Genomic DNA, 121,896 nt, shown 5'->3' with positions numbered 1-121,896 from the left:
ATGTCCGCATCACCAATAAACTAACATGGTCCAAGCACACCATGACAGTTGTGAAGAGTGCACAACAAAACCTATTCCCCCTCAGGAGACTGAATATATTTGGCATGGGTCCTCAGATCCTCAAAAGGTTCTACAGCTGCACCATCAAGAGAATCCTGACTGGTTGCATCACTGCCTGGTATGGAACTACAGAGGATAGTGCGAACGGCCCAGTACATCACTGGGGCCAAGCCTCATGCCATCCAGGACCTCTATACCAGGCGGTGTCAGAGGAAGGCCCTAAAAATTGTCAAAGACTCCAGCCACCCTAATCATAGACTGTTCTCTCTGCTACCACATGGCAAGAGCCAAGTCTAGGTCCAAGAGGCTTCTGAACAGCTTCTACCCCCAAGCCATAAGACTCCTGAACATCTAATCAAATGGCTACCCAGACCCCCCCCACCACCACTCTCTTTACACAGCTGCTACTCTATGTTGTTGTCATTTCTGCATAGTCACTTTAATAACTCTACCTACATGTACATACTACCTCAACTAAACAGTGCCCCCGCACATTACCACCATGTATATAGTCTCACTATTGTTGTTTTACTGCTGCTTCTTAATTACTTGTTACTTTTATCTCTTATTCTTGTCTGTATTTCTTGAAATTGCATTGTTGGTTGGGGGCTCGTAAGTAAGCATTTCACTGTAAGGTTGTTGTATTCGGCGCATGTGACTAATAACATTTGATTTGACTGCAGCTGTTTTTAAGAGTGATTGTACCTCCCACGGTCAGCAGGGACTTGTTGATGAGAGTGGTGACAAACTGAAGCAGGCTAGAACAGGTTTTGAGTAGAGATGTAGGGATAGGGTCAAAGGAGCAAGTGGTGGCCTTCATTTTTAAAATCTGAGAAGCGATTGCTCTGCTCAGATGAGGTTGCAGGAGGTCATGAGTTTGCAGGGTTGTGAAGGCGGTTGATAGTTGAGAACAGGGTTCTGGGGTTATCTTTGTGTTGTCAATTGTGGTGGAGTAGAAGGCAGATTGTGCTGCTTTTAGGGCAGCAGAGTAGCTTGATTGGTGATCTTTGTACAAGTAACTGGACAGTGAGGCCATCCACCCTCTAACGCCTCTCAAGTTTACAGCCATGAGTCTTCATTCTGCACAGTTCATCAGTAAAAACCAGGGTGAAGAATGTTGGAAAGTTACTTTTCGTGTTTTTTCGGGAGCAAGGATGTACAGCCTGCACTTATACAGATTGACCATGTCATCGAGGACCAACTCACTGCAGTCAGACTCAAAGGTAGGATGGATGTGTTCCAGAAAGAGGGATGGGTTGAGTTTCCTTAGGTTGCGGAATTTAATGGTCCTCTTTGGGAGTTGGAGAGGTCAAAGACAGTGTCACAGCCTTGTGGACAGAGATGCCTAGCTCGATGACATCCAAGTCAGAGGGAGGGACAGTGATAATGATGTCCAATGTGTGTCCACGTTTGTGGATGGGAACATTTACATGTTGCACAAGGTTTAGTCAGTCCAGCAAGTTAAGTAAGTCAGCAGCCATAGAGTACGTGGGTGAGTCAACATGGATGTTAAAGTCTCCCAAAATTACAATGTTGGAGAGGATGGGGCATACAGAGGTTAATAGTTCTGAAAACTCAGGAATAAAATAAGTGCTTGTCTAGAGGGGTGGTAAACAAGGTTAACAGTGCGAGGATTTGGTTGTTTACATTTCAAAGCAAGGCACTTAAAATTCAGAAAATCAGCTTCAGTCAGTAGGTTTAAAATAAAGCAGTCACTGTATAAAACAGCAAGGCCTCCACCGCGGCTGTGGCTTCGTGCCTTGTCAATGTACTTATATCTAGGCGGAGCTGCCTCATTTAGGTGGTAAAAGTCCCCCTCTTTGTGCCATGTTTCAGTAAGGCAGATCATGTCAAAGTCATTGTCAGATTTTTAAAAAGAGGAGATTTGTTTGTTAAGGTTTGAAGCTTGTATAGTGCAGAACATATGTAGGCATTGGTGGATGTAGTAGTTTCAAAGCAATAGTCTCATTGCATTTTGGTTGGTCACTGCGCTCTGTACAAACTGTAATGGCTTGGAGTGGGGGACGTCAATTGCCTAAGGGTCAGCCTGCAGAAATGGCCAGTGTCCTTTATCATGCACTCCGCTGGACATGTTTTGTTTTGCTCTCATTGCGAGTGCACACAATAGACATTAGTTTGTTAATTAGTCTACCACCTCATTGTCTGCATGTTTTCCATTTCGGAGGAGTCCTTCTGTGTACTGAATGAAGGTTGCTGCCATTACTGCATCTTTTGGTCTAGCCTTTGGTCCTGTAGATGGATATTTTAGCACATATTTTACTTCCTGCTTTGCTCCTATAGGTACACTCGCAATGGCCGCTAATCCACCCATTATGCCATCATTAGGGGCTCCTGAGTGGCGCAGCGGTCTAAGGCACTGCATTTCAGTGCTAGAAGCATCACTACAGACACCCTGGTTCGATTCCAGGCTGAATCACAAACAGCCGTGATTGCGAGTCCCATAGGGTGGCGCGCAATTGGCCCAGCATCGTCCAGGTTTGGCCGGTGTAGGCCGTCATTGTAAATAAGAATTTGTTCTTAACTGACTTGCCTAGTTAAATAAAGGTTTAATGTAAATGTTTAAAAAAATTGACATGAATAAGGATGCCCATTCTATTCATTCTATTTCTATGGCAGCACATGCAGAGAGGAGAAAATGAGGTAACAACTAAACAAAAATAATATTTGCTATTCGAACAATTATTACGGTGACCGCTGTCATTTGGCTGGCCAATTACAATCATCCAAAATTCCACGACTGTCGCAACACTAACTAGGAGTGCATCTCTATTGATGCAGCACTGACTTGCCACCCATTATGACTCTGACTATTACTTTGAAATTCCTCCGACTAAACAGGACAACCAAACAGCACAACCACACTTATAATTAAAACTAAGTACAGGGACACGCATCGTCCAATTCAACAGCAACAAAACAAATGCACAGAGCCCTAGGCATAGACACTATGACACCCACTCTGTGCTCCCAACAAATAGTTTACTGCAGGGCTTCATTTGCATATTGCTACAAGCACTATTATGCTGCTGCAGTCATCCAGCACTGCATAAATTCACCTAGCCTTCCAATCTTTATTTGGCGATGCACAAGGCTGCAATATTTATATATATTCAAAGGCTCCGTGTTCATGCCTGTATGCGCAATGTTAAAGTGGAATCCTGCAGTGTTGATTAACCTTGCATATTTACCCTGTGCCTGACTAGATGAATGACCTGGGCTCTGATAGCACATCGCACAGGCTGCTAACATGCTAACATGAATACTGCATAGCAATGCTGTAGCAATCAAACATGAGAACTTTTCATCACTCTGTAGTCCGTACCACAGCGCACCGCACACATATTCACCAGTCAGGCAGAGTGAGTCTGAAGTTAAGACCGGCTGTCAAACTTGGCCCCTCAACTCAGAATTAAGTTATTACTGAGTTTCAGTTTGGCATTTCACTGCCTGTTTCATGTGTCACTCTGCTTATTGCAGCATTTGCAATATTCCTTAAAAACAAAAAACGCAACTGAAAAAGGAGGAACATACGCCAAAGCATTCACTGGGTGTTTTGGCAGTTAATACCTGGCAGCATTGCTTTAGAACAAAGAGGCCGTAGTAATTTGGCGGTTGGTGCTATGTCTTATTGGGAGACACTGACCAGAGCTGGGCCGAGTTGAACCCCATGAACAATACTTTTTCCATCTTAATTTCCCCATAATGGACAGTTTCAGGCTAAGCTGTGGGTGGTGTGCTGTGTGAGAAGAAGAGCAGCCCAGTGCTAAGACAGACTGGGGCACTAAGGCAGGGATTCAATATAACCTGTCATACCAATGTTAGTATAATGTCTATGTTTACAAAGTACTGGTTGTGCACAAAAACTTGCCACTTCTTATTCTGAGAAGTGGAAGCATCTACCTATGGGGAGTAGTGCTGTAGACTCTTACTTATAGTTTACATTTATTTTGCTTTGTGCGAATTGGGGAAAATCACACACAAAACATTGGCCACACAGGCACTCATGAATGACTAACCCTTTTCATTAAAACACATCCTTTCTTTCCTCATTCTTTCAGAAAAATTATACATGTTTTTTATTGAAAGCCAGGGGAGTGGAAAAGTGTCGTCTCAGGGGATCTCTGCTCTGTCTGGCAGCGACAATAACACTCCCGGCTTCAACTGCTTCCCAAAACCAGGAGGGGATCAGGAGCCACTCATCTCTGGCCTGTGGTTTCAGGAACAGAAGACATCCCTGCTCTTCTTCCAGCCAGGAATGACTGGCTTTCCAGTGGGGAGGGAAACAGGGAGAAAGTGAAGGATCAGTATGCAGGGATCAGCACGTCACTTTGGTATTAGGCCAGTGTCTGTGCCACAGTGAGGTGCTCCTGCCCAGTCCGTGCTCAGTGTCCAGTCAGTCAGTGGGCCCCTACAGTGACTGGGGCACCACCATCCCAAGGTCCTGCCTGGCTCAAGCTAAGCTCTGTTTTCAATTATGTTCAGGTCTCCAAAGTGCTTCTGCTTACTCATCTCTACACACAACATTGCCCAGCCTCCCCCTTACCGTTCTCTCTCTTTGCTTTTTTTTTTCTTTCAGACCTTGAATACATATTGAATTAAACTAAATAAATTTGAGAGCTGTTCATGCTGCTCATTCCATGGGTAAGCAAATGCTCCTATCACTGTCTCACCCAAGCATCTTTGACCTGTGTTTTGGCTTACTGCCCACATACCTCCTGTATCCACAGCACTAACTTGGGAGTTGGTAATATCCCGCTCGTTTAGTAAAGTGCAGCCAGGATCCATAAAGAGCGCAAGTTCTCCGCTTTCTCTCTGTTTATCATACAGGTGCATGTGTGATCAAGTGTGTGTTGCTTGTGTGGTTGCCATTTCACTGGCAGAGCTTGTTTTCGGGGGGGGGGTTGTTTTAGCAAACTAATTTCAGCTCACATCAAGCTCGTAGCACGGCTAATACTATACAGAAAAACACCGCAAAGCTCAATGCAGAAGATGATTACGTATCAAGCACTACACTCCATAAACTACTATAAACTACTAAATAAATAAAATAAAAAGTTAGTTATCTGTCTTCTCTCAATCATGAATTTTCCATTGTTGCGCTTTAAGAAACATGGTTGACTGAAGAGACAACCATGCTTCATGACATGTCTCCTTATAATGCTGTTTACCACTGTAGAACATCAAGAGTGGGAGGAGAGTGTCCATTCATGTTCATAAACATTTTCACATTTTTGTAAGAGAATAAGGGCACAAGGTGATACCCAAATGCAGACACAGGAGGCAGATGGTTGAGCTCCAATATTTATTATAACAAAAGGGGTAGGCAAAAGGCAGGTCAGAGTTCAAACAGTACCAGGCAATAGGCAGGCTCGAGGTCAGTGGGAGGCAGAGTGGCCAGGCAGGCAGTCAGGCTCAGAGTCAGGACAGGCAGGGTTTCAGTAACCAGGTCAGAGTCCAAACGGTACCAGACGATAGGCAGGTTCGAAGTCAGGGGCAGGCAGAGTGGTCAGGCAGGCGGGCTCAGAGTCAGGACAGGCAAGGATCAAAACCAGGAGGGCGAGAAAAGAGAGACTGGGAAAAGCAGGAGCTGAGACAAAGAAGACAAACTGGCACAGAGAGACAGGAAACACAGATATATGGCATCCTACCTGGGCGCATACCTGGTTGACCGGGGTGTCGGCGGTGGAAGTCGGGCTGGATCCAGGATGTCTCTAGCGAGAACCCAGCACCTCTCCTCCAGGTCGTAACCCTCCCAGTCAACCAGGTACTGGAAACCCCTGCCCCGTGGTCAAACACCTAGGATGCTTTTACCGGCTGGCCATCAATGACATGGGGAGGAGGGGTGGGCCTGGAGACGGTGTTGCCATCAGAAGGAAAGAGCCCAGTAACAAAGTCCAGAGAGATATGGGACCAGGGACGATGAGGGACAGGTAGTGGCTGAAGGAGACCAGAAGGAGCTTTCTGTGGATTTTGTTTTGAGCACACACAGTGCACGCGGCGACGAAGGCAGAGACGTCATGAACCATTGTGGGCTACCAGAAACGTTGTCAGAGAAAGGCTAGGGTTCGACGGGAACCTGGATTACAGGTCAGCCTGGAGGAATGAGCCCATTCCAGGACCCGGGACCGGACTGTGTTTGGGACAATTAACCGGTTAGCCGGGCCCCCTTCAAGTTCATGCTGGGAACGTTGTGCCTTGCAAACCAAGGTTTCAATACCCCAACCCACTGAAGCCGCAAGGCAGGAGGTAGGGAGAATGGTTTGGAGACCGAGGGTGTGGCAGAGGAACTGTATAGGCAGGAAAGAGCATCAGGCTTCACTTCCTTTCTGCCGGATTGAGCCGATGGGACAGGAAGGAGCAGGGATTGAGCCGATGGGACAGGAAGGAACAGGGATTGAGCCGATGGGACAGGAAGGCACAGGGATGGAGCTTTTGGTCCTGGGCAGATCGCTGGAACTGGATGGCCTCCACTACAACATCAGAAGCCTCAACCTCCAGCACAAATTGACGGGACGGGTCCGGATGGACGAGGATGGGTGCTGTGGTGAACCAATGCTTCAGGTCTACAAAGGCTCTGTCAACAGCTGGAGACCATGTGAATGGTACTTTCGGAGAAGTGAGTGCAGAGAGGGGGGCCGTCAGGGTGCTGTAGCCCAGAATGAAACAGCGGTAGAAGTTAGCAAACCCCAGGAAACGTTGTAACTGCACCCTGGACGTAGATTGAAGCCAATCTACCACTGCTTTCACATTTTCAGGATCCATTTGGACGTTTCCGTCTGCGATGACATATCCCAGAATAGAGATTGTAGGGTGGTGGAACTCACACTTCTCAGCTTTCACAAACAACTAGCTCTCTAGGAGGTGCTGAAGGATTTGTATGACATGGAGAACGTGTTCTTGGGCAGACTGGGAAAAAACAGGATGTTGTCAAGTTAGCCGAACACAAACCGATTTAGCATGTCCCGGAGCACATTCTTTACCAGGGCCTGGAAGACAGTGGGGGCATTGGTGAGTCCAAACGGCATGACCTCTTACTCATAATGTCCCCTGGCTGTGTTAAATGCTGTCTTCCACTCATCTACTTCACATATCCAAACCAGGTGGTAGGCATTCCGAAGGTCTAGCATGGAAAAAATGTTGGCCTCCTGGAGAGGTTCGAAAGCCGAGGAGAGGAGTGGTAGGGGGTAACGATTCTATATTGTTATATCATTAACACCCTGGTAGTCAATGTACGGACGCAGGGTTTTAGAAAAACACAGCGCAGGCAGGAGATGCAGACAGACGGATGCCTCCAGTAGCCAGAGAATCCTCAATGTACTCCTCCATGGCCTTGGTCTCCGGGCTGGATAGAGAATATAGCCGACCACGAGGTGGTGTGGTGTCGGGGAGGAGATCAATGGCACAATCATAAGGACGGTGCGGGAGAAGAGAAGTAGCACGTACCATACTGAATACCTCCAGGAGGTCATGGTACTCAGTGGGAATGGCAGACATCTGAGGCTTTGCTTACGCCCTGAGGAAGACGTCTCGGGGACGGCTGTGCCGCTTTAAGGCAATGGGAATGACAAAACGGGCTCCAACCCAGGATGGAGCTCGTGGTCCAGTCAATAACAGGGTTGTGTTTTTTGGAGCCAAGAACATTCCAGAGAAACAGGAACATGGGGTGAATCGATGAGGAGGAACCGTATGGTTTCACTGTGGTTTCCTGAAACCCGTATCTGAACGGGCACTTTGCTATGGGTGACTCTTCCAATTGAGCGGCTGTGGGGACAGAGAGAGGTTGAGTGGGAATACCTCATTCAGAAACCATGGTAGCATCCAGAAAACTTTCATCAGCCCCAGAGTCAATGAGCCCAGAGAGACTTAGACTGATCTCCCCACAGCAGAATCACAAAAAAAGTGTATGGGTGATGGGAATTAGGGGACTCCCAGTCTGGCTCACCAGAGTACTTGTACCCACCAGAGAAGGTTTTCTTAACAGGACAGGTGGCAATATAATGTCCCACACCTCCACAGTACAGACAACAGTTATAACTCAGCCTATGTGAGCGTTCCCCAACTGATAATCTAGCTCTTCCCAGTTGCATGGGCTCTGGAGTATCCAACCCATCCATGGCCGATGATTCTCGAGAAACCTTGGGTGTTTTCGGCTCTCCTCCGAAATAAACACTTTGGGATTTCCGGATTCCTTAGGGCATGCGTCAGCATCAACAGATGAATGACTGTTACCGAGGCCCAACCTCCTTTCACACTGGCGTTCTTGTAGGCGCCCATCAATCGTAATCGAAAGAGCAATAAGGGAATCGAGGTCTCGTGTTATTTCCCGAGCTGCGAGCTCATCCTTTATCTCCTCGACAGTCCATGGAAGAAGGTGTCAAACAGAGCCTCCGGTTCCAGGAACTCTCGGTGACCAATCTACCACGTAGTCTGCCACACTAGGGAAGTTCTGACGTACCTGCAGTAGTTTTCGAGACGGGCACTGGAGAATCAAAAACCTTCCTCACCTCTACCATAAATTCCTCCAGGCTATGGCACACAGCGAATTGCTGCTCCCACACAGACGTCACCCAGGAGAACGCCCTTCCGGACAGTAGCGTGATTAAATACGCTATCTTCGATTGGCCCGATGGGAATGAAGAGGGCTGGAGTTCGAAAATCAGGGAGCACTTGGAAAGGAATGCCCGGCAGGTACCTGGATCACCTGCCTAACGCTCCGGAGGAGGTCAGCGAGTTTCTCGGGGATCCAGGTTAGGTTGAACCAACCCACCACTAGTATATAGGTTAGTGGGTGGCTGGGAGGTCTCAGATGTGGCGTGCTGCCTATGATCTACTTCATGGATTTTCTCCATTATCGCCTTAAACCCTTGGTCGTGGCATTCCATCAGGGAACGAAGCCCTTCCAAAAGGTCCTGAAATAGCTCCTCATGCCTCCCAATGGTGGCTCCCTGCAGGGAGACAATGTGATGGAGCTGGTCCAAGTCTGTTGGGTTTGTCATGGCCAGTTCTTACTACAAGGGCACAAGGCGAGACCCAAATGCAGACATATGAGGTAGATGGTTGAGCTACGATATTTATTATAACAAAAGGGGTAGGCAAAAGGCAGGTCAGGGACAGGCGAGAGTTCATAAACAAGGTCAGAGTCCGAACAGTACCATGTGATAGGCAGGAGCTGAGAGGAGCTGAGACACAAAAATGCTGGTTGACTTGACAAACAAGAGGAACTGGCACAGAGAGACAGGAAACACAGGGATAAATACACCGGGGATAATAAGCGACACCTGGAGGGGGTGGAGACAAGCACAAGGACAGGTAAACAGATCAGTGTGTGACAAAGAGAGGACCTCACACTTACATATGATAACATTGATGTTTAATCTCTTTTCATAGAAATTCCCTCCTGTATATGTTTTGGTGGTAAAAAAGTGATAATTGGATGCATCTACAGTATCTGCCATCCAATTCTGTCATTGGTAGTTTCATTGATATCCTTACACCTTGGATTTGATTAATAATGAAAATGTAAAGAATCTATTGGGTTATTACAACATAAATTGATTTAAAAGTGAGAACCACTCTATGGCATCTGACTTTTTGAATATTTTATACTCCAGCTATCTGTATCCCTTCATCTATAAGCCCACAAGACTGATCAGTTCATCTGTATCCCTTCATCTATAAGCCCACAAGACTGAAGGGATACAGATGAACTGATCAGTCTTGTGGGCTTATAGATCATCAGTTCATCTGTATGTCTTCATCTATAAGCCCACAAGACTGATCAGTTCATCTGTATTCCTTCATCTATAAGCCCACAAGACTGATCAGTTCATCTGTATCCCTTCAGTCTTGTGGGCTTATAGATGAAGGGATACAGATGAACTGATCAGTCTTGTGGGCTTATAGATCATCAGTTCATCTGTATGTCTTCATCTATAAGCCCACAAGACTGATCAGTTCATCTGTATTCCTTCATCTATAGGCCCACAAGACTGATCAGTTCATCTGTATCCCTTCATCTATAAGCCCACAAGATTGATCAGTTCATCTGTATCCCTTCATCTATAAGCCGACAAGACTGATCAGTTCATCTGCCACCCTCATTGATAATGTTTTAACACATTTTTTGAATATTGTGGCTCATACAGGTATACTTTATACTGACATTTTTGACCACTTTCCAAAATTCCACTTCCCTTTGGCAGCTGGAAATGAATGGATGGGAATGATTAGTAGCATTAAATGTAGAATATTTAACACAAGTAATTGTGGGTGCTTGTAAGATGTTGATTGATGATATTTAATTGGAAAATGTTTAGAATCAAGCCATTGTGGAGCCTGCTTACCAGACTTTTCTCACATCTTTCAATTCTGTATTTCACCACTGCTTTCCCTTAGTAAACCACGTAAGACAGGAGCAGAATGTTATGTAAACCTTGGTTTACAACCGGTCTCATAAACTCAGTTAAAAATAAAGTTGTATAAAAATGTCTCACAAATCCCTTTCCCCTGAATTCTGCAAATTACAAAAAGTATAAGAACAAATTTTACTCACCTACTTCGGATATCCCCAAAAATATATTTCACTAACAAAATCTAAGAATCCTTAAATAATATAAAGTAATCTTGGAAAATCATCAATCAACTGTTGAATAAGAAAAAGGCATATACAACTATTCCATCTCAATGTATTGTTATAAATACAATACAATAAATTAAACTTTATTGTATTCACAGTAAAAAAATATCGAAAGAAAAAGAGCCAGAATCTCAATTGTTGGGAATGAAAAGTCACATCCACTAGATTCCTCTGAATTGTAATTGATGAAAATATATCCTGAAAAGATCATATTCAATTTGTATGCAGCAAAGTGATAAAATCTGTTGGTATAAGAAAGATACTATAGCTTAATATACCAATATCTCATTTACTGTAATATTGTCTGGGCCAGTACAGATATACCTCCAACCTACACAAATTACTCAACATACAAAATACATTTGCAAGACTAGCCACCTCCTGGCTTCATCTGCACCTTTGCACCTAAGAAACTCAATATCCTGTCTATGTACGACATTAATGTATGCCAATTATGCACTTTCATTTACAAATACTCATACCTACCTGACAGTTTACCTAAAAGTTTACCTACAGTTTATCTAAAACCTTCAATGGATTCTTCCAGGTTAACACTGAAATCCATCTATATGAAACAAGATACTGCGATAACCTTCACCCTTCCCACTGCCGCACCTCACATAGAGAATTTACTATCAGAAACAGAGGTACCATACTCTAGAATTTTTATCTTCACATTGCCAAAACATCATCATCCCTCAATAACTTAATCCCTCAAGCAAATACTGGGGGTCAGCCTGATGAACCAAACTACTCAGTAATCTTCTCCATATAGCCTCTCTCAAAAACTCACATTTAAATATATATTTTTTCATGATTACTGATCAATTCATTTATACATTTATAATTAGTAGGTTTTGTTATCTGTTTTTACAAACCTATCATAATTTACATAATGTTGTGCAAATTCTTACACAGGGACACTCAAAGTCAATCTTAAATGAATCATTGTTTATTGCCACTGTGCTGGAGGGGTTTCAACAAACTTAATGCACCATAGTGAAAGTCTGTCAAAAGCTCTAACGGGGCAGTCCCGTTAGTTTCCTTATATACTGACAAGTTATATTTGTATTTAGCTTATTCATCATTTACAATTAATGTTTGCTTCATTCATGTGACAACCAATACTGGGTCATGCATGTGACAGACTAATACCTCAAGAGGCTTCTTCTCTCTAAGCTGAGACCTTGAAACTGAGATATCCCTTTCTCTAAACAAGGTTCTGGATGTAATGCCAAATTGCAGTTACTGATAGTGAGGATTTGTTCAATCAGTCACTTGCATGAACACAGAAATTGGTTTTTAGAAAAGCACAAGCAGAGAACATAGAAATTGGTAAATAGAAAAGCACCAACATGAAATGTTCCATCACAGTAAGAATTCACAACCCTGAGTCAATATAGATTAGAATCACCTTTGGCAGCGATTACAGCTGTGAGTCTTCTGGGTAACTCTCTAAGAGTTTTTCACACCTGGATTGTACAATGTTTGCCCATTATTATTTACAAAATTCTTCAAGCACTGTCAAGTATGATGTCGATCATTGCTAGACAACCATTTTCAAGTCCTGCCATAGATTTTCAAGCAGATTTAAGTCAAAACTGTAACTCGGCCACTCAGGAATATTCACTGTCTTCTTGGTAAGGAACTCCAGTGTAGGTTTGGCCTTGTGTTTTAGGTTATTATCTTGCTGAAAGGTGAATTAATCTTACAGTGTGTGCTGGAAAGCAGACTGAACCAGCTTCTCCTTTAGCATTTTGCCTGTGCTGAGCTCCATTCTTTAAAAACAAAATCCTGAATAACTCCCCAGTTCTTAACAATTCCAAGCATACCCATTACATGATGCAGTCACCACTATGCTTGAAAATATGAAGAGTGGTACTCAGTAATGTGTTGTATTGGATTTGCACCAAACATAATACTTTGTATTCAGGACAAAAGTGAATTGCTTCGCAAAATGGTTTGCAGTACCACTTTAGTGCCTTGCTGCAAACATGTTTTTGAATATTTCTATTCTGTACAGGCTTCCTTCTTTTCACTCTGTCAATTAAGTTATTATTGTGGAGTAACTACAATGTTGTTGATCCATCTTCAGTTTTCTCCTATCCTAAGTGCTTAAAAATCACCATTGGCCTCATGGTGAAATCCCTGAGAGGTGTCCTTCCTCTCCGGCAACTGAGTTAGGAAGGATGCTTGTATCTTTGTTGTGACTTGGTATATTGTATAACTTCACCATGCTCAAAGGGATGTTCAATGCCTGCTTTTGTTTATTTTTACCCATTTACCAATAGGTGCCCTTCTTTGATAGGCATTGGAAAACCTCCCTGGTCTTTGTCGTTGAATCTTTGTGTGAAATTCACTGCTTGACTGAGGGACCTTGCAGATAATTGTGTGTGTGTGGTACAGAGATGGGGTAGTCATTCATAAATCATGTTAACTACTATTATTGAACACAGAATGAGTCCATGCAATTTATATGATTTGTTAAGCAAATCGTTACTCCTGAACTGATTTGGGCTTGCCATAACAAAGGGGTTGAATACTATTTGTCTAAATGTTTTACCAACAAAATTCCACTTTGACATTATGGGGTATTGTGTGTAGATCAGTGACACAAAACCAACATTTCATCAATTTTAAATTCAGGCTGTAACATAACAACATTTGGAAAAAGTCAAGGAGTGTGAATACTTTCTGAAGGCACTGCATATTCTTATGGGAGCCAAATTGTTTATGTGATCATCAGAGGGGAAAAGAAAGCACATCCATGCTCCAGTCTCAGCTTTCATGAATGGGTTCATAATAGCTTACAGCCAAAGCGGTTCAAACACTAGAGCCAAATTCATAGGAAGAAAATACATTCAACATTGGCCTCAGAAACCACCAGAAACTAATCGCCAGAAGCTTCCGTTTTACCACAGAGAACGTTAGCTTCAATCTGTTCACCTCTACCTTTCCTGGCTGGCAAAGTACCAGGGTGTTGTCGCTGGTTTTTAATCTGAATTTAGAGAATTGAAAACGGAATCTGAATGCATCTGAGAAGTTCAATATATTAAACTTTGATTAACTTGAAATCATGGTTTGTAAATTTGATACACAGACAATATAATCCAATATCTACCCTATTGAAATGTAATATATAAATATAGGATTTGAATATTCAATTCAGTTTTTAAATAACATTTAAATTTAACACAATATTCATTCAATTTAAAATCATGAAATTCAAGTTGTGCATTAGAAAATATTATAATATTAGAAAATATTATAATATTATTATCCTAATATAATATCCTAATACAAATTCAAAATTATATAATTAAAATACAATCTGTTGGCAATGAAATCACTCCATATAGAACCTCTAAGCACCTGAACCCAAAGACTTAACACTGAGTGCATGTATAGTAGTCTCTCATGACAGACTTAATATTAGCTGGCCTGTGCGCACACAAGATTTGGTTCTAGGTGCCAAGATCATATGTACTGTATAGAGACCGCGGAAGAGGCGACGTGACAGGGTTTACGCCCATCAAAATATGTCCACGATAAGCAGACCGCCTGCCATCCCGCTCAGCCTATGGCCTTATAATGAAGCACACAATGAGAGCACAGCATCTCTCACAGGGTCTTAGCATGCAAAGCCTCCTCTATTTGGTTTTTACTATATGTAAATTCTTCTGCATTAGGTGAATCTGTTTCAGCTACAGATGCCATTATCTACTTAATTCTAAAGCGGTGACTGCTAAGTGAGGGGAGAACTATGGGATGATTGGCAGATTGGTATTGGATTGTGGAATAATAGACATGTTGAATCATAAGGATTCATAGAGATCCAATTATATAATTTCCATGTGTTTAATATGCTAAACTGACATTTGGGAATTTAAAAATTGTCAAGAATTTGATGACCAGTTGGTCAATATACACGTGACACAAAAACTAAAAAGTATTGTAAAGTGTGAAATATTTATTACAAAGTTAATATGTACACTTGACAGTACATGTAAAAAACAATTAGCGACTATTCCATGAAAATTTTAAATTTCCTATAAAGATATCAATACTTACAAAATGACACATGTATAAAATATATTGCATAACTTGCCATATCCTGAAAATGTGCTTAAAGAAAAGTAAAGGCGTTTAACAGAGTTCAGCTCCTGTCCTCTTCCCAGCATTCCTCCTCAGGTTTTCCGTGCTCGTTTTCCCACGACAAAGGGCAGAGCAGAGTCTTCCTCCCTGGAGCAGAAAGCCCGTTTCCCACTCGAGGCGTTCTCTGAAACTCTGGAGAGAGAAATTCTCATAAGTGAGTCTGGGGCTTTTGGTCATGTATCAAGCCCCAGATGAATGGAGTAGAAAGACCAAATCACATTATTCGAAAAAATGACAATTCATGACTTCTATGGAACAATTCTCTCACAGACAAATGGGCAGACAAAATGTGTCTTTATTTGCGCTGATGAGTCCTGTTCCCTATACAGCCCTGACCAAATCACACCCAGGGCTGCTCTACCACAGATAGTTACAGCATAGCCATCTCTGCATGCATGGGGGGGGGGGGATAATAGTAGAACATTTAGGTTATGTCTCCCATCCCTAAATGGTATCCCCACTAATGATATTGCTAGAATAAAACACTCCTTGACAACAGTGTGTTTCCAGGGAATTGGTACAGATATGTTGAAGTGTGAGGCATGGTGGTCTGGATGCGGTACAGGTCCTAATCTACTGTCCACTGTCACAGCAAAAGGCTTATAACATGTAGGATTTCTCCCTGCTCTGTTCTCCGCTCACATTCCTCTGTGGCCACATGCCCACTAACACAGACAGAAGGTCAACATGTGGAGGTCAGGTCTCTGCAGGGGGCAGCAGGTCACCGACCGTTCTGCACTGTGGGATACATGTAAGATATCTCAACATGTAGAGCATTGGCCTGGCAGGGTGCTGCAGGTCAAAGGGCATAGTCTCAAGAAGAGCTATGGTGGCCCTTCAGGTCGTTCTCCTAGTATCTAGGCCAGTGATCCCCAGTGGGGTGACTGAAGTGTTATTTTGGAAATGTTGACACAAGGAATTGACTTTATCCATGACATCAAAGGAAATAGTAGTCTAAAACAAAAGGCTTTTGGGGAAAGGGGGATACCTAGTCAGTTGTACAACTGAATGCCTTCAACTGAAATCTGTCTTCCACATTTACACCCAACCCCTCTGAATCAGAGAGGAGCAGAGGGCTGCCTTAATCGTCATTTTGAAAGACTTATCTGTGCTCTAGCTCTGAATGAAATGCCCCACCTGACCTTCCACGGTCTGCTGATTTCCTCTCTGAAATTATAAAATCCCAGAGAATGCTTTCTCCTGAACTTTCCAACCTTTCTCCCTCTCTGTTCCCTTTGCTGCTTATTGCCAGTGCGACGCACAGAATCCTGAGAAGTAGTCATATGTTCTTCTCCCTGATTTCATTTTTTCCACAATTAATTAACACCAAGGGGTAAACAGGTTTTCGGGTTGTTAATTAACCTTTTTGGGATAGGGGCCAGCATTTTCACTTTTGGAGGAATAGCGTGCCCAAAGTGAACTACCTCCTACTCTGTCCCAGATGCTAATATATGCTTATTATTAGTATTGGATAGAAAACACTCTGAAGTTTCTAAAACCGTTAGAATGATGTCTGTGAGTTTAACAGAACTCATATGGCAGGCGGAAATCCTGAGAAAAATCCAACCAGGAAGTGGGAAATCTGAGGTTTGTAGTATTTCAAAGCTTGGCGTACTGAATACACAGTGTCTATGGTGTCAAGTTGGACTTCCTAAGGCTTCCACTAAATGTCAACCATCTTTAGAAACTTGAATGAGGATTCTACTATAAAGGAGGGGCTCATGAGACCTGTTTGAGTCAGTGGTCTGGCAGAGTGTCTCAGGCTCGTGACGCACGCTCCCGGCAGAGTTAGCTCTTGTTCCAGTGCTTTTCTTCAGACATAGGAATTCTCCGGTTGGAACATTATTGATGTTTTATGTTAAAAACATCCTAACGATTGATTCCATACATCGTTTGACTTGTTTCTACGACCTGTAACGGAACATTTCGAGTTGTCGTCTGGACGAAGTGCTCGCGCCTCATGAAGATGGATTACTGGGCTGAACACGCTAACAACAAGAGGCTATTTGGACATAAATGATGGACATCATGGAACAAATCAGTCATTTATTGTCGAACTGGGATTCCTGGGAGTGCCTTCTAATGAAGATCATCAAAGGTAAGTGAATATTTAGTGTTATTTCTAACTTCTGTTGACTCCAAAATGGAGGATATTTCTCTGGCTGGATTGGGTTCTGAGTGCCGTTCTCAGATTATGTTTTTTCCGTAAAGTTTTTTTGAAATCTGACACAGCGGTTGCATTAAGGAGTTCTATCTTTAATTCTGTGAATAACACTTTTATCAATATTTATGAGTATTTCTGCAAAATCACCGGATGTTTTGGAATCAAAACATTACTGCACGTAACGCGCCAATGTAAACAGATTTTTGGATATAAATATGCACATTATCGAACAAAACATACAAGTATTGTGTAACATGATGTCCTATGAGTGTCATCTGATGAAGATCATCAAAGGTTAGTGATTAATTTTATCTATATTTCTGCTTTTTGTGACTCCTATCTTTGGCTGGAAAAATGGCTGTGTTTTTTGACTTGGCGGTGATCTAACATAATCATATATTGTGCTTTTGCTGTAAAGCATTTTAAAAATTGGACATGATGGGTAGATTACCAAGAAGTGTATCTTTCAGTTGCTGTATTGGACTTGTTAATATGTGAAAGTTACATATTTAAAAAAATATATTTTTGAATTTCGCGCGCTGCCTTTTCAACGGAATGTTGTCGAGGGGTTCCGCTCGCAGAACGCCTGCGCTAGAAAGGTTAATCTGCCCAAATCATTTCCCATCATCTCTGTTTCATGTGGAATAACCTGGATAAGTCAAATTACATCAAATTGCATTGGTCACGTACACATATTTTGCAGATGTTTCCAGCTCAAACAGTGCAGTAATACATAATACAAAACAATATACAGAAATCCCTGCAAATAAAAAGAAAGAAATTAAGAAACATCAGAATAGCGCTGAGACATAGGGAAATGAGTGGAGCAGAATAGAAGAATGCTCTGTGACCTGCGGTTCACTCTACCTCGGTTAGCGCATGGCCAACAAGTCATACAGATAATTATCACCCAGAGCTGTGTTTGGCTTCCTCGCTGGACAGCAGAATGAATGTGCCCTTCTATTGCAATGGCCCTGGACCAACTTCAACAGACTGCAGACTGTCGCCACAGAAGTTATTATGTGCTCCCCTCTCTCTCACAGCAACTTTGTTATGATGATTGGAGAGAGGACACTTGCCAGGGAAAAATCCAATAGGTCATTTTGAATTATGCCTAGTTTATTACATTTTACAAGCCACCTCCTCATTGTCATGACGTTGGCCGGTGGGTAAGGTTTATGACCCCCCCCCATAAATACCTTTCTCCCATCCCTCTCTCTTGACTCTACAGAGGGACTCTTGAATAGCCTTTGTTAAACATAGAGAGTCTGTATTTTTCGGTAATAGAACCAGTTGAAAATATGGTTCTAATGTTGGTACTTAATGAATATGATGTCAGTTCGGTTGTCATCTGAGACATTATGACTGATGACAGGACGACCTAAACTGTATCTGGGAAAGTCTACACATTATAGTGATCAGATTCACATGGAATTGTTGTGCAATTCAAATGTTTAAATATAAAATTATTTGTGACAAGATTACAATTAATTTTAGCTTCCAAATGAGAGATTTGGGTTTTCATAAGGTTAGGGCTCTGCTCAATCAGTGGCCCACCCCTGTGAAGAGACATGGGTTATAAAATATATGAAACACAGCCCTCTCCCTCCACTATATAAGCCCTTGATGAAAATGTAACCTCCTGCTCCGAGGACAATAGGATGAAAGTCCATACGTTGAAAAGGACTAACATGTCAACTACAGAACTAAGCCAAACTCAGTGTGAGCTTTGGTTGTGAATGGTATGAACTTTGAACTCTAATTCACTACAGAAGTGATACCTCCTAACCGTTGAGTTAGCAGCGGCCGCTGTAAACGTGGGCTAGGAAAGGATGGACAGCGTATCCTGTCTACCACACAACTACAACACTACAACGTATCCCGTTCACCACCAGAGACACTCTTCAAAGGACAAAGGACTCTGTTGGACAACACGGCCTTCCATCTACCACCAACCTATTGAAGCACAGCTCAGAGTAAATATTTATTGCATTTTCCTTTTCCAAATGGGTGGTAATTTAGAACGCATAAGATTCTGTATTTACGATAGAGTAGCTGCCTACAGCCCGATAGAGACATAGCTTCTCCCTTTGTTCCTCAAGTCTTCCCGCTCTTTCACTCAAACCCAACCCCCATTCTTTGTGTAACCAGCTGTCATATCTGTTCCGTCCGCTAGGGGAGTTTTCCTTTATGACATAATTTGTAATCAATGTATCATTCATTCTGTGTATATGTAATTCTGTGTGATTAGTTAGGTACTTAGTAAATAAATAATTAAACCCAATTTTGTATTGCGGATAAATATTATTTTGTGGTGCCCTGACTTTCTAGTTAATTACATTTACATGATTAGCTCAATCAGGTAATATTAATGACAGAGAAAGGATTTTATAGAATAACATGTCACATCCTTAATCCGGCATAGCCAAAGACACGACATCATCATACACCAATTACACAAAGTTTTACTCACTCTCTCTCTCACACACACACACACACACACACACAATGAAGTTGTGTGCAAATGTGCCTCATTAATTAACTCCTGATCATTCCTGAGATCACAACAAAATTTGGATTTTCATATTATCTGTTTGTCCAGCCCTTATATTTAGCCTCCCAATGAAATGTTTAATCAACCAGGGCTACAACTACAACACAAAATAATTTGACATACACTACCAGTCAAAAGTTTTAGAACACCAACTCATTCAAGGCTTTTTCTTTATATTTACATTTTAGAATAATAGTGAAGACATCACAACTATGACATAACACATATGGAATCATGTACAAACCAAAAAAGTGTACAAACCAAATATATTTTATATTTCAGATTCTTTAGATAGCCACCCTTTGCCTTGATGACAGCTTTGCACACTCTTGGCATTCTCTCAACCAGCTTCACCTGGAATGCCTTTCCAACAGTCTTGAAGGAGTTCCCACATATGCTTAGCACTTGTTGGCTGCTTATGCTTCACTCTGTGGTCCGACTCATCCCAAACCATCTAAATTTGGTTGAGGTCATGGGATTGTGGATGCCAGGTCATCTGATGCAGCACTCAAACACTTTCCTTCTTGGTAAAATAGCCCTTACACAGCCTGGAGGTGCGTTGAGTCATTGTCCTGTTGAAAAACAAATGATAGTCCCACTAAGCAAGCCCAAACCAGATGGGATAGTGTATGACTGCAGAATGCTGTTGTGGCCATGCTGATTAAGTATGACTTGAATTCTAAATAAACCACAGTGCCACCAGCAAACACCCCCACACCATAACACCATCTCCTCCATGCTTTACGGTGGGAAATACACATGCGGAGAACATCCGTTCACCCACACCACGATGAGTCGGACCATAGAGTGAAGGATAAGCAGCCAACAAGTGCTAAGCATATGTGGGAACTCCTCCAAGACTGTTGAAAAGGCATTCCAGGTGAAGCTGGTTGAGAGAATGCCAAGAGTGTGCAAAGCTGTCATCAAGGCAAAGGGTGGATATTTAAAGAATCTGAAATAAAAAATATATATTTGTTTACACTTTTTTGGTTCGTGCATGATTCCATATGTATTATTTCATAGTTTATGTCTTCACTATTATTCCACAATGTAGAAAATAGTAAAAATAAAGAAAATCCCTTGAATGAGTATGTGTTCTAAAACTTTTGACCATTAGTGTAAATTGTTTATTGACAAATGTGAATAAAAAAGGTCAGTCAATGGAAAAACCTGATCAAAATGAATTTATATGACTGGTTTAAGTAAATACATTGTTTGCTCACTGGGAAATTAATATCCAGTGACAACTGCGTGGAGTTTGGAATTTGTGACAGCAACTACGTGACCTATTAGAGTGTATTACTAGCCACTTTAAACTATGCCACATTGTTTACATACCCTACATTACTCATCTCATATGTATATACTGTACTTGATACCATCTACTGCATCTTGCCTATGCCGTTCTGTACCATCACTCATTCATATATCTTTATGAACATGTTCTTTATCCCTTTACACTTGTGTGTATAATGTAGTAGTTTTGGAATTGTTAGGTTAGATTACTCGTTGGTTATTACTGCATTGTCGGAACTAGAAGCACAAGCATTTCACTACACTCGCATTAACATCTGCTAACCATGTGTATGTGACAAATAAATTTGATTTATTACAGTCCTATAGACACTATGTTCTGGGATTTCCTATGATTTTCTATATAGAAGAACCCATTACATTCTAAGAACTTGTGTAACTTATGAGCGTCATAGAGCAAAATCAGTTGCAACCAAATTCTGATCTTTTGAACAATCACACCAGTTACTTTCACATTGGCTCTATTTCCAATTAGTTAAACAAATGTCACAATTTGGCTGCCTGTAAATGCAGCCAGAGTGGCTCAGATAAATATAAAGGGGTGGCATAGCTCTACATGTGTTCAGAGTTGGATGCAGCACCGTGGGTACCCTCGTATACCACATAGACATTTTAGTTGACGTCTGCCAATGATACTTAACTCACAATCCATAAAAAAAGCCCTGCTGAAATTGAATCCGCTATGCCATTTAGGTCACAGAAACCGCACACTTTTGTTTGGTGGAAAAACTGTCTAGACAGATGCACACACTCAAAACTACAGTGCATTCAGGAAGTATTTAGACCCCTTCCCTTTTCCACATTTTGTTATTCTGAAATGTATTAAATACACATTTTCCCTCATCAATCTACACACAATAACCCATAATGACAAAGCGAAAACAGGTTTCTAGAAATGTTTCCAAAAATCTGAAATACCTTACGAAGTATTCGTACCCTTTGTTATTAGAATCAAAATTGAGCTCATGTGCATCCATTTTCCACTGATCATCCCTGAGATTTTTCTACAACTTGATCAGAGTCCACCTGTGGTAAATTCAATTGATTGAACATGATTTGGAAAGGCACACACCTGTCTATATAAGGTTCCACAGTTGACAGTGAAGGGTACCAGAACATATCTGCAGCATTGAAGGACGCCAAGAACACAGTAGCCTCCATCATTATTTTTATTACCCTGGAACAGATGGTAATAAAAGTGTGGAAAAGTGTGTGTGTGGGTGAAAACAAATAAAATATTAACAAAAAAGGTTTGCTGTGTACCTTCAATCCCCCCTAGGCCTGCTATTTCAACATAGCACCAATAACCTGTGTCTGTCTGTCTCCCTGCCTGTCTCCCGCTTTTCTGGCACTCTGTACCTTTTGTAGTGTGTGAAACTAAACAATGTTTTGCGGGAACCTGCACAATGTTATTACAATACATTATTTTGATACATTGTAAAAAGAAAAATGAAGTATTTTTCCACATTGTACCCCAGCCAGGTACAAATTGGGGGAGGGACACAACAAATAAATAGTTTTGCATGTGTGGCTCATTACCACAATCTATCAGTATGACAAAAATAACCTCTGCTCAGAGGGCCATAGAAATATGTTTTACAGAGAGAGAAGCTAGTGTGGAAGGAGTCTCTTCCACTTTGGAAGATGAAGAATTTTCTGTGTATGAGGATCATGTCTCTATCAATTCGGAGTCTGACAGTGACTTGGAAGAAGAGGATGAGATTGGCCCTCAGCCAGCCCCAGGACCAGCTCATCAGCAACCAGCTCATTAGCAGCCTGCAGCCTGCAGGAGGAGAAATATTTATGTCAAAAAATTGTGAAATTGAATGGTCTTCTTGACGAAGGAATGAGCCACCCTGCATGGCCGCCAATGTGATAGGGATGAAACCAGAGAAAAACACGAATGGCGGTTAGTCATGGGCAGTATTCTTTTTAACTGTTCATCCCAGACACCGTCCAGTAAATTATTCTGGACTGCACTATTTTGGAGAGAAGGCATGCTTTTTTGTTGTTGCAAACTTTGGGTTTTTACCCTTGCTGGTGTTTTCAGATCCAAATAGGGAATCCACAGAATCCCTGTGGGATGCAGAAACTGGCAGATAACTTTTCCGTGCACAATGTCTCTGGAAACCTTCCACATTATTTCCAGGATTATCTGCTTCGATAACCGAGACACCAGACCAGCTCGACGGCAGAGAGACAAGCTAGCTGCAATCAGGTCAGTCTGGGACAAGTGGGTGGACCGCCTTCCCCTGTTTTACAACCCTGGGCCCAACGTTACTGTTGATGAGCATCTTATGCTATTTAGGGTCAGCTGCCCCTTCAGGCAGTACATACTGCAAAATATGGAATCAAGATCTGGGCTGCCTGTGATGCTGCTTAATCATAATCATATGTGTGGAACAGGCAAGTGTTTACAGGGAAGCCAGAAGGAGGAGTCCCTGAGAAGAACCAAGGGATGAGGTTTGCCTGAATGTGACACAGGGACCCAAGTGCCCACAACATCACATGCGATAACTTTTTTACTTTGCACAAGCTGGGACAGGAGCTCCTCAAGAGGAAGCTGACGATGGTAGGAACAGTACAAAAAAAAACAAGCCAGAGCTCCAACCTCAGCTGTTGAATACACGTAACCGGCCTATCAATTCCTCTAGGTTTGTGTTCATGGCCGACACGTTCCTAGTGTCCTACGTGCCAAAGAAAGGCAAAAATATGGTACTTATGAGTACGCTGCATCGGGATGGGTTAATCTGTGTCCAGGAACATCAAAAAACAGTAATCCATTATGATTTCAATGCCACAAAAGCAGAGGTGGACAATTTAGACAAGATGGTGGCAAAAGAAGAAACCTACGCTGGCCACTTGTGATATTCTTCGACATCTCGTTTGTCATCTGGATGGCATTGAACCCATATTGGAACAGAGAGAAGCTCCAGACCTCAAATCCAGGGGAGGCAACCTATCCCAAGGACCTCAGCTTCTGCAGTCATCGTGAGGATGATTCAAGAGGAGGATGCTGGTGCCCCATTCACTCAACCCACAGAACCAACAACTCCAATACCGGAAGTAAGTGTGAGTGATGTTGTTGCATGTGTGTGTCTGAGTCTCCTACCTTGGCCTGCTGTAACTATATATGTGAGTGAGATGTTAGTAAAATTCCAGAACTAAATGTTTTCATCATTCTAGATTACAGCCAGTAGAAACAAGAAGCGATGTGATGCAAGAATTCTAGCTTAATGCTTAGCACATAGAATTAAAAATGTTTTGTCAGATATTATTCATCCTAATCAGACAGGTTTTTTACATGGACGACACATTGGATATAATATAAGACAAGTACTGGAAACAATAGAACACTATGAAATATCTGGGAAACCAGGCCTTTTTGTCATAGCGGACTTTGAGAAGGCTTTTGATAAAGTATGACTGGGGTTTATATATAAATGCCTGGAATATTTCAATTTTAGAGAATCTCTTATAAATTGGGTTAAAGTTATGTATAGTAACCCTAGGTGTAAAATAGTAAATAATGGCTACATTTCAGAAAGTTTTAAGCTGTCAAGAGGAGTAAAACAAGGTGGTCCACTATAGGCACTATAACTATTTATTATTGGCATCGACATGTTAGCTGTTACAATTAGATCCAACAATAATATTAAAGGATTAGAAATCCATGCCTTAAAAACAAAAGGTGTCATTGTAAGCGGATGATTCATGTTTTCTTTTAAATCCACAAGTAGAATCCCTCCACAGCCTCATAGATGATCTAGAAACTTTTTCTAAAACCAAATTATGATAAACACCAGTCTCGACATCAACAGTGAAGAGGCGACACTGGGATGCTGGCCTTCTAGGCAGAGTTCCTCTGTCCAGTGTCTGTGTTCTTTTGCCCATCTTAATCTTCTCTTTTTATTGGCCAGTCTGAGATCTGTCTTTTTCTTTGCAACTCTGCCTAGAAGGCCAGCATCCAAGTGTCGACTCTTCACCATTGATGTTGAGACTGGTGTTTTGCGGGTACTATTTGATGAAGCTGCGAGTTGAGGACTTGTGAGGCATCTGTTTCTCAAACTAGACACTAATGTACTTGTCCTTTTGCTCAGTTGCGCAACGGGGCCTCCCACTCCTCTTTCTATTCTGGTTAGGGCCAGTTTGCACTGTTCTGTGAAGGGAGTAGTACACAGCGTTGTATGAGATTTTCAGTTTCTTGGCAATTTCTCGCATGGAATAGCCTTCATTTCTCAGAACAAGAATAGACTGATGAGTTTCAGAAGAAAGGTCTTTGTTTCTGGCCATTTTAAGCCTGTACTCAAACCCACAAATGCTGATGCTCCAGATAATCAAGTAGTCTAAAGAAGGCCAGTTATATTGCTTTTTTAAATCAGGACAACAGTTTTCAGCTGTGCTAACATAATTGCAAAAGGGTTTTCTAATGACCAATTAGCCCTTTAAAATTATAAACTTGGATTAGCTAACACAGGAGTGATGGTTGCTGATAATGGGCCTCTGTATGCCTATATAGATATTCCATTAAAGATCAGCCATTTCCAGATACAATAGTCAGTTACCACATTAACAATGTCTACACTGTATTTCTGATCAATTTGATGTTATTTTAATGGACAAAAATGTGCTTTTCTTTCAAAAACAAGGACATTTCTAAGTGACCCCAAACTTTTGTATATTAATGTATATTTACCCCCAAAATATAATGGGGGATTGGAAATGATGCAGACAATTATGTTGATGCAATATTAAAGATTATCCCTAAGAGAGAGAGATAAAAAAGAAGCGCTGTGATGTGTGTGGACCAAAGAAGGACAGGAAGACACAGAACACATTCATCACGTGCAAGAAATACATTTGGAACACACACAGTAAAACTCTGTCCCTCATGTGGGGTGTAGACCTGCCTTAATTTGTGTTCAATGAAATTTATAATTTCCATAATATTCTGTATGTAAAATTTGTCCTTCCAATTTGTTCAGTTCAAAGCAATAAACATCAATAGTGATGAAAACCTTGTTTCTTTTATATTTGTTCAAGATAAACATGATTTATTCCATCCATCTCTTGATTATAATATATTTCTGTTCACCCACCAAAAATTGCGCTTTTATTGATAAATGTGATCCAGCAGAGGTAAATGGCAACTATTAGCCATGTATGCTGTTTATATTGCTTGTAATTAATATAGGTCAACATCTAAGAATTAAGTATTTTTAGGTAAGTTATGGCTGTATTGTTTTAAAAACCCAATAATGTTGTTGATCCATCAGACCCGTGAACATTGGATGAATAACAAAAACATAAACATCACACAAGGGTTAAAGCCTCAAAGGATAAGATGATCCAACTTTCAAAACAAGTCCTTTTTGGCTAGCCACAGTAGTCAACTAGCTAGCTAGGTAGCCGTTTAGCTTTCTAGCACATTCCCAAAAGTGGTTTGAAATGTGGCTTGAAAGCCCCGATTCCATGTGCTTTTTGGCTGTTTATATTGCAAGAAAAAGAACTGATTAGGGTGGATTTGAGTCGCATTAAACTTCCAACGTGAACAATACTTTAGAGCGCATTTGTTTTTTCCTCCCAAAATGTGTAAAATGACTTGTTGTTGAACTTACTTTCACTGCACTTTGAAATGTTGGTGGGAGCTCATTAGCATATTTGGGGGCAAGGTCTAATATATGTTGTATTTGTGCCAACTGTTAGTGGAAGTGTTGTACCAGTTTAAGTGGTTTTATCGCTATGTTGATTATTAAAGTTGAGCACCCAGTTCTACAATATTTGTAATAGCATGTGACAATCAAGAGTTACACTTTAAAAAGAGGTTACTGTGCATTTTCCAGTAAGTTAATGGCAGTTGGTCACTGGGAAGTTTGCTGCAAGTAGTTATTGTAAAATTCACAGTAACTTACTGTGGCTCATCTCTGTCACGCTCACTGACCTGATGGTGTGTCAGGAAGGTCAGTTTGATGCCAACCAAGAGGTTGAGGCACGGTAAAGCCCAAGTGTGCTCACCACAAAGGATTGTTAGGAGTTGTCAACTAATGTTATGAGCTTTCTTGTAATTAGAAAACCTTCTGGCAGCTAGTTGCAAGTAAGTTACTGTGCATTTTACAACAGCTTACTGACATCTGGTTGACAATAAGTTACCATGCATTTTACAATAACTTACTAACATCTGTGCGAGTTAAGCTGCCAGTAAGTTAATGGCAGTTAGTTGTCAGTTACTGGCTATTAAGTTACTGTGAATTTTACAATAACTTAGTGACAGCTGGTTGCCAATTAGGTAACCTAAAATTCACAGCAACTTCTAAATAACTATCTTCCATGAAGTTCCTGTGAAATGCACAGTGACTTTTTAAGTGAATCTGTGAGGGTATTTTTCACCAGGTGTCAGAAAAACCTTTCAGTAAGTCGTGTTGTTTGGGTAAAGATTTCATTAAGACCTATTTGACAGACTCGGCTATTTCCATCTCTATCTGGATGTTCAGCAGTGAACACATTTACCTTCGGTACATACTGTAGGTATCTAATCAAGACCAGGTCTAGGCCTGCCTAACTTATGCCAGTCAGAGGAGAAGAAAGGAAGGCTGTTGTCTGTCTGGAAGCCCCTCTGCAACCATTACTTTGGCCACCAACCAAACTTGTTCTTGGAATTCCTTAGGACACACCGGGGGCCTATTTTAGGGCTTGTCCATGTACATAAATCAGGTCTTTCAGGAACGTAATCAGTGGACATGGAAAAGTAAATAAATAAAGGTCATGTTCACAATATTATAGTCCACAACAGTGCCCAATGGTGGGGGGTGAATACTAAACTGGACATGAGGTGGGGGTGGAGGGATATAAACCTGGGTGCAAGGTGGGGGTGGAAGGATATGACTACTGGATGGACAGAGAAGAGAGGGAAAACAACATTTGGTTCATGGATCAGCATTTGTGGGGGTAGAGAGGGATGAGGGATGGGTATAGGGAGGTAACTTAGAGCAGTATACTATTGGTTTGTTAAGAGCCACCCCCCCACATATACAGTACTTCTCAAAATGCCTTGACTTACTGTATAATCTATACCATCTGGGCCAGACATTTCTGACAAAACCAAAGGTTACAGATAAGACTTTTACATGCTTTCAGAGGGAAAATCTCCCTGTCTTGCAATCATTACTTTACAATTAAGAACTAAATCATGGCTTCCTGCTCATGAGTTCACCAGTCATTCCCAGCTCCAGCTCTCAGGGGGAGTTGTGAATGTCTGTATATAGAGCAGAGATGTGAGGCTGTGTATTCAGCCCAGCAGAGGAGGAATGACATCAGGAGCGTACGGTGGCAGCCATAGACATCACTGAAAGGTCATCGAGGCAGAGATGAAGAGTGTGACCTTGATTATCCCCAAACACAATGACAGAGACACAACAAGAGAGGAGTCCAATTTATTGCCCTACCATGTTTGATATTCCAGTTGGCTCCCATCAAGGTGACTGAATGCGAACGACCCTTTGTTCTCCTACATTAAAGAAGCAAGGGGAAGCACACAAACAGTAAAGCTTCAAATGATGACATCCTAACTAGCGTGCACAATGCACACACCAAGTAAAGCACAGGCTTTACATGCCAGCAGCATACCACCCTGCATCCCACTGCTGGCTTGCCTCTGAAGCTAAGCAGGTTTGGTCCTGGTCATGTCAGTCCCTGGATGGGAGACCAGATGCTTCTGGAAGTGGTGTTGGGAGGGCAGTAGAGGGCACTCGTCACTCTGGTCTAAGGCGATCTGAGGGCAGTGAAGGGGACATTGCCCTGCATAGGGTGCCGTCTTTCGGATGGGTGCGAGATGGGTGTCCTGACTCTCTGTGGTCATTAAAAAACGCTTGGCACTTATCATAAGACTATTAACCCTGGTGTAATGGCTAAATGGCCACGCAATAGGCATATATCACTTATCAAGCTGATCTATGGTTAGAATTCTGCCACAAAAATCTTTGCTGTGCATCACCCAGGTGGGTGCTACACATTGGATGAGGTAAGTTTCCCATGGGGTGCATGTTTTGGTTTTTGACCTAACACTACACAGCTGATTCAGCTGGGGACAAGGACAGAGTTTAGAACACCCTGCCCTTCTATGTAAAGCGCTTTAAGTACCTCAGCTAGCAGAAAAGTGCTATGTAAATGCAATCAATTATTAACATACTATAATTGGTTCTCCATATGAGAGTTGTTCCCTTCAGAGTCAACTCTCAGACTTGTACTTGCCATCCTCGACTTGTACTTGCCATCCTCGAGCGTTGACAAACAGCAGCACCATGAACACCTGGCAATGAGAGGGCTGTCCAAAAATTACTAGAGGGCTTCTGCACACTGATTGTACAACAAGCATTCACGTGACATGGACCAGGTTCCATAGCTGTTTTGAGGACAAGGGAATGCCCAGCGCTATATATCTGCGACTCAACGTAAATGTCTAATTTTCCCAAGTCCATTCATGGGAAATCATTACATTAGCCCAGGCACCAACTGGAAAAAGTCATTCAATAGACGCTCCATTGTCCACTCTTGAGGATATTCATTTAAAAGTAGTGTCACATTTAGGAGACAAGCAGGTCTGTGCAGAAAGTAAAATGTCAGGAAGACACACTTCAGTACTCCTGATCGTGGAAAGAATGGTCATCATGAAGTTTAAAGGGAGATGTGACCGCAGCTCATGGACACTCCACTATGTAACGTCTGCAAAATAAATAGCCAATTGGTTTTGTGGCAACAAACATGCATTATGAATGGGAGGATCCTTGGCAGGCATCGTCACGGCAGAGCTCCTGTCAAATCTCATGTGATGTGACAAAGTGTCAGGATTTCCGTTATGAAAACATGGCGGCGGACATCTGACCAGCAGCACTTAAATTTATCGGATCCAAATACATTGGGTGAGTAACCTGATTAGGGCGTCCACACACGGTGCTCAGAATGACAGAAATCCTATTTAGATTATGGTCATTCATTTTAAGAGAACATGCAAGTCGATGTTAGAAGAACTGTCCACATTTACTCAGCCAACAAGATGATTAAGGAACAGCATAATCACTAGCCTATACATAGACGCTGTGTGAGTTTCACTTTACAGTATATGACTGGAGACAGCAGAATCTATTTGAATACGAAAAATTACAGGGTAGCCTACCCTGCTGACAAACAAATCAATAAAAAAACATCATTGTCCATACACACTGTAATTGGCCTACGAGAAGGGGAGACACACATAGAATATGACGTCCATTTAAACTGGAGGTGGCAATGACCAAACAATAATAAAGAGTGAATATGCAGTGCACACTGATGCTCTCGGTTGGTGCCAATAAGATTGTTCGCTCAATTAAGTTGAGCATTTTTAAAATGTATTTCTGCATAGACAGGAGTAGGCTAATTAGGCAATATAATTTTGCCAATTTAATTAAATCTACTATCCCCCATAGTAGAAAAGTTGGTCAGTTTATTGAGAAAGAAATAGCCCAAAAAGACTCTGGGACAGTGTGGGGAGATATATCCTAAATTCATACAACCAGTAGACCTACATAAAAAATAATTTAAAGCAATGAATCTGATGCAACAGATCAGAAAGTTTAGCTTAAAATGTTGATAAGATATTATTTATTAACGTTATTATCGCTGCAATGTGCACAAGGCAGTAGGCTACATGCCAATGTACATTTGGCCAACAAACAACGAACAGGAAGTTGAAAACCAACAGAACATGAGAAAAATAGGGTACTGGTTTCAATGGCATTTGGAAGTCTTTGTAAAAACAATTGCCTCTACGGATGTGGTCCAATTTTGCTTAGGCTACTTTGAAGCAAGGAAAACATGCCTCAGTAAAATGTTCAATTAGGCAGTTAAATGTATACTGCCTCCAACTCGTTGCAAAGTGGTGAAGCCTGCCTTCCGATGCATTACAATGGGGAATGGGAAGCACGCCTCAATTACCAGTTGAGAAATAAAGATAATTTTTTTAATCGTGGCCCAAAATGATTTTTAATAAACTAATTAGCATTTAGAATTGTATGCAATGATTGGGTTTATTAAAGTGCTGTCTGACAGATTTTCTGCTCAAAGGCTCTGTATCTGTACGATGTGCGAATGTGATAAATAAGATACATAACGAATATAAACACCAGCCATGACATGGGAACCAGCTGTGCAACAGGACTGATCATTACTGAGGTGGAGGGTGAGCCGGAGCTGCACCTTGCCTGACTACACTTCAAACAGTCATAGGCTGTAGGGGGCCTCATGACTTGAGACTGGAGGGACCAAAACCTTGGGAGTAGGTTTATGATACAGTGCTGTGAAAAAGTATTTGCTCCTTTTTGAATATTTTTTAAACTGAATGTTATCAGATCTTCAACCAAAACCCATTATTACATAAGGAATCTGAGTTTACAAATAACAATTATTTTTGAAAAAGCAATTGCCCCATTACACTCAATAACTGGTTGTGCCATCTTTAGCTGCAATAACTGCAAACAAATGCTTCCTGTAGTTATTGATCAGTCTCTCACATCGCTGTGGAGGACCTTTGGCCCACTCTTGCATGAGGAACTTCTTTAACTAAGCAACATTTGTGGGTTTTCAAGCATGAACTATGCGTTTCAAGTCCTGTCACAACATCTCAATTAGGATTAGGTCTTGACTTTGACGAGGCAATTCCAAAACTTCTAATTAGTTGCTTTCTAATCAATTTCATGTAGACACACGCAAACATTGTGTGTTTTGGATCAATGTCTTGCTGCATGACCCAGCTGTGCTTCAGTTTCAGCTCACAGACAGATATCCTGACATTCTCCTGTAGAATTATCTGATACAGAGCATAATTCACAGTTCCTTCTATTAAGGCAAGTCGTCCAGGTCCTAAGGCAGCAAAGCATCCCCAAACCATCACACTACCACCACCATGCTTGACCCTTGGTATAAGGTTCTTACTGTGGAATGCATTGTTTGTTGTTCTCCAGGCATAATGGAACCCATGTTGTCCAAAAAGTTGACTCAAGTTCGCCAAAAAGCACATGGAAGCACCTGGATGATCATCAAGACTCTTGTAACAATGTTCTATGGACAGGAGTCAAAATAATAACTTTTTGGACGATATGGGTCCCATTATGCCTTGTGAAAACCAAACCTGACATTAGCCGATTGTTAGTTGAAAAAGCATTAATCCGTGTCAAGTCAAGCAAGGCAGCTGTCCTAGCAGTTGCATCAGCAATTTCAGATCCAATCTGCCCATCAGTGAGGCCTACAATTACCCGCTATTGGCAATTTCCTCGCATCAGCTAACTCCAAATGACAAAAACCCAACTAGCAGAATTGAGCAGAAGACTGCCCGTCTCCAACAGATGTCCTGATGTGGCAACATGGCAGGAGCTGACATGATGATGAGGCGGCATGTTTCCAAACATCAGTGTTGTGTGTGAAGGTTTTGTTATTAAATTTGTCTGAGAGCAGAATAACTTACTCAAAGCATCTGTCAGCGAAGACGTCGGAGATGGAACTGAGAAAACAGAGAGGAGAAACTTGCTATTAATAGTGTTCAGAGCGTCAACCAGTCATCACAACGGAGCAGCACTTAAGTGGAACAGAGAAGAAAGAGATAGAGAGTTAAGCCTGGCTGCAGAATTGGCACCAGTCATTGAAACCAACACCATCAGGCTATAAATAGGGCCATAACACTCCTGTCTGTCAATGATGTCCATCCTGTAGACAGGCTATCAACTCTCTTAGCTCAGCATGTATCACACATCTCATCAGCAGCCCTCCCTCACCTCATAACTTATGTTGACAGAGCATATCTCTCACATCCAACTCTCCTACTTCGAAAGTACATTTGCATGCTGCTGCCACCCAGCTAAATGGTGGGAAGAACATGTGCAACAAACAGGATGCTGGTTTCTGACAGATTATATATAGTAATGCAATACATCACACTGAGAGAAGAGTTTTCGAAAATCAACACCTGAAATAACTTATTTGGACGGAGACTTTTTTGTTTCACCTTGATTTAACCAGGTAGGCTAGTTGAGAACAAGTTGTCATTTACAACTGCGACATGGCCATGATAAAGCAAAGCAGTGTGTCACAAACAACAACACAGTTACACATGGAATAAACAAACATAGTCAATAACACAATAGAGAAGTCTATATACAGTGTGTGCAAATGAGGTAAGATAAGGGAGGTAAGGCAATAAATAGGCCATAGTGGCAAAATAATTACAATTTAGCAATTAAACACTGGTGTGATAGATGTGCAGAAGATGAATGTGCAAGTAGAGATAATGGGGTGCAAAGGATACTTTTTTTTTTTAAACAGTATGGGGATGAGGTAGTTGGGTGGGCTGATTTACAGATGGGCTATGTACAGGCGCAGTGATCTGTGAGCTGCTCTGACAGCTGGTGCTTATTAAAGTTAAAGAGGGAGATATGAGTCGCCAGCTTCAGTGATTTTTGCAATTCGTTCCAGTCATTGGCAGCAGAGAACTGGAAGGAAAGGTGGCCAAAGGGGGAATTGGCTTTGGGGGTGCCCAGTGAAATATACTTATCGATACATACAGATATCCATGTCCATATCAATGTGTATATGCCTGAATTGAAATCAATTCATATACTGTAGGTTCAGCCAAAAGAGGGCCCCGGACAGCACGTTCCTGTTCCTGGTCTGCGGGGTCCTAGAGTATGAGGGCGAACCAGCATTCAGCACTGGGTCTGCAGTTCCCTATTGCAGCTGGCTGGTCTGTGCGATAAGGACTTAGTACTGGATTGGGCTGAAGAGGTGCTGGGGCAGAGGCTGAGCTCTGTGACTCAGTGGGCAGGGCTGGGGGATCAAGGCTCGAGGTTGGGTCAGCCTGTAAGATGATTGCTGAAATTTGTCTCTCTAATGAAAAGCCTACGGGAGCAATGAGCAGCAGCTCTGTGGAGAAAATGGTGGAAATTCGCAAGCTGAAGGCTGCATCCTAACGAGGCATAGCCAGCGACTCAGGAGTCCTGCCACAGGGAAAACCTCTGTAACAAGTCGCAAAATCAGTTGTGCTTCTGAAGGCCTTGGTGACTTTGGGGGATGATATGGGATTCAGAAAAAAGCATGGGGCACACAACACACAAACAAAAGAAAAGGTCAACCCAAAAAAATGCATTTCAGGAGAGTTAGCACTTTGCAGCTTTTCTAAGAACCACTCTCAGCTCTGCTTATGGGCGTGGGGGGGGGGGGGTCAATGACAAAAACAACACAATTGTGATTGTCAAAGTGGTATCAAAGATCAGGAAAAGGAAAGCACTTCACAGAGTAATTTTCTTCCTGGGTGGTTTCTTTGCCTTTTGGACAGAGGGGAAGAGAGAGAAAGAGGGGAGACAGACACAGAGATAAAGACAGAGAGAGCGAGAGAGAGAATACTGTCCCCCTGTGATTACTATCCATCGGAGTCGTTTGGACTATGGCCTAGCCCAGGGACAGAAAACACTAATACGGGACACATTTGACAAAAATGAATCTATAGAAATAAACTCAGCAAAAAAGAAATGTCCTCTCACTGTCAACTGAGTTTATTTTCAGCAAACTTAACATGTGTAAATATTTGTATGAACATAACAAGATTCAACAACTGAGACATAAACTGAACAAATTCCACAGACATGTGACTAACAGATGGAATAATGTATGTGGGCCACACGACACACAAACAAAAGAAAAGGTAAACACAAGAAATGCATATTTCAGGAGAGTTAGCACCTTGCAGTCTTTGTAAGACCCACTCTCAGCTCTGCTTATGAGCGTGGGGGGGGGGTCAATGACAAAAAAACACAATTGTGATTGTCAAAGTGGTATCAAAGATTAGGAAAAGGAAAGCACTTCACTGAATAATTTTCTCCCTGGGTGGTTTCTCTGCCTTTTGGACAGAGAGGAAGAGAGAGAAAGGGAGGAGACAGACACAGAGAAAGAGAGAGAACACTGTCCAGGTGATACTAACCAGCTGAGTCGTTTGGACTATGGCCCAGCCCAGGGATAGAAAACACTAATACGGGACCAATATGACAAAAATGAATCTATATAAATATATATATACAGTACCAGTCCAAATGTTTTACACACCTACTCAATCAATGGCTTTTCTTTATTTTTAACAGTTGCTGCATTGTAGAATAATAGTAAAGACATCAACACTATGAAACCACACATATAGAATCATGTAGTAACCAAAAAAGTGTTAAACAAATACAAATATATTTTAGGTTCTTCAAAGTAGCCACCCTTTGCCTTGATGACAGCTTTGCACACTCTTGGCATTCTCTCATTCTCTAAACCAGGTTCATCTGGAATGCTTTTCCAACAGTCTTGAATAAGTTCCCACATATGCTGAACACTTGCTGGATGCTATTCCATCACCCTGCGATCCAACTCATTCCAAACCACCTCAATTGGGTTGAAGTCGTGATTGTGGAGGCCAGGTCATCTGATGCAGCACCCTATCACTCTCCTTCTTGGTCAAATAGCCCTTACACAGCCTGGAGGTGTGCTATCCATTGTTCTGTTGGAAAACAAATGATAGTTCCACTAAGCACAAACCAGATGGGATGGTGTATCGCTGCAGAATGCTGTTGTAGCCATGCTGCTGCCTTGAATTCTAAATAAATCACAGACGGTGTCACCAGCGAAGCACCTCCACACCATCATACCTCCTCCTCCATGCTTCATGGTGGGAACCACACATGCAGAGATCATCCGCTCACCTACTCTGCGTCTCACAAGGACACAGCGGTTGGAACCAAAAATCGCAAATTTGGAATCATCAGACCAAAGTACAGATTTCCAATGGTCTCATTTCCATTGCTTGTGTTTCTTGGACCAAGCTAGTCTCTTCTTATTATTGGTATCCTTTAGATGTGTTTTTTTTCTCTTCAGCAATTCGACCATGAAGGCCTCATTCACGCAGTCTCCTCTGAACAGTTGATGTTGAGATGTGTCTGTTACTCTGTGAAGCATTTATTTGGGCTGCAATGTGAGGTGCAGTTAATTGCTGAATTCTGAGGCTGGTAACTCTAATGAACTGATCCTCTGCAGCAGATGTAACTACTTAGCAGATGTCCTGCTTTCCTTTGGCGGTCCTCATGGGAGCCAGTTTCATCATAGCGCTTGATGGTTTTTGCGACTGCACTTCAAGAAACATTCAACATACACACACACAAACACAGCGGGTACATACATACAAGGGGGTACATACAGTGAGGGAAAAAAGTATTTGATCCCCTGCTGATTTTGTAAGTTTGCCCACTGACAAAGAAATGATCAGTCTATAATTTTAATGGTAGGTTTATTTGAACAGTGAGAGACAGAATAACAACAAAAAATCCAGAAAAACGCATGTCAAAAATGTTATAAATTGATTTGCATTTTAACGAGGGAAATAAGTATTTGACCCCCTCTCAATCAAAAAGATTTATGGCTCCCAGGTGTATTTTATACAGGTAACGAGCTGAGATTAGGAGCACACTCTTAAAGGGAGTGCTCCTAATCTCAGTTTGTTACCTGTATAAAAGACAGCTGTCCACAGAAGCAATCAATCAATCAGATTCCAAACTCTCCACCATGCCCAAGACCAAAGAGCTCTCCAAGGATGTCAGGGACAAGATTGTAGACCTACACAAGGCTGGAATGGGCTACAAGACCATCGTCAAGCAGCTTGGTGAGAAGGTGACAACAGTTGGTGCGATTTTATTCGCAAATGGAAGAAACAAAATAACTGTCAATCTCCCTTGGCCTGGGGCTCCATGCAAGATCTCACCTCGTGGAATTGCAATGATCATGAGAACGGCGAGGAATCAGCCCAGAACTATAGGGGAGGATCTTGTCAATTATCTCAAGGCAGCTGGGACCATAGTCCCCAAGAAAACAATTGGCAACACACTACCCCGTGAAGGACTGAAATCCTGCAGCGCCCGCAAGGTCCCCCTGCTCAAGAAAACACATATACATGCCCTTCTGAAGTTTGCCAATGAACATCTGAATGATTCAGAGGACAACTGGGTGAAAGTGTTGTGGTCAGATGAGACCAAAATTGAGCTCTTTGGCATCAACTCAACTCGTTGTGTTTGGAGGAGGAGGAATGCTGCCTATGACCCCAAGAACACCATCCTCAACGTCAAACATGGAGGTGGAAAAATTCAGCTTTGGGGGTGTTTATCTGCTAAGGGGACAGGACTTCACCGCATCAAAGTGACAATGGACGGGGTCATGTACTTGGGTGAGTACCTCCTTACCTTAGCCAGGACATTGAAAATGGGTCGTGGATGGGTATTCCAGCATGACAATGACCCGAAACACAAGGCCAAGGCAACGAAGGAGTGGCTCAAGAAGATGCACATTAACCTCTAGCGTCGAGCAATCCCGTATCCGGGAGCGTAATCATAGCCTCAAGCTCATTAGCATAACGCAACGTTAACTATTCATGAAAATCGCAAATGAAATGAAAGAAATATATTCACTCACAAGCTTAGCCTTTTGTTAACAACACTGTCATCTCAGATTTTCAAAATATGCTTTTCAACCATCGCTACACAAGCATTTGTGTAAGAGGTATTGATAGCTAGCATAGCATTAGCCTAGCATTCAGCAGGCAACATTTTCACAAAAACAAGAAAAGCATTCAAATAAAATCATTTACCTTTGAAGAACTTCGGATGTTTTCAATGAGGAGACTCTCAGTTAGATAGCAAATGTTCAGTTTTTCCCAAAAGATTATTTGTGTAGGAGAAATCGCTCCGTTTTGTTCATCACGTTTGGCTAAGAAAAACCCCAGAAAATTCAGTCATTACAACGCCAAACTTTTTTCCAAATTAACTCCATAATATCGACAGAAACATGGCAAACGCTGTTTAGAATCAATCCTCAAGGATTTCACATATCTATTGGATGATAAATCATTCGTGGCAGTTGTTTCTCCTCTAAAGAAAATGGAAACATGCACACAGCTGGAGATTACGCAATAAGGGGGCACCTGGTAAATGTAGTCTCTTATGGTCAATCTTCCAATGATATGCCTACAAATACTACACAATGCTGCAGACACCTTGGGGAAACGACAGAAAGTGTAGGCTCATTCCTGGCGCATTCACAGCCATATAAGGAGACATTGGAACACAGCGCCTTCAGAATCTGGGCCATTTCCTGTTTGAAATTTCATCTTGGTTTCGCCTGTAGCATAAGTTCTGTGGCACTCACAGATAATATCTTGGCAGTTTTGGAAACATCAGAGTGTTTTCTTTCCAAAGCTGTCAATTATATGCATAGTTGAGCATCTTTTCGTGACAAAATATCTTGTTTAAAACGGTAACGTTTTTTTATCCAAAAATTAAAAGAGCTCCCCCTATATCGAAGAAGTTAAGGTCCTGGAGTGGCCTAGCCAGTCTCCAGACTTTAATCCTATAGACAATTTGTGGAGGGAGCTGAAGGTTCAAGTTGCCAAACGTCAGCCTCGAAACCTTAATGACTTGGAGAAGATCTGCAAAGAGGAGTGGGACAAAATCCCTCCTGAGATGTGTGGAAACCTGGTGGCCAAAAGAAACATCTGACCTCTGTGATTGCCAACAAGGGTTTTGCAAACAAGTACTAAGTCATGTTTTGCAGAGGGGTCAAATACGTATTTCCCTCATTAAAATGCAAATCAATTGATAACAATTTTTGACATGCGTTTTTCTGGATTTTTGTTGTTGTTATTCTGTCTCTCACTGCTCAAATAAATCTACCATTAAAATTATAGATGGATCCTTTCTTTGTCAGTGGGAAAACATACAATATTAGCCAGGGATCAAATACTTTTTCCCCCTCACTGTACATACATACAGTCATTGCCAAAAGTTTTGAGAATGACACAAATATAAATTTTTACAAAGTCTGCTACCTCAGTTTGTATGATGGCAATATGCATATACTCCAGAATATTATGAAGAGTGATCAGAAGAATTGCAAAGTCCCTCTTTGCCATGCAAATGAACTGAATCACCCAAAAACATTTTCACTGCATTTCAGCCCTGCCACAAAAGGACCAGCTGACATCATGTCAGTGATTCTCTCATTAACACAGGTGTGAGTGTTGACGAGGACAAGGAATGGCAGCAGGCAGGTGTGAGTGCATCTGCACGCACAGTGAGGCGAAGACTTTTGGAGGATGGCCTGGAATCAAAAAGGGCAGCAAAGAAGCCAATTTTCTCCAGGAAAAACATCAGGGACAGACTGAAATTCAGCAAAAGGTACAGGGATTGGACTGCTGAGGATGGGGTAAAGTCATTTTCTAGGATGAATCCCCTTTCCGATTGTTTGGGGAATCCGGAAAAAAGCTTGTCCGGAGAAGACAAGGTGAGCGCTACCATCAGTCCTGTGTCATGCCAATAGTAAAGCATCCTGAGACCATTCATGTGTGGTGTTGCCTCTCAGCCAAGGGAGTGGGCTCACTCACAATTCTGCCTAAGAACACAGCCATGAATAAAGAATGGTACCAACATATCCTCCGAGAGAAACTTCTCCCAACCATCCAGGAACAGTTTGGTGACAAACAATGCCTTTGCCAGCATGATGGAGCACCTTGCCATAAGGCAAAAGTGATAACTAAGTGGCTCGGGGAACAAATGGCCAGGAAACTCCCCAGACCTTAATCCCATCGAGAACTTGTGGTCAATTCTCAAGAGGTGGGTGGACAAACAAATACCCAGAAATTCTGACAAATTCCAAGAATTGATTATGCAAGAATGGGCTGTCATCAGTCAGGATGTGGCCCAGAAGTTAATTGACAGCATGCCAGGGCGTATTGCAGAGGTCTTGAAAAAGAAAGGTCAACACTGCAAATATTGACTCTTTGCATCAACTTCATGTAATTGTCAATAAAAGCCTTTGGACACATTAAATGCTTGTAATTATAGATCAGTATTCCATAGTAACATCTGACTAAAATATCTAAAGACACTGAAGCAGCAAACTTTGAGAATGACACAAATATTAATTTCTACAAATACACACACACACACACACACACACACACACACACACACACACACACACACACACACACACACACACACACACACACACACACACACACACACACACACACACACACACACACACACACACACACACACACACACTTGTAGTCGGAAGTTTACATAATTAAATTGGAGTCATGAAAACTCATTTTTCAACCACTCCACAAATATCTTGTTAACAAACTATAGTTTTGGCAAGTCAGTTAGAACATATACTTTGTGCATGACACAAGCAATTTTTCCAACAATTGTTTACAGACAGATTATTTCACTTATTTCACCACAATTCCAGTGGGTCAGATGTTTACATACACTAAATTGACTGTACATTTAAACAGCTTCTGCTAGGTTAATTGACATACTTTGAGTGAATTGGAGGTGTACATGTGGATGTATTTCAAGGCCTACCTTCAAAATCAGTGCCTTTTTGCTTGACATCATGGGAAAATCAAAATAAATCAGCCAAGACCTCATAAAGACAAATGTAGACCTCCACAAGTCTGGTTCATCCTTGGGAGATATTTCTAAACACCTGAAGGTACCACGTTCATCTGTACAAACAATAGTACACCAGTATAAACACCATGGGACCACACAGCGTCATACTGCTCAGGAAGGAGACGCGTTCTGTCTCCTAGAGATGAATGCACGTTGGTGTGAAAAGTGCAAATTAATCCCAGAACAACAGCAAAGGACCTTGTGAAGAAGCTGGAGGAAACAGGTACAAAAGTATCTATATACACAGTAAAACGAGTCCTGTATCGACATAACCTGAAAGGCCGCTCAGCAAGAAGAAGCCACTGCTCTTCTAAATTATGTGGATATATTGAAGAAACATCTCAAGACATCAGTCAGGAAGTTAAAGCTTGGTCGCAAATGGGTCTTCCAAATGGACAATGACCCCAAGCATACTTCCAATGGTGTGGCAAAATGGCTTCAAAGTTAAGATATTGGAGTGGCCATCACAAAGCCCTGACATCAATCCTATAGAAAAGTTGTCGGCAGAACTGAAAAAGCATGTGCGAGCAAGGAGGCTTACAAACCTGACTCAGTTACACCAGCTCTGTCAGGGGGAATGGGCCAAAACTCACCCAACTTATTGTGGGAAGCTTGTGGAAGGCTACCTGAAACGTTTGACCCAAGTTAAACCATTTAAAGGCAATGCTACCAAATACTAATTGAGTGTATGTAGACATCTGACCCACTGGGAATGTGAGGAAAGAAATAAAAGCTGAAATAAATCACTCTACTATTATTCTGACATTTCACATATTTTATTATGATTAAATGTCAGGAATTGTGAAGAACTGAGTTTAAATGTATTTGGCTAAGGTGTATGTAAACTTCCAACTTCAACTGTATATACACCTATTTTGGAGGGGGGGGGGGGGGCTTTATTTAACTAGCCAAGTCGGTTAAGAACAAATTCTTATTTTCAATGACGGCCTAGGAACAGTGGGTTAACTGCCATGGGGATTCGATCCTGCGGTTACTAGTTCAATGCTTTAGCCACTAGGCTACCTGCTGCCCCACTTGTTCTGAAAGGCCCCAGAGTCTGCAACACCTCAAAGCAAGGGGCACCACCAAGCAAGCGGCACCATGAAGACCAAAGAGCTCTTAAAACAGGTCAGGGTCAAAGTTTTGGAGAAGTACAGATCAGGGTTGGGTTATGAAAAAATATCCAAAACATCCCACGGAGCACCATTAAATCCATTATTAAAAAATGCAAAGAATATGGCACCACAACAAACCTGCCTAGAGAGGGCCACCCACCAAAACTCACGGACCAGGCAAGGAGGGCATTAATCAGAGAGGCAACAAAGAGACCAAAGATAACCCTGAAGGAGCTGCAAAGCTCCACAGCGGAGATTGGAATATCTGTCCATTGTACCACTTTAAGCCGTACACTCAACGGAGCTGGGCTTTACAGAAGAGTGGGCAGAAAAAAGCCATTGCTTAAAGAAAAAAAAGAAAACACGTTTGGTGTTTGCCAAAAGGCATGTGGGAGACTCCCCAAACATATGGAAGAAGGTAGTCTGGTCAGATGAGACAAACATTTTGTTTTTTGGCCATCAAGGAAAAATCTGTCTGGGGCAAACCCAATACTTCACATCACCCCGAGAACACCATCCCCAAAGTGAAGCATGGTGGTGGCAGCATCATGCTGTGGGAATGTTTATCATTGGCAGTGACTGAGAATCTGGTCAGAATTGAAGGAATAATGGGTGTGCTAAATACAAGGAGATTCTTGAGGGAGACTTGTATCAGTTTTCCACAGATTTGTGACTGGGACAGAGATTCAACTTCCAGCAGGACAATAACACTAAGCATACTGCTAAAACAACACTTGAGTGGTTTAAGGGGAAACATTTAAATGTCTTGGAATGGCCTAGTCAAGGCCCAGACCTCAATCCAATTGAGAATCTGTTGTATGACTTAAAGATTGCTGTACACCAGCGAAACCCATCCAACTTGAAGGAGCTAGAGCAGTTTTGCCTTGAAGAATGGGCAAAAATCCCAGTGGTTAGATGTGCCAAGCTTACAGAGACATACCCCAAGAGACTTGCAGCTGTAATTGCTGCAAAAGGTGGCTCTACAAAGTATGGACTTTGGGGGGGGGATGAGTAGTTACGCTCAAATTCAGTTTTGTCTTATTTCTTGTTTGTTTCACAATAAAAAAATATTTTGCATCTTCAAAGTGGTAGGCATGTTGTGTAAATCAAATGATACAAACCCCCCCAAAAATCAATTTTAATTCCAGGTTGTAAGGCAACAAAATAGGAAAAATGCCAAGGGCGAGACACTATATTTATCTGACTATTCACAACAATTGTATTATTGTGTGCACGTAACCATACTCGTTGATCTACAAACCAAAATTCGGAGTAAACCACCCTCCCGCTTAGCCTCTTTCTCTCTGCTGGTGACAAATTGCCAGAAGCATTGCAGGAAGTAAATGCAGGAAGTGTAACCCATTAATGGAAATTATTGCGTCACAATACCAGGCAGCCATTGCAATTGTTTTTATGAGGGTTATTTTATTTTCATGACGGTCTTCATTCATAACTGTTGGTTACAAGGTTATACAGTAATTGTGCCAGCCCTAACTGTGCCATCGCATTGCATGGGTTTTTTAAATAAATCCCTTACCTGGCATATCACATGGTCATCATATCAAGCAGCTAATTTTGGCCTGGATGAAATACAATAGCCGGGATGATGTGAGGTTTACTGAGTTCTTTATCCAAAAATAGTAGCTGAAAGGGTGGGTTAAACTTGGCTGTGAAACAGAGGAATGGTAAGTGTGTGTGGTGCCAGGCATAATCAAAAATGACCCGATTTGGCTTGAATCCCCTGAGATCAGTGTCTTGGGGCCACGGAGGGCCTGGGAGGCAGGTAAGGACAACCCAGGACAAGGAGCCCATCTAAATGGATTAAACTAGGCCTCTTTGAAGCTGGTTCTTTTCATTGGAAGGCTATTAATATTAATAATGAAAAGCCCAGCGTGAATACTTCCTGGCCATGGGAAAATGAACAAAAAATTATAACCTAACAGAGAGAACTTCTGACTGCTGATAAAACACTTTATCAGGGGATTAACTCTTGCTTTGTAAAAACTACACATCCCCTCTGAGTCCATTAAATTAATGAGTCAATATACTTGGAAAGACGACTAGCTAATTTGACGTTGCATAACTTTTACTCACTTGTTCAGTTTAATCTTTATACTGAAGAGAAATTGATCAGAAAAGTAAATCCTTGTCATACATTGTGTTGCCCATGCTGCACTCCATGGCTTAATCTACAGTGCTTCCGGAAAGCATTCAGATCCCCTGACTTTTTTTTACATGTTGTTACGTTACAGCCTTATTCTAAAATGGATAAAATAATATATCTACACACAATACCCCATAATGACAGAGCAACAACAGGTTTTTCTAAATGTTAGCAAATGTATTAAACAGGGGGAAAAACGTATTTACTAGTACTTTGTAGAACTTTGTCTAAGCTTAAAATGGCTATTTATGTGAAAATGAATTCAGCCCTAAGTCGGCCTTTTTGAAAGTGAAGTTTGTAAGTTCTTCATGTAGCCTTATCAATATACAAATATAATGTATGTAGCCTACTCACTATTTCAGTGTTATTTTTGTAACATTTTCCTTTATATTATTCTCTTCTCTTGAAAGTAAATCAATACATGTCAGGGGAGGGGAACTTAAAAATAAAATCAATAAAGCAAGTGGAGCCTGAATAAACTGCCATAGTGTGCAGAAGGAATGAGATTCACCAGAAATAACAACCGGAGAGAACCACAAAAAAGCAAACACATTGGATCAATCTATCCTGAACACCTGCGTTGAGCAGCCCTGATTTATCCCATAATGAGCAGAATACTTGAAGTAATGTTTCTCTCCTAAACATTAAATCAAAACCAAACAAGGACCTGCTTATAGTATGTACCTCCATACGGCTGGCCGCTCACTTATGTAAGATTAGAAGACAGCATTAAATGTTCTCTTCAGAGATGCTCTAAAAACCCAGCACCTGTGGAGAGTGCAGCAAAACTTCTCAGGATTCTTCAACAACACCCCTCTATGCAAGTTGAATTCATTAAAGAGCTTTTCATCACTTTGTCTGGACAAAGATAATGTTTTATTACTGTGTGTGGAATAAAAAAATACTTTTGTGAAGAGCTCTTCTCCCAAAGATGGTCTTTGAGGGCTGTATAGTCCCTTGGAAGTTCTCGACTGTGGAACAGGGAGCAAACAGAATAGCCTAATTATTACACCATTGGGTAAAAAAGCTGATGCATTTTTGTGTTATCGCCTAACAGTAACATGACAGCCTACCACATAAAGAGGGCTCTAATAGGCGCTGACAGGTGAGTAAATACAGACAGAAGAGATGGTACAAGCCTGGAGGCCTCATCTCCCTCTGCTCAGTCTGGGGTTCACACTCACACAGAATCACAAGGTGACCTCCGGAAGCAGGAGTGAAAAACGGTAGCATTACAATCATATGAATAGAAACAGGAATATATTTGAAACATAGTGACACCTGGTAAGAAGATTTCTATTTGATGACCAAAAGATGAATCTGCTCCAGCAGGTGTGAGGATTATTCAATAATGGCTGACTCTCACCTGAAAGACCATGTAAACCCTGGATGGGATGGAAAAAGGATGAGAAGGATATATGCGAGCCTTTTCTGAAAGAGGAAGCCAATATTTGTTCATATCTCCCTGGAAGTCCTAATAAAACACTATTACAAGACATTTACATGCCTTAATGCGGACAAACAGAGAGTAAATTGCCTCTGGAAGGTGAGAGCACTCCTCTTGGTGCCCCTCCAGGGGAAGACTAATGAAATGTCTATCTGCATAAAGAGTTAGGTAGGTAGGAGTGCCGTAGCAACTGATGGGGCTAATGCCTTTCTGTTAGCTATTAGAGCAGGCTGCTGGAGCATGGAGCAGCTCTCCGTCTGACTGACTAACTGGCTCATTACTGGGGGGAGTGGGAGAGAGGTCTGACCAAGTGCTGCTCTGATGATAGCGCCAGCTAAGAGGCAATTTAAGTGGTGTGGTTCAGAGCATTGTCAGGTGTCCGAGTCCCCAGCTGGAAGCCGAGCCAGGCAGGCAGGCGGTGGCTTTATCAGAGGCAGGTGATGTGCGCACACACACACACAAGGCTATAATTAATTATCACACCTGCCAGATTTCACACAGACACACTTCCAGCTCCATACAGGCAGAATGTGGGGCGACAGAAAAGCATATTTGCGTGAAGCTCTAGGGCCTCATATGAATAGGAGCAGGTCAATGGAACATCAGACTCTGCCAAAAAAAAAAATTGCTGTATAGAGCTCTAAAGTGTGGTGGGAGTCTGGACATCTCATAGTGCTTATTTGATAAGGCCCTCTGGCACACAGCATACACAGGTCTGACACTCTGAACAAGGGAGCACACTATTAATTACATTCTGTAGCTGATGGCTCTACGAATCTGCATCCTTTGGGGTCCAGGTCGATATTCCAGACAAAAGCAGCACGTGTTCTATTAACAGCTGCCTGGCTCACGACCAGCTTCCTTGAAAAACTATATTTTCAAAACAATAATGTATATTGTTCCAACACTGTATATCAAAATATTTAATATTTCAATCTCTGTAAAAAATAGAAATCTACTATAGAGGTTTTTTTCTCCTTTGATCAGTTGGTAACTTGTCCCAACCCTGTTTTGATAAGAGCTTGGTACTGTTAGGTATCTGTGACTGATTTAGAGTGTTATGTTCAACACGTAACTTTAGTCTTCAACTAGCCAACCTTGCGGTGTCTTTCTAAAGAAAAGGCAATTTAAACTATTATGGGCTGAAGTGCAGGCAGGCTGTGGGGGTATGAATGCTGATAGAACTCTTTCCAGAGGCCCGCAACGAGCTGTGTGAGTCAGAAGCAACTCAATACTCCCGCTGAGAGTCCGACTTTAGCTTCACACAGAGTTCCTCAGTAATACCACACACACACACACACACACACACACACACTCACACACACACAGCTCTCCTGTTTTGAGAGCTGTGAAGCATTGAAACAGAGAAACCCCGGGAAGACAAGTCAAATGTCTGCTTGTTGAGGAGTGGAGAATCAGCTATTCAGCTGGCTTGGGGTGAAGTTCCCCCAAGGTACAGATCTCGAATCAGATCAAGAATGCCCTTCCCCAATTCTAACCTCAACCATTAGTGGGTAACATGCACAAATTCAGTGTCTAGGGACAACTTCACCCTAATCAATTCTTCCGTCTCCTAGGCTCGCTCACCTGCTGATGGACACGTCACTGAGACAGCTGGGTGACCTGGAAATGACCTCTACAACAGAAGGCTGCTGCTCCTCAGAGGGCTCCTGCACTGGTGATGTCATCAATATGCAGAAGGCCTCTGAGTCACTGGGACTGGGATCCCTCTGTTCCTGTTCTGCTGCCTTATCTACAGAAAGGAATGAAAAGAACATGGACAATACTAATGATCATGTCATAAAAGACTGGTAGAAAATCAATCATTGGTGAAAATGAGCTGTCAAGAATCTATGTTGGGAAACTGTCCTTGACAACCATGTCTTTTAATCTGGATCTGTCCTGTTTTAACGTTGTACACATGATGTGTGAGCAGGCTGCATGATAGATGCTAAAGTCATCCATGTCAATTTCTATCTTATATTATAGATATTTCCCCAATGTAATGTTCAAAATGCCTTTAACCACAAACAAACCACTGTGTCTTCTAAGCGGTGGGCAAAATATATGACCAGCAGTTAATGGTATTCTATGCATTATAAATATGATTACCTCTGCACATACTTACGTTTGGTTCTGTGACGGGGGAATTCCATGTAAAGCAATGAAATGCTTGATTTGTCGACAGTTAAAACACCATGTGTTAGGTAGAATGCTAGGTAGTGCTAGGTACTAACAGCCAATACAGCACGGGCTGGAAGCTATAGCAAGCCTCGATTGGTCAATTGCCCTGCAATATCCCCAATAATTAGCATACTGTTAAGCTTCCCCAACTTAATGTTCACTCACTGATCACCGAGCTCCTCTTGCTTCACCTCACTTTGATACTAGATCTTTCCTTTTATCGAAAATGAATAGGCTCCATCATTTTGTTGGCAGCCATTGCTTTCAGTGGACTACAAGTGTGACCTTTTCCAAGACATTCAACACACTGAATCCCAAAAGAGCTTGTGGGTGTTGCATGTCAGCCAAAAAATATATACATAATAACTTATGCGACAAGTTATGGCAGTATGCTTCCACGTTTTATGCAATACATGTGTATCTTTTTTGGCTGACGTGCCAAAGACGAACCACACATGCAGAGGTAATAGTGTGTGTATTGACTTACAAAATGAATTGTACTCTGGGGCTGTAATTTATTCCCTGCACGACAGCATGGGTATGGTGGTGTGCATGTTAACAAGCATCTTTAAAAGGGGTATGACTAAAGACGTCAGCATGCGTCAGTTCGGCTGGGCCTAGCCAAACTCAGCAAGCTGAACCGAACGAGAGTACTCGTATACTCCCTTAAGAGCTTCGCTTGAAAAAATATTTAAAAAACGGCAATAGTAGTACTGTTTGCCCTTTTTGAGAATTCGTAACCACTATACACTTTCTCAAAAGTCAGAATTCATTTAAGCTATCTCAAGAAAACGGTCATTAACATTGACGTTCTTCAGCTGTGCCACCAGAGACTCTGGGTTCACGCCCAGGCTCTGTCGTAACCGGCCGCGACAGGGAGGTCCGTGGGGCGACGCACAATTGGCCTAGCGTCGTCCGGGTTAGGGAGGGTTTGGCCGGTAGGGAAATCTTTGTCTCATCGCGCACCAGAGACTCCCGTGGCGGGCCAAGCGCAGTGCGCGCTTACCAGGGTTGCCAGGTGCACGGTGTTTCCTCCGACACATTGGTGCGGCTGGCTTCCGGGTTGGATGGCGCTGTGTTAAGAAGCAGTGCAGCTTGGTTGGGTTGTGTATCGGAGGACACATGACTTTCAACCTTCGTCTCTCCCGAGCCCGTACGGGAGTTGTAGCGATGAGACAAGATAGTAGCTACTAAACAATTGGATACCACGAAATTGGGGAGAAAAAGGGGTAAAAAATAAATAAAAAATAAATATTGACTTTCTTGAAAAAGAGATCTTAGTTGCGCAATATTACAAGATGTTTGGAGGACTATTTTTCAATAAAATGAGTCCTACTGTTGACCAATCACCGACGAAAGGGGCGTAGACTTCGGCTCCGAACTTCGGCTTCCCTCCAGCAAAAAATGTTGTGTGGAAGAACAGCTGAAAAAAAAAACCTCACTGAAGTCCAAAACGAACAAAAACGACACAAAATATCTTCATAATATATGCACGAACACTATAGAGTTCAAGCCTGGCCAAGATAAAGCAAAGCAGTTTGACAAAAACAACACAGAGTTACACATGGGATAAACAAACGTACAGTCAATAAGACAATAGAAAATCTATATACAGTGTGTGCAAATGTAGTAAGATTAGGGAGGTAAGGCAATAAATAGACCGTGGCGAAATAATTTCAATTTAGCATTAAAACTGGAATGCTAGATGAAGATGATGAGAAAGTAGGGATACCGGGGTGCAAAAGAGCAAAAATAAATAACAATATAGGGATGAGGTAGTTGGGTGGGCTATTTACAGATGGGCTGTGTTGGCTTTGGGGATGGCCAGTGAAATATACCTGCTGGAACGCGTGCTAAGGGTGGGTGTTGCTATGGTGACCAGTGAGCTGAGAAGGTGGGGCTTTACTTAGCAAAAACTTATAGATGACCTGGAGACAGTGGGTTTGGCAACAAATATGAAGCGAGGGCCAGCCAACGAGAGCAAACATGTCACAATGGTGGGTAGTATATGGGGCTTTGGTGATAAAACGAATGGCACTGTGATAGCAAATTGGATGTAGTCTGAGTAGAGTGTTGGAGGCTATTTTGAAAATGACAATCGCTGAAGTCAAGGATCAGTAGGATAGTCAGTTTTTCAAGGGTATGTGTAGTAGCATGAGTGAAGGAGGCTTTGTTGCGAAATAGGAACACCGATTCTAGATTTAATTTTGGACTGGAGATGCATAATGTGAGTCTGGAAGGAGAGTTTACAGTCCAGCCAGACACCTAGGTATTTGTAGGGCGGGTGTGGGCAGCGATCCGTTGAAGAGCATGCATTTAGTTTTACTAGCATTTAAGAGTAGCTGGAGGCCACGGAAGTAGTGTTGTATGGCATTGAAGCTCGTTGGGAGGTTTGTTAACACAGTGTCCAAAGAAGGGCCAGAAGTATACAGAATGGTGTCGTCTGCGTAGAGGTGGATCAAAGAATCACCAGCAGCAAGAGCGACATCATTGATATATACAGTGAAAAGAATCAGCCCAGGAATTGAACCCTGTGGCACCTGCATAGAGACTGCCAGAGGTCCGGACAACAGGCACTCCGATTTGACACACTGAACTCTATCTGAGAAGTAGTTGGTGAACCAGGCGAGGCAGTCATTTCAGAAACCAAGGCTATGGAGTCTGCCGATAAGAATGTGGTGATTGACAGAGTCGAAAGCTTTGGCCAGGTCGATGAAGACAGCTGCACGGTACTGTCTTTTATCAATGGCAGTTATTTACATTTACATTTAAGTCATTTAGCAGACGTTATGATATAGTTTAAGACCTTGAGCGTGGCTGAGGTGTACCCATGACCAGCTCGGAAACCAGACTGCGGAGAAGGTGCAGTGGGATTTGAAATGGTCAGTGATCTGTTTGTTAACTTGGCTTTTGAAGAATTTAGAAAAGGCAGGGCAGGATAGATATGGGTCTGTAACAGTTTGGGTCTAGTGTCTCCCCCTTTGAAGAGGGGGATGACCGCGGCAGCTTTCCAATCTTTAGGAATCTCAGACAAAACAAAAAGAGCTTGAATAGGCTAGTAATAGGGGTTGCAACAATTGCAGCGGATCATTTTAGAAAGATATGGTCCAGATTGTCTAGTCCAGTTGATTTGTAGGGGCCCAGATTTTGCAGCTCTTTTAGAACATCAACTATCTGGATTTGGGTGAAGGGGAAGCGGGGGGGCTTGGGCAATTTGCTTCGGGGGGTGCAGAGCTATTGGCTGGGGTAGGGGTAGCCAGGTGGAAAGCATGGACAGCCGTAGAAAAATGCTTATTGAAATTCTACATTTCTGTAGATTATCGGTTGTGACAGTGTTTCCTAGCCTCAGTGTAGTGTGCAGCTGGGAGGAGGTGTTCTTATTATCCATGGACTTTACAGTGTCCCAAAACCTTTTGAGATTTGTGCTACAGGATGCAAATTTCTGTTTGAAAAAGCTAGCCTTTGCTTTCCTAACTGACTGTGTATGGTTCCAAACTTCCCTGAAAAGTTGCATATCGCGGGGGCTATTCGATGTTAATGCAGTACACCACAGGACGTTTTTGTGCTGGTCAAGGGTAGTCAAGTCTGGAGTGAACCAAAGACTATATCTGTTGTTAGTTCTACATTTTTTGAATGGGGCGCTTATTAAAGATGGAGAGAAAAGCACTTTTAAAGAGCAACCAAGCATCCTCTACTGAAGGGATGAGGTCAATATCCTTCCAGGATACCCGGGCCAGGTCGATTAGAAAGGCCTCGCTGAAGTGTTTTAGGGAGCGTTTGACAGTGATGAGGGGTGGTCGTTTGACCATGGACCCATTACGGATGCAGGCAATGAGGCAATGATCGCTGGGATCCTGGTTGAAGACAGCAGAGGTGTATTTAGAGGGCTAGTTGGTCAGGCTGATATCTATGAGGGTGCCCGTGGTTACAGATTTAGAGTTGTACCTGGTAGCTTCCTTGATAATTTGTGTGAGATTGAGGGCATCTAGCTTAGATTGTAGCATATCCCAGTTTAGGTCACCAAACCATAGGAACTCAGAAGACAAATGGGGAGCAATCAATTCACATATGGTGCCCAGGGCACAGCTGGGGGCTGAGGGTGGTCTATAACAAGTGGCAACAGTGAAAAACGTATTTCTGGAAAGGTGGATTTTTAAAAGTAGAAGCTCGAACTGTTTGGGCACAGACCTGGATAGTATGACAGCCTGCAGAGTTCTATCTCTGCAGTAGATTGCAACTCCACCACCTTTTGCAGTTCTATCTTGGCGGAAAATGTTGTAGTTGGGGATGGAAATTTCAGAATTTTTGGTGGCCTTCCTAAGCCAGGATTCAGACAAGGCTAGGACATCAGGGTTGGCGGAGTGTGCTGAAGCAGTGAATAAAACAAACTTAGGGAGGAGGCATCTGACGTTATCATGCATGAAACCAAGGCTTTTACGGTTATACAAGTCAACAAATGAGAGCACCTGGGGAATAGGTGTGGTACTGGGGGCTACAGGGCCTGTGTTAACCTCTACATCACCAGAGGAACAGAGGAGGAGTTGGATAAGGGTAGGGCTAAAGGCTATAAGAACTGGTCATCTAGTGCGCTGGGAACAGAGAATAAAAGGAGCAGATTTCTGGGCGTGGTAGTATAGAGTCGGGGCATAATGTACAGACGAGGGTTTGGTAGGGTGTGTGTACAGTGGAGGTAAGCCTCGGCATTGAGTGACGATGAGAGAGATTGCATCTCTGGGGGCACCAGTTAACCCAGGTGAGGTCTCCGCATGTGTGGAGTGTGGGACAAAAGAGATACCTAAGGCATGTTGAGCGGGACTGGGAGCTCTACAATGAAATAAAACAAAAAGTACTAACCGAGACAGCAGTTGACAAGGCATATTGACATTAGAGAGAGGCATAAAGCAATCACGGGTGTTGATCGGGAGAGCGAAGACAACAATGGATAAATGGCGATGAATGGGCAGAGAGGGTCAGTTAGGTACGTACAGGACCTGAGTTCGAGGCTGGGGCCGACAGACAAAGAAAAAGAGGTACCGAGTTAGTGAATAGTCCAGCAGGCATCAGCTGTGTAGCCGAGTGATCATATTTGTCCAGTAGCCATGCAATTGCAGCTAGCTAGCTGGGATGATCCGTGGTAATGGTCCAGAGCTTGCGGCAGGAATCCGGTGATGTGGTAGAGAGAAGCAGTCCGATATGCTCTGGGTTGATATTGTGCTGTGCAGACTGGCAGGTATTGTCCGAGCTAAAGCTGGATGGTGTCCTAGCTAAAGGTGAAGACCGCTAACCGTGGCTAACAAAGACTGATAGCTAGTAGCTAGTTAGCTGGCTAGCTCCTGATGGAGGTTCCAGTTATAAGGAATAAAAATAGCAGATCTGTACCACATTGGGTGAGGCGGGTCGCAGGAAAGTATATTTAGTTTGTAGATAGAAAGTGAGATTAAAGTATATATGGAAAAAAATGACTTTTTACACGGGATAAGACAAAGACAAACACATGTCCAACTGCTACACCATCTTGGAAATTCACATAAGATGCAAAGGATAAAAAAACATTTTGGGGAGAAAACAGCCTTGTGGCCATGCTGCTGGGTGTATAGCTGAACCCTGGCCCTGATCAACCGTGACCACCTGAAGAGAAGCCATCAGAGGTCTGGGGCTGAGTGACAATGTGAAGGTTGTGGTAGCAAATCCCCCTGAACAGGAATACAGAGAGGGTTCTTCATATAGAAACCATGCCTGCATCTCTCTCCTTTTGTAAATTGCTTATGGACTATGAGCTCTGCTGGGGAGGCTGGGGCCTGTAAGATATTCAGTGGCGACGGTGCTAACCCTTGTTTAATCCGCTCAACATGTTAATGATGGTTACGGTGGTACCTGCAGAGCTGGAGCCCACTCTCAGGTCCTCCTCTACTCCCTCATCCCTCACTTTCTGTTTCATCTCCCTCTTCCTGGTCTTTTCCAGGCGACCCCGGACCTGGGCGATAAGGCGGGAGAACTCACTGTTATGCTGCCTCCCTGTAATACAGATGAGGAGAGGTAAGAAGCCAGGTTAGGCATGCAGAGATCTGACATGCACATACATAGTAACAAACGTAAGCAGACAGATCCTGTTTCTGAATGTTGCATAGAGGGAGAACTGCAGTTTGATTCCCTTTTATACAAAACCCCACATCCAAACACGGAGAAACAAGCGTGGTTTAAGACCCAGATACATCAAGGCACCGATCATACAAACTCCCCCCTGCTTATTATATCATAACTAGAGGCACGCGCTCTGGAAGATAACATTGGTTAATGTAAGGTCTGGTGTGTTAGAATACAGGACCCCTCTCTGAGTACATTGTTGAGAACAGCCGTATATTCTGTTGCAGTGATGGTAAAGGACAGTGTGTCATGGGAGGCTTGTGAGGATGTTTTTGTTTTAAATAGCAGAAGAAAAAAGACAAGGGTTTTACTAATATGATAGACAGACGAGGGTGAGCTCCATAAAAAGGGCTCTCCGAGAGCTTATCAGCCTACACAGAAACAGTTAAATGATAAGAGATCAAATTAAACCGCAAGTTTCTGCTGGAAAAACAAACTCATTAAAACATGAGCTAAACCACAAATGAAAACCAATATGATTAAGGCAGACAAAGCTATTGGATCAAGTCAGCAGAAGGCATTCAAGTTGAGTGCAGAAACAGACGGGTTCAATTCAGCCAAAAAATATATATATATGAAAAAGTAAAATAATAGAACTGAGCACAAACTCCAGAGAATGTAAAACAAAGAGTATGAAATCACAATTTCAGGGTTTTTATTGCAAAACAATGGATCTGAGAGAAACAAAACGCACATGCTATCCTAAAAATATTTGTACTCAGACCTTATACCTGGTTACAGATTTGACTGAAAATAGGTTTCATTCTAGGATTGGCTGATAAGGCCAAAATATCATTTTATTTGTTTTTTTGGCAGTATATTTTGATTCTGAATAATAAAAGCATTCTAAATATGCTTTATGAGTAGTTCATGACCCTAAGGTGGCAACACAAATACGTGATTTCAATGGGGCTTTCTCCATTCTGATTGTTTATACTGTTCAATCCAACATCAAACGAAAATAGCTAGCTAGCTAACATATTCATGTTTCGCCAATCCCAGTGTTGCCTATTTAGCGACTTTGTTACGCATTTTTCAGAGTTTTCAGGCGCCTCCAGCTCCTTTTATTGGGGAGTTTTGCCACAGAGAGTTTCTATGGTTTTGATAACATTGATCGACATTTCCCACTCAATTCTAGCAATTAGCATTAGACAAACTAGCAAATCAAATCAAATTTTATTTGTCACATGCGCCGAATACAACAACCTTACAGTGAAATGCTTACTTGCAGGCCCTTAACCAACAATACAGTTAAGAAAAATAAGTGTAAAGTGAAAAATAGAACTAAAAACTAAAAATGTTTCATTAAAAGTAACAAATAATTAAACAGCAGGAGTAAAATAACAATAGCGAGGCTATATACAGGGGATACCGGTACAGAGTCAATGTGCAGGGGCACCGGTTAGTCGAGGTAATTGAGGTAATATGTACATGTAGGTAGAGTTAAAGTGACCATGCATAGATAATAAACAGAGAGTAGCAGCAGCATAAAGAGGGGGGAGGGGCAATGCAAATAGTCTGGGTAGCCCTTTGATTAGCTGTTCAGGAGTCTTATGGCTTGGGGATAGAAGCTTTTAAGAAGCCTTTTGGACCTAAGACAGTAGTTTGCAGACAGTAAGATACACAAACTAATAATGTAGTTATAGAACGCTTGTAGAAAGCAGCATCGCTGTCACCAACGTCTTTCTGCATCTATCTGACCATGCAGACCAGACAGCAGAGTGAACTGCATGAAAGTTGAGCAACTGGTTTTTCCTTGAGTGACAGGGGTCAGGGCGTGGTGTGGGAAGTGGCATGCAGCAGGGGGAGAGGGAGAAAGACTACATGTAGCAAACGGAGTAAAGTATTAAACGGACATTACAGGCACTGGAGTTGCGCATCACATTTAACAAACCAAACATTGAAATACCATTATAGAAGGCAAAGTAAAAACTCAAACCGGTCTGTGCGTCAAATACTGGTACATAGTAAAATAAGGTACTGTACAGCCCTATTTTATTATTGTGCAAATTAAACTCATATCATGTGTCCTGTCAATACAACTTAGGCCCAAAGTAGTCCAGATTAAACACAGAACACACGCACCCGGGCCAGAATTCAATTACAACCGCCTGTAGGTAAGTGATTTCATTATGAGATTCCTTTCCTCTGACATGCCTGTTATAGCCGTGTAATGCAGGACATTGTGTTCTCTCAGCCTGAGCACAGCCTGAGAACCTCCACTCACCTCTGATGATCTGACTATGTGACTACAGCAGATCATCTGGATAGATCCTCTGGAATCTGCTCAGAAGAATCTCATTCTGATCACTATCATATCTTGTACAGAAAACCAGTATATACAATCGAATAAATCCCTAAGACCAGACCAGAAATTAGTTCTCATTCTCCCATCAAAGGACATAGTAGATACTGTAAATCGTCATTTTCTGAAAGCACTGGACCCTGGCTGCAGCCGCTTAGGCCAGCCTTGTGGCACCGAACATTCCAGCAGGTCCAATGTTTACAGTAAATTGAGTTGAGGTGTGTGTGTTTGTGGGGATGCTGGTGCTCTACGGCTGCATGGTCCTACTGCATGGTCCGCATTAGCCCTCCATTTCATGCCACCTTTCCCCGAACCCCAACTCAGGAGTACTGTTCTGTTTGCACATGTACTATAAAGTAAAACCAAGGTGCCAGATTCACCAACTTGAGATATTCAGCTGCAGAACACTGATACATTTCAACGGTTTGCTTGATTATCCGCAGACTTCACGAAGCAAGAACAAAAAAGGGCTATCATTGCGTTTTGGATTCCGAGGCATAAATATTTCAAACAAAAGACATACTCGTTTTTCTTTTTACTCAGATTAGGCCTAGAAGATCAGTGACTGAATCAGACTCTGTGACTTGGCTTTGTTTCTACCTTGAAGAGTCTCGTACACTAAATGAAGGTCAAAGAACATACATGTTATTGGACATGTTCTGATGACATTGAATATTTGAATATTTTGGGAGGAATAAGAATAGAACTTCCGTGAACTACACCATTCAGTTAGAGCAGTATTCAGAGAGCCAAGGTGAATGCTCACAATCCATGGGTTGGTTACTCACCACATGGCTCATTTACATGTTAATACAAGACCCTGCTCATGGCTATTTGTTGGGTTTGATATAACGACAAGCTATTTAACGTAATTTCCACCACTTGTTTGTTTTGTAGACAGGGGTGTTCTATGTAAAGAATGAATGCTAATTCGTACAATGCCTGCTACCAAAGTATTGTAGCTAAAGAAATCAGTTTCATATGCAGCCCCAGAGCGACAAACCACTTTCTTGGCTGTAGTTTGAGTCTGAGCTATAATGAAGAAAGAACAGTTGCATGGAGAAATATAGATAATTATCAAACCAGTAATTTACATCTAAATGAGCTCAAGACCTGGTATCTGTTCCAAATATTATCTGTGTGAAATCCTGTCAGCAATTCTTGAAGACCCATACTGCTGCCTTGCTTGTTCCAGTAACTGACTTAAAGCAGAGGACATCTTCCTCAGTAGCACAAGGATTGTCTCCAGGAAATGCCATGTTTGATGTGACTCCAATCATGGCGTCACCTCCTTATAGGTAAACCGTCCGTCAACCACACAACGACAGATCTATGTGCAACTTGCGCAAATGTCACCACTGATAAAATTTCACAACGACCTGCCTCCAAACATGGGTTCAGCTGCACAAAGAGAAAGAGAGAAAACGGGAGCAGAGAAGAAAGAGAAGATCATCATCACCTTTATCTGGCCTTATTGTCTCAGGCTTTGATCCAGCTCAGGAGAGCAGCTTTCATGGACAACATCAAACAGATGTCTTTAAAAATGGTGAAACTTCCAAAATACTACTTGATGGCGGGAGGGCAAATAGTCTTTAAGGGAAAAGAAAAATAATGGATGCTCAAAACTGTGGATTCATGGAGGCATACGAGAGGGCTATATGTTACTTGATGGCAATAAGACAGAAATAAATTGGAGTTTAATCAGTTCGAGGTGAAATTGCGGCTTCTGGAAATCAGAATGACAGAAAGACAAGATGGTTGTCAGAGTTGACAGAAAAAGGCAAGTGTTTTTTTCTAATACCTTATTAAACATTTTGGTCTCTAAAAGAAAACGTTCTAGCAACAGTTCAATAAAAGATGGAACATGCTAGTAGATACCATTTTTGCAGGTTTTTTTGGCGCTCCCTTGTGTACTAAGCCGGTAATACTGTAAATCCTGGGATGAGAGAAGAATGGTATGACGATATGAAAAACTCTATTAGTTTCTGCATTCAAAGTCAGCCACTAGATGGCACCATATCACACCAGGGCTATAAGAACTGAACCGATGCACATGGGGCCATGAAATTTGGTATGTGAAACTTATGTACATGTCCTTAGAAGCTGTGTGAATATCGTCACTGCAACCTTTAGATGGCTGCACCAGACCAGTTGGTTGCACTATAAATGTCATTAGCATCAGTGGCACCATAAGATACTAGAGCAATAACTATTGATCAAGTGGACTGTGTCTCATGCAAATTAATGTTAGATTTAAATTATGCAGATCAATTTGTGAAAGATTGTGAAAATAACACTGAACATATTTCAAATATCTTAAGAGATACTTTGGGATTTTGGCAATGATTTTTCTACTTTTTCTACTTCCTACTTTATCTCCTTCCCCAGAGTCAGATGAATGTCTCTGTGTCCAGAATGAAGGAAATTAGAGGTACTTTCGCGAGCCAATGCTAACTAGCGTTGGCACAAGGATTTACACTATTACCGGCTTGGTACACAAGGGAGCATCAAAAAACCCTGCAAAAAGCCCATTATTAGCATCCTGGTAATAGATGCCCAAAATTAGCACAAGTAATCTATTTTTTTTATTTAACCTTTATTTAACTAGGCGAGTGAGTGTGAACAAATTCCTATTTTACAATGACGGCCTACCCTGGCCAAACCCTGGACAACACTGAGCCAATTGTGCGCTGCCCTATGGGACTCCCGATCACGGGCAGTTGTGATACAGCCCGGGATCGAACCAGGGTCTGTAGTGATGCCACTAGCACTGAGATGCAATGCCTTAGAACACCGCACCACTCAGGAGCACCTCAAAGTAATAGCAAATTTTCATGGAGGTTGCTAGATAAATTTGCTAACGAGCGCATATATATTTTTTGTTGCAAAGACAGGCATTCCATCTCAAAGTCATACATATTTAGGAAGGAGCTACCGAATGTCATTTTTGGTGAGTTAGGACATTTACAAGTGAAAATTAATGAGATATCTTGCAAATGAACAGTACTGCCTCTGGAGCAGAGTGTGTACACACTGTGCCTGTGTGGAATCTGGAGTTGCCAGGGCAACGGGCCTGCTTGCTCTGCTTGTAGTAGATGGGGGAGGAGTAGACAGGACGAGACTGGAAAGGAGAAAAAAAACGCAAGGAAATCAAAGATGGCAGCTGTACAGATAACTCATCCAAAGGGCATTGACTTCTCAAACATGGCAGAAAGCCAACACAATATGATTCCCTGTTGCCTTATTAATTCAGCTACATACTGAGCTAAATAACTAGCAAGTTTAACTTAGGGGTCTCGTTAACGCAGAATTCGCATAAGAAATATACATTTAAAATAATGTGACAGGTGAAATGAAGAACGCAATCTGCTTTATCTTCTAACATTTTATACAAGTTGACTGCAGGTATTTATTTAAAAGGCTACAAATATTGAAATGAATAGAAAAATTCAAAAGAAAAAGTTTAAACGGTATTGATGGTATTGACAAACCATACCTTGGCTATTTCCAAATACCCGGTATACGGTACAATGCACTCGGAAAGTATTCAGACCGCTTGAATTTATCAAAAGAAATTTGTATTACAGCTTTTTTAAACTCAATCCATACACAAAACCCCATAATGACAAAGCAAAAACATATTTTACACATATTTATTACAAATAAAAAAATGAAATTTTTCCTTACATAAGTATTCAGACCCTTAGTTGAAGCACCTTTGGCAGCGATTACAGCCTCAAGTCTTTTTGGGTATAATGCTATAAGCTTGGCACATCTGTATTTGGGGAGTTTCTCCCATTATTCTCTGCAGATCTTCTCAAGCTCTGTCAGGGTGGATGGGGAGCGTCGCTGAACAGCTATTTTCAAGTCTCTTCAGAGAGGTTTGATCGGATTCAAGTCCAGGCTCTGGCTGGCCACTCAAAGACATTTAGAGACTTGTCCCGAAGCCACTCCAGCGTTGTCTTGGCTGTGTGCTTAGGGTCATTGTCCTATTGTTACGTGAACCTACCCCCAGTCTGAGGCCCTGAGAGCTCTGGAGTTTTTTAAAATCAAGGATCTCTCTGTACTTTGCTCCGTTCATCTTTACCTCGATCCTGACTCTTCTCCCAGTCCCTGCCGCTGAAAAATATCCCCACAGCATGATGCTGCCACCACCATGCTTCAACGTAGGGATGGTAATAGGTTTCCTCCAGACATGACGTGAGGTGCCATTAATACAGGTAACGAGTGGAGGACAGAGGAGCCTCTTAAAGAAGAAGTTACAGGTCTGTGAGAGCCAGAAATCTTGCTTCTTTGTAGGTGACCAAATACTTATTTTCCACCATAATTTGCAAATAAATTTATTAAAAATCCTACAATGTGATTTTCTGGATTTTTTTTTCATTTTGTCTGTCATAGTTGAAGTGTACCTATGATGAAAATTACAGACCTCTCTCATATTTTTAAGTGGGAGAACTTGCACAATTGATGGCTGACTAAATACTTTTTTGCCCCACTGTACATCTACCTCCAACACTCCAGTATCCCTGCACACTGTAAATATAGTATTGGAACTGATTATTGATTTATGCATTGTTGGGTTTTGAGTTTTCAAGAAAGACATTTCACTGACATGAGCTGATTGAGGACTACAGGAAATGGAGGACAGAGCACAGCCCCATTCATATTGTTGAGACTGTAGTTGAGTGGGTCGAGAGCTTCAAGTTCTTCGGTGTCCACTTTACTAAGGGTCTATCATGGTCCACACACACCAACATAGTCATGAAGAGGGCACGACAGTGGCTCTTCCCCCTAGGGGGGCTGAAACAGTTCTACAGTTTCACCATTGAGAGCATCTTGACTGGCTGCAACACCACTTGGTATGGCAACTGCTTGACCTACGACCGCAAGGCACTAGAGGGTGGTGCGTATTGCCCAGTACATCACTGGGGTCGAGTTCCCTGGCATCCAGGACCTCTATACCAGGCGGTGTCAGAGCAAGGCCCTAAAAATTGCCAAAATACTCCAGCCACCCAATTCATAGACTGTTCTCTGCTACCGCACGGTAAGCGGTACCGATGCACCAAGTCTGGAACCAACAGGACCCTGAACAGTCTCTACCCCAAGCCATAAGACTGCTAAATAGTTATTTAAATAGTTAACCAAATAGCTACTCGGACTATCTGCATTGACACTTTTTGCACTAACTTTTATTACTGATAAAATGCGCTGCTGCTACTGTTTATTATCTGTCCATTTATTCCTAGTTATATGTACATATCTACCTCAATTACTTCTTACCCCTGGGACATTGCTATATATACAGTGTACCGAGTCAAAGTTATCGTTGTGTATTTATTATAGTGTGTTTTACTTTTCTATTATTTCTCTATTTTCTTTCTCTCTGCATTATTGGAAAGAGCCAACAAGTAAGCATTTCACTGTTAGTCTACAACGATTGTTTACAACGCATGTGACAAATACAATTTTATTTAGATTTGATTGCCTCAGTACAAATAAGTGGCTTATTATGCATCTCAGATGTTTGATGAATGAGAAACACATGCAGAGGAAAATAGTGTATGAGGTACATATGGTGTTATACACTGTATAGTGTATATGTTAAGCAGTGTGGAGCCACAATCATTTCAGTGTGCCCCTGGGAAGGCCCCGGGCTGACAGATTACTACCATAACCTGCCAAGGGCACAGGAGCAAGCTGCAGCTTACTTTTGAGGGGATATAATAACACTGGTCTCCATTGACAGACATCTGTTTGGTTTGGTATTGTTCGATGGTCCAGCTATTCAATAATAGAACAGTAACACACTGAGGGTGGAAGGTACATTCATTAAGAGTGGCAATCTTTCTCACGTTTGGAAGCGATAGCGAGACTGCTTCAACCTACTACATGTGGCCAGAACTCTGTGTTCCTGTGTATGCGTGTGTCTATATCTGTCCGTCTGTCTACTGTGTGTTAGTGTTGCACGGTATACCGGTACCAAGGTAATATCACGGTACTAAAACGTCATGATACCAACATTTTAGAATACCGTAGTACCGTTTAATATGATACTACCAAATATATTTTAGCTCAACCAAAGTAAAGATCCCGCTGATTCCTCTTATAAAATGTTACTACAGTTTTGTATATAAAATTCTGTTGAATATTTTAAAGCAAACTAGTCTCTGGTAAGTGTCGTTCCAATAATGTCCATTTCACTTTCATGTGCACATACAGTGCCTTGCGAAAGTATTCGGCCCCCTTGAACTTTGCGACCTTTTGCCACATTTCAGGCTTCAAACATAAAGATATAAAACTGTATTTTTTTGTGAAGAATCAACAACAAGTGGGACACAATCATGAAGTGGAACAATATTTATTGGATATTTCAAACTTTTTTAACAAATCAAAAACTGAAAAATTGGGCGTGCAAAATTATTCAGCCCCCTTAAGTTAATACTTTGTAGCGCCACCTTTTGCTGCGATTACAGCTGTAAGTCGCTTGGGGTATTTCTCTATCAGTTTTGCACATCGAGAGACTGAAATTTCTTCCCATTCCTCCTTGCAAAACAGCTCGAGCTCAGTGAGGTTGGATGGAGATTTTAACCATCTTCCCTGTCCCTGCTGAAGAAAAGCAGGCCCAAACCATGATGCTGCCACCACCATGTTTGACAGTGGGGATGGTGTGTTCAGGGTTATGAGCTGTGTTGCTTTTACGCCAAACATAACGTTTTGCATTGTTGCCATAAAGTTCAATTTTGGTTTCATCTGACCAGAGCATCTTCTTCCACATGTTTGGTGTGTCTCCCAGGTGGCTTGTGGCAAACTTTAAACAACACTTTTTATGGATATCTTTAAGAAATGGCTTTCTTCTTGTCACTCTTCCATAAAGGCCAGATTTGTGCAATATACGACTGATTGTTGTCCTATGGACAGAGTCTCCCACCTCAGCTGTAGATCTCTGCAGTTCATCCAGAGTGATCATGGACCTCTTGGCTGCATCTCTGATCAGTCTTCTCCTTGTATGAGCTGAAAGTTTAGAGGGACGGCCAGGTCTTGGTAGATTTGCAGTGGTCTGATACTCCTTCCATTTCAATATTATCGCTTGCACAGTCCTCCTTGGGATGTTTAAAATACATTTTTTGTGCGCATTTTATACAATTTCACAAACCATGTAACGGGCCATTTGAAATCAATTATGGGTCATTAAGTATTGGTTTGATAAACAACATTGTTCTGTCATGTTACCTAGCTAATAACCTGCTAACTTGACAGTAGTTCTGGGCAAATTTGATTGGCACAAGAAGAAAGGAAATGTGTCTGCTTCACTACTCATAACATGGGCTTCAAAAGGTACTGTAGGAATCATATAGGCTGAATGGATGCCTAAACTATATAAAAGAAATCTCTCTTTCTGGTGCTCCTTAAATTCTGTTTGGTGCCTAACGTTTTTAAAGTTGGGAGCAGCGTGTGTATGCGTTTGTGGGAGAGAGAATGGTGTGTGTTTATGAGAGAGAGGGAGACAGATTGTGTGAGGGAGGGACAGTCTGTGTGACTCTGTTTACTGAAGAGTAAAGGTTTCATGCAGTGTTTTTCCCTTCCTGTCACAATGACATTCAGATCATTATGAATATACAGTGCATTCGGAAAGTATTCAGACCCCTTGAATTTTTCCACATTTTGTTGTGTTACAGCCTAATTCTAAAATGGATTAAATTGTTTTTTCCCCCTCAATCTACACACAATACCCCACAATGACAAAGGAAAGTATTCAGACCCTTTACTCAGTACTTTGTTGAAGCACATTTGGCAGCGATTACAGCCTCGAGTCTTCTTGGGTATGACGCTACAAGCTTGACACACTTGCATTTGGGGAGTTTACCCCATTCTTCTCTGCAGATCCTCTCAAGTTCTGTCAGGTTGGATGAGGAGCGTCACTGCACAGCTATTTTCATGTCTCTTCAGAGAGGTTTGATCGGGTTTAAGTCTGGGCTCTGGCTGGGAAAGACTCAAAGACATTCCGAGACTTGTCCCGAAGTCACTCCTGCATTGTCTTGGCTGGGTGCTTCGGGTCGTCGTCCTGTTGGAATGTGAAACTTCGCCCCAGTCTGAGTTCTTGAACGCTCTGGAGCAGATTTTCATCACTCTTTCTGTACTTTGCTCCGTTCATCTTTCCATTGATCCTGACTAGTCTCCCAGTCCCTGCAGCTGAAAAATATTCACACATCATGATACTGCCACCACCATGCTTCACCGTAGGGATGGTGCCAGGTTTCCTTCAAACATGACGCTTGGTATTCAGGCCAAAGAATTCAATCTTGGTTTCATCAGACCAGAGAATATTGTTGTTTTCTCGTGGTCTGAGTACTTTAGGTGCAAACACCAAAAGGGCTGCCATGTGTATTTTACTAAGAAGTGGCTTCCGTCTTGCCACTCTACCACACAGGCAGGATTGGTGGAGTGCTGCAGAGATGGTTGTCCTTCTGGAAGGTTCTCCCATCTCCACAGACGAACTCTGGAGCTCTGTCAGAGTGACCATTGGGTTCTTGGTCACCTCCCTGACCAAGGCCCTTCTCCCTCCATTGCTCAGTTCGGTCAGGCTGCCAGCTCTAGGAAGAGTCTTGCTGTTTCCAAACTTCTTCCATTTAAGAATGATGGAGGCCACTGTGTTCTTGGGGACCTTCAATGCTGCAAACATTTTTTGGTACTCTTCCCCAGATCTGTGCCTCGACGCAATTCTGTCTCTGTGCTCTTCGGACAATTCCTTCAACCTCATGGCTTGGTTTTTGCTCTGACATGCACTGTCAACTGTGGGACCTTATATAGACAGTTGTGTGCCTTTCCAAATCATGTCCAACCAATTGAATTTACCACATGTGGACTCCAATCAAGTTGTAGAAACATCTCAAGGTGTTGTATTGAGTAGAAAATATTTTGTGTAGCACGTACATTAAGAAAACGGTAACAAGAGTCAGGGGACGTTGCGAACAGGACTCTAGGACACTAAATGTTTCCCCTGTGGTATCACGATACTACTTGCGCGGGCCGACCCTGGCCTGACGGATCAGTTATCACAGCACACCAGCTATTTATAGAACACCCCTCTGTGAGGTGCCATTAATATTTCAATATCCCTCTTTCTCAAAGTTAGCTCCACCAAGCTATTTCTAGTTCCTCCCACCTTTCATCCTCCTCTTGCTATCACAGCACTTTAACTAACAAACTCTCTCTCTCCCTCCCTCTGTCCGGTAAAGCAAACACAATCTGGCTCAGTTTCCTCCTGCTGGGTAAAGTCTATTACTTTTCAGAGTTATTCCCTAAAGAGACACTGAAACACCCCATCAAACCTAAATGTTTCCCTCCTCTTCATGTCTGCTGCAGTGACAGTCCCTGATGCTTAATCACATCTCCAGCACATCTCCACTCCCTCAGGTGCACTTTCAAACAGCCCCTCCAGACAGAGACCTTCTCAGATATACAGTAACACAGCTATCAGGGGAGCGTATGGTCTTCCTGGCGATTCTCTCCGCCGGAGTTGGTCCTTAGCCATACGAGGGCCTCGCCACATAATGAAGCAGGATCAACGATGCAAACCTGTTGCACTCCCACTATTTTGATCCAATCTGTGAATGTGAGAGCCACTCCTCTTCTCTTGGGTTGAGGCCTGATTCACTTCACAGCTCTCAGCTTTTCTGCTAAACTGCTACAAGGACTAAAGTGAGTGCACCACTCTGGTGGAATGGACTGCAATGACTAAGCACTCTGAACTATTAACACACACTGCAGTGTTTCAGAAGACTTTGCACCAGTGCAAATGCAAACACAAGAGTGAGAATACGCTCAGAGCCCAGTGATGCTGCTAAACTAAACCATTTCCAAGCCAATCCCTCACCAGGAGTAATCATTCAGATTCACTGAGGAACAAAACAGGGATCCACTGTCAACTGAGTCAATATCGCACACATCCATTGTAGACAATAATACACAACGCAGTGCTGAAGTCAATAGAGAAAAGGCTTTCAGAAAACAATTCTGATCTCCCACTGACAACAGATCAATGGTGGAAGTGCACCACAGAGATGACTTACTGTAAGTTGAATGCATCTCGTCGATCTTCCCCACACTTTGATTCTTTGAGAAGTCCAAGACCTGCAACACAGTTGGACAAACAAAAAAACATGTACTGTAGAGTGATCATTTGCGTTTCAAGAACACACTAGACAAGGTTATTTGCAAGGGACAATGCCTTTTATTGAACATTATGTCATGTTGGGAACTACAAAAAGTATCCGGGGGTCCTGTCAGAGATGCTGTGATCAGGTATTGGTACGTACACGTTTGGTTTTCCCCTGAAGTTGGTTCCTGGCCTTCTCGTTGGCCTCCACTTCATTGGCAATGTCTTTGGCTGTTGACAGAGAATGAAAAGAGACCTTTATGACCCTCCGGATCACAAGCATGGCTTGTTATGTGAACTGTTGTTTTCAACACATTAAGGTCTCTGCCCCTGAGGCCACTGCTGGGGAAATGAAGCACACCCAGAGAAACAAAACAAACAACAGGAAACGATCAAGTGGTTCAAACTTTTGTTTGTGATTTGCACACAGACACACACGAAGAAAGAAGTAGGCATAGCTCAGAGCACCACTTCATATCTAATAGTCTCAGCAAGGGATGTTGGACTGGATGCTCTGTCCGCCGAGCTTAAAGAGGTATAGTAGTGTGTCGTTTACAGCCTTTATCCTCCGACATCTTATGCCCAACGACCAACTGAAAAGAGCTAAGAGGTAGGAGGACACACCATTATACATCTAGCATGATCATGTATCGAGGTCACTTACTGACAGTCTAATAGCATGTACAAGTAATATACACCCTAAAGATAGAGAAGATATGACAAATGCCAAGGCAAGAAAAGAATACTCGCTAGAGCAGAAATTATTTAAGTGTTGGTAACAGTAGATTCTCAAATCATGTGCTAGGCTCAGAACAGGCCTTGGTGTTTGATTGAAACACTACATCTCAACAGAGATGGGGTGTGTTCTAGGGATGGGCATTATAATATTCTTGAATTATTTCTAAATTATATTCAAATATCCATGTTACATTGTTACATACAAGGATATACCATGACATGTCACATTCATAAATGAATAAAACCAAATGTTTGAATGTATTTCTTCATGACGTGCAACAATCACAGATGTCTATGTTTTACAAGTTGACATCACAGTAGAGTGCAATAGAGTGCAGTACTGTCCAGCACAGTTCAGTACAGTACTGAACTGTACCCCACCCCCCTGGGGTGCATGTTTTGGTTTTTGTCCTAGCTCCCAAGTCCACAACAGACTATGGGAGGCGAACAGTACTACATAGAGCCATGACCACATGGAACTCTATTCCACATAACTCATGCCAGCAGTAAAATTAGATTTAAAAAAAAAACAGATAAAAGTACACCTTACAGAACAGCGGGGAGTGTGAAGCAACACAAACATAGACACATGCATACAAACGATAACATATGCAATATACACACATGGATTCTGTGTTATAGATAAGTGGTAGTAGAGTAGAGGCCTGAGGGCACACACTTAATATGTTGAGCAATCTGTTATGAATGTATTGTAATGTTTTTAATATGTATAACTGCCACCATTTTGCTGGACCCCAGGAAGAGTAGATGCTGCCTTGGCAGAAGCTAATGGGGATCCATAATAAATACAAATACTACACAGCTGATTCAAATAACCAACTCATCATCAAGCTTGGATTATTTTAATCAGCTGTGTAGTGCTACGGCAAAAACCAAAACGTGCACCCAGGGGGGTCCCAGGACCGAGAACAGTACTGACCTAACCTCTACTCTACTTTTCTTTACTGTACTGTAGTGCTATACGGTATTGTATTGTACTGTAATATACAGTACAATAAAGAAAAGTAGAGTATAGATGAATATTTTGCCGAAATCTAACAAATTTCAATATAGGGAATAATTCCCAGGAAATACCTCAAAAATCTGAAGTGCCCATTTAAAACCAAGATATGGTCACTGTGCTAGGGTTCTCCCAAAATAAGACTGTCGCATTTTTTTTCTTAATTTAACTATGCAAGTCAGTTAAGAACAAATTCTTCTTATTAATGACGGCCGAGGAACAGTGGGTTAACTGTCTTGTCCAGGGGCAGAGCAACAGATTTTTACCTTGTCAGCTCAGGGATTCGACCTTGCAACCTTTCGGTTACTAGTCCAACGCTCTAACCACTAGGCTCCACCACCATGTAAAGATTAATGTTAAGTAATGATAGAGTAACTTCGATTGCCAATGACTGTTATGAATTGCGAAACAGGTCGTTCATAAATTTTGAGAGTTATCCTCAATTAATTTAGCGCATTTCAGCGGTAGGCATAGGCTCTCTCGAAAGAGCACGTTCAGGACACACAGACAACACTCTCAGTAGGCTATAGCATTGTCGATTGATACAAACTTTGTAACGGCAGTCAAACAAAAGTCAAATTACCAAAGTAGTAAGTTTGCTAGATAACCTCCAACTAATGACAGAATATCTCCTATTTGTCAAAATCGAGTTGATGATTATACAGATCAGCTCATGAATAAGGGTCAGATGAAAAGAGGAAATGTTTTAAATATGAATGTATCTTAACGGAGACCAACTCTGTAAAAAAAATTACCATAGTGGCAGACGGCAGGGAGAGGTGAGGGAAGTGGTGATTGAATGAAGATACCAGGCAGCCCACTGGCTCCACCCCTGAGCCTTATATGGACTTCCTGCCCCAACGAGGCGAGCCTATGGGTCATTAAGCCAGGGAGTACTTGGGGATAAAAAAGGAAGCGGCCTGCACAAAGGGGCAGATAACGGAGAGGGAAGCATGTGTTGAACAGTGTGAGGGGAGAAATATTTGTCTGATTACCCCCACTGTGCACCGAACCGGTTTGGCTGAGGACCTGTGTTTTTACCCCGGAGAACGGAACAGACAACGAGACCAGATTGTGGACTGTGTAATGGTGAATTCCCCACTTTCTCAAGTGTGCAAAACTCCCTAATAAACTTCCAATTTGCATTCTAGTTGTGCTCCTTGTGCGTGTTTGGTTATTGAACTTGGTGACGTGGAAACCCCACACCCTTGAACCTGCTACAATATCAACTCTCATACCATTTATTGATCACATATTCTCTACAGAAGCTCTCATAAGGGCAGCAATACGAGACACGAGTCAGGATTGGGACGGTAGGACAATAGCCTAGGCTATAAATAAAGCTGTATAAAGGCTACTACGAGTGACACAGTGGTCTAAAAAACTGCATCACAGTGCTAGCTGTACCACTAGAGATCATGGTTCGACTCCAGGCTCTGTCACAGCCGGCCGCGACCGGGAAACCCATGGGGCAGCACACAATTGGCCCAGCGTCATCCAGGTTAGGGGAGAGTTTGGAAGGCCGTGATATTCTTGACACATCGCAATCTAGCGACTCCTGTGTCTGGCCGGGCGCAGTGCACCCTGACACAGTCGCCAGTGTACAGTGTTTCCTCCGACACATTGGTGCGGCTGGCTTCCGGGTTAAGCGGGCATTGTGTCAAGAAGCAGTGCGGCTCGGCTCGGTTGTGTTTCGGAGTACCCACGGCTCTCGACCTTCGCCTCTCCCAAGGCTGTACGGGAGTAGCAGCCATGGGACAAAACTGTAACTACCAATTGGAAACCATGATTGAGATTCAGTGAAAAAAAAATGACAGTGATTGATTATCTGAAAAGTCACAGGCTTTTGGTCAGGAGAAGGACAGGCTACTTAACGTGAGTTAAGCGCAAGCAAACTTGTATAACATGCTAGCAAAATCAATCACTGTAATCAGCTAATATATGAGCAAACTAGAATAAAAATCATTAGCACTGACATCAACTTAGCTAACAATTCCCAAGCCTAATTGTTACCACATATCCAAACAGAGATTCAGTGAAAACAAACATTTGACATTGATTGATTAATCTAGACGATTCCCCCACTCATCTTGCTGTCCCAGTCAAAACGGTGGTGAAATGATCATCTAGGTAAGCACACACACACAACTATTGCTTTAAATTAGCATAACAGTTGGATATAACTTTGGGAGACTCAGTATAAGCAAGAATTTGATACATGCCCTAAAATGAATTAGCCTACATTATTTAAATATTTTCATAATTCAGTTGATCATTACTGAAGTGAGTTGTCTAGGCCCAATGACTGTTTCCTTGTCTCCTCACTCCGCTTCCGCCCACCTCCGCCGCATTGTTCTCAACACCAGTTTCAATCAATATAGCACACTGTTTTCTAGAAATCTAGCTTTTTTTCAGGTTCAGCTCATTTAATTTCTGTGATGTCAAACCAGGCATGGGCTCGGGCTTCAGCTCACCGTAATTGGGTCCGACCGGGATCACATTTCCAGTTCTGATGAGAACTCTAAACTGCATTTGGGTTTTGTGTGCAGTCCGGCAATATCAATTGTGCTTTGAATTTATACTGACTTTGTGTGATGTAAATACACTAGGCTAAAGATTTCCATGTGACAATCTGTTTGAATAATGTGCTATTTAATTTTTTCCAATCAGCTGCTGTGCTTGTGTATTTTGTGGAGTTGCACTCGTGCACATTGGGGAATATTTTTGTAATTTTCCGGGTCTTGTCATTTTATGTCCCGGGATCCTGGTTACTGGTTTAAATCCCTAGTCAGTAAAATACAGTACAGTACTGTAGAGTAGAGTTTAAATCAAACAAAACTTTATTGGTCACATACAGTTGAAGTCGGAGGTTTACATACACTTATGTTGGAGTCATTTAAACTTGTTTTTCAACCACTCCACAAATTTCTTGTTAACAAACTATAGTTTTGGCAAGTCGGTTCAGACATGTTTTGTTTACAGACTTATTATTTCACTGTATCACAATTCTAGTGGATCAGAAGTTTACATACACTAAGTTGACTGTGCCTTGAAACAGCTTGGAAAATTCCAGAAATTTATGTCATGGCTTTAGAAGCTTCTGAAAGGCTTATTGACATAATTTGAGTCAATTGGAGGTGTACCTGTGGATGTATTTCAAGGCCTACCTGCAAACTTAGTGCCTCTTTGCTTGACATCATGGGATAATCAAAAACAAATCAGCCAAATACCTCTGGTTCATCCTTGGGAGCAATTTCCAAACGCCTGAAGGTAACACGTTCATCTGTACAAACAATAGTACACAAGCATAAACACCATGGGACCATGGGACCATTGACCTTTCATACCACTCAGGATGGAAACGCATTCTGTCTCTTAGAGATAAATGTACTTTGGTGCGAAAAGTGCAAATCAATCGCAGAACAGCAGCAAAGGACCTTGTGAAGATGCTGGAGGAAACAGGTACAAAGTTATCTATATCCACAGTAAAACGAGTCTTATATTGAAAGGTCGCTCAGCAAGGAAGAAGCCACTGCTCCAAAACCGGCATAAAAAAGCCAGACTATGGTTCGCAACTGCACATGGGGACAAGATCATACTTTTTGGAGAAATGTCCTCTGGTCTGATAAAACAAAAATAGAACTGTTTGGCCATAATGACCATCGTTATGTTTAGAGGAAAAAGGGGGAGGCTTGCAAGCCAAAGAACACCATCCCAACCGTGATGCATGGGGGTGGCAGCATCATATTGTGGGTGTGCTTTGCTGCAGGAGGGACTGGTGCAATTCACAAAATAGATGGCAACATGAGGAAGGAAAATTATATGGATATATTGAAGCAACATCTCAAGACATCAGTCAGGAAGTTAAAGCTTGGTCGCAAATGGGTCTTCCAAATGGACAATGACCCCAAGCATACTTCCAAAGTTGTGGCAAAATGGCTTAAGGACAACAAAGTCAAGGTATTGGAGTGGTCATCACAAAGCCCTGACCTCAATCCTATAGAAAATGTGTGGGCAGAACTGAAAAAGCGTGTGCGAGCAAGGAAGTCTACAAACCTGACTCAGTTACACCAGCTCTGTCAGGAGGAAGGGGCTAAAATGCACCCAACTTCTGGTGGAAAGCTTGTGGAAGGCTACCCAAAACATTTGACCCAAGTTAAACAATTTAAAGGCAATGCCACCGAATACTAATTGAGTGTATGTAAACTTCTGACCCACTTGGAATGTGATGAAGGAAATAAAAGCTTAAATAATTCCCTCTACTATTATTCTGACATTTCACATTCTTAAAATAAAGTGGTGATCCTAACTGACCTAAAACAGGGAATTTTTACTTGGATTACATGTCACGAATTGTAAAAAAAAAAAAAAAAAAACTGAGTTTAAATGTATTTGGCTAAGGTGTATGTAAACTTCTGACTTCAACTGTACGTGTTTAGCAGATGTTATTGCGGGTGTAACGAAATTATTGTGCTTCTAGTTGACAGTGCAGCAATATCTAACAAGTAATATGTAACAATTTCACAACATATACCCAATACACACAAATCTAAGTAAAGGAATGGAATTAAGAATATATAAATATATTGATGAGCAATGTCAGAGCGACAGACTGAGATACAGTAGAATAGTATAAAATACAGTGTGGAAATATGAGATGAATAATGCAAAATATCTAAACATTATTAAAGTGGCATTATTAAAGTTACATTAAAAAGTGACAAGAGTTCAATTTATTAAAGTGGCCAACGACTTCTGTGTATATATGCAGCAGCCTCTCTGTGCTAGTGATGGCTATTTAACAGTCTGATGGTCTTGAGATTGAAAAACAGCTTCGGTCTCTTGGTCCCAGCTTTGATGCACCTGTACTGACCTCGCCTTCTGGTTGATAGCGGGGTGAACAGGCAGTGGCTCGGGTGATTGTTGTTCTTGATCTTTTTGGCCTTCCTGTGACATAGGGTGCTGTAGGTGTCCTGGAGGGCAGGTAGTTTGCCCCCGGGTGATGCGTTGTGCAGACTGCATCACCCTCTGGAGAGTCCTGCGGTTGCGGTGCGTTGCAGTTGCCGTACCAGGCGGTGACACAGCGCGACAGGATGCTCTCAGATGTGCATCTGTAAAAGTTTGTGAGGGTTTTAGGTGACAAGCCAAATTTCTTCAGCCTCCTGAGGTTGAAGAGGCATTGCTGCGCCTTCTTCACAGCACTGTCTGGAATTGAAAACTTTCCACCTTCTCCACTGCTGTCCCGTCGATGTGGATAGGGGGGTGCTCCCTCTGCTGTTTCCTGAAGTCCACGATCATCTCCTTTGTTTTGTTGACGTTAGTACTGTAGGCCTGGGCGGTATCCAGATTGTCATACTGTTCATGTACCGTAGAGGGATTTTTGGTAATACTGGCACTGAACACATTCAAACCCCCCTTAGCCTCTATAATCCGAAGTAAATCCGAAGTACATGTAAAATCCTATGGAGAATGCTAATGAGTGCATTGTGAACATTTTATACGGTCTCTGACCTAAACTATTTGCAGGACATACATCCCAGCTCATAAAGTTTTACAAGTATCAACAACAACAAAAAACACTACTCAGAGTTTGCTGCACGCACAAAACAAGTATTAGACAACATGGCTCTTGCTCCAGGAGGGGATCCTCTGGTGTTAGGCTACCAAGCGAAGCTTGATTTTGGAAGAAGCTACCCACTTAGCTAACTAGCTACTAAATTAACAAACCAAATGCACAACTGCAGAGCATTAAGCACATTTTAGACAGTTAACGTAATAGTTATAAGATATCTAGCTGGCAAACATTTAGTTGTGAATTCCATACTTCAACTAGCACGCTCCCGTAGCACATGCTGCACAACAGTGAGTGACTCACAAGGCTCTGGTCTCTCGTCATTGTGTGCTTGTTAATAAACACCACGACTCGGAAATACAGGTAAGCTTCATAATGAAAAATTACATTGTTAACTCCTAACGTATTGCACAAGTTGACTGCAGGTATTTTCTTAAAATGTAGCTACAAATACATTTATTTATTTAAAAATGTCAAATAAATAGTTTTAAATAGTATTGACGGTATTGATTAATCATCCCGTGGCTATTTCCAAATACCCCGGTAAACGGTATACCGCCCAAGCCTACAGTACAGTAGAGCACACTAGACTAGAGTATAATATAATTAACTATACTATACTGAACTCTACTGTATCGCACTGTAGGGATGGGCATTTGAAATTATTTCACTATTCGAATAAGATCATGATTTCCAGATATACATACACGTATTTACATATACAGTGCATTCGGAAAGTAGTTAGACCCCTTGACGTGGTGGCAGTATCCTGCCGTGGGGCTGTTTTTCAGTGATAGGGACTGGGAGACTAGTCAGGATTGAGGGAAAGATGAACGGAGCAAAGTACAGAGAGATCCTTGATGAAAACCTGCTCCAAAGTGCTCAGGACCTCAGACTGAGACGAAGGTTCACCTTCCATCAGGACAACAACCCTACGCACACAGCCAGGACAACGCAGGAGTGAAAAAGTCTCTGAAAAGTCTCTGAATGTTCTTGAGTGACCCAGCAAGAGCCCGGACTTGAGTCTCTGGAGAGACCTGAAAGTAGCTGTGCAGCAACGCTTCCCATCTAACCTGACAGAGCTTGAGAGAATCTGCAGAGAAGAATTGGACAAACTCCCCAAACACAGGTATGCTAAGCTTGCAGCGTCATACCCAAGAAGATTTGAGGTTGTAATCGCTGCCAAAAGGTGCTTCAACAAAGTACTGAGTAAAGGGTCTGAATAATTCCTTTAAAATTATTTTTTATACATTTGCAAAAAATGCTTTAAACGTATTATTTCTATGTCATTATGTGGTATTGTGTGTAGATTGATGAGGGGGAAAACAATTTAACCAATTTTAGAATAAGGCTTTAGCGTAACAAAATGTGGAAAAAGTCAAGGGGTCTGAAAACTTTCCGAATGCACTCCATGTATTTAGATTTTGTGTAGGCCAGTCTCAAACTTGTATCTGCTCTTTGTGACAGATGGGGTTTAAACAGCTTCCAATTAATTTGCCTGTATGTATTTTTCAAATCAAAATCAATCATTATTTATACAGCACATTTCAGACATGAATGCAACGCAATCTGTTTCACAGGAAAAAAACAAATATTTACTACAAACATAAGAGGATAAAAAAAACACAAGACTAAAAAGGCAACCTAAGGAAAAGAAAAGATAAAAAGGCGTGTTGTAAGATCTCTTTAAATATGTCCACAGGTATTCTGGCAGGCTATTCCAGAGGCTGGGGGCATAGTAAGTAAAGGCCACCTCTCCATGCCTCTTGGTCCTAGGCTTTGGGATAGTTAAGGCCAGTGCCAGAGGATGTGAGGGACCTATTGGGTACATAACTCAAAAGCATGTCTGATTTGTATTGGGGTGAACAATTGTGGATTCATTTAAAAACCAATAGAACAATCTTAAAATGTATTCTAAAACTCACTGGCACCCAGTGCAGAGACTTTTAAAATATGGTGTAATGTGTGCTCTGTCTGATCTTGGTAAGTTCCTGTGCTGCAGTATTCTGAATGTTTTGCAGTTGACCAATGGCTTTCTTGGGTAGGCCAGACAGGAGAGCATTACAGTAGTCAAGCCTGCTTGTAATAAAAGCAGAATGTCTCTGTATCAACCTGAGATAGAAACATCCGCACACTTATTTATTTAAAATGCATTAGGGTTAATATTATTGCTTGGATAACCTTGGATAACCTGGATAATCTACTATTATGTATTGATTTATTTTCCTTCTTTATGCGGTGCTCACTGCACAGAAAGCCAAAATAATTTTCACTGAATCATCACTGTGTATCTTTGTAATGTTTACATGTGTCAATTACTCCCGTAAGGGATGGGTTGTCAACTGGCGATTTGACACGTAAAAAAAACATTTAATTAATTCAGTCAGTCTAAGGCTCTATGATTTTTTTTAACCGTCAAACAAAAGCTGGTGTGTATTTTTTTTGTAATGGATGTCAATCATGAATGACAGGTTCATGAATCGACAATGGCCAGAAAAGTCTAAAGCTTTCTAGCAGTTATACAATGATGGCTTTGAATGATGGAAAGTCAATTTATGGTGGCCAGAAAACCGCTCTGGCATTTACTGTCATAATTTTACCATCATCCATGGTTGACTCCCTGCCATCTTCATTATTCGACCACAGTGAAAATGGCACTCTCACCTGATTTCGGTTCCAGGGCGTCACACTGGGCATTGTAGAAGTGTACAAAGTCCTGGTGCCTCCTAATCAGCTGATCTTTGTTACCCTGGACAGAGAGGTGGCACTCCTTCAGCCTCCTCTTCAGCTCCTGCATGGACAGCAGTGTGTACACCAGCTTCCCCATCGGCCTCCTCTTAGCACCTAGGGAGCTGTGGAACATGAAGCCATAAGGAAAATCAGTTTATAACCGACTATAACATGGTCATTAGATATTAAGCCTACACAGTTACGAGCTCTGTAGTGAGACAGATATTCAGTGGTACTATTATTCCATGATGAACTACAGTGTGACATGTTGTTGTTGCAGCTCTCAGACCTCTGGCTTGCCCAACAAGAGTCCATCATAGGGAGAGCACCACAGAGGAAGACAACATGAATGTTATAGTTAACCTAAGGCCTGATATACAGGGAGGGAGGGGGGCTCTGTTAAAAAAATATATATTAGAAGCCGGGAGTCACTCAGCTACCACTTGTCAGATCAGATGCATATAATTAGAGCCAGGCAACTTGGCAGCAATGTACAGTATAAAGCTCTTTCCTATCGCTGACCTCCCTGTAAGGCAATAAATCAATTGGGATTTTAGCTGGGCTTTCCAAGTAATTATTTTTCGGTTCACTCAGTTCGGTCCCCTCTCCTACCACAAAAGCATAATGTAGACTAGACTTTCAAATAAGCTGCTTTTCAGATAGAAAGTCCATGACTAATTCAGGGCCGGATAAGGTTCTGCCCACATGGCATCTTTTCATCACCAAGCCGCATTGAAAACTCTCCAGCTCCTATGCAGAGCTGTGTGGTAGGTCAAATGTGTTGAAGAGTATAGGAAATTCTGTAATCCATCACTCTGACATCAAGGTCCGCCACACATTAAGGGTTCCATGCTGTCACGCACACTTGCCTGCTTTTGACGGAGCCTCATATCACAAGCCTACATTAATCATAACGTGGAACCTTGCATTAGATTTAAGCAGAAAGGAATATTTTCAGGTTGTAGACATCCATTTCCTTAGAGGAATGAATATTGTCTCCCCAAACATAAATCTAAACATGATATACAACACAGACAAGAGACACATTCAAATATAAGTAATATACCCCACCAAGAGCTAGCTTTACATCAGGGTTAATCTTGAGTGGCACAGCGGTCTAAGGCACTGCATCACAGTGCTAGAGGAGTCACTACACACCCGGGTTCGATCCCGGGCTGTATCACAGCCGGCTGTGATCGGAAGTCCCATAAGGCGGTGCACAATTGGCCCAGCGCAGTCCGGGTTAGGGGAGTTTGGCCGGGGTAGGCCGTCATTGTAAATAAGAATTTGTTCTTAACTGACTTGCCTAGTTAAATAAAGGTTCAATAAAATAAATAAATAATACAAAATGTTATGAGAATTCTTTAAAGGGATAGTTCACTTTTTTTAAAGTTTCAGCTTATTCTCTGACTTCATTAGTGTTGTTGTTTCAGGGAGGTCAAAAATAAGTTGAAACTTCCAAAAAGTTATCCACTAGTACCTCCTAAGGCTCTCCTTCTTCTCCCCTCGGGTCAGACAGGTGTCCAGGTGCTTGTTGATGAGCTGTTCAGAGATGCCCACAGAACACACAGGACACTCCACTGCAAAACACACACAGAAATAGGATTTAGAGACAAATACACACATAGAAAAGAAGAGATATTGACCATGTTTACATGCACTACAAAATATCCCGTTATTACCTGGGATGCTCAAGTATTCTATTTTCAAGTTGACGCATATAAACAACATATTCTGTTTACAATAACCCAAATAAGCTTGATTCCCTGTTTTGAGAAACCTGAATAAGATGCCTGTGATATGCTAATCTTAGACGGGACACTGTGGCAAGTAAACATCTCATCCAGTTTACCGTTTGCTTTTCTCGGTCTGTGTAGGCTCAGTTTAACATAGTATCACCTTTGAAGTTCAGATGGGAACATTATTAATTAGAATAGTATCTGAAGTCTGGACACTGACTGTAGGCCGCCGATGTAACCTTATAATATTAACTCCTGCAGACAGACCAAATGTTTGTCTCAGGAACAGGAAGGGAAAAATATGATTTCATTTTTTGAGAAAATGTGAATGCACGCAATTTCTTTTCAGTGATATAAAATCTGACAGTGTTTCACGTTCAACCCTATAAAATAAGAATCCAAGATGAACTGAAATACAGTCAGAAACATGTTGGATCGTTTCACAGCTTTCAGTGTCTTGAAACCGGTCAACAAAGTGATGTCATTTGAAAATGTTGCGCGGAAATTGAAAAACATCTTCACTCCACGAGTGAAGGAGAAACAAAAGAGATTATTTTATCAATGTCTAGACTGTTGATGCATTCATTCTATCGATCTATAACATTCTGGTGAGCAAGTCATGTACCTATACTGAACAGAAATATTAATGCAACATGCAACAATTTCAAAGATTTTACTGAGTTACAGTTCTTATAAGGAAATCTGTCAATTTATATAGATTCAATAGGCCCTAATCTATGGACTTCACATGAATGGGAATACAGATATGCATCGGTTGGTTACAGATACCTTTAAAAAAAAGGTAGGGGTGTGGATCAGAAAAACAGTCAATGTCTGGTGTGAACACAATTTACGTCATGCAGCACAACATCTTCTTCACATAGAGTTGATCAGGCTGTTGATTGTGGAATATTGTCCCACTCTTCTTCAATGGCTGTTCAAAGTTCCTGAATATTGCAGGAACTGGAACATGCTGTCGTACACATTAATCCAGAGCGTCCTAAACATGCTCATTTCTAGTGAGTATGCAGGCCATGGAAGAACTGGAAATGTTTAGCTTCCAAGAATGCTTTACAGATCCTTGCAACATGGGGCCGTGAATTATCATGCTGAAACATGAGGTGATGGCGGCAAATGAATGGCACGACAATGGGCCCCAGGATCTTGTCAAATTGCCATCGATAAAATGCAATTGTGTTTGTTGTCCATAGATTATGCCTGCCCATACCATAACTCCACCACCACGGAGCACTCTGTTCACAATGTTGACATCAAAAAACCTCTCACCCACACGTCTGCCATCTGCAGGGTACAGTTGAAACCGAGATTAATCTGTGAAGACCACACTTAAACCAGCGTGCCAGTGGCCATCGAAGGTGAAAATTTGCCCACAATGCCAAACTGCAGTCATGTCAAGACCCTGGTGAGGACAACAAGCACGCAGATGAGCTTCCCTGAGACAGTTTCTGACAGCTTGTGCAAAACTTATTTGGTCGTGCAAACCCACAGTTTCATCAGTTGTCTGGATGGCTGGTCTCAGACAATCCCACAGGTGAAGAAGCCGGATGTGGATGTCCTGGGCTGGCATGGTTAAACGGGATCTGCGGTTGTGAGGCCGGTTGGACGTACTGCCAAATTCTCTAAAACAACGTTGGAGGTGGCTTATGGTAGAGAAATTAACATTAAATTATCTGGCAACAGCTCTGGTGGACATTCCTGCAGTCAGCATACCAATTGCACTCTCCTTCAAAACTTGAGACCTCTGTGGCATTGTGTTGTGTGACAAAACTGCACATTTTAGAGTGGCCTTTTATTGTCCCCAGCACAAGGTGTACCTGTGTAGTGATCATGCTGTTTAATTGGTTTCTTGATATCCCACACCTGTCAGGTAGACAGATTATCTTGGCAAAGGAGAATTGCTCACTAACAAGGATGTTAACACATTTTCACACAACATTTCAGAGAAACAAGCTTTTTGTGCATATGGAAAATGTTAGGGATCTTTTATTTTAGCTCAGGAAACATGGGATCAACACTTTACATGTTGCGTTTATATTTTTGTTCAGTATAGTTATAGACAAATTGATTAACAAATAGCCTACCTAATATCGGAAACGATATGCAGAAAAATAAGAATATTCTGTTTTTTCATGGTTCAGCAGTGGCGGTTGGTGCCGTTTAAGGCATTTTTAAGGCATTTTTTTATTGTTTTTATGAGCATGGCCTATTACAGCATATTGGATGACTGTCATTCATATTCTATTTACCCGGCTTAATGTAACAGACAGGTTTAGGCTACTAGATGATACTCTAATTTCCCCTATACCCATAATGAGATTGATACAACCTAGCCTATGAATGAATGTTTACAACGTAGATCAAGAGAAATTTGAGTAATCAAGGTGGCAGACAGTGACACATTCAATATCGCCTTGCACACTTTCCTGCATCTAGCCGATCTAGGGTGTAGTCATTAGTCCAACAGTTGCAAACAAGAATTTATAATGAACAAATGCAGGTATGTTTATCTCCGTTCCGTTGCATAATTCCTTCTCGCAGCTACTTGCTCTCCTACTCTCACCTCTTCCATTCGCTTGTGGGCTTCAGTGCACAACAAATACATCAGCTATCTGTGACCAGGTGAAAAAACCTTTCCAAGCCAAACCTTCACATCATAACCGCTACACACACAGCCTACATTGTTGTCACCATATTAGCAGACGTCATACCCAACATAGCTACTAGAACTAAATCATTAGTAAACCCGCTACAATCATGCAGTACAGTGTACAGTCAGCAAGCAGATTAGCAGTTACACCGGCAGGCCCCGGTGGCAATAAATGATTAAAACCAAAAGCTACCAGAGTTGTATTTTTTCCACTTTCACTTAGCCTGCTAGCTAACATAGCATCTCTCTCGGTTTGAGCCAGGTGTTTGAGCAAGCTAAACTAGCGAGCTACATTTGCAAACTAAGTGAAGCTCTCTCTCGCTTCTTCAATCTAGCTTTCCACTGTGTTACCCTACAGAGTACTGTTGAGGCTACTGTTTCAATTATTTGGTGAAGTGAATATATTTAGCATAGTTTTATCTAAAAGGGATAACTTTTAGATAACGTTTTATTATTAGACATTTTATGAAATTCACTGAAAAGGATGGTCCTCCCCTTCCTCCTCTGAGGAGCTTCCCCTGAGATACAGGGATACTCAGGAGTGGGATACCAAAGGTGCATGATAGGGCACTATAAAATATGTTGTTTTCTTTTTTTACATTTAATTTTTTCCTAAATTGTTCTCTCTGTTTAGTTTTCCAGGTATCTGTTTTCCTGTTTTCGCTCTCAAAAATCACACTTTTTTAAATAGAAAAACAACTAAATTGGATGTTCCAAGTCCATAACAATGGTTAAACTGGAGACCACTTGAGGTCTGGTAAAAAAATATATATATAGTGGGGCAAAAAAGTATTTAGTCAGCCACCAATTGTGCAAGTTCCCCCACTTAAAAAGATGAGGCCTGTAATTTTCATCATAGGTACACTTCAACTATGACAGGCAAAATGAGGGGAAAAAATCCAGAAAATCACATTGTAGGATTTTTTATTTATTTATTTGCAAATTATGGTGGAAAGTAAGTATTTAGTCACCTACAAACAAGCAAGATTTCTAGCTCTCACAGACCTGTAACTTCTTCTTTAAGAGGCTCATCTGTCCTCCACTCGTTACCTATATTAATGGCACCTGTTTGAACTTGTTATCAGTATAAAAGACACCTGTCCACAACCTCAAACAGTCACACTCCAAACTCCACTATGACCAAAGAGCTGTCAAAGAACACCAGAAACAAAATTGTAGACCTGCACTAGGCTGGGAAGACTGAATCTGTAATAGGTAAGAAGCTTGGTTTGAAGAAATCAACTGTGGGAGCAATTATTAGGAAATGGAAGACATACAAGACCACTGATAATCTCCCTTGATCTGGTGCTCCACGTAAGATCTCACCCCGTGGGGTCAAAATGATCACAAGCAAAAATCCCAGAACCACACGGGGGGACCTAGTGAATGACCTGCAGAGAGCTGGGACCAAAGTAACAAAGCCTACCATCAGTAACACACTACGCCGCCAGGGACTCAAATCCTGCAGTGCCAGGCGTGTCCCCCTGCTTATTAAGCCAGTACATGTTCAGGCCCGTCTGAAGTTTGCTACAGAGCATTTGGATGACCCAGAAGAAGATTGGGAGAATGTCGTATGGTCAGATGAAACCAAAATATAACTTTTTGGTAAAAACTCAACTCGTCGTGTTTGGAGGACAAAGAATGCTGAGCTGCATCCAAAGAACACCATACCTACTGTGAAGCATGGGGGTGGAAACATGCTTTGGGGCTGTTTTTCTGCAAAGGGAACAGGACGACTGATCCGTATAAAAGAAAGAATGGGGCCATGTATCGTGAGATTTTGAGTGAAAACCTCCTTTCATCAGCAAGGGCATTGAAGATGAAACGTGGCTGGGTCTTTCAGCATGACAATGATCCCAAACACACCGCCCGGGCAACAAAGGAGTGGCTTCGTAAGACGTATTTCACGGTCCTGGAGTGGCCTAGTCAGTCTCCAGATCTCAACCCCATAGAAAATCTTTGGAGGGAGTTGAAAGTCCGTGTTTCCCAGCAAAAGCCCCAAAACATCACTGCTCTAGAGGAGATCTGCATGGAGGAATGGGCCAAAATACCAGCAACAGTGTGTGAAAACCTTGTGAAGACTTACAGAAAACATTTGACCTCTGTCATTGCCAACAAACGGTATATAAACAAAGTATTGAGAAATTTTTTATTTTCCACCATAATTTGCAAATAAATTCATTAAAAATCCTACAATGTGATTTTCTGGATTTTTTTTCTCATTTTGTCTATCATAGTTGTGTACCTATGATGAAAATTACAAATTAAATGAATCTTTTTAAGTGGGAGAACTTGCACAATTGGTGGCTGACTAAATACCTTTTTGCCCCACTGTATATATATATATTTTGGGTGAAGTTACCCTTTAATTCCAGTGCTTACCTAGCAAGAGGCTATTGTTTAACCATGTTTTTGTAGCGCACATGTGATGGTAGAGTTAAATACCCACTGGTTTGATGCAAATAATCATGATATCATTCTGCCAGGTAAGCATAGGCTACTTTGTACAGTAGTTAACATTTACATCGAGAAGGTTTTTGGGAATACCTTTCCATCTACCAGAAGAATTTTCATTTGCATCATCCCTAACGGCTACACAAAGTGTATGCGCACCGCACATACAGATGGGGATTTCTCATTGCCTCTTCAGAAAGATGCAGGAAATATAAATCACTGATGAATTCTGTTCAGGTCTCATGATAAACTTGGACAAATTAATAAATGTTCAATACTTTTAGTTGATTCCCTAATAAATTCAATACATTTTTAAATATTGTTAAATTCCTTTTCAGGTCTGGATTCCTTGATTCTGTCCGTGTTCTCCGTATCGCATATTTTATAGGGCCCTAATGCATGTAAACAGTTTATCCTGAATAAGACCTTAACCGGGATATGAGCTATTATTCAGAATACTGTGTGCATGTAAACGTGGTCATTGTGAAATGGCCACTGTTCCATGTAGCATTGAAATCATCCATCATTTTAAATTGACATGAATATTCTATGCAGCTAGTACAATGAAAAAAAGTACAACTAACATTGCTTTCCCATTTTAAGCATAGGCCCATATGCATTAGAAATACTGTGTTTTGGCAGCCAAGTCTTCCTCAAATTCTAAATGTTCTAGTGGAAAATATCATTAGTCTCTCCACACCACACACACACACACACACACGACCTCCGGGAGACTCCTTCCTGGAGACAGGCCTTACCTTTAACTACAGGCTTCATGTCCTGTGATGTGGACGGCGAGTCAGCCAGAGACAACAGCCCTGTCATGGAGATGTCCATCTTCTCAATCTTCACAGACACCAGCACCTGGGCCGGTATCTCCTCCATGGGCTCCTCATTCACAGAGACCTGATGACCAGGGTCTACTTTCACAGTTTGTGTATGAAGTGCTGGCGGGGCCTCTGTAGTGAGAGATGATGTGGAAGTGATTGGCCCCTTCTGGAAAAAGTGACTGAGGATGGAGCCATTCTTCTTGGGGCCCCTGGTCTGTCTGTGTGTTTTACACTTGACATTAGAGGCTGGGGTCTTCGGGGATAATGGAGGCGAGTCGAAATTAGCTTTTGACAACTTCTGCCTGGGATAAGCAGGCGGGAGAAAAGAACATTAGAACTTTAGTGTGAGACTGAAGAAATACAATGAGTTGCTCACAACAGAGGAACAAGAGGACAGAGCTGACAAATCCTCCAGGTCTAAGTAGTCTGATAAAATGCATTGACTATTCCTCACAGATATGCACACCAACCAAAAATGACACACACACAGTGACAGTGAAACAAACGTTCACTAATTTACTAAACAAAAACAGGCGCATGCAGACTCTCTAGAGAAGGAAAGGTTTGGGGCCCACTGGAAATAGGAGAGGGTTATCTGCCAATAAATGCTGCTGACAGTAATGTGAGCCCCTTGACGTAAACTGCACATGTCCAATTATCTCGCACTTTCTTGCGGAGCGAGAACGAGTCGGCCAGTTGGCCACAATCTTGGAAATGTGGAAAGCAAACAAGAGCTGGTAGCTGCAGAGCCATTACTGGGCCATAAAGTGGAATCAATGAGGTGTGCAATGCTCTGCTTTCCATATTGAAACCCTTTTATTTGTCTTCGCTCTGAGCATTAGAGCAGGTTACAGCACACGCTAGGCAGCCAGCACCTTCACAGCACACACCATGCGGTGTAGGAAAGGCCATAAAACTCCCACTCGGACAGGTGCTCAGCTGCTCCCAGTACCTTACCCCATGCCTCTATTAGTAAATATAAAGCCACAGGCAATATTATGCGCATCCAGTCTAAATGAAATGCACTTAATGAAGAGGTGGCGGTCTTGTGGGCAGTAATATTTGACATGTATATACAGTATACTGTATATGCTCACTCCTTCAAATGCTCTCATGTCATCTGAAAAACACATCTAGTCGCAGTAACACTATCACGTAAAGCAGCCAGGGTATCAGGAGGGCATCTTGTGCTTTGAGGAGCCGAAGGCTCCACTCTCAGTGTTTACCCTCTATGATATTCTAATGAATAAAAACATTTTAAGCTAATTTCCTGCAATTCTACACATTATGCAATGACTTATGCCATGTTAATAATGATACCAAAGTGAGAGTGACTAACAAAATCAATGGAGGCTCCGTGAAGATCAGGGCCCCTGGGCACGTGCCCTGCATGCCCCGGGCTGTATTCAGCCATGATTACTACAAGTTTAGATAACTGGCTAGACTAACCTCGCAATCTAAAAAGTTTTAGTTGACATGGCCAAGTAAGTGAATGGCAATGACTGACATAACAAGAGAAAAACTGCTGATGCACAACCAAATTTTGAAATTGCACATTGTGTATACTACTATTCTAACAGTAAATTAAGAGCCCGACTGGACATGTCACGCGATCCACCAATAACACTGACGTTTCTTTGGTTTCATGGAAAAATTCCAACATTTAGCCTAGGCTAATTGATTTAAATTGAACCAGGTAGGCAAGTTGAGAACAAGTTCTCATTTACAATTGCGACCTGGCCAAGATAAAGCAAAGCAGTTCGACACATACAACAACATAGAGTTCCACCTGGAGAAAAACAAACATACAGTCAATAATACAGTAGAAAAATAAGTCTACATACAATGTGAGCAAATGAGGTGAGATAAGGGAGGTAAAGGCAAAAAAAGGCCAGGGTGGCGAAGTAAATACAATATAGCAAGTAAAACACTGGAATGGTAGATCTGCAGTGGAAGAATGTGCAAAGTAGAGATAGAAATAATGGGGTGCAAAAGAGAAAAATAAATAAATAAATACAGTAGGGGAGAGTTGTTAGTTGTTTGGACTAAATTATAGATGGGCTATGTACAGGTGCAGTAATCTGTGAGCTGCTCTGACAGATGGTGCTTAAAGCTAGTGAGAGAGATAAGTGTTTCCAGTTTCAGAGATTTTTGTAGTTCGTTCCAGTCATTGGCAGCAGAGAACTGGAAGGAGAGGCGGCCACAGGAAGAATTGGTTTTGGGGGTGCCCAGAGAGATATACCTGCTGGAGCGCGTGCTACTGGTGGGTGCTGCTATGGTGACCAGCGAGCTGAGATAAGGGGGGACTTTACCTAGCAGGGTCTTGTAGATGACCTGGAGCCAGTGGGTTTGGCGACGAGTATGAAGCGAGGGCCAGCCAACGAGAGCGTACAGGTCGCAGTGGTGGGTAGTATAAGGGGCTTTGGTGACAAAACGGATGGCAATGTGATAGACTGCATTCAATTTATTGAGTAGGGTATTGGAGGCTATTATAAGGCTAAGTATAAATACACACACGCAAACATTGTTTTTTCTAATGATATTAGATTGTTCATTTACCCCTTTAAACCAAAGCAGTAGTGTTTGTTTAAAAAGTATTGATTACCATGTAAGTTTCACTAATACTAGCACAAGCATTTCGCTACACTCGCATTAACATCTGCTAACCATGTGTATGTGACAAATAAATTTGATTTGATTTACTAAGCCCACCATGACTTGGTTGGTAGCAGATCAAAGTCAGAATTGAAAGAAGTCCCACCCTTATTCAATAGTAGAAATGTGGGCTTAGAAGTGTAGAAATGCCTCTACACAAACAGACTCCACACACTGCATGCTCCACCTAACCTCATTGCAAGCAATCTTTATGGAGATCATCAAAATGCCAATACTTGGGTTATGGGAGTCGATACAACAGCAAGCCACAAAACAAATAATAAGCATAGACTAAATGGGTGCCTTTGTCATTCTTGTATGGCTTCTCTCATTCCAGCATTGGCACGGAGTCAGGAGTCAAACTTTGTAAATACTGCATATGACCAACCTGAATCTCCCCTGGGTTGCCTCACTCAGATCCACTTAGTTACACTCATCCTGCATCTGCTGGACAAAACCCTGGAAGAGTCTGGGCTTTGTCATAATAAACAGCGCACCTCAGAGGGACATTGACTGACTGCCTATTGCCTTCTAATCGGAGTTACATCATAGACCTTTCCTCCACTATTCCATACATCACCCAGTAGGAACATCATTAGCCACAATTTTCAGAGGTTGAAAGATGCTGAGGTTAATCTGCCAAAGTAGAGAATAGTGTAGTTAATAAAACATTAAATAATCTATTCTCTTTGTGCTTGATGACTATTCATAGATTCTAAATTAAGACAGGAAATGGAATAGATTGGAGTTAACTATATCTGTAATTAGATGAGAGAACCAATGAGTTATCTGTGTTATTGGCACAGTGGGCAACAGTGATGCGCACCACAAGCACACACACATCTATGTACCTCCATGGCCTTTAGGGAAGAGTGTCGATGTACTGCTTCCCCTACACGAGGTGTGATTTGGCATGTGTTGAGCCTAGGTCACGGAGGAAGGGATGACTTGGAGATAATCTAAGCCTACATGACAGTTTGAACTGATTGCCTGCCTGATTTACTATTCAGAGGCACAGAGCGCAGTTCCATTGTGAATAACAACGAAGAGAGGAGACCCATGGTTTGAGGCAGGAATAACCAGTTTCCCAGAGGAAAAGGCATCCTGATAGTTACTAAGACCATTTACATTAAAAACAACATCCATATAGGGAGGGAAATACGTTACGCTAAAGGCCAAAGGAAAGTCTTCGATGCTGCTTGGTTTCTTGTTGTCATTTTGTTGACACAACGCTATGCAACTGTCCAAACACAAAGTGGTAGAGAAATGGTCATAACAGCGGGCGTTAGATTAAAGAGCTGATAATAAATAGCAGGCCAGGCCAGAAGCCCCCCAAAGGTGAGTGGGGGTCAGCGGCAGGCCGGGGAGAGAGGCCAGGATTTTGGGAGCTCATTGATCATGGATGAGCAGACCTGAAGTCACCAGAGGACCGGATAGAGTCAATACAGCCTCCTTAAAGCCGAGAGTCTAATTGCATTTCAACTGTCCCAGGATATTGATTCTAAAGTTGCCAGGCAGCTTCCTGCACACAGAGGAGAAAATGTTACCTAGGACAAATAGCATCTCAAGCCCAAAGTATCAAAATAGCTCATAGTTTGCTTTTAGGGTCAGATACTTATGGCCTGCTATCAAGTATCTAGCCTAATAACAACTTATTAAATAACTACATGATCAGTTAGGTAGGCTACTCAGCAAAATTAACATATTTCAGAAAGGACAAAAAGTAGATGAGAATCAAGACATACAGTACAAAGCAAGGACTATGCTATTTGATTGCATCTCAGACAGCAGGGAAATGAACAAATGGGTACTCTGTAAACATCCTGCTTTCTGAGGGTCCAGTCCCCCGTGGTGGTGTACCTCTCTTTCACATGCTCCCTGCTAGACAAACAGGAAATTAAAGGAGAGAGGAGAGGGCAGCCACATAAGCCATTCTCTCCAAACCCCAATGGCCATCTGAAATTCCTCGGTTGTAAATTAGAGCTTTCTGAGGGATGACGCCATTCAGATGATTGACGTGAGTGAGCAGCATGGTTTAAACATTGATAACAGCAGCACCATGAGACAAGTCTGCTGCCTGCAGCCTCAAATCCTGCCTGGGCAAAAACATAATGTTTTATGCTCACTCATAAAATACTCATAAAACAGTGGACTTATTTACTGGAAACATCCATGTGTGGAATTACTACAGAAGTGCAAATATATTTTATGTGATTGACTCAATATCATGCCATGGACATAGTCTTGTTGACAACAGCATTGCATTGTAGTAAATAGGAAATAATGCAATGCAAAAAAGAATATAGCTCAGGTACATTAAATATAAATCCCCATTTGATTATAAAGGGAAATCCACAATTTAGATGTGTATTAGTAGCAGGTAAGTAGTAAAGATGTTAGATAAAAATGGTTTAAATGTTGTTCACCAGAGTGAAAATTAAATTCTAGTCAATAACAGTGGCATCCCCTGACATGCATTCCTAATCTTTCAAATTCATTTTTGTTTCCTTGGCTTTTTTATGCTTACATCCTCTCCTGTGTTTGTGTTTGATGGTATGTTTTTGGTGTACTGTAGTAAATATCCCTTCTGTCGTTTTCATTACTCCATTACTGCCATTCCCAAGGCCAAAGTATGCACAACATTGAATTGACTTGCTCTAACAGTGTTTCCTGCTACTATGGAGGGAAAAGGACATTGTTATCATTCCTTCCATTTTATCCTCAGGATTATCATTCTGAAATGACAACATTTAAAATGGCATCCCCAAACATCGGCACAAAAAGTGTATTAAAAGGCAGTCCTCAAAACCAGTGTTTCCCCAAAGTCGGTCCTGGGGCCCCCCTGGGTGCACTTTTTGGTTTAAGCCCTAGTACTACATAGCTGAATAAAATAACAAACTCGTCATTAAGCTTTATTTGAATCAGCTGTGTAGTGCTAAGGCAAAAACCAAAACGTGCACCCACGGGGGCCCCAGGACCGAGTTTGGGAAACCCTGCTCAAAACAGCACTTTTGAATGGTTTTGTATACTGACTGTATAAATCATTAGGAACACCTTCTTAAATTTTGAGTTGCACCCCCTTTTGCCCTCAGAACAGCCTCAATTTGTCAGGATATGGACTCTACAAGGTGTCGAAAGCATTCCACAGGGATGCTGGCCCATGTTGTCTCCAATGCTTCCCATAGTTGTGTCAAGTTGGCTGGATGTCATTTGGTTGGTGGAACATCGTTGACACACACAGGAAACTGTTGAGTGCAAAAAACCCAGCAGCGTTGCAGTTCTTGACAGACAAACCGAGGCACCTGGCACCTCCTACCATACCTCCTCTTCAAAGGCACTTAAATCTTTTGTCTTGCCCATTCACCCTCTGAATGGCACACATAAACAATCCATGTCTCAATTATCTCAAAGCTTAAAAATCCTTTAACATGTCTCCTCCCCTTCATCTACATTGATTAAGTGGATTTAACAGGTAACATCAATAAGGATCATAGCTTCCAACTGGAATCACCAGGTATGTTTGTCATGGAAAGTTCCTAATGTTTTGTGCACTCTATATAAGTAATACACATTTTATGCAAATAATATGCACTTTCAAGCCTTTGAATAACATTTTTCTACAGAGAAAGGAACCTGCCAGCTGGGCTTATGGTATCAGGCATACCCTCAGCCTTCAAACACTGAGCTTGATGGCTTTTTCAAAATATACATTTTTGTGGTTTCTCTATAATGATTTGGCATTTCATCTGTCATATAGGTAGGCACAGATGTGCTGTAGGGTGTCTAGCTGCCTGAGGAGATGCCTCTATGTAATATAAGAAAGAGAAATAGGCTAGATACAGTATGTTTACATTTTTCTACCGGCATATCATGTAATTATTTCATATACAATACAGGTACCTTGCAGTTTGAAAGTTTGTGACCAGATCATCCAGTATCCGGTTGTTTCTTAGGTCCTGTTCTGTTGTAGGCTAAAATAGAGAAAAATACATGCCTGCCTGATTTTGACATATGGAACGCTTAAACAGATTCAATTAAAAAGACAGCTTAATTGTCACAATGATGCAATGCATTCAGTACCATCAGGGATCATACTTACTGAATTACACACTGGACACTGCAACTTGTAGGACATAAATTTTCTTATGCACAAAGAGCAGACTGTAAATAGAAATGTACATAATCAGGTGTGATTATACTGTATTGTTAAGAGACAAGTGGTGCCATCTACACACCAGGCTATAGCTATAACATGGTCTTGAAAACTAACGCTGGATAGTTTGTCTGGGGATTATATCCGGTTAACTTACAGTTGTGAGAGCATTTTGTCATCACTGCGATACTCAGGAACTCAAAACAAATGGGACATCGAAGAAGGGTATCAACATTCTGCATACAGAAAGAATAGTGTCAGTTTGTTGTTTACACTACTGGGTTAGCTAGCTGGCTATTATGCATCATGTTTTAAAAGGCAAAACAATAAAAGCAAGTTAGTTAGCTAACTTGCTGTCTGACAAATATTCTGTACTAACTAACCTTAGCTTGCTATCATGGAGTGTGGGCTATTTTGCGAAAATAGTAATTGTAAGAAGTAGCTAGACTGTAGCTCGATGACGTCGCCGTTAGCTTGTCAATGAGGGAGTTTTGAACTAGCACTTACTTTGAGGCAAGTCAGATTTGGTGGTAAATCCGCTTCATTAAAATTGGCCATGGTGATAGTTCTCTATAAACAGTGGTTAGAAGAACGCATTTAGAAAGAAACTGGGGCTACTAGCTATGTTTCATTGTATAATACCGCGCAGATTTATTTTCATACCAAATGCACCCTTCCGGGAGGATCATGTCAATTCCTGTCTCGGTTTGCTCTTCGTGACCAATGGGCACACATAAATGTACCGGTTGGGCGGAGTAGCTCACAAACGTTTGGCCCGTTATTTTATACCACTGTCATTAGACAGAGAAAAGTTGCTATTGGTTTGACCACTGCTCCTGCCTGTACTTGTCTTGACTTCATGCATGGTTAGTTATCTGTAAAGTGCTTGTCATCCAAATACTTGATATACAGAAGGTTTATGTTCCTATGGTTTGCTTCAGAAATTCCACATTACTAGAATGGAAGATAAGCCTCCTCTGTCCCATAGAGATCCTAATAAATTATTAACGGGGCAAATTCATACAAGCCTTAAAAGTTTCAGAATAGAAATATCAGCCATATTGGTTTGCCAAGAGGCACATAAAGGACTCTCAGACCATGAGAAACAAGATTATCTGGTCTGATGAAACCAAGATTGAACTCTTTGGCCTGAATGCCAAGCGTCACGTCTGGAGGAAACCTGGCACCATCCCTACGGAGAAGCATGGTGGTGGCAGCAACATTCTGTAGGGATATTTTTCAGCAGCAGGGACTGGGAGACTAGTCAGGATCGAGGGAAAGATGAACAGAGCAAAGTACAGAGAGATCCTTGATGTAAACCTGCTCCAGAGTGCTCAGGACCTCAGACTGGGGTGAAGGTCCACCTTCTAGCAGGACAATGACCCTAAGCATACAGCCAAGACAACGCGGGAGTGGCTTTGAGACAGGTCTCTGAATGTCCTTGAGTGGCCCAGATAGAGCCCGGACTTGAACCCGATCAAACGTCTCTGGAGAGACCTGAAAATAACGGTGCAGTGACACTCCCCATCCAACCTGACAGAGCTTGGGAGGATTTGCAGAGAAGAATGGGAGAAACTCCCCAAATACATGTGTGACAAGCTTGTAGCATCATACCCAAGAAGACTCAAGGCTGTAATCGCTGCCAAGGGAGCTTCAACAAAGTACTGAGTAAAGGGTCTTTATACTTATGTGTGTTATTTATTTTATTTATTTATTTTTTATACATTTGCAAAAATTTCTTAACCTTGTTTTTGCTTTGTTATTATTGGGTATTGTGTATAGATTGATGAGGGAAATTGAAAACGATGTAATACCTTTTAGAATTAGGCTGTAGCGTAACAAAATGTGCTAAAGAGGTCCAAATACTTTTAGAATGCACTGTATTTAATCTGTTACATGTGTCAAGTCTTGAAATCAGAGATAAACAAGTGCACGTGGCATAATACAGTGGCAAGAACAAGTATGTGACACCCTTGGAATTACCTGGATTTCTACATAAATTGGTCAAAAAAATGTGATCTGATCTTCCTCGAAGTCACAATAGACAAACTCAGTCTTCTTGAACCTTTCTTGTCTATATTGAATACTTCATATAAACATTCACAGTGTAGGTTGGAAAAAGTATGTGAAACCCTAGGCTAATTACTAATTGTTGACTTGCATAAAGCTGGAAAGGGTTACTGTCACGACTTCCGCGGAAGTCGGTTCCTCTCCTTGTTCGGGCGGCCTTTGGCGGTCGACGTCACCGGCTTTCTAGCCATCGCCAATCCACCTTTCATTTTTCCATTTGTCTTATCTTGTTTTCCTACACACCTGGTTTCAATTCCCTCAGTAGTTAGAATTGTATATAACCCTCTGTCCCCCCCCCCCATGTCTGTGTGTGGAATTGTTTTGTGTATGTGCACACTAGACTGGTTTGCGCTGGGTTATGTCAACCCATATTGTGTTTAGTGTTCTTAGTGCCGTGTGTTTTGTTCGCCGAAATAAAAGGCTCCTTTGGCTAACCAACTTCTGCTCTCCTGCACCTGACTCCCTTACAGCCAGTTACGCATACCTAACAGTTAAAAAAGTATCTCTAAAAGCCTTGACGTCCATCAGCACTGTTGCTACTCTCCCTAGGTGTGGCTGTCCTGCAAAGATGACTGCAAGAGCACAGCGCAGAATGCTCAATGAGGTTAAGAAGAATCCTAGAGTGTCAGCTAAAGACTTACAGAAATCTCTGGTACATGCTAACATCTCTGTTGGCGAGTCTACGATACGTAAAACACAAAACGAGAATGGTGTTCATGGGAGGACACCACGGAAGAAGCTACTGCTGTCCAAAAAAAGCATTGCTGCAAAATATTCTTTGGACAGATGAAACTAAAATTGAGTTGTTTGGAAGGAACACACAACACTATGTGTGGAGGAAAAAAAGGCACAGCACGCCAACATCAAAATCTCATCCCAACTGTAAAATATGGTGGAGGTAGCATCATGGTTTGGGGCTGCTTTACTGCCTCGAGGCCTGGACAGCTTGTTATCATCGACGGGAAAATAAATTCCCAAGTTTATCAGGATATTTTGCAGGAGAATGTTAGGCTATCTGTCTGCAAATTGAAGCTCAACAGAAGTTGGGTGATGCAACAGAACAACGACCCAAAACACAGAAGTAAATCAACAACAGAATGGCTTCAACAGAAGAAAATACACCTTCTGGAGTGGCCCAGTCAGAGTCCTGACCTCACCCCGATTGAGATGCTGTGGCATGACCTCGAGAGCAGTTCACACCAGACATCCCAAGCGTATTGCTGAACTGGAACAGTTTTGTAAAGAGGAATGGTACAAAATTCCTCCTGACCATTGTGCAGGTCTGATATGCAACTACAGAAAACATTTGGTTGAGGTTATTGCAGTCAAAGGAGGGTCAACCAGTAATTAAATCCAATGGTTCACATACTTTTCCCACCCTGCACTGTGAATGTTTACATGGTGTGTTCAATAAAGACATGGAAACATATAATTGTTTGCGTGTTATTAGTTTTAGCAGACTGTGTTTGTCCATTGTTGTGACTTAGATGAAGATCAGATTTATGCAGAACTCCGGGTAATTCCTAAGGGTTCACATAATTTTTGTTGCCGCTGTAATTACTCACGTCTCTGAAATTGCACAAACTCATATTGCAGTGCATGTCTGAATATCACTTCACTCTGAAGCCTGCAGCCTTGCTGGCTCGGTCGAAGTGGCTGTCTGAAGGTCTAATTAGCCCCTACACCCTCAATCATTTTCACTCCCACAGCTTGCGAGGGGAAGGAAAAGTGGGTGATTTGGGATTCAGCCCCTGATTTTACTTATGCAGGAAAATAAAAGTAAAGCGATATATCAGAAATTGTGTAATATAATTATTGTGAGCCTAAAATATTGTCATTTTGAATACAATTTATACAGGTTTTATACACATTTTCTGTATAAATAGACTCTAAAATATGCTATTATGTTATACAATATCAGTACTTGCGTTTACAACTTGTCCAAATCCTATCATCAAATGATTTCAGCCAGTGTATGGCTGTGGATTCACTGTATTGTTTGAATGTGTAACAGTGTAACTTTAGACGGTCCCCTCACCCGTACCCGGGCGCGAACCAGGGACCCTCTGCACACATCAACAACAGTCACCCACGAAGCATCGTTACCCATCGCTTCAAAAAAGCCGCGGCCCTTGCAGAGCAAGGGGAACTACTACTTCAAGGTCTCAGAGCAAGTGACTCACCGATTGAAACGCTATTTAGCGCGCACCGCCGCTAACTAAGCTAGCTGTTTCACATCCGTTACAAATGGAATGTTGGCAGTTATACAATGGGTGAGTCTAATCCTGAATGCTGATTGGTTAAAACCACATTCCAGCCAGTGTATATTCCACAAATGACCACCGGCAAAATCAATGATGTTAAATGCCTATTTACTCTGTTCAATTTGACTGCATAATCCACTGTCACATTAGCCCAGCCAGTCACTTTGTAAATTTGATCTCCACTATAAAAAGCATCTAGACATTATCTCACATTTCTTTTAGACTCATTTGAATATTGAAACAGCTGTGATTTGTATAAACCTTGCATTTTTTCAATATTAAAATTCGATCTCTAGATGTCCCATAGTAATCGCCTACCTCCTCATGCCTTTTGCACATATTGTATATAGACTCCCCCTTTTTTTCTACTGTGTTATTGACTTGTTAATTGTTTACTCCATGTGTAACTCTGTGTTGTCTGTTCACACTGCTATGCTTTATCTTGGCCAGGTCGCAGTTGTAAATGAGAACTTGTTCTCAACTAGCCTACCTGGTTAAATAAAGGTGAAATAAATAAATAATGATCGTGTCGGGATGAGACAGACAGGCAGGCAGCTTTTCTCAAACAGTCGAAATAATGAATTGTTATGGATATATACAAAGAACTATCAATAGAAAACATGTCAAGTGAAACGAAGTGCAACTAGTTTGCTGTCTTTCCACCTTCAGTTTGAATGGAAGTGGCTGTGTTGTTGGCTAGCTCCTCTGAACAAGTGTCCTGACGAGAGAGCACATTTTCTACGCCAGGCGAAATAGCGCATCATTAACTCATTGTTATGGATGTATCCAAATAAATGTCACAAGCAAACAGCTTAAACAAATGCAGCTACTTTGCTGTTATTCTGGATGCATTGTTTGATGTGACTGTAAATTAGCCGTAATTGTCGAGCTAGCAAGCAAGGGATAAGAACGTTGCCAGAATGTATGGCAATGGGACATATAGAACGAACAACTGGGTCGCGTCCGTAGATGCAGAACAAAAGACTGAATGACTGGGTCAACCAAACCAGTAGAACGATTGACCAGCCAGCTTGGGTAGGAACATTAGATTTGTGTCGGGACTATATCTTGTTGAAGGATGAAATAGTATGAGTAAATTCCTCAAAATAAATTTTTTAATGAAAATATTTCAATCATTATTTGAAGATGTTGGTGACCCGTTGTATAAAAGTAATAATGCTCTCGAAGCCATAATTTGAAGGATATATTGGCACTGTAACAACATGCATGCCAATATATCCTCCAAACACTGGCTTCTCGGGCATTATCACTAAATTAATACATTTCTTTATAGGAATCATTCCTCTAAAACTGTCTGGCTAGCTAGGTAACAAACATACAGTGCAGATCAATTCTTCAAATTCCTTGATTTACACAATACCTTATCACAGCACTTTCAAACCCTGGTTGACCAACTCCATGACCTAAATGGTTTACCTTTATCCCATCATAAGAAGGTTCATGTCCATTCTAGTATTCTAATTTCTAATTCTATTCTCTGTCCTGACATGTAGCCTCCCCATGGTTTATTGTGTGTTAGTCTACTAGCTTTAATTTTGAATAGCTTTGTGCTGGAGAGAATGGTCAGATTATTAGGAGCTAGCATGTGGCAAGATCCCATTTGTAATGACAGGCCAATTACAGGCCATGGTATGATGATAATATCACATTTGCATGTATGGTCTTCAAACACCAGATATGTGTTTACCCAAAACAAACACAAGCGAGAGCCAATGTCATTCCTACTCAATCCAAAAACTCTGTGCGCAATTAGAGTTTAATACAGTTTAATACACTTAAATAGAATAGTGGAGTAGATAACCTGCCTCAGTCCTAGTTCGTCATTAATACATTCAGTCATTCATCAGCACGTCATCCATTCATTCTTTAGATTCCAAAGCAGCTGCACTAGAATAATAACTGGCAATGGCTTTGGATTCATTTTGGGTGACAGTGTGCATTGTACGGCTGGGTATATCCCTGGGATTTTTTTGTTGTTGACTGTTTGCTGGTGAGAAGCGTAACATTTAGGTAACTCTTCATCTTTGGGAAGGGCGGTTCCTCCATGCTCTCTCTACATGTGATTGCCAGTTTATTGAGTTCAATCCATTTCTTATGCCCAAAGCATAATTGCATTAATTCTGTAAAGTCCCTCACAGTATCTCCACTATAGAGCATGTGGAAGCTGTCAAAGCATTTAAGAATGCCCATAAACCACGATCAAGTTCACAATTCAAATGAAATGTTATTTGTCACATGTGCCGAATACAACAGGTGTAGACCTTACAGTGAAAATACAAAACAAATGCAAATAGTCTGGGGAGCCATTTGATTAGATGTTCAGGAGTCATATGGCTTGGGGGTAGGAGCCTCTTGGACCTAGACTTGGCACTCCGGTACCGCTTGTCGTGCGGTAGCAGAGGGAACAGTCTATGACTAGGGTGGCTGGAGTCTTTGATCATTTTTAGGGCCTTCCTCTGACACCGCCTGGTATAGAGATCCTGGATGGCAGGAAGCTTGGTCCTGGTGATGTACTGGGCCGTACGCACTACCCTCTATAGTGCCTTCCGGTCAGAGGCCGAGCAGATGGCCAAACCAGGCAGTGTTGCAACCCGTCAGAATGCTCTCGCTGGTGCAGCTGTAAAACCTTTTGAGGATCTGAGGACCCATGCCAAATATTTTCAGTCTCCTGAGGGTGAATAGGTTTTGTCGTGCCCTCTTTTGTGTGCTTGGACCATGTTAGTTTGTTTGTGGTGTGGACGCCAAGGAACTTGAAGCTCTCAACCTGCTCCACTACAGCCCCGTCGATGAGAATGGGGGCGTGCTCGGTCCTCCTTTTACTGTAATCCATAATCATCTCCTTTGTCTTGATCACGCTGAGGGAGAGGTTGTTGTCCTTGCACCACACGGTCAGATCTCTGACCTCCTCTCTATAGGCTGTCTTGTCGTTGTCGGTGTTCAAGCCTAGTTTGTGTCATCCGAAAACTTAATGATGGAGTTGGAGTCGTGCCTGGCCATGCAGTCATGAGTTAACAGGGAGTACAGGAGGGGGCTGAGCACCCACCCTGTGGGGCCCCCGTGTTGAGGATCAGCGTGGAGGATATGTTGTTACCTACCCATACCACCGGTGGGCGGCCCGTCAGGAATTCCAGGATCCAGTTGCAGAGGGAGGTGTTTAGTCCCAGGCTCCTTAGCATAGTGATGAGCTTTGAGGGCACTGTGGTGTTGAACGCTGAGCTGTAGTCAATGAATAGCATTCTCACATAGGTGTTCCTTTTGTCCAGGTGTGAGAGGGCAGTGTGGAGTGCAATAGAGATTGCATCATCTGTGAATCTGTTGGTGCGGTATGAAAATTAGAGTGGGTGTAGGGTTTCTGGGATAAGGCTGTTGATGTGAGCCATGACCTGCCTTTCAAAGCATTTCATGGCCATAGATGTGAGTGCTAGAAGTCGGTAGTCATTTAGGCAGGTTACCTTAATGTTCTTGGGCACAGGGACTATGGTGGTCTGCTTGAGACATGTTGATATTACATACTCAGACAGGGAGAGGTTGAACATTCTTGTAAATGTTGACCTGTTTGAAAGTCTTACTCACATCGGCTGCGGAGAGCGTGATCACACAGTCATCTGTAACAGCTGGTGCTCTCATGCATGTTTCAGTGTTACTTGCCTCGAAGCGAGCATAGAAGTAATTTAGCTCGTCTGGTAGAGTCGTGTCACTGGGCAGCTCTCGGCTGTGCTTCCCTTTGTAGTCTGTAATATTTTGCAAGCCCTGCCACATCCGACAAGCATCGGAGCCAGTGTAATACAATTCGATCTTTGTCCTGTATTGATTCTTTCCTGTTTGATGGTTTGTCGGATGGCATAGTGGGATTTCTTATAAGCTCCCGGGTTAGTGTCCCACTCCTTGAAAGCGGCAGCTCTATCCTTTAGCTCAGTGCGGATGTTGCCTGTAATCCATGGCTTCTGGTTGGGGTATGTTCGTACAGCCACTGTGGGGACGACGTCCTCGATGCACTTATTGATAAAGCCAGTGACTGATGTGGTGTACTCCTCAATGCATTCGGAAGAATTTCTGAATATATTCCAGTCTGTGCTAGCAAAGGAGTCCTGTAGTTTAGCAGCTGCTTCATCTGACCACTTTTTTATAGACAGAGTCACTGGTGCTGCCTTCTTTAATTTTTCTTGTAAGCAGGAATCAGGAGGATTTAATTATGGTCAAATTTGCCAAATGGAGAGCTTTGTACGCGTCTCTGTGTGTGGAGTAAAGGTCAGTTGTTATTTTTCCTCTGGTTGAACATTTGACATAGAAATTAGGTTTAACTGATTTAAGTTTCCCTACATTAAAGTCCCCGTTCACTAGGAACGCCGCCTCTGGATGAGCGTTTTCCTGTTTGCTTATGGTGGTATACAGCTCATTGAGTGTGGTTTTACTGCCAGCATCGGTCTGTGGTGGTATGTAGAAAGCTACGAAAAATACAGATGAAAACTCTCTAGGTAGATAGTGTGGTCTACAGCTTATCATTAAATACTCTACCTCAGGCGAGCAAAACCTCAAGACTTCCTTAGATATTGTGCACCCGTTGTTGTTCACATATATGCATAGGCCCCCACCCTGTGTTTTACCAGATACTGCTGTTCTGTCCTGCCAATGGAGTGTATAACCCGCCACCTGTATGTTCTTAATGTCGTCGTTCAGCCACGTCTCGGTGAAACATAAGATATTACAGTTTTAAATGTCCTTTTGGTAGGCTATACGTGCTTTCAGCTCATCCCATTTATTTTCCATCGATTGAACATTAGCTAGCAGGACGTAAGGCAAGGGCAGATTTTCCACTTGTCACCTGATCTTCGCAAGGCACTCTGAACTTTTTCCACTAAATCTCAGTTTCGTTCTTCACGAATCACAGGAATCTGGGCCTGGTTGGGTGTCTGTAGTAGTATTTCCCTCCCATCAGACTCACTTAAGAAGAACTCTTCCTTCAGTTTGAGATGAGCAATTGCAGTTTTGATGTCCAGAAGCTCTTTTCGGTCATAAGAGACGGTAGCAGCAAAATGATTTACAAAAGAAGTTACGAACAACGGGACCCCCCCCCCTTTTTTCCCTTTCTAGAAGATTTGTAATGGATGAGAATGTTTTACAGTACCCTTTCCCACTGCCAGGGTGCTGCCTGAGTGAAATGCCTTCATCATGAAATAATAACTCAATTATGTCATTCCCCCAGATGGCTACTACTAAATCATTGAGCTCTCTAAGACACAGGCAATTTGGAGAGGCCATACAGGTCTAGACTGTGAGCACACATTTTCCCCAATAAACCTTCACTTCACTTCAATGCAATGTCCCACCAAGCAACCCTACTGTTCAGTGTGGAAAGGAATAACAGTTTATGTTGATATTACACTCCTCTCATTTTTCAGTAGAACAGTTATTGAATGACAGTCAAACTAGATGTACTAGAGGTACTGGAGGTACTCTGATGGTGCTGATGATAGCTATCACACTTGTTGTCAGCTTCACATTCCAGCAACACATTCTGATGAGACAGCTGAAGAAAGTCGACCTTCACTCCAAAGCAAGTCATACTGTGCCGGCCAAATGTGTTTTCACAGCTTAAAAGTATTCTGCCATCCTCACCAAACTCCTTCTCTCTTTCCTCACAACCTGTGTGCAGAAAAGTACAGACAGTACTATATTTGGCCTCACGCGATATCTAGTTCATGACTCTGAACTCTTTACAGCAGATCAGCAATCAACAATGAAGAGGTTATGTCAACAGTTCTGGTCTTATTATACGCTTTGTATTTGACTGATAAGGAGGCTGTGAGTGATGTATTGTTAAAGCAAATGGCATTTGAACTGGATGTATTTAACATAGATAAATAGCTTACCTGCTGTGGGGGCAGTTACTGAGTGTTTGTATTATATCCTATTATATGAATATAATGGAGAAAGGACAAGCAGCTTCCATGTTCCAGATGTCTTGCCAGGTGACATTTTTTTTTACAAACATGATCAACAGTCTTGTTCAAAGGAGATTGTTGCCAGAAATTATATTTGAAATGTCATCCTTTTTTCCTCAGATATTTGTACAGCAGATGACACCTCAAAGAAAGGAAAAATGTGAATTATATTTTCTGTCTATAGGTGAGAGATGAGCTGGTCTTCAGGGTAGCCTAGTGGTTAGAGTGTTGGACTTGTAACCAGAAGGTTGCAAGTTCAAACCCCCGAGCTGACAAGGTACAAATCTGTCGTTCTGCCCCTGAACAGGCAGTTAACCCACTGTTCCTAGGCTGTCATTGAAAATAAGTATTTGTTCTTTATCTGACTTGCCTGGTTACATAAAGGTAAAATTAAAATAAATGAAAGTGCAGTAGCATAGTGATGGAGCGTTGAGTTTCATGATAACAGAACAGAAATGTAATTTTCCAAGGACACTTGACTCTGTATAGGCCACAGTCACAGATCCATTTTACCACAACCACCCAGCACTGTCTCTCTGGCTCATGGAAAAAGGATATGAATAACTATACAAAACAGTCCCGGAATTATATTATATGTGAACAGTCCCCAAATTAATGTCAAATGAATAACAACAACTGTAGATATATGTCTGTTTATGTCTGACCATGACTAATTGCTGTGTTATTTCCAGTTTATTTATAATTCTGAATATACAAAGGCAGTAAAGTACAGTGATTAGATTTAGCCAATCCGTTTGCATGATGCAGCCCTCCTAGCCTTTGGCCAGACTCTATAAACAGAGATGGAGCTAAAAGCTGGCCAGCCTCTTAATGACGCTTCCCCAGATTGTCTCCAAATCTCCATTATTGCTGTCAGTTTGGAAGCAGCACTCTGTCTTAAAGGAGCGCTTCAATCACACCGACAGCATCATTGCATTTTGGTACACCAGAAGTACAGTACCAGGCAAAAGTTTGGACACACCTACTCATTCAAGGCTTTTTATTTATTTTTTATTATTTTCTACATTGTAGAATAATAGTGAAGACATCAAAAAAAGTGTTTAACAAATCAATAAATATATGTTCGATTTTAGATTCTTCAAAGTAGCCACCCTTTGCCTTGATGACAACTTTTCACACTCCTGGCATTCTCTCAACCAGCTTCACATGTAATGCTTTTCCAACAGTTTTGAAGGAGATTGCACATATGCTGCTTTTCCTTCACTCTGTGATCCAACTCATCCCAAACCATCTCAATTGGGTTGAGGTCGGGGGATTGTGGAGGCCAGGTCATCTGATGCAGCACTCCATCACTCTTCTTCTTGGTTAAATAGCCCTTACACAGCCTGGAGGTGTGTTTTGTCATTGTCCTGTTGAAAAACAAATGATAGTCCCACTAAGTACAAACCAGACGGGATGGCGTATCGCTGCAGAATGCTGTGGTAGACATGCTGGTTAAGTGTGCCTTGAATTCTAAATAAATCACCAACAGTGTCACCATCACACCTCCTCCTCCATGCTTCACGGTGGGAACCACACATGCGGAGATCATCCATTCACCTACTCTGTGTTTCACAAAGACACGGCAGTTGGAAACAAAAATCTCAAATTTGGACACATCAGTCTAAAGGACAGATTTCCACTCGTCTAATGTTCATTGCTCGTGTTTCTTGGCCCAAGCAAGTCTCTTCCTGTCTATTGTGTATTTAGTAGTGGTTTCTTTGCAGCAATTCGACCATGAAGGCCTGATTCACACAGTCTCCTCTGAAGAGTTGATGTTGAGAATAATTTATTTGGGCTGCAATTTCAGAGGCTGGTAACTCTAATGAACTTATCCTCTGCAGCAGAGATAGTTACCTCTGGGTCTTCCTTTCCTGTGACGGTCCTCAGGAGAGCCAGTTTCACCATAGCGCTTGATGGTTTTTGTGATAACACTTTAAAAGTTCTTGACAATTTCTGGATTGACTGACCTTCGTGTCTGAAAGTAATGATGGACTGTCGTTTCTATTTGATTATTTGAGCTATTCTTGTCATAACATGGACTTGGTCTTTTACCAAATAGGGCGGCAGGTAGTCTAGTGGTCAGAGCATTGGGGGCCGGTAACCGAAAAGTTGCTGGATCGAATCCCCAAGCTGACCAGGTAAAAATCTGTTGTTCTGCCCCTGAACGATGCAGTTCCCCGGTAGGCCATCATTGTAATTAAGAATGTGTTCTTAACTGACTTGCCTAGTTAAATAAATACATAATCTTCTGTATACCACCCCCCCTAACTTGTCACCACACAACTGATTAGCTCAAATGCATTAAGAAGGAAAGACATTCCACAAATTAACTTTAAGAAGGCACACCTGTTAATTGAAATGCATTCCAGGTGACTACCTCATGAAGCTGGTTGAGAGAATGCCAAGAGTGTGCAAATCTGTCGTCAAGGAAAAGGGTGGCTAGTTTGAAGAATCTCAAATATAAAATATATTTTGATTTGTTTAACACTTCTTTGGTTGCTTCATGATTCCATATGTGTTATTTCATAGTTTTGATGTCTTCACTATTATTCTACAATGTAGAAAATAGTAAAAATAAAGAAAAGCCCTGGAATACGTAGGTGTGTCTAAACTTTTGACTGGCACTGTACATTCATTTCCATTTGCCTAGCAGCATTGTTGCAGAGGCAGTTGCAGTGCGTTCTGTGTGGTGCATATGTTGGATTTATATGCTTAAAATTGTATGCAGAGACAGCTTGACAGAAATGGTCGCAGAAGGTGAATGTTTAACTCTTGTTGCACACATATCCAGATGATGCTGCGTAACATTTTGCACAATGACCCTTTAGGTGTGATCGAGGTGGAAGGATGGGGTGCTCTTTCTTTTTCTTTCTTTGTCAATCATTAGAACAGCAGGTTGGTGTCCTAGACTGTATACAAGGACATATGGAGACAAGGACACCTTCCTAAACACACACTAGAGCAGAGGGGGTCAAACATGCTATGCCTACGTGATGATTCATCCTCAGAAGGATAGATATATGTTCCTGCCCTCAGCACAAACATGTTGCTCCCAAAGGATACAAGGGGGGCAGGGCTAATATCTTAATTGGCAGGGGGCCTTGACAATATACATTCATTTTCAATATAGATTGTTAAAATTACATATCTCTTGCTTTTATTACCAGTCTCGGGCAGAAAAAATAGGAAGGTGGAAAACCACTGGGTTTCAAGGGAATCGAAAATGTCAAAGGCAATCAACCTTCTACTGCTGAATTTAACTGGTTAGGTTTGTCTGATTAAATACCTGGAGCCAGAGACAACATATCATCTGGCTAAATTTACTTTGGTACATTGCCCTGATTGAAGGTTCTACATTAGAGGGTCTGTCATTCTTTCATTCCTTTGCATTGTTTGTTTTTAACATACCATTTCGGTCTTGGGTAATAGTGTTTCCATGAATGCTGTGCATGTCCCATGAGAATTCAAGTTTGTTAAATGATACTGAAAAGGCTTTTTTTTATGTCTGTCGATTGCCTGTCTCTGTGGTGCTCATCGATTCAAAACAAAGGCTAACATACAGTGGGGTCCGAATATATTGCCACCCTTGAAAAAATGAGCAAATATGAATGTTTAAAATAAAGAATTAAAATACTGAGCTATATTGTATACTCAAATTATATTATTTTATACTAATACAATTGTTTAACAAGTAATAAGTTGTAAGTAACAGACAACTTTATAGGACATAGACATGTCTTATATGGGCACGAAGCTGCAGTGTCCAATTTACAGTAGCTATTACAGTGAAAAAATACCATGCTATTGTATGAGGAGAGTGCACAACAATAAAACACTTTTATCACGGCAACTGGTTTGATACATTCACCTCTGAAGGTAAATAATGTACTTACAGTGCCTTGCGAAAGTATTCGGCCCCCTTGAACTTTGCGACCTTTTGCCACATTTCAGGCTTCAAACATAAAGATATAAAACTGTAAGGGTCCCAAAGATAAAACTTAGCATAGTTTTGTTTGATGAATTTTTATTCAAATGTAGGAACTGAGTTCTACAGTTTGAACCCTTGCTGTCTCAAAGATGATTTTTGATTTTTTTTTTAATATTTTACCAGATCTAATGTGTTATATTCTCCTACATTAATTTCACATTTCCACAAACTTCAAAGTGTTTCCTTTTCAAATGGTATCAAGAATATGTATATCCTTGCTTCAGGTCCTGAGCTACAGGCAGTTAGATCTGGGTGAAAATTTTAGGCGGAAATTGGATAAAGAAGGTTAGATCTGGGCCATTTCCTGTATGACATTTCATCTTGGTTTCGCTTGTAGCATTAGTTCTGGAGCACTCACAGATAATATCTTTGCAGTTTTGGAAACGTCAGAGTGTTTTTTTTCCAAAGCTGTCAATTACATGCATATTCGAGCATCTTTTCATGACAAAATACCTTGTTTAAAACGGGAACATTTTTTATCCAAAAATTAAGAGCGCCCCCTATCTTGAGGAAGTTAATATGGATGCTACCACGATTACGGATAATCCTGAATGAATCGTGAATAATGTTGATTGAGAAAGTTACAGAGGGTCAAAGATCATACCCCCGAGATATGCTAACCTCCCCTGTTATTGGTAATGGTGAAAGGTTAGTATGTCTTAGGGACATGATCTATGACCCACTGTAACTTTCTCTCTCATCATTATTCACGATTCATTCAGGATTATCCGTTATCATGGTAGCATCACATTCATGTAGAAGTGTTTAGAAACATATTATATTCTTCTTTACAATAAAAGTGACTTCAAAATGACACAATACATTATTTACAGTTAATTTCTATGGGCACAAAATAATCTGAAAATGTGGAGTCACAAGCTTTATGTAGTCATTGCGTGCTAGGAACACGGGACCTAATACTAATACTACTTTGACTACTTTATTTCTAGGAATCTTTAGGGGGTGAAATATTTTGACCCTCACCTTTTTGAGAAAAAATAAATACTAATGTTCTTAGTATTAGTATAAAATAATATAGCACTTTTTTTTGAGTACAATATAATTTGTTTTGCATATTTTTTGTTGCATACTGTAGGCATGTGTGCAGAGGCCCGTAGGTTGAAGGAATGTGTCACGGATCCCTCCGGTACTGTTGCTCATTCAGAGGTCTACGTCACTGGCCTCAAGACACTGAACTGTCATTATGCACACCTGTGTCCAATTCTGAACTTATTGTATTTGTATAAATGTGCCCTTTGTTTCACCATTGGGCTGTTGACTATTGTTCCAAAGTGTGGTGTTCCTGTGAGTACCTGTGCTGTGTTTTAGCTTTTAGCTGTTTGGATGTGCATATATGATTACGGGTCTCGTCCCGTGGTGTATTATTGTGCGCTTGTCTTTTCGGGTCTCGCCCCGTGTATTTATTCGAGGTACTCCTCGCTCGTTTGTTTGGGTTCAACCCTGTGTTTTGTATATGTGTTTGTTTGGTCTTCGTCCCGGTGCCTTTACATGGTACGCTGTAATTTTGGTTAATTAAAACCCCTAGTACGCGCCTGTCTCCCAATCCTTCACACAACAAGACAGAATAATCAACTGCCAAAGGGATACAGCGGGAATGGCCCGTCCGATGACGCTGCAACTGGTCTGCCTGGCACTGCCGCAACTTCAGCATCTGTAACTGGCCTGTCTGGCGCCGCCACAACTGGCCAGTCCGACACCGTCACAACTGGCCCGTCCGACGACAACTTTGGCAGCTGCAATGGGTCCAGATCGACTGGCACTGCGTTTCTGTGATCATCTTCGGGGTGGGTGTCGTCCCGCTGCTGGTGTTGTCGATTATTGTCCATTGTGCCTGTGCTGTGTTTTGGCCCTGTGTATTTATTTGAAGTACACTGTTTTGTTTGGGTTCAACCCTGTGTTCTGTATACGTGTTTGTTTGGTCTTTGTCTCCGTGCCTTTACTTGACACGCTGTAATTTTGGTCATTAATAACCCCTATTACGCATTCATTCCTGCGTCTGTCTCCCAATCCTTCACACAACTTGACCGCATAACCACTTTGAGCAGGCGAAATCCGATTAAACAAAAACACCCCCAGACATACCAGGGGCTGCAAAAAATGTCTTCAAAGCAGTTTATGGAATTGGGGCTCATGTACGACTTACTTGAACTCGCTCTACAGTTCAAGTGCTTAGCTTAATACAGAAACGTACCACTTCTATTGCTTATGTAGACAAACTGATCCACTACATGAACCTTATCACACCAATGTGATCTCGGATCCAAAATCACTGCGTCTTCCTTGATGTTCATAAATCTCCACGGAATCCCTCTTGCGCAGTGTAACCCAGAATAATATGTGACTGCTTGGTTATGGTGCTGTCCTTTCAACACCATGATTCGAAGAGCGCTCAAATCGCTTAAAATAACCTTCATCAAGATGTTGCCTACGCCTTTTAGTCCTACTAATCACTAATTATTATTATTACAAATAGAAGATTATCACTTCTCACAATGGTGCTCATTTAGAAAAGTTAAATCATAGCTGAATCAATGTCTCAGAAGATCACATGCTTAATTAGTATTTTAGATAACAGAATCAAATATCATAGCATATACTGTAGCGTAGTAGGCCTATAACATTCTCTAACAAAAACATCCCCAGTCATTTCTTACTGGAAACTGAATTAGTTACATTATTTTACTCATGCGGCCAAAACTCAACATTGCGTACCACTAGTCAATATACAGTGGGGAGAACCATTATTTGATACACTGCCGATTTTGCAGGTTGTCCTACTTACAAAGCATGTTTTTATCATAGGTACACTTCAACTGTGAGAGACGGAATCTAAAACAAAAATCCAGAAAAATCCCTGTACGATTTTTAAGTAATTAATTTGCATTTTATTGCAAGACAAGCCACTTGATACATCAGAAAAGCAGAACTTAATATTTGGTACAGTAACCTTTGTTTGCAATTACAGAGATCATACGTTTCCTGTAGTTCTTGACCAGGTTTGCACACACTGCAGCAGGGATTTTGGCCCACTCCTCCATACAGACTTTCTTCTTTCGGGGCTGTCGCTGGGCAATAGACTTTCAGCTCCCTCCAAAGATTTTCAATTGGGTTTAGGTCTGGAGACTGGCTAGGTCACTCCAGGACCTTGAGTTGCTTCTTACGAAGCCACTCCTTAGTTGCCCTGGCTGTGTGTTTTGGGTCGTAGTCATGCTGGAAGACCCAGCCACGACCCATCTTCAATGCTCTTACTGAGGGAAGGAGGTTGTTGGCCAGGATCTCGCGTACATAGCCCCATCCATCCTCCCTTCAATATGGTGCAGTCGTCCTGTCCCCTTTGCAGAAAAACATCCCCAAAGAATGATGTTTCCACCTCCATGCTTCACGGTTGGGACGGTGTTCTTGGGGTTGTACTCATCCTTCTTTTTCCTCTAAACACGGCGAGTGGAGTTTAGACCAAAAAGCTCTTTTTGTCTCATCAGACCACATGACCTTCTCCCATTCCTCCTCTGGATCATCCAGATGGTCCTTGGCAAACTTCAGGCGGGCCTGGACATGCGTCGGCTTGAGCAGGGGGACCTTGCGTGCGCTGCAGGATTTTAATCTATGACGGCGTAATGTGTTACTAATGGTTTTCTTTAAGACTGTGGCCCCAGCTCTCTTCAGGTCATTGACCAGGTCCTGCCATTTAGTTCTGGGCTGATCCCTCACCTTCCTCATGATCATTGATGCCCCACGAGGTGAGATCTTGCATGGAGCCCCAGACCGAGGGTGATTGACCGTCATCTTGAACTTCTTCCATTTTCTAATAATTGCACCAACAGTTGTTGCCTTCTCACCAAGCTGCTTGCCTATTGTCCTGCAGCCCATCCCAGCCTTTTGCAGGTCTACAATTTTAGCCCTGATGTCCTTACACAGCTCTCTGGTCGTGGCCATTGTGGAGAGGTTGGAGTCTGTTTGATTGAGTGTGTGGACAGGTGTCGTTTATACAGGTAACGAGTTCAAACAGGTGCAGTTAATACAGGTAATGAGTGGAGAACAGGAGGGATTCTTAAAGACAAACTAACAGGTCTGTGAGAGTCAATTCTTACTGGTTGGTAGGGGATCAAATATTTATGTCTTGCAAATTAATTACAAAAAAATCATACAATGTGATTTTATGGATTTTTTTATTTTTAGGTTCCGTCTCTCACAGTTGAAGTGTGCCTATGATAAAAATTACAGACCTCTACATGCTTTGTAAGTAGGAAATTCTGCCGATTTCGCAGGTTATCAAATACTTGTTCTTCCCACTGTATATGCTTTGATTAAAACCAAATAGGCATACAAGAAAGGCTAATGGTTTGTTAACACCATCTCCTTTAATAAACTCACTGTTAAAAATAATCCAGAATGTTATGAAGTGTGATCAGATGAATTGCAATTAATTGCAAAGTCCCTCTTTGCCATACAAATGAACTAAATCCCCCCAAATGTCCACTGCATTTCAGTCCTGCCACAAAAGGGCCAGCTGACATCATGTCAGTGATTCTCTCGTTAACTCAGGTGTGAGTGTTGACGAGGACAAAGCTGGAGATCCCTCTGTCATGCTGATTGAGTTCGATTAACAGACTGGAAGCATCAAAAGGAGGGTGGTGCTTGGAATCATTGTTCTTCCTTTGTCAACCATGGTTACCTGCAAGGAAACACATGCCGTCATCATTGCTTTGCACAAAAAGGGCTTCACAGGCAAGGATATTGCTGCCAGTAAGATTGCACCTAAATCAACCATTTATCGGATCATCAAGAACTTCAAGGAGAGCGGTTCAATTGTTGTGAAGTTTTCAGGGCACCCAAGAAATCCAGCAAGCGCCAGGACCGTCTCCTAAAGTTGCTTCAGCTGTGGGATCGGGGCACGACCAGTACAGAGCTTGAGCCCTACCATCAGTCCTGTGTCATGCCAACAGCAAAGCATCTTGAGACTATTCATGTGTGGGGTTGCTTGTCAGCCAAGGGAGTGGGCTCACTCACGATTTTGCCTAAGGACACAGCCGTGAATAAAGAATGGTACCAACACATCCTCTGTGAGCAACTTCTCCCAACCATCCAGGAACAGTTTGGTGACGAACAATGCCTTTTCCAGCATGATGGAGCACCTTGCCATAAGGCAAAAGTGATAACTAAGTGGCTTGGGGAACAAAACATTGGTCCATGCCCAGGAAACTCTCCAGACCTTAATCCCATTGAGAACTTGTGGTCAATCCTCAAGAGGCAGGGTGGATAAACAAAAACCCACAAATTCTGACAAACTCCAAGCATTGATTATGCGAATGGGCTGCCATCAGTCAGGATGTGGCCCAGAAGTTAATTGACAGCATGCCAGGGCGGATTGCAGAGGCCTTGAAAAAGAAGGCTCTTTGCATCAACTTCATGTAATTGTCAATAAAAGCCTTTGACACTTGTGAAATGCTTGTAATTATACTTCAGTATTCCATAGTAACATCTGACAAAAATATCTAAAGACACTGAAGCAGCAAACTTTGTGGAAATTAATATTTGTGTTATTCTCACAACTTTTGGCCACGACTGTATATATTTACTTATTTAACCAGGCAAGTCAGTTAAAGAACAAATTCTTATTTACAATGATGGCCTACCCCGACCAAACCATAAAGGTGCACTTGTGCACCATCCTATGGGACTCCCAAACACGGCTGGTTGTGATAAAGCCTGGAATTGAACCAGGGTCTGTAGTGACGCCTCTAGCACTGAGATGCAGTGCCTTAGAACGATGCACCACTCGGGAGCCCTTAAAATCTAGCCATCCCTTCTGGTTAGTTCTAGTCGGACAGCTTAGTCTCCCATTCAGAGGACCCCCACTTTTGTTAGTGTCTTATCTGTCAAGGCTTTGATTCCCGGGACTTCAGTTTGAGTTAGTGTATGACCCCAGGATGCTGTCTGGTCAGAAACATGCTTTCCCCATCCTGATGAGCACTTTCACAGTTTACCCTCCTGCTGAACTTTTCCTCCTGTGGACTGAATCCCTGTATGTCTGATTTAATTGTGCAATTGATAGTGATGACAGCCTATTTTGAAATTAGGTATGCATAACTTGGTGTTTGATGGTAATAAAAATATCAAATGTTTTTGAGACGGTATGTGTAGCAGTAGCACTTGCACACATCGAAGGTTCTGTGAAAAATACTTGCTCCCCTGTGGAAATCAGGTGAACGCTTGGTTGTAAGAATATTGGTGCTGAAGTAAAAGTTTAGACATGATTTGTATGAGTGTTGAGGCTTAAGCATTAGGATAGACCAGTTTTATGTGTATGCCCATAGACTTACCTGGTTTACAGTATATGAGTAATATAAGGGATACACAAGACTTATACACGTAATGGGTCTGGATGGACGTCTATTGCCCTTTTACAGTAAATTCTTTCTGGCACAAGTTTGTGGTAGAAAAAAAGTGAATGGGGCTGGGGCACATGTTATATTACTGTACTATGAGTTTATCTATGAAATGATTAGCTTATAAAGGTCAGAGGTCACAGGACTAAGAAATGCAAATAATAATGTTGGGGTGTGCAGTGAATAGTTGGATATTGTCACGTCTAATCAAGGTGGGTGGAATCAGGCGCAGAGAGCAGATAGCGATATAAAGTTTTATTCTCCGGTGAACAAAATAAACAACGGTCAACCCAAATACAGACAGGGTGAATACATCCAACACAGGATAAAGACTAACCGGAGAATAATAAACAGCAAACACCGACAGACAAAACGAATGACAAAATAAACAATCCCGCACAAAACAAGGGCGGGACAACCTACATTAAATACAGACACTAATTAACTAAACAACACAGGTGAAACCAATTAGACAAAACCAACAGATACACGAAAAAGGGATCGGTAGTGGCTAATAGGACGGTGACGACGACCGCCGAGCACCGCCCGAATGGGCAGGAGAGCCAACTTCGGCGGAAGTCGTGACAGTACCCCCCCCCCTGACGCGCGGCTCCCGCAGCGCGCCGCCACCGTCCTCGAGGACGACCCGGAGGACGAGGTGCTGGGCGATCCGGGTGGAGGCGGTGGAAATCTCTCAGGAGGGAAGGGTCCAAAATATCCCTCACCGGAACCCAGCATCTCTCCTCCAGGCCGTACCCCTCCCAGTCCACAAGGTACTGTAGGCCCCTCCACCCGGCGTCTCAAATCTAGAATGCCTCGAACTGTATACGCCGGGGACCCCTCGATGTCCAGAGGGGGCGGAGGGACATCAGGCACCTCACCTTCTTGCAGGGGACCAGCCACCACCGGCCTAAGGAGAGACACATGAAACGAGGGGTTAATACGGTAATACCTAGGAAGTTGTAACCTATAACACACCTTGTTTATTCTCCTCAGGACTTTGAACGGCCCTACACACTGCGGCCCCAGCTTCCGACAGGGCAGGCGGAGAGACAGTTTTCGGGTCAAGAGCCAGACCCTGTCCCCCGGTGCAAACACGGGGGTCTCACTGCGGTGCTGGTCAGCGCTCCTCTTCTGCCGTTCTCCCGTTAACCGTAATGAGTCCTGAACGGCTTTCCAGGTGTCCTTGGAGCGCTGTACCCATTCCTCCACCGCAAGAGCCTCGGTCTGACTCTGATGCCATGGAGCCAGGACTGGCTGGTAACCTAACACACACTCAAAAGGAGACAAGTTAGTAGAGGAGTGGCGTAAGGAGTTCTGGGCTAGTTCGGCCCATGGAACATACCTTGCCCACTCACCAGGCCGGTCCCGACAATAGGACCGCAGAAACCTGCCCACATCCTGGTTAACGCGCTCCACCTGCCCATTACTCTCGGGGTGAAAACCTGAGGTTAAGCTAACCGAGACCCCCAATCTCTCCATAAACGCCCTCCACACTCGTGACGTGAATTGGGGACCCCGATCAGAGACGATATCCTCAGGCACCCCATAGTGCCAGAAGACATGGGTAAACAAAGCCTCAGCAGTCTGCAGGGCCGTAGGAAGACCGGGCAACGGAATGAGACGACAGGACTTAGAAAACCGATCCACAACGACCAGGATCGTAGTACTTCCCTGGGACGGGGGAAGGTCGGTAAGAAAATCCACCGATAAGTGTGTCCACGGCCGTTGTGGAACGGGGAGGGGTTGTAATTTCCCTCTAGGCAGGTGCCGAGGAGCCTTGCTCTGAGCACACACTGAGCAGGAGGAGACATAAAATCTCACGTCTTTAGCCAGTGTGGGCCACCAGTATCTCCCTCTCAGACTCTGCACTGTCCTCTTGATACCAGGATGACCCGAGGAGGGAAGAGTATGAGCCCACCTAATCAGCTTGTCCCGGACCACCCTCGGCACGTACTTGGTCCCAACTGGACAGTTAGGAGGAGCCGGCTCTGACCGTGAGGCCCCCTCTATCTCAGCGTCCACCTCCCATATCACCGGTGCCACGAGACATGACGGTGGAATGATGGGAGTTGGCTCTACTGACCGTTCCTCGGTATCATAGAGGCGAGACAGTGCGTCAGCTTTAGTGTTTTGGGAGCCTGGCCGATATGTGAGGGTAAACTGGAACCTAGTAAAAAACATGGCCTATCTAGCCTGACGTGGATTTAGTCTCTTAGCTGCCCGGATGTACTCAAGATTACGATGGTCAGTCCAGATGAGAAAAGGGTATTTAGCCCCCTCAAGCCAATGTCTCCACACCTTCAGATCCTTGACTACAGCTAACAACTCCCGGTCCCCCACATCATAGTTTCGCTCCGCTGGGCTGAGCTTGCTCGAAAAGAAAGCACACGGGCGGAGTTTGGATGGCACGCCCGAGCGTTGGGACAGCACGGCTCCAACCCCAGCCTCGGACGCATCCACCTCCACTATGAACGCTAAAGAGGGGTCCGGATGCGCCAACACGGGCGCATTGGTGAACAGCTCCTTCAGACGACTGACAGCTCTGCCCGCCTCTGCTGACCAGTGCAAGCGCACCGGTCGTCCCTTCAGCAGTGAGGTGATGGGAGCAGCCACCTGACCAAAACCCCGGATAAACCTCCGGTAGTAATTGGCAAACCCTAAAAACCGCTGCACTTCTTTCACCGTGGTCGGAATCGGCCAATTACGCACGGCTGTAACGCGATCATCCTCCATCACCACCCCGGAGGTGGAAATACGATACCCCAGGAAGGAAACGGACTGTTTGGAAAACTCACATTTCTCCGCCTTGCAATACAGGTCATGCTCCAGTAGTCGCCCAAGTACCTTACGCACCAGAGACACATGCTCCGCGCGTGTGGCAGAATAGATCAAGATGTCATCAATGTACACTACCACTCCCTGCCCGAGCAGGTTTCGGAGAATCTCATCTACGAAAGATTGAAAAATGGCTGGAGCATTCTTCAACCCGTATGGCATGACGCAGTACTCATAATGACCAGAAGTAGTACTAAATGCGTTTTTCCACTCATCTCCTTCCCGGATATGTACCAGATTATACGCGCTCCTCAGGTCCAGTTTTGTGAAGAATCGCGCCCCGTGAAATGATTCCATTGCCGTAGCGATGAGAGGTAGTGGGTAACTAAACCCCACTGTGATGGAATTTAGACCTCTATAACCAATACACGGACGCAGACCTCCATCCTTCTTCACAAAAAAGAAGCTTGAGGAGACGGGTGATATGGAGGGCTGAATGTACCCCTGTCCCAGCGATTCGAAAACATGTTTCCATCGCAACTGTCTCCTCCTGGGACAATGGATACACGTGACTCTTAGGAAGTGCAGCGTTTTCCAGAAGGTTTATCGCACAGTCCTCTCGACGATGAGGTGGTAATTGGGTCGCCTTCCCTTTACTGAAGACGATAGCCAAATCGGCATAATCAGAGGGAATGCGCACGGTGGAAACTTGGTCTGGACTCTCCACCGTAGTCGCACCAACGTCCACTCCTATGCACCTACCTGAACACTCCTCTGACCACCCCTTAAGAGCCCCCTGTCGCCAGAAAATCACCAGGTTGTGTTGAGCTAACCAGGGAACCCCCAACACCACTGGAAAAGCAGGTGAATCTATAAGGAACAGGCTAATCTGCTCCTTATGATCACCCTGCGTTACCATGTCCAGCAGCACCGTAGCCTCCCTAATTACTCCTGACCCTAATGGTCGGCTATCTAAGGAGTGCACGGGGAAAGGTCGATCTAACGACACCAGGGGAATCCCTAGCCTTACGCAAGCCCACGATCCATAAAATTCCCAGCTGCGCCTGAATCGACTAGCGCCTTATGCTGTAGAGATGGGGAAAAACCAGGGAAAGAAATCAATACAAACACATGACCGACAGGAAGCTCTGAATGAGTTTGGTGCTTACTCACCTGGGGTGATCGAGCAGTGTTCCGCCTGTCCTCCCGACTCCTAGACGAGTTCCTCCAGCACCGGTCGGACGTGTGCCCTCGTCGACCACAACTGGTGCAGGAGGACACTCCTCCTCCGGTCCCCCTTGAAGCCGTACCTCCTAATTCCATAGGGATAGGAACAGGGGGGCTGGGGATTGGAAACGACAGGACCTGATCCGGACGCCCGCGAGCAGCCAGCAGGTTGTCGAGACGGATAGCCAGATCGATATGTCCATCCAGTGTGAATGTGGTGTCCCGACATGCCAGCTCCCTGCGGACGTCCTCCCTGAGACTACATCTAAAATGATCAATCAAGGCTCTGTCGTTCCATCCTGCTCCTGCTGCCAAAGTCCTTAACTCCAGGGCAAAATCCTGTGCGCTCCTCGTCTCCTGACGCAGGTGGAACAGCCGTTCACCCGCCGCCCGACCCTCGGGTGGGTGGTCAAAAACAGCTCGGAATCGGCGGGTGAACTCTGGGTAATTATCCTTAGCCGAGTCCGGACCATTCCACACTGCGTTAGCCCACTCGAGGGCTCGCCCAGTCAAGCAGGAGACGAGGGCGCACACGCTCTCCTCTCCAGAGGGAGCAGGACGCACGGTAGCCAGGTATAGTTCCAGCTGAAGGAGGAAACCCTGGCACCCAGCCGCCGATCCGTCAAAGTCCCGTGGGAGTGTCAGCCGAAGAGCCCCAGAGCCAGATGTGGTCGCAGAAACAGGAGGTGCTGGAGAAGGGGTTGGTAGAGATGATGTGGGGAGGCCACTCCTCTCCCATCGATCCATTCTCTCCATCATTTGGTCCATAGCAGAACCAATCCGGTGAAGCACGCTGGTATGATGGAGGACCCTCTCTTCCATCGATGGGAGAGGAGACGCTGCTGCTCCTGCTGATTCCATGGGTGTTGCGGGATTCTGTCACGTCTAATCAAGGTGGGTGGAATCAGGCGCAGACAGCAGATAGCGATATAAAGTTTTATTCTCCGGGGAACAAAATAAACAACGGTCAACCCAAATACAGACAGGGTGAATATATCCAACACAGGATAAAGACTAACCGGAGAATAATAAACAGCAAACACCGACAGACAAAACGAATGACAAAATAAACAATCCCGCACAAAACAAGGGCGGGACAACCTACATTAAATACAGACACTAATTAACTAAACAACACAGGTGAAACCAATTAGACAAAACCAACAGATACATGAAAAAGGGATCGGTAGTGGCTAATAGGACGGTGACGATGACCGCCAAGCACCGCCCGAATGGGCAGGAGAGCCAACTTCGGCGGAAGTCGTGACAGATATAGGTTACTGTTTACGGAAAGTGGGTAACAGGGGTGAGATGTATTGGCAAAGGAACTGGGGTCTATGAGTAACAAATAGGGCATTTAGGGCTAGGATATGGGTGTATCAGTACTGGATTGTATCAATATTATGGTATAGACATGTGGTTGTTAGGGTTAGGCATGGGGGTAACGGGTAGGGTGGGTGGGTAATTGGGTTTAGGGGCTGGGGAATAGGGGTAAATGTCTCAATTTTATTGTGACTTAGATTTTTTTTTAAATTGACCTACTTTTACTTTGTATTTTAAGAAATATGGATTACATGTTAAGGTTACTAATGGCATAAGTTTTGCATTGTGGGATGTCTGGGAAAAATGTGGGAACAAATTGGTCAACTCCGTTCTGTGGATTATTCAGACTTGGAATGTCATATTGAAAGTTATCAGGAGGAAGCCTCAGTCAACGTTACTGTTGAGGAAAACATACACCTAGGAGGACTAGGTGATGAGTCACTGTTCCCAGCATGGGGAACAAGGTGGTAAAATTATTTTGGGGCATTAGTAAAGGACACGGTGCCCCATCCCCCAGTGTTGTGGGAAATATAATGGCCTAGAAGAAGAGTAGACATTGCATCTGTGTGGGGGTTTTTTTTTACCATCAAACTCTCCCCGCCCCACAACTCACCTAGATGGAAGACAGCATTGTCACGACTCATTCTATGTCAAACGAATGAGCGTTTAGGCACTGAGATCTGGATTGTCACCCATCCTGAAGAACCCATTAGAGTTTTCCCTAACGTGTGCTATGTGAGTCGACCAACACATGCCTGGCCACTAGGAGAGCAGAGAAAGAAAACAATTAAAATTATGAAATGTGACACAAACGACTTTGGTTGGATGCCGTTTGACTTTGTTGTTTTCTTTCTTTTGCATAACAATCTTTTCAATTAGTACAGGTAATTTATTTTCTGTTGTCATCCACACTTCAAATAGTGAAATAACTCATGCATACAGATTATACACAATGGTGGCTACCGCAGCCACTATTACTAGAAATGTACCTTAAAGTTCAGAGGATTTCTGATTTGCAATGTAATAGTCCATAAAGATGTGGATGGATGTGCAGTATATAAGGAGAGATGATGTCAGTGAGGTTGATAAGTGTCTGTTTCTCTTCTGCGTACAGCATAGTGGGCCACCTTGGGTATGAAAGTTAGAACATTTATCAAGAATCAGGTTCAGCGCATTGTTATTCTCATTTTGAGTTCATTGTCTGAGCGAGACACACTGTGTTGTTAAGATGCGTCGTGTCTCCATAATGTGTCTTCAAAATCTTAACAAAATGCATCTTGTCGAATGACCTTAAAAACAGTGATGGTTAATTCTGTTGGGCTCTTTTTCTCTACCACACCTTAGCATGTCAAAAACACATGATCCATATGTTCTTATTGCCAGCAGAGTACTGCCCTGAAGCACACTTAGGTGATTGCTTTTTTGTTTTCTCTATCAATAGACACACATCATCACAATAAAGAATTTCAATCAAGTAAGAGACCAGCTGGATAAAAACTGTCACCTCCTCCTTTTCATCCCATCCACCTCACCCTCCTCCTGCTCCACCTTCCCCTTCCTCCTCCTTAGAGGACAGATTTACTTCTCGCCCCCCCCACCCCCTTATACTCTCTAACCATTCAGTTGCAACCCTCTCTCCTCCTAGACTACATTCTATCCTTACTATAGGACACCACCAACTTCATTCAGATTGAATGCATGATAAAAATGTGCTTTACGGTATCGTTGCATAACTCAAATCTATATTCACCAAATAGTCAAGAGAGGCATGTTAATGTGGACCGAGCAAACAAATCAACATCTTCTCTTCAACCCACATGTAGGACAAGAACTAACAATCATGGGAAACTCATTTCTCAGTTCTGTCTAATATGCAACATAATGACAAATGATAGCCATGAAATCAGCCAATGTTATTTTCCCTCTCACTCTCACTCATCACTATTACAGAGTTAAGCTAAGGAGACACACGGTACAAAATAAAACCGCATTCACATAAACCCTGTCTGAACCATTTTGGAGTTGATGCATATTGCACATGGCTGCACACAAACACAGACACAGATGATTCAAACAGGAAACAGAAAGCATTTACATTCACAAAATATGGAACATTCAGAAGACATCATGAACAATGACCTAACGCTAGTTTCAGGTGAACTGTATGGAATGCCAAAGTGGTTAAATACCACTGTAACCAACTATTATATATAAGAGAGGAGGATAGATAAAAACTAAATTCATTTTAAACCTGAGCTGTATTCACAGCCTGAACTGTCCTGGATTGAATTGTATTGAAATTGGTGTAAGCGTTGTGGCACAACAACATTACTATGTGCCAATTGGATTCAGGCTTATTCCTGCCCAAGTCTGAGAAATCTCAGCAGTGATCTAAGAACAGGGGTTTGGACCGGATGTTGTTATTGGGTTCTTGTTATGCTGTCTTTTCAAGTGGGAGTGTGTTGAGGGAGTGCCAGCTGAGGAGAGGCCTGTCAGATTCAAGATCTCTCTTTGAACAAGTTACATTTTTAGCATACTGTGGCACTGTCTGTTATTTGGTTCAAGGAGTTGGTATGCAATCTGCTACATTCTACGCATTCATGAACACACACACACACGCACACGCACACACACACACACACTCCATCGCCTTCAATAGTGTATTTGTTGACATTTGTTTTTACAACATACAGTTGGTAATATCAGCACTAAGGGAAGCTTAGTCTTTTGATATTCTGCCTGTTTGTATGATGAAATGGCTGCGTATATGTCACACTGTGATCTGTGATGGAGCTTATCAGCAGTCAGCCACAGTACAGGCTGAGAGAGAGCAGCTAGTGTTTCTATTATATCAGAGGAGCCACTCTGATTTGTCTCATCTCTGCCTCTTGTCTGTGTCTGATCTTAATGAGGCCCTCAGCTGGTGAGTCATCTCTGTCGGTAGGTTGGTCGGTTGGTCTGTCTGTCTGCTCTCACTGCCAGGGATTTTCCGCTGATCTCTGCCTCGTCGCTGAGGCAAGGAGCAAACACAGTCATATCATTAGAGGCAGTGTTTGGTCTGCTGTGAAACAAAAGGCTTAAACAGGAAAGATGCCCTTGTCAGTGTTCAGTTTACAATGCAGAATAGAATGCTGTTTTAATCATTCTTAGAGACATTTGTACCTTACAGCAAGATGACTCATCTCCTTTCAGTTTGAAGAGGGGATTCAAATCCACATCATAAATAATGAACATTGGTATACTGTGATTAAACAAATAAAATAATAATCCAATATAGATTTATATCAAATACCATACTGTAGGTTCTCTAAGGACAACAACACTGCACACCCAATGACGGAGTGGAAAGACTCTGCACCTTTAATATGCAGCATTCCACCAGTGCACTGTATTATATGTGCTTAGGGTGCTAAACATAGGTGGTAATAGGCTATGGTAGTCAGCATATAGCCACCTCTGTGCTGTATAATGAATAAAGTAGCTGTATTGGATTATACCTTCCGGTAACCTGCCTCACCCAATGTGATACGGAATCGCTATTATTTTTAATTTTTAGAACACATTCAAGAATCTCCAGAAGCTAACCAGCTAACTAGCTACAAGCTATTTAGTCATTGTTAGCCACTGCTAGCGGCTTTTACCTTCTGCACAGCCAGAAAGTTTTTTTTAACCTGGATAATACTCGCCAGTCTAGCTTCCCTGTGCCATCCACCGCTGCCCCCTGGACACTGTGATCACTTGGCTACATAGCTGATGCCTCCTGGACTGTCCATTAATCACGGTACTCCATTCTGTTTGTTTATGTTTTATCTGTCGGCCCCAGCCGCACTCAAGCTCTGTGTGTAGTTAATCCGACCCTCTCTGCCTAGTCAACGCCATTTTACCTGCTGTTGTTGTGCTAGCTGATTAGCTGTTGTCTCACCTACTGTTTTAGCTTGCTCTCCCAATCAACACCTGTGATTACTGTATGCCTCGCTGTATGTCTCTCTCAAATGTCAATATGTATTGTATACTGTTGTTTAGGTTAGTTATCATTGTTTTAGTTTACAATGGAGCCCCTAGTTCCACTCTTCATACCCCTGATACCTCCTTTGTCTCAACTCCCACACATTCGGTGACCTCACCCATTACAACCAGCATGTCCAGAGATACAACCTCTCTTATCATCACCCAGTGCCTGGGCTTACCTCCGCTGTACCCCCACCCCACCATACCCCTGTCTGCGCACTATGCCCTGAATATATTCTACCATGCCCAGAAATTTGCTCCTTTTATTCTTTGTCCCCAACGCTCAATGCGACCAGTTTTGATAGCCTTTAGCCGCACCCTCATACTACTCCTCCTCTGTTCCGCGGATGATGTGGAGGTAAACCCAGGCCCTGCATGTCCCCAGGCACCCTCATTTGTTGACTTTTGTGATCGAAAAAGCCTTGGTTTCATGCATGTCAACATCAGAGCCTCCTCCCTAAGTTTGTTTTACTCACTGCTTTATCACACTCTGCTAACCCTGATGTCCTTGCTGTGTCTGAATCCTGGCTCAGGAAGGCCACCAAAAATTCTGAGTTTTCCATACCCAACTATTACATTTTCCGTCAAGATAGAACTGCCAAAGGGGGAGGAATTGCAGTCTACTGCAGAGGTAGGCTGCAAAGTAATGTCATGCTTTCCAGGTCCACACCCAAACAGTTCGAACTACTAATTTAAAAAATTACTCTCTCCAGAAATAAGTCTCGCACTGTTGCTGCCTGCCCCCCAGCTCCCAGCTGTGCCCTGGACACCATTTGTGAATTGATCGCCCCCCATCTAGCTTCAGAGTTTGTTCTGTTAGGTGACCTAAACTGGGATATGCTTAACACCCCGGCAGTCCTACAATCTAAGCTAGATGCCCTCAATCTCACACAAATCCTCAAGGAACCCACCAGGTACAACCCTAAATCTGTAAACAAGGGCACCCTCATAGACGTCATCCTGACCAACTGGCCCTCCAAATACACCTCTGCTGTCTTCAACCCGGATCTCAGCGATTACTGCCTCATTGCCTGTATCTGCTACGGATCCGCAGTCAAACGACCACCCCTCATCACTGTCAAACGCTCCCTAAAACACTTCTGTGAGCAGGCCTTTCTAATCGACCTGGCCCGGGTATCCTGGAAGGACATTGACCTCATCCCGTCAGTTGAGGATGCCTGGTAATTCTTTAAAAGTAACTTCCTCACCATTTTAGATAAACATGCTCCGTTCAAAAAAATGCAGAACTAAGAACAGATATAGCCCTTGGTTCACTCCAGACCTGACTGCCCTCGACCAGCACAAAAACATCCTGTGGCGGACT

General features: G+C 42.4%; 1 protein-coding gene across 4 annotated transcripts; it reads right to left on the bottom strand.

The window, feature by feature from the left end:
* Positions 1 to 14,667: 14,667 nt before the first annotated feature.
* LOC135539930 (E3 ubiquitin-protein ligase RAD18-like) lies at positions 14,668 to 91,254 on the bottom strand. 4 transcript variants are annotated; one of them, XM_064966197.1, is made up of 14 exons: positions 91,205 to 91,254; positions 91,049 to 91,111; positions 90,699 to 90,777; positions 90,488 to 90,549; positions 90,289 to 90,359; positions 83,662 to 84,035; positions 77,523 to 77,622; positions 75,977 to 76,164; positions 66,142 to 66,212; positions 65,896 to 65,956; positions 53,251 to 53,391; positions 46,780 to 46,945; positions 32,399 to 32,434; positions 14,668 to 15,004 (listed from the first exon to the last, which is right to left on the bottom strand). In XM_064966197.1, the coding sequence occupies exons 2-14, from the start codon at positions 91,097 to 91,099 to the stop codon at positions 14,905 to 14,907; spliced, it is 1,500 nt and encodes a 499-aa protein (XP_064822269.1). In that variant the 5' UTR covers positions 91,100 to 91,111; positions 91,205 to 91,254; the 3' UTR covers positions 14,668 to 14,904. The 4 variants fall into 4 exon arrangements, with proteins under 4 accessions (XP_064822269.1, XP_064822271.1, XP_064822270.1 ...); XM_064966199.1 differs by having other exon boundaries at positions 53,377 to 53,391; positions 91,049 to 91,237; XM_064966198.1 differs by lacking the exon at positions 32,399 to 32,434 and having other exon boundaries at positions 91,049 to 91,237.
* Between the last annotated feature and the right edge of the window lie 30,642 nt (positions 91,255 to 121,896).

The sequence above is a fragment of the Oncorhynchus masou genome, chromosome 5 (genome assembly GCF_036934945.1).
Source record: "Oncorhynchus masou masou isolate Uvic2021 chromosome 5, UVic_Omas_1.1, whole genome shotgun sequence".
Lineage (NCBI taxonomy): Eukaryota > Metazoa > Chordata > Actinopteri > Salmoniformes > Salmonidae > Oncorhynchus > Oncorhynchus masou.
The sequence above is the reverse complement of the archived record's forward strand: the minus strand, read 5'-3'. Positions and strand labels throughout refer to the sequence as shown.

Bases quoted from the DNA above. Each gene is read 5' to 3' on its own strand.
- LOC135539930 (XM_064966197.1), bottom strand. From the start codon at position 91,099: ATGGCCAATTTTAATGAAGCGGATTTACCACCAAATCTGACTTGCCTC. The intron at 90,778-91,048 runs GTAAGTGCTAGT...TTCTGTATGCAG, and splicing joins CAAATCTGACTTGCCTCAAA to AATGTTGATACCCTTCTTCG. The intron at 53,392-65,895 runs GTAAGTCATCTC...TCTGTATTACAG, and splicing joins CGAGATGCATTCAACTTACA to GGAGGCAGCATAACAGTGAG.